General features: G+C 38.7%; 3 protein-coding genes across 7 annotated transcripts in view; 1 reads left to right on the top strand and 2 right to left on the bottom strand.

Moving 5' to 3' along the window:
* zgc:110158 (uncharacterized protein LOC553590 homolog) overlaps positions 1–9282 on the bottom strand; it is a 93163-nt gene extending 83881 nt beyond the window's left edge. For all 3 annotated transcript variants that reach the window (XM_057858784.1, XM_057858785.1, XM_057858786.1), the window contains exon 1: positions 9021–9282. In XM_057858784.1, coding sequence (XP_057714767.1) covers positions 9021–9076 — 56 coding nt within the window. In that variant the 5' untranslated portion in view covers positions 9077–9282. The remainder of the gene's footprint in view (positions 1–9020) is intronic.
* A 41185-nt stretch (positions 9283–50467) lies between these two features.
* On the bottom strand, positions 50468–84223 carry keap1a (kelch-like ECH-associated protein 1a). 2 transcript variants are annotated; one of them, XM_057859958.1, is made up of 12 exons: positions 83979–84223; positions 72662–73145; positions 72251–72450; positions 69780–69936; positions 69613–69705; positions 65389–65535; positions 63549–63655; positions 59900–60029; positions 59587–59783; positions 59030–59235; positions 57617–57793; positions 50468–53087 (listed from the first exon to the last, which is right to left on the bottom strand). In XM_057859958.1, exons 2-12 carry the CDS (start codon positions 72878–72880, stop codon positions 52915–52917), a joined length of 1806 nt encoding a protein of 601 aa, XP_057715941.1. In that variant the 5' UTR covers positions 72881–73145; positions 83979–84223; the 3' UTR covers positions 50468–52914. The 2 variants fall into 2 exon arrangements, with proteins under 2 accessions (XP_057715941.1, XP_057715942.1); XM_057859959.1 differs by having other exon boundaries at positions 50469–53087; positions 72671–73145.
* Positions 84224–100119: 15896 nt separating this feature from the next.
* crlf1a (cytokine receptor-like factor 1a) lies at positions 100120–143857 on the top strand. 2 transcript variants are annotated; one of them, XM_057859637.1, is made up of 9 exons: positions 100120–100360; positions 105525–105803; positions 118920–119049; positions 121761–121930; positions 134960–135117; positions 135600–135674; positions 135754–135847; positions 139458–139642; positions 139737–143857. In XM_057859637.1, the coding sequence occupies exons 1-9, from the start codon at positions 100294–100296 to the stop codon at positions 139758–139760; spliced, it is 1182 nt and encodes a 393-aa protein (XP_057715620.1). In that variant the 5' UTR covers positions 100120–100293; the 3' UTR covers positions 139761–143857. The 2 variants fall into 2 exon arrangements, with proteins under 2 accessions (XP_057715620.1, XP_057715621.1); XM_057859638.1 differs by having other exon boundaries at positions 139458–139646.
* The last annotated feature ends 322 nt before the right edge of the window (positions 143858–144179 follow it).

Raw genomic sequence — 144179 nt, 5'->3', positions numbered from 1 at the left:
GGCCAACATATTTACCTTTGTTAACAAGTGTGTCTTACAAAAACAAACATGGGATTTGCACCCGCATTTGGATGGCAGGTCTTTATAGGGTCATTTTTTTAACCAAAAATATTAACTTGTTCTATGAAGGGTTAACAGTACAATTCTGGCAAAAGAGCTGCCAGTATTTTCCTGTAAAATTAATCATTATTTTTATTATTTTTTCAACAGTGCAATATAGTGTCGAGCACACCATTGACTAAATCGCTGAATGATAACTGACAGCCCTTCTAGTTCAAATGGATTGAATGTCTGTTGTCGTCAGTGGCAGCCAATGATTGAATATTATGATACACAGCAAAAGGTGATTGCAGCACTGTTGCCAACCTCTCTCTCGCACACTCATTCACACACACACACACGCACACACACACACACACACACACACACAGGAATTTGACCACTTTCCTTCGAGCTCCTAAGCAATTTGTAGGTCACAAAGCTCCAAGTGACCGCTGGTGTAGAATGTAAGACACTGTCACTTGCAGGTCACTAGGAAGTGCTTACCTGCACACTCTCCTGCATCTACAGGCACACACAAATCGCTTCTGGGAAATTTCAAACGGGCAAAAAATAAAATAAAAAAAGTGGGGCGCTTGATTCATCTTTACCTGGAGACCTTCCATGAAATTTTGATGTACCACACGCATGTGTGTTTGCGCATACATGCCCTGCTGCATTATTGAGGTTCACAGAGGCTCGGGGACGGGAAGGAAGTCAAGGGAAGGTGCGGGGTGAAGGTAAAATAAATGTATAGTAAGGGGGGAGTGACTGACATTGTCAACAGTAGCTGGTGGAAAAAAAGTTGCATCGAACGTATTACTCAGACGTGGCAAAGGAAGATCACTACAGTTTTGGTGTGTGTTTTTACTCCAGTCAAGACAGATTTCATCCAACAGGAGACTGCGGGCAATGAGAAAACAAGCCCCTCTGAGTAACAACGATTGTAATATTGCAATGATAAGAAAAATATTATGACGGAATTGCTTAATTTTGTGACTTCAAGTTTTTATCCAAGTTGACACTCGGGGCAGTAAGAAAATGTAGCTTATTTTTTTTATTTTTTTTTTTGGTGCAAAGTACCGTGTGTTCTGGTCAGTCCCTGTTAAAGTGGCAAATGGGGAACGTGGTTCTCAGTGACCGCCACACCTAGCAGGCGGAGAGGAAGCGTCTTGACAACAGCGATGGCCTTCTTTAAACATGGATGAGGCCGCCCCGCCGTATCTCGCTCTGCTTGGCTGTTTGGGTCCATGTCAATAATTCAACATAGGGAGAAGGAGGACGGGAAGCAGGAGATGGAAGTGGGCGTTTGATACCACACTAATATGCGAACAGCCACAAAACTTGTTAAAATGCTTATACCCTGTATAAGGCACCCATTTAACCCAGTGGCTGCCATTGTCGGCGGTCGACGTCCAATCCATTTCGACTGGGGGGGCGTGCAGCGATTGATTGCTATCAGGATGTTTTGCAGCGTCAATGGCAATGAAATATAACAGCCAGTCCGAGTTTAAATAAACTTTACGTCTATCATTAACGATGGCAGGCAACATGTTAAATGCTATAAAAAAACGGGTGCCAAAAATAGTAATATGGAACCTCAACTTATGATCGCTTCGACACACGATCTTTTCGATATCCGACGTGAAGTTTGACCAGCATTTGTTTATATCCATCTTGTTTCTTCTGTCCTCATGGGGTTTTGGCTGAGCAAAGCAAATGACCATCTCTAAGGTGCTAGTCATATGATCTGTTCGAAAATAAATTTTGATACATTATTAAAATATTTCTTTTTGTTCATTTCATTCATTTTTGTTGTTTGTTTTATTGCTTTACAACTTTTATAGATATTTTACCAGCAAAGTCTTCATTTTAAACTCATGTATTGTAAAGTCACTTACAGGCAATTACAATTTCGGCCACCGGGCTTTGGGGGGGCGGTGGGCTATGCCCCCCATGTAATCTCCGTGTATGTTCGACACAAAATCTTTTCGACATACGGCGTAAGATTTGACTCGACATTTGTTTCTTCATCTGACGACTTGGCTCGAAATACGACTATTTATGACGCACGGCGGATTTTCTTGTGAGAGAAATCAACATAGGTTCCAAGGATGTTGTGCAGGTGGTGGAAAAAAAAGGAAAATGTGAGGCTTACCATTGAAATGAAGGTGGAAATGATAGGAAAATAGGAGCGTGGTGCACCTTGAACTGGCTCGACAATACGGCCGTAGAATCTCTACGACAGGGGTCATGAATTAAAAATCCTCCGAGTCCGAAATTAAAAAACTACAACAACAAAAAATATTTTTAAGTCCATGTTGCCCAACGACAGCCCCAAAACATCACTGCTCTAGAGGAGATCTGCATGGAGGAATGGGCCAAAATACCAGCAACAATGTGTGAAAAGCTTGTGAAGAGTTACAGAAAACGTTTGGCCTCCGTTATTGCCAACAAAGGGTACATAACAAAGTATTGAGATGAAGTTTTGGTATAGAAAAATACTTATTTTCCACCACGATTTGCAAATAAATTCTTTAAAAATCAAACAATGTGATTTTCTGTTTTTTTTTTTCCACATTCTGACTCTCAAGTTTGAGATTTGCCCATGTTGACAATTACAGGCCTCTCTAATATTTTCAAGTGGGAGAACTTGCACAATTAGTGGTTGACTAAATACTTATTTGCCTCACTGTATGTATGTAGAGGTCCCACTGTACTGTTTTTTCTTCATTTTAATGTTATCAATTTTGTTTTTATTAATTTATAATTCTATTTACTCATAAAAAAGATAAAATATAATATTGAAAAATACACAATGCTTATTAAACCAAAAAATATAGATTGGTCATCACATTTTGGGTCTTGTAATGTTAATATTAATGATAGAAAATGTAGTCATAAAGATGCCAGGTTTTTCCAAGTTTTTATTTTAAACCAAAAAGAGTACAATGCCCTATAAGTTTAAAGGGAACTAAAACCAAACATTTTTTTGAGAAAAATAATATAAACCGCACCTGACTATAAGCTGCCACTGACCAAATTTGACACGGAAAAAACATTTGTCCATAGATAAGCCGCACTGGAATATAAGCCGCAGCTGTCCTCACTGTATCATGGGATATTTACCCCAAACGATATTAACAGGTAACACTTTATTCGACAGCCACATTATAAGACTATCATAAGAGCAAATGAACCCCATGAAGCTTTGAACCAATTGGCTGTGAAGCTTAATTGCTTCAAAAAGCTTCATTTGGGGGAGGCAGTCAACCTCTGCTGCCACCTGCGGTCAACACTGTTGTCATCCAACATGCCTCCTAGCATGCATTGCAGCGCTACAGATGTAAATTATAATCAAAATTCATGTTCTGTGCTAATTATTTCTTCGGTTACTGTTCTAGTTGTTTCATTAATTGCTAGTTATGGTATTTGGTAACACTTTATTTGATAGTGGCACCATACGACTGTCATAAGACCATCATGTATGACACTGCCATAAGCATTAATGAATGCTTATGACAGATGTCATTTTGTGTCATCTGGCAACTTTTCTCACTCTTGAATGGATGTAAAAGATCCAAGCTGGACATAAATGGAGTAAGTGGCATAATTTGGCGGATGACACTAAATAACAACCTTCATAAGCATTCATTAATTCACATATTAGTGCCATTTCATTATTATGACGATCTTACAGCAGTCTTCTGACGCGTCTGTCAAATAAAGTGTTACCTTTTAACCCAAATAAATCAACAAATAATCAACACTGGACTATAAGCCGCAGGATTCAAAATGAGGGGGGGAAAAGTTGCAGTTTATAGTCCGAAAATTACGGTACGTCATCTGCGCCGGCACTAACAAGATCACATCATTCTGTTCAATATTATGGAGTAAAGAATTCAACAAAATCATCCATTTTTATCACCTCTACGAGCTTCCATGTGGGGCAATACTACAGTCTGCAAGCAACCAAAAATCAACGTTACAACTAGAGATGTGACTAAATCAGTGCTGCAACGATTAACTCAATTAGAAAAAAAATATTCGAGTTAAATTTTGTTGCTTCGAGTATTCGTTTAATTAAAGTGGCATTGTAATGGTTTATTTTGAAAGTGTTTGCATTTCGTTTTATTGATTAGGGTGGATACACTGCCCTCTGGCCTGCCTCATTTCACATGGCTGAATCCATCTCCTCCCTGTTCAGACGAACGTAAGCCAAGTTTTTGTTTGAGCTAATGTTTTTTAATGCATTCGTAATTTAGTTTATAGGTATATTGCCTGAACCATTTGTTAAGAGCATTGTAAAAAAAACAAAAAATGTTAAAGCATTTTAGAGCATTTAAGCTAGCGGACCTTTGCTATGTAAGTTAGCCAATTGTTCTTTTGTTGTACTTAGATCCTTATTTATTGTTTTTTTATTCTGTTTAAGGGCTCAGCTCAGGTATTTTATTTTTTTATGTACCTTATCCGATTACTCGATATTCGAACTAACTAGTTCATCAATCAATCGACTACTAAAATAAGCGTTAGCTGTAGCCCTAGACAAAATATCAAAATGGTGATATATCGTGATACTTTGTATCCCAAAAGGTTATCGATATGCTCCTGCCAAGAAGATATCGTTTTAAAAAGGTGTCAATGTCTAAAAACATTAAATAAAAAGGAACCAACAAGTAGTTAGCAAAATCTTCCACCATAATAGTGTCTCAGTTAACTCTAAGGCTGCTATTGAAGGTGCTCGACGCCCAATCCATTTAGACTGGGAACGTTGCTTCATTCAAAACCAGAGCATTCACAGTCATTCTGTCCGATTTTCAGGGCATTGACAGGTCACTTGCTGTTCATTTTAGGGCATTTACAGGTCATTTCCTGTTGAGTTTGAGTCACTGACTATTCTTTTGGGTGATTCCCAGGTCACTTCTTGTTCTGTAACTCAAAATAAACAGGAAGTCACCCATAAAATACCCCAAAATCAACAGGAAGTCACTGAAAATCAACAGGTAAATGACCTTAAATGGCCCAAAATTACCTCATTGCCTAGCATTGGCTGCCACTGACGACCATAGACGTTCAATCCGTTTGAAGTGGGAGGGATGGCAGCGAATGAACGAACGTTCATTCGCTGCCACCCTCCCAGTTCAAATGGATTGGACGTCTACTAGTGATAAACTTACTCCAATTCACAGTAGAAGCTTGTTTTTCTGTTTATTAGTTGTTTTTAGAGTATTCTAGAATGATTTCCTGACCAATGTATCCAAAATCGTTGTATCGCCATATTGTCAGATCATCGTCATCGTGAGCTTTGTATTGTATCGTATCGTATCGTGAGGCACCAAGAGGTTCCCACTCCTAGTTACAACAAGTTAGTGGTGGGTCTTTAAAACCATCCATGAACTTCAACATGAAAAAAATCGTCTGGAATACAGGCTAAGTTTTCCCACTTGCTGCAGAGCTGCGGTACATCACATTAGTTATTCCTTCATTAACCGCCTTCAGTTTAGTCAAGTTGAAGTGGATGTTTGACTCAACTTATATTCGTACTTTCATGACAGCAGGGGTGTAGGTTTGGTCTCAATTTTGGTAAGGACGATATAACCTGCATGTACACTTTTTGCTGTGGACGGGACATTAATAAAACAAAACAGATTGGGTGAACGGGGGTCTGGGCTACATTTCTCACCAATATGAACCTAATTTTGAAAACTTCCAGGAAGAATGTCTGGATTTTATTAGCAAATTTAAATTAAATTTAAACAAATTATATTACATACACAAAACGTGTTAATCATGTCAACTATCCATGAATGCAAAAAAAAAAAAAACATTTGTCTTAATACCACTTAAAATTGTCTGTCTAAATAAATTAAATATGACAAAAAAAAACTTCTTGTCAGGGAATAACACAAATAAATAGAAATGGAGCCTTCCTTCAGGTAAAACACAACTGTTTTTGTCCACAAGCCTGTCTTAAGACCACTCAAAATTGTTGAGAAATTAACATATATATATAATATATAAAAATAATATAAAATAAATATAACTGAAAAACCTCTTAGTCTGGGAATAACAAAAAAAATCAGCCTTCCTTCAGGTAAGACACTATTGCTTTTATCCACAAGCACAGCCAAACTCGACAAAAAACGAAAGCTCCTTTGGGCTGCTTTAAGACCACGTAAATAAAATAAAAATGAAAACTGGGGAGAAGGGGATAAACCTTGGTTCACTACATTTCTTACAGTTTAATAAACGTGAACAGTAGAAAACATCCAGGAGGATATTTCTCTCAAAGGATATTTTCTCTCAAGAAATTCACATAGATTAATGTTATGCTAACTCTGATGCAGGTCGCACTTTCAGTAGCAAAATTTGTGGTGTGTTCCCCACCTCCACAACGTTGACATTTTTACATTACTTATACCTAGGGTTGTTCCGATCATGTTTTTTTGCTCCCGATCCCGATCGTTTTAGTTTGAGCATCTGCCGATCCCGATATTTCCCGAACCGATTGCTTTTTTTTTTGCTCCCGATTCAATTCCAATCATTCCCGATCATTTTTCCCAATCATATACATTTTGGCAATGCATTAAGAAAAAAAAAGAATAGAACTCAATTCAACTGCTCCAAGTATCTTTTTTTATTGTCCAACATGACATTGTTCCACTGCTTTGGATCAAAACAAAGCTTATCAGCAATGTGCCATAAAATATGTAAACAATAAACATAACCCCCTCCGCTTAAAATAAAGTTACACGACATCACTTCCATGTTCCAAGTTTTTTTCGGTGCCACACTTTGTGAGTGCGACAATAAATGGCAGGGGAGGATGTTTGTTGTTATTATGAACCAATCTTTAAAGCAAAACTAAAGACTCTGGATGAGTGAGTGTAAGACATTTTGTCTGTAACGTTAAAAACAATTACAAAACGATTTAATTAAAAAATATATAAATATTAAAAAAAGGCATGTCCGATATTTTTTGACCGATTCCGATAGTTTGAAAATGACGTGATCGGACCCCTCTACTTATACCCTTTTCCCACTGGCCAAAAAACCCATGTCAACCCACTAACAATCGGCTTTTGGTGGCAGTGGGAAAGGTGCAGCAATCCGCCTCGACCCGTGTCAATCCACCCGCCAAGCAACCCGCGTTAAAATCACCTCGGCTCTGATCGTCATGCAGTGTGAAAGCAAAACCCCGGGTCAACAGTCAACACCCTAATCGACGTGGTGACGTAGGCTCTTACGTGATGCGTCATAACAACGTGCCAGTCGCCTGCCATTTAACACGCCCCACAACCATAGTTACGTCGATGCTCACAACAAAGCTAGTAGAAGAAGAAGAAGCCAGTAGCGCACCACATTGAACAACATGTCCCAGCATTGGAAAGATGATGAGACCTGCCAGCTCCTTTCCATCCGTGGAGAAGAGGAGATTCATTGACAGATGTCTGGGACCTTGTGAGATACAGCAATTTATAAAAATATTGCTGGTAAATTAAAAGCTCGAGGCTACGACCGGACTGCTGCATTTCGACCATTATGAGGTCAGTAAAAAGCATGAAAACAGAGAACGCAAACGGAAAGGAGGCTTCCATGTTGCTCTGCATTGTTTACTTCCTTGAACTGAATGAATTCGGTCGCACTTGTTGACGCGCATCTTAGCGTGGTGACGTCACGTAACCTTACGCACGGCTGAGGAGGGGTGGGGGGGTTAGACGAGTGACAAAAAAAAAAAAAGACACGGCTTTTTTATATCAATAGGAAAGGTGCCAAATGTCAATTGCTAGTGGGTTGCATCGGCTTGAAAAAAAACGCGCGTTTACCTACTAGTTTCAGTGGGAGAGGGGCATTACAGTGGCTGCTGCTGGCTGAAAAAAAATTCTAATATCCCTCATCTTCGAAGGGGTCGGTGAATGAGTGTGTGTGGGGGTGGGAGGGGGGTGCAAGTCATCAGCCAATCAAACGTGCGTTTGAGGGAAAAAATTGACTGGCACATTCAGCAAGTGAAAAGGGGTCAATGTAAGTCTAAACAAAATTAAAGTACTGTAATTCACTTAATAATGGTAGGGTCAATTCTATCCTTACAACATATGGAAAATAAACCCAATCTAAATTACCAATATAACTGAACTCATTACACAATGTAAATAAGGTTGCTTAAAAGTTGGTGGGGAAAATTTGAGCATCCTGAAAAGTTGCTAGTGTAATATCCCTACCGTCCCTATGCAAACCTACGCCCTTGCATGACAGTAATATTTCTTAAACTTCACTGTTGCCAAGATGGCTTAGTCCAAATTATTTAACGGCGATGGTTATTGTTCGACTTTTAAACCTAAAGCTAAGATACGCGTTCATTGAGACCCTATTGAACAATCGGCTCCAAGACAAAGAGACCGGCTCCCGCGATCATTCGTCCCCACGCTAACCTACCAGACCCCGCGCCGATGTCTTTATTTAAAAGCTTTGGCTCCTTTCGGCACCACCAAAACCCAGCACTTCCGCGCAGTTTTGACGGGGAAATACTTTTCAGGGCGGCGCAAAAACTAAGGGGACCCTGGCTGCTGCGGCATCCGACGAGCGGGCACCCTTGCGCGGCTACGAATGTCCACGCGAGCCGGCAAGCGTCAGGACTCAGGAGATAACAAAAGCAAGCAAACAGCTGTATGTCTATTTTTACCGGCTGGGGGTGCACAAAGCCTCACAGCCGGTGATGCTTCCAAGGCATTGTTCGCCCCCCCACCAGTCTTGCCTCCCGTCTTGCCGCCGCCTTAGCACGTACTGAAAGGGGGTAACCACATGCTAACCGTGGGTGCACTTTTAAGGTTAACTTAATGAAGATAGCCTGTACTCACGGCTTTACAGAACCGCGTTTGATTAACAAATAGAAACACTTTAAAAAGTCTATTATAGTAGTTAACCAAGTTTAGCTATTGCTAACCCCTTAATAACAAACACACACGTAGTGATAATTGACTTACTTTTCTCTCGCTTGGCTATCGGAGGGGACCACGGCTCCTTTGCCCTTGCCGTACATCTTGGAGGCTGCTCGGCTTACACTTTTTAAAAAAAAAATGTATTCCTCTCCTCGACACCTGTCAAAGAAAGCGAGCGGAGAAAGCTACTATCTCCATAGCTACCCGGTTAGTGTTGTCTCTCCCTCTCTCGTCTGCTTCTCTCTCTCTCAGGCTTTCCTTTTTTTCTACATCCCCAACATTGCCCACAAATCAGGCAGGGTTTCAGTCCAAGCAGGATGGGCGACTTGAAACCGTCCGCCGGTGGTGGAGCTTTCGCCCCCCCTCTTTTTTTTCAATCGCTGTTCCAGGATTCCACTCACACCCCTCTGTTGTGCGAAGGTGGGGGCTTCTTAAAGGCGCCAAGTCCAATTTTTCCGCCCCCCCCCCCCCCCCTTCGCTCAAGTTCAAGTTGGCTTTTATCATAATGTGGGCAGCGGCGGACTTGGCAATTTTGGGGCCTAAGGCGAACATATCCAGGAGCCCTCTTCATGGGTCAGGGGTTAAAAAGGTGAGAAGGGTGTGGAGGAAATATGTTCTGGTACACTAGCACTTTCATTAGCATGAGCATTTCATTTAGCAATGAAATTTTTGTTGACGCTTATTAATTCACAAAATATTTTTGGAACACTTAAATTCTTTATTAAAGTACAAATAATCATGTAAATAACAATAATTAATCAAAAATAAACAATGAGGTTAAATGCTGATAGCATTTACTAGTGCAAAAGAATGGAAGGTAAACAGATTCAGAACACTGACTTTGCCTTTCCAACATTATTCAAAACAATTCTTGAAAAAAAAAATTCTAGCAATATTATTATAGTATACTACTATATATAATAGTAGTATAATAATTATAATAATTATTTATTGCCAATCCTATTTGTCATGAAGAGTGTCATTTGAAAGCTATTCTTATTCTGTATTATGTAGTATTTACTCAACATAATATAATAACTGGCTGCCGTCCGCCCCAAGGGCCGGTAGATGGGTGCGCGGGTGGCCCGGGCGACCACCCTGGATTCCGGGGGGGGGCGAGAGGGCTCCTTTGCTGGGCTGCAGGAGGAGGGATGGGCTGCGCTGCCCCCCCCGGGACCGCCCTCCCTTCCCGGGCTGGCTGGGGGGGGGCCGTGGCCCTGTGTCGGCGCCCGCATGGCGTCTCCGCTCGTCTGCGTGGCTGCTGCGTGCCCGGCGGGGCTCACGTGCGGCTGGATGTTATTGGGCACGCTCGGGCGGGGGGTCCCGGTGCCGGGATCGGCGATGGGGCGCCGTAGGGTCGGTCGCCAACGGGCTTACACTCACAAGGGATTCACACAATTACTGGGTTCTAGATCACAGAGATGATTTGTGTACACTTTACCCCTTTCTATCACTTAGCTTATAGACTCACCCACCTTCTTCCCCCTCTTTCCCTGGTCAACAGGCCCCCCACATGGTGTCAACCGGAAATACATTTAGCTGACGATAGCACCAACATATTGGTAGTTAGTGTAGTTAGGCGTTCAATGTATTTCTTGTTGTTGTTTGTGTTTCTTCTCTTTCATCTCTTGTGTTTCTTTTCTTCTGTTCCCCCATAACCCCTTCCTGTTCGCTGTTTTGTCATAATAAATGTGGTATGTTGAATGATCACAAAGGGAGTATGTCAGACTCTCAATGTGAGTCATTAAAACTGTTCAGACTATCCGGGCACTTAGACTTCCATTCTCCGTGTCAAACAGCTGAACAGGACAGGTTAAAGAAGAAAAAATAAAATAAAAATAAAAACATATTATAATATTAATTCTGAAGTATGTGGGATTAACTCCAGAAATCATTATTTATATGACGAACATGCCGTGCTTTTGCTGTTAACCAGCTGTTGAGTGTTAATGTATGACTGATTGGAACTGTACTACATTGTTTCGCCACAGGGTGTGCTGTCGTGTATTTTATGTTCTGTGTGAAGAAGAAGAAGAAAGTTAAAAGAGGCGTTAGAGGCCTGTTCTCAACCTCTCCCTCACTGCACTTCGGCTCTCATGGAGAGCACGTTCGCTCATGTGTTCAAAATAAACGATAGCCGATGTGCAAGGTAGCAAGTGAGCTGTAAAAATAGCGAGCTTCGTGGCGTGAAAACCACGGGAGAGCTAAGTGAAGCTAACGAACAGCTAAGCAGAGCTAAGCGATGCTAAACTGCGCTAAATGAAGCTAAGCGACTGATACTCTGTCCGTCATCGTGGAACAGTCCATTGTAGTGAGTGTGTGTGTGTGTGTGAGTGTGTGTGTGTGTGTGTGTGGGGGGGGGGTAATACAAATGCAGCATTCAAATGGCTTTCTTTTTTGTTTTGTTATTTGTTTGTTTGGTATGCTAACATAATTATACATGATGAATAGTTGGGGGTGCTGCTGGCTCCGGTGGCCCAAGCCGTTGCTCGTTGGGGCAAAGGCTGGGGGCCCCAAACTGGTTGGGGTCCTAAGGCGATCGTCTACTTCGCCTGAATAGTAGATCCGCCTATGAATGTGGGGCTAGGGTGTAGGCATAGGCTGAGTTTGACATTTGGGGCGGGGGGCACAACATGTTGATGAGCCCGAAACGCAGTTTATTTACAAGTATTATTTAGAATATTTATAATAATAAGTTGACAGTGAGCGTTTTTTTGTTTCCCATCATTCTTGAGGGGAATTCTAAATCTGGCTGCTTAGGCAATACTTTCCGCCAAGATCATCATCCATTGAATAAGGTACGCCCTCCGGTGTCGTGCCAATGTAGTTACAGTGGGGCAAATAAGTATTTAGTCAACCAGCAATTGTGCAAGTTCTCCTACTTGAAAAGATTAGAGAGGCCTGTAATTGTCAACATGGGTAAACCTCAACCATGAGAGACAGAATGTGGAAAGAAAAACAGAAAATCACATTGTTTGATTTTTAAATAATTTATTTCCAAATTAGAGTGGGAAATAAGTATTTGGTCACCTACAAACAAGCAAGATTTCTGGCTGTCAAAGAGGTCTAACTTCTTCTAACGAGGTCTAACGAGGCTCCACTCGTTACCTGTATTAATAGCACCTGTTTTAACTCATTATCGGTATAAAAGACACCTGTCCAGAGTCTCAGTCAGTCACACTCCAAACTCCACTATGGCCAAGACCAAAGAGCTGTCAAAACACACCAGAGAAAAAAATTGTAGACCTGCAACAGGCTGGGAAGACTGAATCTGCAATAGGTAAAACGCTTGGTGTAAAGAAATCAACTGTGGGAGCAATTATTAGAAAATGGAAGACATACAAGACCACTGATAATCTCCCCCGATCTGGGGTTCCATGCAAGATCTCACCCCGTGGCATCAAAATGATAACAATAAAGGTGAGCAAAAATCCCAGAACCACACGGGGGGACCTAGTGAATGACCTACAGAGAGCTGGGACCACAGTAACAAAGGCTACTATCAGTAACACAACGCACCGCCAGGCACTCAAATCCTGCACTGCCCGACGTGTCCCCCTGCTGAAGCCAGTGCACGTCAAGGCCCGTCTGCGGTTCGCTAGAGAGCATTTGGATGATCCCGAAGAGGACTGGGAGAATGTATTATGGTCAGATGAAACCAAAATAGAACTTTTTGGTAGAAACACAGGTTCTCATGTTTGGAAGAGAAATAATACTGAATTGCATCCGAAGAACATCATACCCACTGTGAAGCATGGGGGGTGGAAACATCATGCTTTGCTCTGTTTTTCTGCAAAGGGACCAGGACGACTGATCTGTGTAAAAGAAAGAATGAATGGGGCCATGTATCGAGAGATTTTGAGTGAAAATCTCCTTCCATCAGCAAGGGCATTGAAGATGAGACGTGGCTGAGTCTTTCAGCATGACAATGATCCCAAACACACAGCCAGGGCAACAAAGGAGTGGCTTCGTAAGAAGCATTTTAAGGTCCTGGAGTGGCTTAGCCAGTGTCCAGATCTCAACCCCATAGAAAATCTGTGGAGGGGGTTGAAAGTCCGTGTTGCCCAACGACAGCCCCAAAACATCACTGCTCTAGAGGAGATCTGCATGGAGGAATGGGCCAAAATACCAGCAACAGTGTGTGAAAAGCTTGTGAAGGTTTACAGAAAACGGTTGGCCTCCCTTATTGCCAACAAAGGGTACATAACAAAATATTGAGATGAACTTTTGGTATTGACCAAATACTTATTTTCCACTCTAATTTGGAAATAAAATCTTGTATTGTAATGTAATTCTTCTAATGTAAGTTAGTACAAGTCAATACAGATGTATTTTGCATTGATTATTTAGCCTATCAATTACTTAGGTTTATATTCGTGAGACCTGTAGCCCTGACCCCCATTCACCCGATCTGTTTGGTCTTATTAATGTCCCGTCCCTAGCAAAAAGTGTACATGCAGGTTATGCGGTTATATCGTCCCTATCAATGTTGAGACCAAACCTACGCCCTTCGGCCAGGGGTTGGGAACCTTTTTAGACAGACAGAGCCAAAACCCAAAATATTTTTAAATGTGATTCTACAAGAGCCATACAGTGTATGTATGTATGTATGTATGTATGTGTATAAACACAAACTGTACAGTGGTGTAAAAAAAAAAAGTATCTGAACCTTTTGGAATTTCTTACATTTCTGCATTAAATCACCATCGAATGTGATCTGATCTTTGTCAAAATCACACAGATGAAAAAACAGTGTCTGCTTTAACTAAAATAACCCAAACATTTATAGGTTTTCATATTTTAATGAGGATAGTATGCAAACAATGACAGAAGGGAGAAAAATAAGTAAGTGAACCATCACATTTAATATTTTGTGCCCCCGCCCTTCAACCAGACGCTTCCTGTAGCTGCATATCAGTCTGGCACATCGACCAGGACTAATTTTGGCCCATTCTTTTCTACAAAATTGCTGTAGTTCAGTCAGATTCCCGGGATGTCTTGCATGAATCGCTGTCTTTAGCCCGTGCCACAGCATCTCAATGGGGTTCAAGTCCGGATTTTGACTTGGCCACTCCAGATCGTGTATTTTGTTCATCTGAAACCATTCTGAAGTTGATTTACTTCTGTGTTTTGGATCATTGTCTTGTTGCAGAATCCATCCTCTTTTTAGCTTCAACTGTCTGACAGACAGCCTCAGGTTTTCCTGCAAAACACCCTGATGAACCTTTGAATTCATTCTTTTATTAATGATTGCACGTTGTCCAGGCCCTGAGGCAGAAGAACAGCCCCAAATCATGATGCTCCCTCCCCCAAGCTTCACGGTGGGGATGAGGTGTTGATGTTGGTGAGAGGTCCCGTTTTTCCTCCACTCATGATGTTGTGTGTTACTCCCAAACAATTCAACTTTGGTTTCATCAGCCCACAAAATATTTTGCCAAAACGTCTGTGGTGTCCAAGTGTATTTTTGCAAACATTAAACAAGCAACAATGTTTTTTTTTTAGACAGCAGTGGCTTCCTCCGTGGAGTCCTTCCATGAAAACCATTCTTGGCCATAGGTTTACATATAGTTGATGTGTGCACAGAGATATTGGATTGTGTCAAAGACTTCTGTAAGTCTTTAGCAGACACTCTAGGGTTTGTTTTTTACATCTCTGAGTATTCTGCGCTGAACTCCTGGTGTCATCTTTGGTGGACGGCCACTCCTTGGGAGTGAAGCAACAGTGCCAAACTCTCTCCATTTGTAGACAACTTCTCTGACCGTCGATTGATGAGCATCTACACTTTTAGATATGGTTTTGTATTTACAAATCAACAATCCTTTATCACAGGTCTTCAGGCAGCTCTATTGATCGGGCTAACATGCACATCAGACAATGCTTCTCATCAAGACAGTTCTTACCAGGTGTGTGTTTTATAGTGAGCAGGGCAGCTTTACACATCTCATCAGTGACTGGGCACACACCTGACTTAAATTGTTTGGAAAAAAAATTGGTTTCAATTGCTCTTTAAGTCTCCTTAGGCAGAGGGTTCACTTACTCTTTCTTCCCCCTTCTGTCATTGTTTGCATGCTATCCTCATTAAAATATGAAAACCTATAAATGTTTGGGTGGTTGTAGTTAAAGCAGACACTTTATTTTCATCTGTGTGATTTTGACAAAGATCAGATCTCATTTGATGGTAATTTTATGCTGAAATGTGAGAAATTCCAAAAGGTTCAGATACTTTTTCACACCACTGTAGTGCCGTAATGGCACTGAAATGTGAGTATTCACAGCCAGTATTCCTAGTTTAACTGAATTGGACATTTATTGTTGTCAATGGCAGGCATATACTATAAATTAAATATACATTTATATCAATTTGTGACTGAGTTTTTTGAGTATTGCTGTTTTTAATAATTTTAATTTAATTGAGTTTTAAATCGACATTTTATTAATGTAGACTTTTTTTTTATTCATAAAAAATATGATTTAAAAATAATGATTAGTAATAACATCACATCACATTTTGGGACATGTCGCCAATAAATATTCAGATAGTGGCCTACATGACCAAAAAGTTTGTCTTTATGGGATTAAGTTAAAAAATAAATAAATAAAATAAATAATGACCAAATACAGTCACTTGCCCTGTAACGGGTTAAAATGAAAACTAAGAAATTAGAAAGATGGCAAAACTCAGTTTCTCACCAGGGATTAAAACAACAATAATAACACATAAACAAGGCTTGCAAGCAGGACTGAACGGGCCCTCGCACTTTAGCGCAACTTGGACGTCACGCAACACGGACGGCACGCAGGGCAGGTTGGTGGCAGATCGTCTCCCTCTCATCATCTCCTGAGAACCTAACTTGCTTGGAACTCGCCTATTTTTTGGGGATTCGATATACAATCACACACCTAGGGTTAAAAGGCCCCTATTGAAGAGAGTCCTACAAAAAAGGAGGCGCTACTGAGCTGTGCAGCCACGCCCTTATTCAAAACCAAAATTAATCTTTAAGTGGGGCCAATTTGACCAAGTGTGCCAAATTTTGTGGGTCTATCAGCTGCATAAGTCCCTGAAAAAATCTACTTCCTTTTAATGGAGAGCAAAGGGTCGTCACGGCAACAGACAGAGACGTGTGGACATGGGCCTTTAATTGTAGTCTTACAAAAGGTCTTGAAACTACAATGACCAACCTGAAAAGACATCTATAAGTAAAATGAGTGACTTTCTTTTGCCACTAGTTGGCTGTGTAGGGTTGATGCAAATGAGCCCTACAGGACCCTTAAGGGTACGACTCTCACCAAGCAAGGGAAGTTTGGCACAGTATGTTGTATGTCTGCCAAGTTATGACTGTTCAAAATTTGTGGCAAGACGAAATGGCGACGGTCATTGGACTTTCCTTTTGGACCCCTCTGCTTCAACGAAACCTCAACATTTTTCATCAGGCACCTGAACACATGTCTTAAGGCTTCCCTGAAACAGGTTTGAGGTCAACTGATTTTTTTCCCTTCCAGGAGGAGCCGGTCTCGTAAAAAAGGCTGTTTCCTGTTCCCAGCAAGGGGCGTCCGGCCTGATAGGTAATACCTCACATACATGCCAGATATGAAATAGATTGAACATTGCATGAGGGCGTTATTAGTCATTTCTGAATTTGGTGTTTTGCTGAAAAAATGGCCGAGTTTTGCACCCCGCCGAAGTCAGGCCCGTGAATGAAAACACACCATTTTGATAACTTAAGATCTCATATGTCTCATGAACAGTCTTGCCAATTTTGAGGAGGATCCAACTAATTCCCGAGGCGCCAAGGTCTCAAATGTGCACCCTGTAAATCGATAAAAATTTCACATTCAATCCAAAATACCTGATTTCCTGTTGGGTTTGGAATATGGGTGCAAGAGACTTTTTGGAGCAGTTTTGCACAACGTATCGACTGCCCGAATTTTATTGCTCTACGTTGAAAAAACGTATTGGCCTTTTTAAAAAATTCAAGGGGGCGCCACTGAGCCATTTTGTCATTGTTTTTTCACAACCTTGCCAAATTATCGACATTTACACAAAGCCGCACGTATGTGCAAATTTTGGTGAGTTTTCGAGCATGTTCAGGCCTCCGAATTGGCAATTTTCATTTGCCAAGGAGAAGAAATAATAATAATCCATTGCATTACAATAGGGCTCTCGCACACTTAGTGTTCAGGCCCTAATTATGTACTATAACAGAAAATACTAAGATCTAGAGGTGTGTATATTTTTAAATGTAAATATATTTTTTTCTACAGCGATTAAAATTTGTAAAATAGTTAACTTTACAATGACAACAATGGTAATAACAAATAATCAAATTAGAAATGTGCTTAGCGGGACTGAAATGAAAATAACAAGTATGCCGTGCATTTTGGATGTATTTAAAGTCTTTTTTTCACAATGTGGCTGTGAGCATGCAGAGTGACGGCGCTCATCCCAATTCTTCCTCCTCCTCATCTTCCTCCCTCCGGTACCATCTCTCCATCTTCTTCCACATCATCTTCCTCTCCTCTGACCCACTTTCTCCCTCGTCTTCTCCCGTAACTCTCGCTCTTTTTCCTCCTCTTCCTCTGATATTTCACCCTCATGCACACACACGTCCATACTTCTTGCCTTTTTGCACCATTCTTACTTTCTTGTCTTACTCAACATCTCATCCCGTCCTCCTCCTTCATTCTCTTCCCTCCCTGCCTCCCTCAGCCACAAAACCACTCAGGACAGACATTCATCAGCGGGGCCGAGATGATAGATGCTGCTCACCGCCGCTCCAGCAGCCAGTTAAGCCTCTGATGATGCCTTATGCATACAGATATCACCTGGCTACAAAGCACACACTCGTGCACACACAGCGCAAAAGTGCTGCTATTTGGAGTTCAACCCGAATTTCGATGGAAAAAAAGGTTTTGATGGACTTTTGAAGCCTATGTACAGTGGGGCAAATAAGTATTTAGTCAACCACCAATTGTGCAAGTTCTCCTACTTGAAAATATTACAGAGACCTGTAATTGTCAACATGGGTTAACCTCAACCATGAGAGACAGAATGTGGAAAAAAACAACAACAACGAAAATCACATTGTTTGATTTTTAAAGAATTTATTTCCAAATTAGAGTGATACCCCTAACCCTAACCCTATTTGGTCACCTACAAACAAGCAAGATTTCTTGCTGTCAAAGAGGTCTAACTTCTTCTAACGAGGTCTAACGAGGCCCCACTCGTTACCTGTATTAATGGCACCTGTTTTAACTCATTATCGGTATAAAAGACACATGTCCACAATCTCAGTCAGTCACACTCCAAACTCCACCATGGCCAAGACCAAAGAGCTGTCGAAGGACACCAGAGACAAAATGGTAGACCTGCACAAGGCTGGGAAGGCTGAATCTGCAATAGGTAAAACGATTGGTATAAAGAAATCAACTGTGGGAGCAATTATTAGAAAATGGAAGACATACAAGACCACTGATAATCTCCCTCGATCTGGGGCTCCATGCAAGATCTCACCCCGTGGCGTCAAAATGATAACAAGAACGGTGAGCAAAAATCCCACAACCACACGCGGGGACCTAGTAAATGACCTACAGAGAGCTGGGACCACAGTAACAAAGGCTACTATCAGTAACACAATGCGCCGCCAGGGACTCAAATTCTGCACTGCCAGACGTGTCCCCCCGCTGAGAAAAGTACACATCCAAGCCCGTCTGCGGTTCGCTAGAGAGCATTTGGATGATCCAGAAGAGGACTGGGAGAATGTGTTATGGTCAGGGCCAGCCCAGGCCATTTGGGGGCCCTAAGCAAAATAATGCAAAGGGGCCCATATTTTTGGCCCACCATTTCGTCACAGTATATTGTGAAACCCATACATGCAATCCAACCCATACGTCCTTATTTTGTATATTAATCAGATTTTGTTGCGCTGCATACTTCAAACTTCAAAGAAGAACTTCAAAGAAGTTAAGGAATAACTTATTTTTTAAGCTTGTAATCAAGTATCAAAACTCACAAAAGTCAAAAAAAGCAAACTGTAGTAAACAAAATAGAATATAAATTAAACAATTGCCAAATTGGGGGCCCCCTAGTGGTCAGGGGCCCTAAGCAGCTGCATAGTCTGCGTATAGGCTGGGCCGGCCCTGGTTATGGTCAGATGAAACCAAAACAGAACTTTTTGGTAGAAACACAGGTTCTCGTGTTTGGAGGAGAACGAATACTGAATTGCATCCGAAGAACACCATACCTACTGTGAAGCATGGGGGTGGAAACATCCTGCTTTGGGGCTGTTTTTCTGCAAAGGGACCAAGACAACTGATCTGTGTAAATGACAGAATGACTCTGGCCATGTATTGAGAGATTTTGAGTAAAAATCTCCTTCCATCAGCAAGGGCATTGAAGATGAGACTTCAGCATGACAATGATCCCAAAAACACAGCCAGGGCAACAAAGGAGATGCTTCGTAAGAAGCATTTCAAGGTCCTGGAGTGGCCTAGGCAGTCTCCAGATCTCAACCCTATAGAAAATCTGTGGAGGGATTTGAAAGTCCGTGTTGCCCAACGACAGCCCCAAAACATCACTGCTCTAGAGGAGATCTGCATGGAGGAATGGGCCAAAATTTCCGTCCACATCTAGGGAAGTTAGTCACAGTCCCATGGGCTTTACACTTATTCGTGACCAGTGTTGTTAATCTTACTTTGAAAAGTGATTAATTACAGTTGCAAATTACCTCTCCCAAAAAGTAATTGCGTTAGTAACTCAGTTACCTGAATGTAAGAGTAATTAGTTACTTGGCAAAGTAACTGGTGATAATTTTCATGTTTTTTTTCTCCCAAAAAAAAAAAAAAGGTCACACAATGTGAAATTTAAAGGGTTTTTGGGACAATTGGCCCTAGCCCAATTCTTTACCATAAACTTAACTAGACACAGGTGTATTGCGGATATTGCGATAACTAGATAGTAACTTTAGCTATGTGTGGAAGTCATTTAATGTTGTGAATCAACCGTTAAAATTGCTCCCGTTATTGCATTAGTTAGTTCCCTTCTGTCTATTTTCGACATGTGTAAGTTTTAAAACGGTTTCATCATTTAAAGATAGATTTAAGTAAAGTTTTGCCGATTTAGGAGTATTTTAGATAAAAAGTTACTTAGGTTCGCTAGGAAGGTTCTCTACAACGGAGCCTTTTTGAGAAGTCTACTGCTTTAAGATGGCGACTGTTTACTCACACATCTAGTTCTTTATAATACATGTTGCTAATGCTGCCGTGTCTGTCATTTGCATCTAGTTCTGTATATATGTGATATCTACCGAAACATCATGTGGGTGTAGTTTGTAGGCTAGCGGCTACAGTCAGGTACTAGTTGAGCCAACTAGCATAGTAGCATCGCGTTTGCAACGGCGTTACACTCCCTTGCCTCCTCCCCACTCCTGCTCTGCTCTCTCGTCTCCGTGAGTCAGTTTTTTTCAGACATTTCTCGCGTCAGTCAACCAACATCGAAACGCATCGTAACGCACGCCTTACCCACCTCAGTAACGGTAACGGCGTTGCCAAGATGAGAAAAGTAATTAATTAGATTACTCACTACTGAAAAAAATAACGCCGTTATATTCTATCGCCGTTATTAACATAACGACACTGGTTGTTAATAACGGCGTTAGAATATAACGGCGTTATCCACTGAGGATGGAAAGGCGTGCGTTACAATGCGTTGCTATATTGGTTGAATGACGTGAGATAAGTCTGAGGGAGACGGACTCACCAAGATAGAGCAGGAGTGGGGAGGAGGCAAAAAAGTTGTGACGCCGAGCAAACGCGATGCTAAGTGGCTCCAATCAATATCTGACAGTAGCCGATAGCCTACATACTACGCCCACATGATATGGTAGATATGGTAGACATGGTAGATATCACATATATATAGAACTAGATGCGAAATGACAGACACAGGGGCGTTAGCAACATGTAAAGTATAGGAACTAGATGCGTTAGTAAACAGCCGCCATCTTAAAGCAGTACACTTCTTAGGAAGGCTCTGTTGTAGAGAACCTTCCTAGCGAACCTAAGTAACTTTTTATCTAAAATACTCCTAAATCGGCAAAATCTTGACTTGAATCTATCTTTAAATGATGAAAACGTTTTAAAACTTCCACATGTTAAAAGTAGACAGAAGGGAACTAAAGCAATAATGAGAGAAATTTTAACAACTTTTAACGGTTGATTTAGGGCAGGGTTCACTAAATCCGGACCTCGGAGCCACTTTTCCTGTCGTGTTTTCCATGTCTCCCTCCTCCAACACACCTGAATCAAATAATCAGGATCATTATCAAGCTTCTGGAGAGGTTGCTGATGACATAATCATTTGATTCAGGTGTGTTAGAGGAGAGAGACTTAGAAAACATGACAGGATAGATGGCATCGAGGTCCAGATTTGGTGAACCCTGATTTAGGGTAAAGGGTAAATTAAGGTAAAGAATTGGGCTAGGGCCAATTGTCCCAAAAACATTTTACACTTCACATAGTGTGAACTAAGGTTTGTTTGTTTTTTTTGAGGAAAAAAAATAATAAAACATTAAAATTATCAACAGTTACTTTACGAATTACGTGTTTTAAGTAAGATTAACAACACTGTTAACAACACTGTCGATGACACTGCGCACGGTAGACACAGGAACATTCAGGTCTTTGGAGATGGACTTGTAGCCTTAAGATTGCCCATGCTTCCTCACAATTTTGCTTCTCAAGTCCCCAGACAGTTCTTTTGACGTCTTTCTTTTCTCCATGCTCAATGTGGTACTCACAAGGACACAGGACAGAGGTTGAGTCAACTTTAATTCATTTTAAGTGGCTGCAAGTGTGATTTAGTTATTACTAGGGCTGTCAAACGATTAAAATTCGAGTTAATTACAGCTTAAAAATAAATTAATCGTAATTAATCGCAATTAATCGCAATTCAAACCATCTCTAAAATATGCCATATTTTTCTGTAAATTATTGTTGGAATGGAAAGATAAGACACACGACGGATATATACATACAACATACTGTACATAAGTACTGTATTTGTTTATTGTAACAATAAATCCACAAATGCCATTATTAACATTCTTTCTGTTAAAGTGATCCACGGATAGAAAGACTTGTAGTTCTTAAAAGATAATTGTTATAGTTACAAGTTATAGTAATTTTATATTAAAACCCCTCTTCATGTTTTTGTTTGAATAAAATTTGTAAAATTTTCAATCAAAAGTAGAGTTAATATAATAATAATAAGAATAAAAATAATGATGAAAATTAGAGTGACCAAAGTCTAAGTTTTACGTGCATTTTGCATAGCTATTTTGATATGGAATGCCAGTTCATTTTGCATTGTTGTTTAACTGTGTGTCAGAATAGGGCATCATTACTATAGACTGAAGTGATTTTCTTTTTGTGAACATTTTTTTTTTTTTTTTTGGAGCGATAGGAATATTATTTTTGTTGTGCTTTCACTAAACAATACTTATGTTTGTTGTGAAGGAGTTGCTGAAGCTTATGCCAATAAACGGCGCGGTCCAAAGAACGCCTGTGTCCACTCGCCTTTACTGTATAACATATATCTGTACATATCTTGCCCAAAATACAACAAGAGACACATAATTGCCACTAAAAGAAAGAAAACTTACCGAAATATGTGTGGAGCACAAATAGCAAATTGCATTGCATTGTGAATGCAGCATAAACGTCTCACAACTACTAATTCTCCCACGTTTAGAAGAAATAACATGAGTATGGAACGGCGCTGCCCCCAAGCGGCCGGTGGCATTCTCTTCACTCTTAATGTCCATAAACGGCCTCATTGTAATCTGTTTGAGGCAATGTGCGAGCGGGTCATTTAGTGCATGCGTTGTGTCAAATATTTTAACGTGATTCATTAAAAAAAATTAATTAACACCCGTTAACGCGATAATTTTGACAGCCCTAGTTATTACTACTACCTCTTATGTGCCACAGGTAAGTAACAGGTGCTGTTAATTACAGAAATTAGAGAAGCATCACATGAGTTTTTAAAGGGTGCCAATACTTGTGTCCGGCCGATTTTTGGAGTTTTGTGTAAAATGATGATGATTTTATTTTTTTTTCATTCTCTTTTATGTTTTTTTTATTGCAAGCAAAATAAATAAAGATATTACTACCAAAGCATTTGTAATTGCAATCATTTTCTGGGAGAAATTGAGCTTTATCTGACAGAATTGCAGGGGTTCCAGTACTTTTGCTCAGCACTGTACATTTTATCACGTATTTCTTTGCTCTTTTAGTGGAAGCTGAGCTTCCCTTGCAATCTTAGAGCAATCGGTGCTGGTACACAGGCCGAGCTGCCTGACAGATCCTTATGGAGAGTAGTGTTTCTTTAATTTCATAATTTTTAACTGGCATTGACATGTATTTCATGTAAATTGGGACGATTGGGTGTGAATGCTCATGTTTTAGTCCCATAAACAGCCAATTGGACATCTAGCGCCGCCAGTGGCAGCCAATGAGTGCCCTAAACAGATTTAACATGGAGCAACATTGCATTTTCATGGCGCTCTGTGTGGGCAAAAATGATGTGCCGGTTTTGCTTTTGCATTTTTTCCCCTCACATTAACTTCAGTGTTGCAGCCTAAAGAGTGGGCGTGTCTCCACCCTTTTATTTACATGGCAAAGCTGCAATTACCCTAACGAAGCAAAGGGGCCCGAACACGCACTCACTCACAGATTGGCGCTCCATCACAGAAAACCTGTATTTTTCCTCACTTACAGATGCCTCTCATAAGACTCCCATCCATTCATGTCTAATTGAACGTCTTCCTTTTTGCCTGCCAATCAACATCTTTCTTAAATGTCTCCATTAGAGCTGAATGGCTTCTCAAAACAGCTCTCGGCAATCGTCTCGCTCAACACAAATTTGCGTGACGCCACGTCAGGACAACCATTTCCAAAGCGTCGCTGGAAAGGCTCACTTGTTAACAATAGAGCTGTCACAAACTGTTATTTTGATAGTCGACTAATCCCTGATTATTTTTTAGAATAGTCGACTCATCGGTTCATATATAAATAATGTATTAGTTGCTGTTGCTGAAGGGCAGAGGCTTCAAATGCAATTTATTGGTGGAAATAAGAGTCTGGGTAGCCCCAAAAAGCATAGGCGGAGTTTGACTTTTGGGCAGGGGGGGCACAACATGTTGATGACCCCAAAACGCTGTGTCAGCAATAAATGGTAAATGGTGTTATATTTATATAGCGCTTTTAACTTACAAGAATAATAATATAATAATAATAAGTTGACAATGAGCGTTTTTTGTTTCCCATCATTCTTGAGGGGAATTCTAAACCAGGCTGCTGAGGCAATACCCGCCGGTGTCGTGCCAATGTAGTTACCCCAGTCAAAAATTGTATCCCCTGGGCAGAGCCATATGGAGGTAGATTTGTGTCTTTATTATTCAATCAAAAAAAGTTGCTTCAATTAAATAAAAAGAAAAGTTGCTTCAATCAAAATATATACAGTAGGGGCAAATAAGTATTTAGTCAACCACTAATTGTACAAGTTCTCCCACTTGAAAATATTAGAGAAGCCTCTAATTGTCAACAAGGGTAAACCTCAACCACGAGAGACAGAATTTGGTAAAAAAAAAAAAAATCACATTGTTTATTTTTAAAGAATTTATTTGCAAATCATGGTGGAAAATAAGTATTTGGTCAATACCAAAAGTTCATTCAATACTTTGTTATGTACCCTTTGTTGGCAATAACGGAGGTCAAACGTTTTCTGTAACTCTTCACAAGCTTTTCACACACTGTTGCTGGTATTTTTGCCCATTCCTCCATGCAGATCTCCTGTAGAGCAATGATGTTTTGGGGCTGTCGTTGGGCAACACGGACTGTCATCTCCCTCCTCACCCCGTGGCGTCAAAATGATAACAAGAATGGTGAGCAAAAATCCCAGAACCACACGGGGGGACCTAGTGAATGACCTACAGAGAGCTGGGACCACAGTAACAAAGGCTACTATCAGTAACACAATGCGCCGCCAGGGACTCAAATCCTGCACTGCCAGACGTGTCCCCCTGCTGAAAAAAGTACACATTCAGGCCAGTCTGCGGTTCGCAAGAGAGCATTTGGAAGATCCAGAAGAGGACTGGGAGAATGTGTTATGGTCAGATGAAACCAAAATAGAACTTTTTGGTCGAAACACAGGTTCTCGTGTTTGGAAGAAAAAGAATACTGAATTGCACCATACCCACTGTGAAGCATGGGGGTGGAAACATCATGCTTTGGGGCTGTTTTTCTGCAAAAGGACCAGGACGACTGATCTGTGGAAAGGAAAGAATGAATGGGGCCATGTATCGAGAGATTTTGAGTGAAAATCTCCTTTGGGGCATTGGAGATGAGACGTGGCTGGGTCTTTCAGCATGACAATGATCCCAAAGACACAGCCAGTGTAACAAAGGAGTGGCTTCGTAAGAAGCATTTCAAGGTCCTGGAGTGGCCTAGCCAGTCTCCTGATCTCAACCCCATAGAAAATCTGTGGAGGGAGGTGAAAGTCCGTGTTGCCCAAGGACAGCCCCAAAACATCACTGCTCTAGAGGAGATCTGCATGGAGGAATGGGCCAAAATACCAGCAACAGTGTAGCTTGTGAATAGTTACAGAAAACGTTTGGCCTCCGTTATTGCCAACAAAGGGTACATAACAAAGTATTGAATGAACTTTTGGTATTGACCAAATACTTATTTTCCACCAGGACTTGCAAATAAATTCTTTAAAAATCAAACAATGTGATTTTTTTTTTTTTCTCCACATTCTGTCTCTCGTGGTTGAGGTTTACCCATGTTGACAATTACAGGCCTCTCTAATATTTTCAAGTGGGAGAACTTGCACAGTTAGTGGTTGACTAAATACTTATTTGCCCCTCTGTATTTTCAACCCAAAAAAGTCGGTTCAATCCAAAAAAAATGTTTTTGAATGCAAAAATAAATTTGAAACTCAAAAAACTTGTGAAAATGCATGTGAAAGCTATTTTTCTTTCATTCATTTTTGTTTTTATCTTTTTTTTTTTTGATTGAAGTCAAGTTTCTTTTGATTGAAGGAACTTTTTGATCGAAGTAATGTTGATTTGTGTTTGGGCCACATTTTGGTTACTCAATCAAAAAATAAGTTGCTTCAAAAAATATACATTTTCAAAAAGAAAACTCACTTCAATCAAAAAAAAAAGAGGAAAATTTCAATCATAGAAAAAAAGTTTTTGAATGCGAAAAAATATTTGAGATTGTAAAATTTGCATTTGAACACATTGAAAATATTTTCTTTGATTGAAGCAATCCTTTCTGTGTTGGGCCATATTATGATTAGGACATTTGTGTATACATCTTTCAATCCCCAAAAAAGTTGCTTCAATGAAAAAAAAAAAAAAAAAAAATTAATACTTTTTCTCTTATATATATTAATTATATGCAAAGCAAATGACCGTCAAATGTTCTCAAAAAAAAACAACCCATTATAAAAATGTTTTTTTGTTAATTTCATTCATTTTTGTTGCAGTTTTACTGCTTTACAACTTGGGGAAAGTCAACTACATGTAATGACACTTTTCTGCCACCAGCCCCACTTAAAATCAGCTTATGCCAAAAAGGAGCTAATATTGCTAATTCACTTTGGCTTAATTGTTGGTAAAAACACTACCAAAGTAGGACTGGTATGAGCTTTTAAGCTATATGAGACTGAAAAGATGGAAACAGGACAAAATTCCCAAGCAAAGTCCATGCAAGTGAAGGAGATAGTACCTTTTCTCTTTTGCACCGTCTAACTGCCTGTATTACTCTAACACACTTAATATAATCAATCAGGGAATAGTATCGTTTCTCATATTTTGTGTTTGACTGTTTTTATTATTCTAACACACTCAATATAAAATAAATAGCACTTATATCATCCAGAACAAATGGCGGGACGCTCTGTACCAACACAACGAGCACCGGAGAACGCCTGATATCCAACTGATAACACGACTGACAAGACTCCAAGAGCCCCTTTGGCGCCGAGGTGGCAAAATCCACAACCCTCGTTGCCCAGACAACAGTAACTCCCGAAACCTCCTGTCCAATCCACAAACAGACAATAATCCCAAACAAATCCTTCTTCCTGCCCATGGCCCACGAGAGCCTTCAAAAGACTGAATGTTTAACTAAGCGTTGTCATTTTTCTCAGGAACCTTTTGTTGACTTCTGATAAGGTGACCTTGAAACGAGTTTGCCTCCTCGCCTGAGTCTGTTTTGACTTTCTGTTTGATCGCTGTCGATTCGAATAAAATGTCAACTTGTTCTCGGTGAGCCTTCTTTAAACCTTTTAAAATGGAGTCACTACAAAGGGTTAAGACTAAGGTGAACGCGCAGAGTTTGTCCTTCTGGCCGGATTGCCTGGGTCTCACCAGCCCGGATCGTTGGATCTGCGCCAGCGCAGGTCCAGTGGTTCTGCTGGCGCGACTCAGGCGGTCTGGCTAAAAGATCTGATTCCTTCAATCTGGTGACCCCGACGTGATTTTTTGCTAGTTGTATGGTACTCAGACGAGGAGGAGATGGAGAAGTGGCTGGGAACGAATCAACTGGAACTCTAATTGCGCCACAAAATGAAAGGTACTATCTCCTTCACAAGTCAACTTAATTTATTATTCATTTTTAGATTCTTTTTTTAATTACTGAATTTTTAGAATTATTTTTCTTTCTTTATTTTTTTTTTTTTAACTTTTTTTCTCTCAAAGAAATAACTTGAAAATTATTTTATTTAAAATGGATATGGCGGAAAACACAGACAAGGCTGAAGAAGCAGTTTCTGCTCTTGCACCCCTCTTTAAAATAAACTGCTGTATCTTAAGCCAAAAAAACTGTTGTGTTTGATAGAACAATGTCTTTATGCTGCCATAGCAGATTCATGCCACATTAAGCCCCCAAACTATTTTTAATTTGTCCGTTTTACCCTGGAAACCCCCGTTTACAGACGTTGCACAACCGCTTTTGTTTCAACCCAGCCATAAAAAGAATTATATTTATTATTCAAAATGTCTGTCATTTTTAGCTTAGAATCATTAATTTATGTCTAATATTTTGTTTAAAAAAAAAAAAAAAAAAAAATTATTCACCCGCGTATTTTAAAATTTTAAACAAAAACGTCTGTAAAAAAGTCACTGATATCTACCTCATAACTATCGCTTAATTGTATTTTATTTTTATTTTTTTTACTGTCGCGTATTTTTTTTACTGTCGCATTTTTTTCCGATAAAAAAAAAACAAACTTTGAGGGTAAATATATGAAAACAAAAATCTCGACCACTCCTTGATGTCTGCGATTTCTGCATCGCAACCCTTGTTATATTACCGTGTTTCACCCATAAAACCCATCCCAACCAAATCCCAAAAAATCCATCTGTGGCCATTCACAGCAGTGTCTTGACACTCAGTGATACATGCTACATGGAGTTTTTGGACCGAAAAGAGGTAAGTACGCGATAATATCTCATTAAAGTCATGGCGTCTTTAATTCTGCTCTTGCGTGCTCTCACCTCCAGATAGGGTTTTGCTGTTTTATTTATTTATTTTTTTAAATGCCCTCCTGTTCAAAATTTTTCTTCCCCCAGAAAATTTAGATTTTAAGCTTTTCAATGATGTATCACACATGCATATCGGACAATTTTGAAAGTTGGCCAAATTGGGGGTCTCAGAGCGGAACTTCAAGTCAACTGAGTGTTTTCCGCCATATACAGTGCCTTGCAAAAGCATTCGGCCCCCTTGTACCTTGCAACCTTTCGCCACATTTCAGGCTTCAAACATAAAGATATAAAATTTTAATTTTTTGTCAAGAATCAACAACAAGTGGGACACAATCGTGAAGTGGAACAAAATTTATTGGATAACTTAAACTTTTTTTAACAAATAAAAAAATGAAAAGTGGGGCGTGCAATATTATTCGGCCCCCTTGCGTTAATACTTTGTAGCGCCACCTTTTGCTCCAATTACAGCTGCAAGTCGCTTGGAGTATGTTTCTATCAGTTTTGCACATCGAGAGACTTCAGCTCTTTCCACAGATTCTCGATTGGATTCAGGTCTGGACTTTGACTTGGCCATTCTAACACCTGGATACATTTATTTTTGAACCATTCCATTGTAGATTTGGCTTTATGTTTTGAATCATTGTCCTGTTGGAAGATAAATCTCCGTCCCAGTCTCAGGTCTTGTGCAGATACCAACAGGTTTTCTTCCAGAATGTTCCTGTATTTGGCTGCATCCATCTTCCCGTCAATTTTAACCATCTTCCCTGTCCCTGCTGAAGAAAAGCAGGCCCAAACCATGATGCTGCCACCACCATGTTTGACAGTGGGGATGGTGTGTTCAGGGTGATGAGCTGTGTTGCTTTTACGCCAAACATATCGTTTTGCATTGTGGCCAAAAAGTTCAATTTTGGTTTCATCTGACAAGAGCACCTTCTTCCACATGTTTGGTGTGTCTCCCAGGTGGCTTGTGGCAAACTTTAAACGAGACTTTTTATGGATGTCTTTGAGAAATGGCTTTCTTCTTGCCACTCTTCCATAAAGGCCAGATTTGTGCAGTGTACGACTGATTGTTGTCCTATGGACAGACTCTCCCACCTCAGCTGTAGATCTCTGCAGTTCATCCAGAGTGATCATGGGCCTCTTGGCTGCATCTCTGATCAGTTTTCTCCTTGTGTGAGAAGAAAGTTTGGAAGGACGGCCGGGTCTTGGTAGATTTGAAGTGGTCTGATGCTCCTTCCATTTCAATATGATGGCTTGCACAGTGCTCCTTGAGATGTTTAAAGCTTGGGAAATCTTTTTGTATCCAAATCCGGCTTTAAACTTCTCCACAACAGTATCTCGGACCTGCCTGGTGTGTTCCTTGGTTTTCATAATGCTCTCTGCACTTTAAACAGAACCCTGAGACTATCACAGAGCAGGTGCATTTATACGGAGACTTGATTACACACAGGTGGATTCTATTTATCATCATCGGTCATTTAGGACAACATTGGATCATTCAGAGATCCTCACTGAACTTCTGGAGTGAGTTTGCTGCACTGAAAGTAAAGGGGCCGAATAATATTGCACGCCCCACTTTTCAGTTTTTTATTAGTTAAAAAAGTTTAAATTATCCAATAAATGTTGTTCCACTTCACGATTGTGTCCCACTTGTTGTTGATTCTTGACAAAAAAAATAAATTTCATATCTTTATGTTTGAAGCCTGAAATGTGGCGAAAGGTTGCAAGATTCAAGGGGGCTGAATACTTTTGCAAGGCACTGTATATATTACACAAGTCAATATACATTGGGGGCAAACCTAATACGACAATCTCACGTCAAAAAGGAGACGGCAAATTATTGTCCCGTGACACGCAGCTGGCCCTCGGGCTACAAGTTTGAGACTAATGACGCAATGTTTATGTTTCAAATGGAAATTTGGATTGGAACCAAAAACAATGCTTTAAGAAAACTTGTACAAAGATTTTTTTCCCAAGGCAAAACAGATGAATAAATACATTACAAATTCATAGCAAAAACATACATTTCCTTGTTTTATTCAAAATATTTAAAATAGGATCAAAAATATAATAATTAAACAGAAAATAATATAAATAGAAAATAACTAAGATCACATATAGTTTTTGCCCTTAAAAACAATTAAAAACAATGAGGTTTTAAAAAGTAAAATCACTAGAATGATTAACAACTGATATGAAAAAAATATCACCCAAATAAAATTGAAAATGAAAAACTGTATTGAACGCATTGAAAGAATAAATACTAGTATATAGTAGTCTGCTTGAATGTTGCAGAGTACAATGCAGCGTTGTTTTCGTCAAAAATGACGCTAACGAAAACATTTCGTCAACTGACACTTTTTTCATCATGATGATGAGACCATAATGAGCTAAAAATGTGTTTTGGGAGACTAAAACGTATCGGGACCGATGTCAGGTTTTGTCTGACGAGACTAAAATGCGCAATAGTTTCCGTCATGTTCAGAATGTGTGACATTTTATGTGTAGTTAGCCTGCATCGTAGCAGTGTCTGGTTGCGTCACTCATGACCCCCCCACCCCGACTCACCAGTGTCGTCTCCAGTCACTCCAGCTTGCACCTTCGGTAAGATTTGTTTTCTTATCTTGGCCAGAGATGTTGCTTTAGCCTTTAAAGGTCTGTGCTGAATCATCATCACACACTAAATGTAACTCGTAGCGTTAGCATAGCATTCGCGTTAGCATTAGGCTAATGCTATTGGCGAGCGTCCTCTCAGACTTTTTTTTTTTTTTTTTTTTTTTTACATACAATTTGTGGCGTCTAGGTGGGTATAATTAATTGAAAATTATATACTGTTTTCTTGCTCAGTTTGTATTTTTACCATGTTGGCGTTGTCCTTGTAGATGCTACAATATGTACACGTGTCAATGCTCATGCGAAATACACTTTTATTTATTTTGTAATTTTAATTAATTCTTATAGACGAAAGTCGTAGTCATATTTTAGTCATCTCAAAATGTGTTTGCCTTCAGTTTGCAGATCTCCTCTTATGCAGTGATGTTTTGGGGCTGTCGTTGGGCAATACAGACTTTCAACTCCCTCCTCACCCCGTGGCGTCAAAATGATAACAAGAACGGGGAGCACAAATCCCAGAACCACACGGGGGGACCTCGTGAATGACCCACGGAGAGCTGGGACCACAATAACAAAGGCTACTATCAGTAACACAACGCGCCGCCAGGGACTCAAATCCTGCACTGCCAGACGTGTCCCCCTGCTGAAGAAAGTACACGTCCAGGCCTGTCTGTGGTTCGCTAGAGAGCATTTGGATGATCCAGAAGAGGACTGGGAGAATGTGTTATGGTCAGATGAAAACAAAATAGAACTTTTTGGTAGAAACACAGGTTCTCTTGTTTGGAGGAAAAAGAATACTGAATTGCACCATACCCACTGTGAAGCATGGGGGTGGAAACATCATGCTTTGGGGCTGTTTTTCTGCAATGGGACCAGGATGACTGATCTGTGTAAAGGAAAGAATGAATGGGGCCATGTATCGAGAGATTCTGAGTGAAAATCTCATTCCATCAGCAAGGCCATTGAAGATGAGACGTGGCTGGTTCTTTCAGCATGACAACGATCCCAAACACACAGCCAGGGCAACAAAGGAGTGGCTTCGTAGGAAGCATTTCAAGGTCCTGGAGTGGCTTAGCCAGTCTCCAGATCTAAACCCCAGAGAAAATCTGTGGAGGGAGTTGAAAGTCCGTGTTGCCCAACGACAGCCCCAAAATATCACTGCTCTAGAGGAGATCTGCATGGAGGAATGGGCCAAAATACCAGCAACAGTGTGTGAAAAGCTTGTGACGAGTTGCAGAAAACGTTTGTCCTCCGTTATTGCCAACAAAGGGTACATAATAGGGTTGTTCCGATCATGTTTTTTTGCTCCTGATCCGATCCCGATCGTTTTAGTTTGAGTATCTGCCGATCCCGTTATTTCCCGATCCGACTGCTTTTTTTCCCTCCCGATTCAATTCCAATCATTCCCGATAATTTTTCCCGATCATATACATTTTGGCAATGCATTCAGAAAAAAATGAATAACACTCGGACGAATATATACAGTACATTCGACATACAGTACATAAGTACTGTATTTGTTTAGTATGACAATAAATCCTCAAGATGGCATTTACATTATTAACATTCTTTCTGTGAGAGGGATCCATGGATAGAAAGACTTGTGACTTTGTATATTGTGACTAAATATTGCCATCTAGTGTATTTGTTGAGCTTTCAGTAAATGATACTGTGGCCATCCCAAATGCATGATGGGAAATGGAACCATTACTGTGCAACGTGCTACCAATTGCTATATCTTCTCTGCATTGGGAAATAACTTTGGCAGAGGTGTCCAAACTTTTTGCAAAGTAGGCCAGATTTGGTGTGGTAAAAATGTGGGGGGCCAACCTTGGCTGACGTCCTTTACGTAGAACAATATATTTAAGCAAATTTTAGCAAGCCATTCTGTGTGTCACATTTGCTTTATTATTATTATTTTTTTAATTAATAATTTCAACAATCTCGCAACTAGCCTTTGTGGCGTTCTCTTTCGACTCTCGGGATCTTGCGAAATACTGCTTCTGTGAAATTAAACTAGCTTCAAGTTGCTTCAATTTCTCGCTGCGTATCTTCCCTGTAATCTTGTCGTACATGTCAGGGTGTCTTGTTTGGGAATATCGCCTCACATTGAAATCTTTAAAAACAGTGACTGTCTCTTTGCAAATGAGGCAGACACAGTTGGTGCGTATTTTAGTGAAGAAATAGTCCAATTTCCACCTATCCTTGAAGCGTCGGGCGTCGCAGTCAACTTTGTTTTTTGTTGTTGATTGTTGCCATTTTAGAAAATTGGAAGTCAAGGGTCACACGGGGTAATGTTGCTTAGAGGGCTGCTGGCTTTTAGTGAGTAAATGAGAAGCATTTAATGTGTAAGCAGTACTGCTGACCAATTTAATAAATCTGTGTGCGGGCCAGACATTATTGATCTTATGACAGAGGCTGGGGGCCGGATGAAATTTGACTACGGGCCGCATTTGGCCCCCGGGCCGCACTTTGGACATATCTGACTTAAGGTGTTAAGACAATGAGCAATTGCCACTTTGCTTCCCCACATTGCTTCCCATGATATTTCTAATCATAGGGAGAGGGATTGCAAGGCTTTAGCCAATTAATAAAAGGCTCCAAAGGCTGCCAAAGTTCGCTCTACTCATTTTGCGCTGCCTTTTAGCTCTCTATATAGGTAAAACGGCGTCATTACAGATTGAGCGCGACAATGAGTGAGAGGGTCATGCAGCGCATGCATTAATTGCGTTAAATATTTTAACATGACACATTTTTTAAAAACTTAATTACCACCACTATCGGGATAAATTTGATAACCCTACCTTAAGCCTAAACTACAGACTCTGGATGAGTGTAACATATTATGTCTGTGACGTTAAATACAATTAGAAAACGATTTAATTAATATATATATTAAAAAAGGCACGGCCGATATTTTTTTGCCGATTCCGATACTTTGAAAATGACGTGATCGTCCGATCGATCGGGACATCTCTAGTACATAACAAAGTATTGAGATGAACTTTTGGTATTGACCAAATACTTATTTTCCTCCATGATTTGCAAATAAATTCTTTAAAAATCAAATAACGTGATTTTCTGTTTTTTTTCCGCATTCTTTCTCTCATGGTTGAGGTTTAGCCATGTTGACAATTACAGGCCTCTCTAATATTTTCAAGTGGGAGAACTTGCACAGTTAGTGGTGGACTAAATACTTATTTGCCCCACTTTATATACAAATATACGCACAATGCAAAGAGACAAAAAACAAACAAACAAAAAAACACACAAATATGAGAAGACAAGCACATCCCCAAGATACACACATTGGTGGTTGACCTCCCATCGGAGTTGCTCTTAACTTGCTGACTGAGGCACACACTGTAAGTGTGTGTGCAGTTGGGGGGTTAGCATGTTTATGTGTGCTGACTCCACACATGATCCCCATTAAGAGGCTGCATGGCGGGAGAACAGACACATACACACAGGTATACGCTCTATAACTAAAGCCTGCTTTGCTTTTTCTTTGGATTTGTTTCTCTTTTAAAAACGTATGAAAAAGTTGAGAAGTGGCATGATAAGCACATTTGCTATTCAAAATCTTTCAAGGAATTTGCACTTCTGCACACACCAAAATTGCATATGGAATAACACACAAACATATGAAACAAAAAAATACATAAATAGAAATTTGGACATGCACACATAACAAACTCCACAATTACACAACTTCTGAATACTTCTTGCAAACACAATACACACATACACACAACACAATTGATAAAATACACATACATGAATGTGAATAGACGCAACAAACTGCACACACACTCAAGCAAACAACGATTTAAAAATGACATGGATCATTCGTGTCACATGGTGCGCTGTGGATGGGGGACAGCCAATGGCAGTGCACGATATAAGGCAAGTAGGAAGTGTCAGTTTTCCTCCAGACTTCAACTCTATTGAGATTGCACTTGAAGGTAGTAACCCATTCATATTTTCGGCTTAAAGGAAAAGTACCCGGGATTCAATATTAGAATTTCAGAACTGTAAGGCAGACCTGCTAACCACTGATAGACTTTTAGCCCCCAAAATTTTTTAAATTAGTAAAAACATTTTAACGTTATTTTTTAAAAAAAACATATGTCAATATAGTTGTGTACAGGGTTACCTAATTGGAAATGTACTAATTCCCTATTCTGGCGGAGGGAGGGCAAACCGCTGACTTCAACAGCTGCTTCATGACCCAAAAAACTGTCAGTCTTTCCCTGGAATAAATTGTGGAATGTACCATTAGTAGGTATATACAAGGGAAGTCAGGGGGAACACGCTATGACCGCTTCCTGCTTTGTGAGCAACAACGCCCAGCCATTTCGCCCCGACGAATACATTTCGTCATTTCAACGAGAAGTGTATTCCAAAAAAGCGGTTTGAACGTGTGGCGACGCTGAGGATGAACAAGAATAGACCGGCGGCCTCCCCTTGTCTTTTCGGGTAGACCCATAGTAGAATCAATTCAGAGAAAGGGGAGCTTGAAACTGTCCTGTTGGCGCTTTTGCTGGAGGAGCAGCAGAGAGCACAAGCACAGAGAGCAGCAAGCCGCCGGCCGCATTGCATTGCACGCGCAGTCGCCGGTCGCTCGGTCGGGGCGGCCGGACCGTCCTCCCGGTCCCTGAGTCACAATTAGTCTATACGACGAATCACTTTTCAACTTTTATGACAACATGCTAACAGTACCAGGAAACTAACACCAGAATAAGCCATATTTTGTTTTTATATTGAAGCCTTTATAGAGAAAATGACTATTTTTGGTTTAAAAAAAAAGAAAAAGAAAAAAGGAAAGAAAAAAAAAAAAGGTCACAATATTAATATTTGTAATACAAGTGTGGTTTACGCGACCCAAAATCTCAAGTCCACATACAGTGTATCACAAAAGTGAGTACACCCCTTGCATTTCTGTAGATATTTAAGTACCGTATTGGGACAAATATAAGACGGTGTTTTTTGCATTGAAATAAGAATGAAAAAGAAGGGGTCGTCTTATATTCGCGGTCTAGACAGTATACCCATTCACGGCGCTAGATGGCGCCAGATATCATTGAAGCGGTGTTCTGTCATGACCGATCTCAGCTACTCTCCCCATTCACGACGCTAGATGGCGCCAGATGTAATTGAAGCGATGTTCTGTCATGACAGATCTCAGCTACTCTCAAGTTTGCCCAGTTTGCATTATTTAATAGCAATGTTTTTCCTTATTCAGATTTGTTTCAAGACTAGTTAGTTAGACTTCACTTTGATGGTTAATGCAGTTATTGCAATTTTGTTGTTTTATCACAATAGATGGGTTTATTTACATTTCAAAAACCAGATTTAGATTCATTTACGAATGTGATTGCTCTTTAGTTTACATATTTAAATGTTCAGATATTAAGATTTGAATGGGGCAAAATAACATGCTTTTTCTCTCTAATATATTGTTATAATCATTTGTTTCGGATGTGCTGTAATTATTTTCTGCATAAAAATTAATTTGGTGTTCGAAAAGTTTTTTCAAACTTGAGTCTTGAAAAAGAGGGGGTCATCTTATAATCAGGGCCGTCTTATACTCGGGCCGATACAGTATATCTTTTCATGGGACAATACTGACAAAATGACACAATGAAAAGTAGTCTGTGTGCAGCTTACAGTGCCCTCCATAATTATTGGCACCCTTGAAAAAGATGTGTTTTTTTAGCTTCTAATATTTTTTTTATTCAAATAATATGGGACCTTAATGGAAAAAAGAGAAAAATCCAACCTTCAATACAAGTGCATTCATTCAGTGGGGAAAAAAATCCCACATAAAGAAAAAAATATTTGACATCAAATAATGTGTGTCACAATTATTAGCACCCCTGGTGTTAATACTTTGTACAACCCTCTTTTGCCAACAAAACAAGGTCTGGGGACTGAGATGGCCATGGGAGGAGCTTGATTTTGTGTCTGGTGAACCATTTCCGTGTAGATTTGGCCATATGTTTAGGATCATTGTCTTGCTGAAAGACCCAGTGACGACCCATCTTAAGTTTTCGGGCAGAGGGCAACAGATTTTGATTTAAAATGTCCTGGTATTTCAAAGCATTCATGATGCCATGCACCCTAACAAGGTTCCCAGGTCCTTTGGAAGCGAAACAGCCCCACAGCATCACTGACCGACCCCCATACTTCACAGTGGGTATGAGGTGCTTTTCAGCATGCGCATCTTTCGTGGCACGCCAGACCCACTTAGAGTGTTTGTTGCCAAAAAGCTCAATCTTGGCTCACACAAAAATACACACGGTCCCAGGCTTCAACTGGGACTGTGTGCTTTGGTCAGATGAAAGGGGAGCTTGAAACTCCCAGGGCCTTTGGAAGCGAAACAGCCCCACAGCATCACTGACCCACCCCATACTTCACAGTGGGTATGAGGTGCTTTTCAGCATGCACATCTTTCGTGGCACGCCAGACCCACTTAGAGTGTTTGTTGCTAGGGCTTACCTGGGTCCTCTCCTCTGTACTCTCCTCTTCAGCTCACCCAACAACAGATTTTGATTTAAAATGTCCTGGTATTTCAAAGCATTCATTATGTCATGCACCCTAACAAGGTTCCCAGGGCCTTCAGGGGCGAAACAGCCTCACAGCATCACTGACCCACCCCCATACTTCACAGTGGGTATGAGGTGCTTTTCAGCATGCGCATCTTTCGTGGCCCGCCAGACCCACTTAGAGTGTTTGTTGCCAAAAAGCTCAATCTTGGTCTCCCAGGCTCTCCCAGGCTTCAACTGGGACCGTGTGCATTGGTCAGATGACACCTATATATATATATATATATATATATATATACCCTAACCGGCCACTTTATTAGGTACACCTGTCCAACTGCTCGTTAACACTTAATTTCTAATCTGCCAATCACATGGTGGCAACTCAGTGCATTTAGGCATGTAGACATGGTTTAAGACAATCTCCTGCAGTTCAAACCGAGCATCAGTATGGGGAAGAAAGGTGATTTGAGTGACTTTGAACGTGGCATGTTGTTGGTGTCAGAAGGGCTGGTCTGAGTATTTCAGAAACTGCTGATCTACTGGGATTTTCACGCACAACCATCTCTAGGGTTGACAGAGAATGGTCCGAAAAAGAAAAAATATCCAGTGAGCGGCAGTTCTGTGGGCGGAAATACCTTGTTGATGCCAGAAGTCAGAGGAGAATGGCCAGACTGGTTTGAGCTGATAGAAAGGCAACAATGAATCAAATAACCACCCGTTACAACCAAGGCAGGCAGAAGAGCATCTCTAAACGCACAGTACGTCGAACTTTGAGGCAGATGGGCTACAGTAGCACAAGACCACGCCGGGTGCCACTCCGTTCAGCTAAGAACAGGAAACTGAGGCTACAATTTGCACAAGCTCATCGAAATTGGACAATAGAAGATTGGAAAAACGTTGCCTGGTCTGATGAGTCTCGATTTCTGCTGCGACATTCGGATGGTAGGGTCAGAATTTGGCGTCAACAACATGAAAGCATGGATCCATCCTGCCTTGTATCAACAGTTCAGGCTGGGGTGTAATGGTGAGGGGAATATTTTCCCGGCACTCTTTGGGCCTCTTGGTACCAATTGAGCATCGCTGGAACGCCACAGCCTACCTGAGTATTGTTGCTGACCATGTCCATCCCTTTATGACCACAATGTACCCAACTTCTGATGGCTACTTTCAGCAGGATAATGCGCCATGTCATAAAGCTGGAATCCTCTCAGACTGGTTTCTTGACATTGACAATGAGTTCACTGTACTAAAATGGCCTCCACAGTCACCAGATCTCAATCCAATAGAGCATCTTTGGGATGTGGTGGAACGGGAGATTCGCATCATGGATGTGCAGCCGACAAATCTGCACCAACTGTGTGATGCCATCATGTCAATATGGACCAAACTCTCTGACGAATGCTTCCAGCACCTTGCTGAATCTATGCCACGAAGAATTGAGGCAGTTCTGAAGGCAAAAGGGGGTCCAACCCGTTACTAGCATGGTGTACCCAATAAATTGACCGGTGAGTGTATATATATATATTAGGGCTGTCAAACGATTAAAATTTTTAATTGAGTTAATTACAGCTTAAAAATTAATTAATCGTAATTAATCGCAATTAATCGCAATTCAAACCATCTCTAAAATATGCCATATTTTTATGTAAATTATTGTTGGAATGGAAAGATAAGACACATGACGGATATATACATACAACATACTGTACATCAGTACTGTATTTGTTTATTGTAACAATAAATCCACAAATGGCATTATTAACATTCTTTCTGTTAAAGTGATCCACGGATAGAAAGACTTCTTAAACGATAAATGTTATAGTTACAAGTTATAGTAATTTTATATTAAAACCCCTCTTCATGTTTTCATTTTAATAAAATTTGTAAAATTTTCAATCAAAAGTAGAGTTAATATAATATTAAGAAGAATAAAAATAGAGTGAAAAGCTTTACGTGTATTTTGCATAGCTAAATTGATATGGAATGCCAGTTTATTTAGCATTGTTGTTTAACTGTGTGTCAGAATAGGGCTTCGTTACTATAGACTGAAGTGCTTTTCTTTTTGAGAACATTTTTTTTTTTTGAGAGAGATAGGAATATTATTTTTGTTGTGCTTTCACTAAACGATACTTATGTTTGTTGTGAAGGAGAAGCTTATGCCAATAAACGGCGCGCCTGTGTCCACTCGCCTTTACTGTATAACATATACAGTGGGGAGAACAAGTATTTGATACACTGCCAAAACCCATTGGCAGTGTATCAAATACTTGTTCTCACCACTGTATCTGTACATATCTTACCCAAAATAAAACAGGAGACACATAATTGCCACTAAAAGAAAGAAAACTTACCGAAATATGTGTGGAGCACAAATAGCAATTTGCATTACATTGTGAATACAGCATAAACGTCTGACAACTACTAATTCTCCCACGTTTAGAAGACATGAGTATAGAACGGCGCTGCCCCCACGCGGCCGGTGGCATTCTCTTCACTCTTAATGTCCATAAACGGCCTCATTGTAATGTTTGAGGCAATATGCCAGCGGGTGCGTTAATTGCGTCAAATATTTTAACGTGATTAATTTAAAAAATTAATTACCGCCCGTTAACGCGATAATTTTGACAGCTCTGATATATATATATATATATATATATATAAATAAAATATTTGACGCAATTAACGCACATGCCCCGCTCAAACATTAAATGACAGCACAGTGAAATGTGTACTTGTTGTGTTTTTCAGAGTTTTGTCGCCCTCTGCTGGCGCTTGTGTGCGACTGATTTTATAGGTTTCAGCACCCATGGGCATTGTGTAAGTAATTATTGGCATCAACAATGGCGGGCTACTAGTTTATTTTTTGATTGAATATTTTACAAATGTTATTAAAACAAAAACATTAAGAGGGGTTTTAATATAAAATTTCTATAACTTGTACTAACATTTATCTTTTAAGAACTACAACTCTTTCTATCCATGGATCGCTTAAACAGAATGTTAATAATGGTAATGCCATCTTATAATACAGTACTTATGCACCGTATGTTGAATGTATATATCCATCTTGTGTCTCATCTTTCCATTCCAACAATAATTTACAGAAAAATATGGTATATTTTATAGATGGTTTGATATATATATATATTAGGCCTGTCAAATTTATCGCGTTAACGCGCGATAATTAATTTTTTAAATTAATCACGTTAAAATATTTGACGCAATTAACGCACATGTCCCGCTCAGACAGTATTTTGCCTTTTGGTAAGTTTTACAGCAAGGCTTTTTGTGCTGTCTAACAGCGAACTCTTGTGGTCGCTTTGCGACAGGGTTTATTGTTGTCTTGCAAGTTCAATATGGCTGCAGGACGTCTCGGGCTGAAGCCTATGTTGTAATGTTGTGCTTATATGATCCTTGGACAAGATTTGTCCGTAAGTATGGTTGTTGTAAATAATGCACATATTATGTTCGTAAGCGAAATGTTATATTTTTTGTATGAGACGCTTTTTGTTTGTTTTGTGAACCTGTATAGCGTGCTAAGCTAACGTTGTTGCTAATGCAATGCTTGTGTACTTTTTTTTGTAGTTTTACGACGGTCTAAAGAGGACAATGGTTTGAGGCCATTTTATTAATAAATCAGATGAAAAAGAAAGAAGTCTGATTATTATGGCGTCGTTCACTAGCTGTCTAGCTTTGGAAAAAGTAGACGCTTCGGAGTGAGGACAGCATAGACAGATTTAAATGACAGTAGAGTGAAATGCCCACTACAGTCCTTATGTACCGTATGCCATCCATCCATCCATAATCTTCCGCTTATTCCGGGGTCGGGTCGCGGGGGCAGCAGCTTCAGCAGGGAAGCCCAGACTTCCCTCTCCCCAGCCACTTCAGCCAGCTCCTCCGGCGGGATTCCAAGGCGTTCCCAGGCCAGCCGAGCGACATAGTCTCTCCAGCGTGTCCTGGGTCGACCCCGGGGCCTCCCGCCGGTGGGACATGCCCGGAACACCTCTCCAGGGAGGCGTCCAGGAGGCATCCAAACCAGATGCCCGGCCCACCTCAACTGGCTCCTCTCAACGCGGAGGAGTAGCGGCTCGACACCAAGCCCCTCCCGGATGACCGAGCTTCTCACCCGATCTCTAAGGGAGAGCCCGGACACCCTGCGGAGGAAACTCATTTGGGCCGCTTGTATCCGTGATCTTGTTCTTTCGGTCACGACCCACAGCTCGTGACCATAGGTGAGGGTAGGAACGTAGATCGACCGGTAAATCGAGAGCTTCGCCTTTTGGCTCAGCTCCTTCTTCACCACAACGGACCGGTGCAGAGTCCGCATTACTGCAGACGCTGCACCGATCCGCCTATCAATCTCCCGCTCCCTCCTACCCTCACTCGTGAACAAGACCCCAAGATACTTGAACTCCTCCACTTGGGGCAGGATCTCATCCCCGACCCGGAGAGGGCATTCCACCCTTTTCCGGCTGAGGACCATGGTCTCGGATTTGGAGGTGCTGATCTTCATCCCAACCGCTTCACACTCAGCTGCAAACCGCCCCAGGGAGAGTTGGAGGTCACGGCTTGATGAAGCCAACAGCACCACATCGTCTGCAAAAAGCAGAGATGCAATGCTGAGGCCACCAAACCGGACACCCTCAACGGTTCGGCTGCGCCTAGAAATTCTGTCCATAAAAATTATGAACAGAATCAGTGACAAAGGGCAGCCTTGGCGGAGTCCAATCCTCACTGGGAACGAATTCGACTTACTGCCGGCAATGCGGACCAGACTCTGACACCGGTCGTACAGGGACCGAACAGCCCTTACCAAGGGGCTCGGTACCCCGTACTCCCGGAGCACCCTCCACAGGACTCCCCTAGGCACACGGTCGAACGCCTTCTCCAAATCCACAAAACACATGTAGACTGGTTGGGCGAACTCCCATGCACCCTCGAGGACCCTGCCGAGGGTGTAGAGCTGGTCCACTGTTCCACGGCCGGGAGGAAAACCACACTGCTCCTCCTGAATCCGAGATTCGACTTCCCGATGGACCCTCCTCTCCAGCACCCCTGAATAGACTTTACCGGGGAGGGTGAGGAGTGTGATCCCTCTATAATTGGAACACACCCTCCGGTCCCCCTTTTTTAAAAAGGGGGACCACCACCCCGGTCTGCCAATCCAGAGGCACTGTCCCCGATGTCCACGCGATGTTGTAGAGGCGTGTCAGCCATGACAGCCCTACAACATCCAGAGCCTTTAGGAACTCCGGGCGGATCTCATCTACCCCCGGGGCCTTGCCACCGAGGAGCTTACCAACCGCCTCAGTGACTTCAACCCCAGAGATTGAAGAGCCCACCTCAGAGTCCCCAGACTCTGCTTCCTCAAAGGAAGGCGTGTCGGTGGAATTGAGGAGGGCTTCGAAGTATTCTCCCCACCGACTCACGACGTCCCGAGTCGAGGTCAGCAGTACACCATCTTCACTATACACAGTGTTAATGGTGCACTGCTTTCCTCTCCTCAGACGCCGGATGGTGGACCAGAATTTCCTCGAAGCCGTCCGGAAGTCGTTTTCCATGGCCTCGCCGAACTCCGTATGATGAATGTATATATCCATCTTGTGTCTTATCTTTCCATTCCAACAATTTATTTTACAGAATATATATATAATTTACAGAAAAATATGGCATATTTTATAAATGGTTTGAATTGCGATTAATTGCGATTAATTACGATGAATTAATTTTTAAGCTGTAATTAATTTTAATCGTTTGACAGCCCTAATATATATATATATATATATATATATATATATTTTATGTATGCAAAGCAAATGACTGTCTAAGGTGCTCAAAAAATAATTTTGATCCATTAGCTTTACAACCTTTATATATATATACAGGAAAGTAAATTACATGCAATGACACTTTTCGGCAACCAGGGCCCCTCTGCCCCCCCCCCCCCTTAAAAGCCGCTTATGGTTAAGCGGTATTGTTTCCCACAATTCAAACTAAACATCAAACTGTGTATGTATACTGTTGCACAATTCTAATATACCTGTAAAACCGAAAATGCAGTTGACATGTTAAACCTAATATTTAGCCACCTCTAAGCATAAGCAATGCTTTTGACTGGCATGTCATATTAACTCATTGGCGGCCAATAACGGAGATATCCCCATTCAAATGGATTGGATATCTATCACCGTCAATGGCAGCCATGGTGCCATTTGTGTTTTTACAATGTGTATAAATGATAGGATCAAGGCTCTAAAGAGGTGTGAGGGAGTGTATGGTGGTCTTTAACTGTATGTGTGTTTGACCTTGTGAATGATGACCTCATCAACACAGCAGCCTTGCAAAGCTAATCTGTTACATTGTGAAGGATGCCAACCGCCACGGCGCTACCCCGTGAAGGTGACATTGGTGCGCTGGTGTGGAAACGCAACACACCCCCACCGCCCCCTTCTAAAGCCCACCCTCACCCTAAGACGCTCGCATAAACACAATCAAATTATTTCCACGCGTCAACACTGGCAAAGACTTTCAGAGATTCATAGGCATAGTTTGCCCAGCCCTCCAAGTTCAAATTTCCATCACCGTGAATGGCAGTGAAGGAGTTAAAAGTAAAAAGGGACCAGTGTTGACGAAAAATAAAAGCGTGATGATGGCCTTATCTATACTATCTTGGCTGGAGATTCAAGTAGTTCCGATAAAATTTTGACTTGAGAGCAAAAACTTGAAATACCAGTGTTGTATTTGGCAGTGAATTCATCACGTTTTATTAGAAGTACTCTTCTTTGTTTGTATCTGCATGACTGCATTATACTGCCCCCTGGTGGAGGAGACACAATGAATTTCAAAATTCTAATCAATTATGCTGTCTATGTTAATTAAGTACAATGTTAGAGTACTACCCGCCTCGTTAGGGTACATTACAAATGTTTCTATAAGTTTGGGGAGGTCGCATCAGAATAATTTTATTTCTATTTCAATGAGGTAATGTTATATAAGAATAAATGAAATTCTCATCTCACGGTACAGTATAAGGGTTGCACAAACGATTATTCTGATAGTTGTTTAATCCCCAGTTATTTTTGCGATTAGTCGATCAATCAGCTCATACATAAATTAGAGGAGCACCTGTGAGAGCAGATATCCACCAATATGGCCAAATTCAAATCTCATCATCACTGTGCCTCCCAACTTTCTTGTGCATTTATGACGTTTTACCTTTTCCCTAATGACCAAGAATGTCATCAATCCTTTTCCCTATAATCATATCCCGTAATTTTTAAGACTATAAACCGCTACTTTTTTTCCTTCATTTCGAATACTGCGGCTTATAGTCCAGTGTGGCTAATTTGTTGATTTATTTGGGTTAATAGGTAACACGTTGTTTGCAACGGCGTCATAAGACTGTCATAAGACCTTCATAATTGACATGACACTATCATGCGCATTACTGAATGCTTATGACAGATGTCACTAAGTGTCATCTGGCAAATTATGTCGCTAACTCTAAGTCCAGCTTGGATCTTTTACATCCATTCAAAAGTGCGATACTGTCATTTTCGCACTATAAAGGCGCACTTAACTACAGTGCCCTCCATAATTATTGGCACCCCTGAAAAAGATGTGTTTTTTAGCTTCTAATTAGGGCTGGGCGATATGGCCTTAAGTACGTATCACGATAAATTGAGCAGATTTACCTCGATAACGGTAAATGACGATAAATTCGCCCAAGCAAACTGTTATATAATTTGAAAATTTGAATCAATGCATGGAATACAAATTAACAGTTTCTCGTTAAATTTATTTACCAGCTTTCAATTTAACAATTGCACATGCAGTCTAAACATTAAGTATTTAAAAAATCTTGTAAACAATAAGAATTCTTGTGTGAACATTTATAACAGCTTGTATGACTTGAAAAATATCATCACTTGAATTTCATTAAATTCATTCCGCATTGTTATACACTAGATAGTGGCATACGTTTAGATATTTAGAATAGATACAAATACGACACATCCACCCGCCCCCCAGAAATTATACTTAATTAAAAAATAAAATGTTTCACAAACCTTTCCTTTCTTTTATTCGGCTCAATTATTTACATCTTATGATTTTGGAAATCCTTACAGTATGCAATAAATAATATTCCTGTTCCCAAGCACTGTGGTTACTGTACTGTAATTTTGACAAAAAATAACAATACATAGTTACTCCCTGTCATCTAGGACGAGCCACTTACAAATACCGCTTTGAACACATCTTCACAGACAAAAGCAATGAAACAGGCTTAAAGAGGTAAACTTTAATTGTGTAAATCACACTTAATGACGACAGGATCTCCTGGTTGAAATAGACGACATCCACTTAATTCTATTGAAGATATGTAATGCTGAGGCAATTTGTCAACTTTACTTTTAAAAAGAAACGTGCACTGTTTATCCAGTAGATGGGGCTCTTGCAGTGTGTCAAACAGTGATTCAATTTAGGGCAATTGTCTTAAAAGTGGTTCATTGTTTCAGAAAGCCTCGGTTTTTCCATCCCTATCTGGAACCCGTCAAGAGTTTACTTAATGTCGGGTGAAAGTTTGGCGAAGCTAACTTAAGCCCGACTTCATCCCGTTTACTTGTAGCGTTAGCCGCTAGCGTTAGCAGCCAGCGTTAGCCTACCGGGCTTCTGTTTGATTGGCTTCCTGAAAACCATGTGACTCCAAACGTAAGCACACTGTCTGCTTTCTTAAAGGGGAATGAACATAGCCGAACAACACAGAGTCAAAGCGGGATGAAAAGACTATATTTTCTTCTTTTATTAAATTACCGAATTTACCGACATGGTCAAAATTACGTCGGTCATCGTGAAGAATTTCGGTAACGGTAAATTTTCGGTTTACCGCCCTGCTCTACTTCTAATATATATTTTTAATTCAAATATTATGGGACCTTAATGGAAAAAAAAAAAGAAAAATCCAACCTTCAATACAAGTGCATTCATTCAGTGGGGAAAAAATCCCACATAAAGAAAAAATTATTTGACATCAAATAATGTGTCACAATTATTAGCACCCCTGGTGGTAACACTTTGTACAACCCTCTTTTGCCAACAAAACAATGTCTGGGGACCGAGATGGCCATGGGAGGAGCTTGATTTTGTGTCTGGTGAACCATTTCTGTGTAGATTTGGCCATATGTTTAGGGTCATTGTCTTGTTGAAAGACCCAGTGACAACCCATCTTCAGCTTTCGGGCAGAGGGCAACAGATTTTGATTTAAAATGTCCTGGTATTTCAAAGCATTCATGATGCCATGCACCCTAACAAGGTTCCCGGGGCCTTTGGAAGCGAAACAGCCCCACAGCATCACTGACCCACCCCCATACTTCACAGTGGGTATGAGGTGCTTTTCAGCATGCACATCTTTCGTGGCACGCCAGACCCACTTAAGAGTGTTTGGTTCCAAAAAGCTCAATCTTGGTCTCACACAAAAATACACACGGTCCCAGGCTTCAACTGGGACTGTTTGCTTTGGTCAGATGAGAAGAAAGTTTTGCAATGTAATTGATTTTTAATTAACATATATTATTTGGATGACATTTGGTGTTGAATGATATCAAATAAACCAGGACCCTAAACTGGATGAAAATGAATATCGAACAAGCCCACATGAATTTACCGATTTATTTGATATTATTTGAGAACCACTTTCCATCTAGTTTACTACACAAACTGTTATTACTGACATTTTGATACAATAAGCTATAAAAATGGTTTGAATAGCTTCCAGTATATATTAAGTGATGTGCATGATAATTAATGTAGCCTACATATTAAAAATAGGTAATTATTGCATTTTTAATTTCTATACATTCATTCATATTTTTTTTTAATTCGCTCAATACTTCAAAAAAAATAAATAAATAAAATAAAAATCAGGATTTCGACTCAAAAGCTATTAAGTAGCTAATATTTTTTGTTTTATTTTGTTGTTTTTAAGGTGAGGAAGACTGTGACTGACCAAGTCTGACATCTCAAATGCTGAAGCAGATCGTGGAAGTGCTCAAACCAACACTTTTGGCAACAAAGGTGATATACGAAGAAAAGACCCACCAATTTTATCATTGCCCCACTCCAAGCTCAACTGCTGACTGACACCTACAGCACTGTTTTTTATTTATTTATTTATTTTTTTTTTTTTTTTAAAAGATTTAAAACTTTAAAGAAATTAAGGGTGCCATTCATCATGATCTCTCCAAGAGATATCAGTGGTTGTGGTTTGTTTCCTCTATATGTGCAGGTGCACAATTTGCAGTAGATTTATATTTTAGAGCAATGTTGCACAGAAAAGGTGTCACTGTTTAATAAATGACTTAAACAGTATTTTTTTCTATTTTGAAATATCTTTTTTCCCCCCCGTTTCAACAGTTGTATCGTAGAATATCATGTATCCAATTTCTGACCAATATATCGATAATCGCTGTATTGTGATATCGTGACAATCGTTATCGCGAGCCTTGTATCGCGAATCGTATCGTATCGTGAGGTGCCCTGAGGTTCCCACTCCTATTCCTAAACCATAAAAAGGGACAAATTCAGTAGAAGGATGGTGCTCCATCGCATACTTCAATCTCTACCTCAAAGTTCCTCAAGGCAAAGAAGATCAAGATCCTCCAGGGCTGGCCACCAGACTTCACTGTTTTCTGAGTGAATCTCGGATGCATGCAGGCACCAGTAGGTCTCCTGCAATATTTGTGGCGACTGTGGTGTAATTCAATGGAAGATTCATCTGAAAAAACACCTTTTGCCACTTTTCCAGCGTTTCGTTTTCATAAACATATCTTGCAAGTTTGACAATAATTACTTATTCGTTCTTGAGTTGAACACAAACAACGGAGACAAACAGAAGACATACGGAACCAAATACATACAGTTCTGGCCAAAAGTATTGGCACCTTTGCAATTCTGTCAGATAATGCTCAATTTCTCCCAGAAAATGATTGCAATTACAAATGCTTTGGTAGTAATATCTTTATTTTGCTTGCAATGAAAAAACACAAAAGAGAATGGAAAAAAAAATAGGGGTGTCAAACGATTAAAATTTTTAATCGAGTTAATTACAGCTTAAAAATTATTTAATCGTAATTAATCGCAATTAATCGCAATTCAAACCATCTATAAAATACTGTATGCCATATTTTTCTGTAAATTATTGTTGGAATGGAAAGATAAGACAAGATGGATATATACATTCAACATACTGTACATAAGTACTGTATTTGTTTATTATAACAACAAATCAACAAGATGGCACTAACATTATTAACATTCTGTTAAAGCGATCCATGGATAGAAAGACTTGTAGTTCTTAAAAGACAAGTTATAGAAATTTTATATCAAAACCCCTCTTCATGTTTTCGTTTTAATAAAATTTGTAAAATTTTCAATCAAAAAATAAACTAGTAGCCCGCCATTGTTGATGTCAATAATTACACAATGCTCACGGGTGCTGAAGCCTATAAAATCAGCCGAACCCAAGCGCCAGCAGAGGGCGGCAAAACTCCGAAAAACACAACAAGTACACCTTTCACTGTGCATTTTAATCTGTTTGAGCGGGGCATTTGTGGGTTAATTGCGTCAAATATTTTAACGGGATTAATTAATAAAATTAATTACCGCTCGTTAACGCGATAATTTTGACAGCCCTAAAAAAAAAATCATTATCATTTTACATGAAACTCCAAAAATGGGCCGGACAAAAGTATTGGTAACCTCAGCCTAACACTAAAGCACAACCTTTAGACAAAATAACTGCGATCAACCGCTTCCGGTATCCATCAGTGAGTTTCTTACAATGCTGTGCTGGAATTTTAGACCAGGTCTCTGAGGTTTGAAGGGTGCCTTCTCCAAACTGCCATTTTTTAGATCTCTCCACGTGTGTTCTATGGGATTTAGGTCTGGACTCATTGCTGGCAACTTTAGAAGTCTCCAGTGCGTTCTCTCAAACAATTTTCTAGTGCTTTTTGAAGTGTGTTTTGGGTCATTGTACTGCTGGAAGACCCATGACCTCTGAGCGAGACCCAGCTTTCTCACACTGGGCCCTACATTATGCTGCAAAATTTGTTGGTAGTCTTCAGACTTCATAATGCCATGCACACAGTCAAGCAGTCCAGTGCCAGAGGCAGCAAAGCAACCCCAAAACATCAGGGAACCTCCGCCATTTTTGACTGTGGGGACCGTGTTCTTTTCTTTGGAGGCTTCGTTTTTTTGCTGTAAACTCTGATGCCTTTTCCTAAAAAGCTCTACTTTTGTCTCATCTGACCAGAGAACATTCTTCCAAAACGTTTTTGGCTGTCTCAGGTAAGTTTTGGCAAACTCCAGCCAGGCTTTTTTTTAACTCTGGGTCAGACGTGGGGTCTTCCTGGGTATCCTACCATAGAGTCCCTTTTCATTCAGACGCCAACGGATAGTACGGGTTGACACCGTTGTACCCTCTGACTGCAGGACAGCTTGAATTTGTTTGGATGTTAGTCAGGGTTCTTTATCCACCATCCGCACAATCTTTCGTTGAAATCGCTTTTCAATTTTTCTTTTCAGTCCACATCTAGAGAGATTAGCCACAGTGCCACGGGCTTTACACTTATTGATGACACTGCGCACGGTAGACACAGGAACATTCAGGTCTTTGGATATGGACTTGTAGCCTTGAGATTGCCCATGCTTCCTCACAATTTTGCTTCCCAAGTCCTCAGACGGTTCTTTGGTCTTCTTTCTTTTCTCCATGCTTAATGTGGTATACACAAGGACACAGGACAAAGGTTGAGTCAACTTTAATCAATTTTAACTGGCTGCAAGTGTGATTTAGTTATTGCCACCACCTTTATGTGCCACAGGTAAGTAACCGGTGCTGTTAAGTACACAAATTAAAGAAGCATCATATGATTTTTCAAAGGGTGCCAATTAGAGATGTCCCGATCGATCGGGACGATCACGTCATTTTCAAAGTATCGGAATCGGCAAAAAAATATCGGCCATGCCTTTTTTTAATATATATAAAAAAAAATTATTAAATCGTTTTCTAATTGTATTTAACGTTACAGACATAATATATTACACTCATCCAGAGTCTTTAGTTTAGGCTTAAGGTAGGGTTATCAAATTTATCCTGTTAACGGCGGTAATAAATTTTTTTAAAAAATTTATCACGTTAAAATATTTAACGCAACTAACGCATGCGCTGCACGACCCACTCACGCATTGTCGCGTTCAATTTGTAATGGCGCCGTTTTACCTATATATAGAGCTAAAAGGCAGCGTAAAATGAGTGGAGTGAATTTTGGCAGCCTTTGGAGCCTTTTTTTAATTAGCTAAAGCCTTACAATCCCTCTCCCTATGATTAGAAATATCGTGGGAAGCAATGTGGGGAAGAAAGGTAGTAATTGATCTTTTTCTTAACACCCTATGTTATTTCCCAATGCAGAGAAGATATATTAATTGGTACCACTACGCACAGACATGGTTGCACTTCCCATCATGCATTTGGGCAGAACAGTTAAATGGCTACAGTATCATTTACTGAAAGCTCAACAAATACATTAGATGACAATATTTAGTCACAATATACAAAGTCACATTTATCCTTTAAGAATTACAAGTCTTTCTATCCGTGGATCCCTCTCACAGAAAGAATGTTAATAATGTAAATGCCATCTTGTGGATTTATTGTCATAATAAACAAATAAACAAATACAGTACTTATGTACTGTATGTTGAATGGATATATTCGTCCAAGTTTTATTCATTTTTTTTCTTAATGCATTGCCAAAATGTATATGATCGGGAAAAATTATCGGGAATGATTGGAATTGAATCGGGAGCAAAAAAAAAAAAAAAAAGCAATCGGATTGGGAAATATCGGGATCGGCATGTACTCAAACTGAAACGATCGGGATCGGATCGGGAGGCAAAAAAACATGATCGGAACAACCCTAGTGCCAATACTTTTCTCCGGCCCATTTTTGGAGTTTTGCGTAAAATGATAATGATTTGATTTTTTTCCTCCATTCTCTCTTTTGTTCTTTCATTGGAAGCAAAATAAATGAAGATATCACTACCATAGCATTTGTAATTGCAATCATTTTCTGGGAGAAATTGGGCATTAGTTGACAGAACTGCAGGGGTGCCAATACTTTTGGCCAGCACTGTAACCTTCTGTAGGATTTACCTACTGGCAGATGGGTTTAAAATTTTAATAGCAATGCAATCAAAAACAATGAGATAAAAATGGGAATATGAACACGATGTAATGCAACTATTGTTGTTTTTCAAAACAAAAGTAGTTGTTTGCAAATACAGTATGTAATTTCCCTGAGATACTCATTTTCTTTAATTGAGGACATTTCTTTTTGAATCGATATTTTAAAAAATAACAATTATAATACAAATAAAAAACAATAAATCCAACTATTTAATGTTTCCTCCTTTTTGTCTTTATTTATTATAGATTATTCACAGGTTAATATCCGTCAATCTATCTAAAATGTAGGAGGTTAAAAAATGCACACACAAAAAAGACTTTTTTAGGCCATCAATGTCTTTAAACGAGTAATCACTTATCAAAATATTTGTCCAGGAAGTTTGAGTTATTGAGATTTTCCATCTCTAAACAGCCACTGATAAAGGGCAGACTGTTTTCTGGGCCTTTTGCACCACCTAGTGGTGATTTGTGCCAAGGAGGGCAGATTTATGGAAAAAAGCCAAAGTGTGCAAAAAGTGAAAATACTTTGTATCGTTTATTGTTACATCAAAACAATGTAGAAGTCCAGTGAAATGTAAAGTAAAAAGTATATTGGCACAGACTCGTTTAAAGAAAAGGGATGATGACATGCAAGTCAATAGTATACTTAAGCATTACAGTGATGCCTTGAGATAAAAATCTTGCAAATCAAAGCACTCTTAACTCTTTCAGTGCCATTGCTGATGTTGACATCCAATCATGTGGCTCTTTTCATCCTGCTGTGAATAAAAATTAGTTTGTTGCTAGTAAACGTCCAATCCATTTGAACTGGGACACCCTCCCAGTTCAAATTGATTGGACGTCTATTGCAGTCAATGGCAGCCAACTACTTACTTTATTTGGCGTTAGAGTCAAGCAAAATGGAAGCCAGTGATATAATGCATCTCAAGGCACCACAGTAGTTGTTTTAGCACCTTGGTAGTTGCGACAAAAGTGTCCGTGTGTCAGTCGTCCTCTTCGTCTTGGTCCGGGGCCAAGCTGGCGGGACACGGCTCCATGGTGACGGCCACACCCATGCCGCTCCGCCCCAGCGGCATGTCGCTCACGTACGTCCACTCGTTCTTCTCCGGGCAGTAGCATTCCACGCTGGTAACAAAGTCGTGCAGATTGAAGCCTCCTGAACGGCAACAGAATACGTCCGTTTGGAACGGAATGCAAAAAATACGTTATACATTCTTGGTAATTTAAACATAAAACTTTGCCTTATAAAGACCTAGCATCCACATATGCGGATTACACATTTTGGATCATGTATACCACAAGATAAACATCGGGTATGAAAGTGCGTTTATTAGTGAATAGATACAATTATAAATTAATAAAAGGTTAATAAAATCCAAATTAAAATGAATTAGTGTCGCAATGATTAATCGAGTAACTCGAGTATTCGATGAGAAAAACAAAGATTTGAATTAAATTTTGCTACCTCGAGTATTCGTTTAATTAAAGTGGCGTTGTAATGGTTTGTCTTTGAAAGTGTTTGCATTTAGTTTTATTGATTTTGGTGGATACACTGCCCTCGCGTCTGCCTCATTTTACATTGCCAAATCCAGCTGCTCCCTGTTAAGACCAACATACAGTTGTGGTCAAAAGTTTACATACACTTGTGAAGAACATAATGTCATGCCTCTCTTGAGTTTCCAGTTATTTCTACAACTCTGATTTTTCTCCGATAGTGATTGGAACAGATACTTCTTTGTCACAAAAAACATTCATGAAGTTTAGTTCTTTTATGACTTTATTATGGGTTAACAGAAAAAGTGATCAAATCTGCTGGGTCAAAAATATACATACATGGATCTGAAAAAGCGAATCATTGACTTGAACAAGTCAGGAAAGTCACTTGGAGCCATTTCAAAGCAACTGCAGGTCCCAAGAGCAACAGTGCAAACAATTGTTTGTAAGTATAAAGTGCATGGCACTGTTTTGTCACTGCCACGATCAGGAAGAAAACGCAAGCTATCAGCTGCTGCTGAGAGAAAATTGGTCAGGAGGGTGAAGATTCACCCGAGAATCACCAAAAAGCAGATCTGATAAGAATTAGAAGCTGCTGGAACACAGGTGTCAGTGTCCACAGTCAAGCGTGTTTTGCATCTCCATGGACTGAGAGGCTGCCATGCAAGAAGGAAGCCCTTGTTCCAAAAGCGGCACCTTAAGGCTCGACTGAAGTTTGCTGCTGATCACATGGACAAAGATAAGACCTTCTGGAGGAAAGTTCTGTGGTCAGACGAAACAAAAATCGAGCTGTCTGGCCACAATGCCCAGCAATATGTTTGGAGGAGAAAAGGTGAGGCCTTTAACCCCAAGTACACCATGCCTACCGTCAAGCATGGTGGTGGCCTTCAAATTCTTCAAGATAACCTAACGTCATCAGCCCGAAGATTGGGTCTTGGGCGCAGTTTGGTGTTCCAACAGGACAATGACCCCAAACACACATCAAAAGTGGTAATGGAATGGCTAAATCAGGCTAGAATTAAGGTTTTCGAATGGCATTCCCAAAGTCCTGACTTAAAGTCCATGTCAGAAAGCCATCCAATTTAACTGAACTGCACCAATGTGGTCAAAGATTCAACCAGAAGCTTGCCAGAAGCTTGTGGATGGCTACCAAAAGCGCCTAATTGAAGTGAAAATGGCCAAGGGACATGTTACTGAATATTAGCGCTGCTGTATGTATATTTTTGACCCAGCAGATTTGATCACTTTTTTCTGTTCACCCATAATAAAGTCATAAAAGAACCAAACTTCATGAATGTTTTTTGTGACAAAGAAGTATCCGTTCCAATCACTCTATCGGAGAAAAATCAGAGTTGTAGAAATAACTGGAAACTCAAGAGAGCCATGACATGATGTTCTTCACAAGTGCATGTAAACTTTTGAATGACCACAACTGTAAGCTAGGTTTTTGTTTGAGATATTGTTTTTAATGTGTTCGTAATTTAGTTTAGAGGTATATTTAGCCAATTTTTGTGGAAATATGCGTCTGAACCATTTGTTAGGAGCATTGTAAAAAATAAAAAATAAAAAAAAAGTTAGTATTTTATAGCATTTAAGCTAGTGAGTTTTGCTATGTAAGTTAGCCAATTGTTCTTTTGTTGTACATATGTAGATCCTTATTTTATTTGATTTTTTTTAATACCGTTTGAGGCCCAGCCCAGGTATTTAATTTTTTTTCATGTTTATCCGATTACTCGATTATTCGAACTAACTAGTTCATCGATTAATCGATTACTAAAATAATCGATAGCTGCAGCCCTAGTGTGTTATCAAGCGTAATGAAATTTTTAGGTAAGAAATAAGATTTTTTTTTTTTTTTAATAAGATCTAGAATTTTTTGAGTGAAAACAGTAAAAAAGTTTTTTTTTTTTTTAATCTAGTCACTTTTGAGATTTTTCAACAATGTACATCAAAAATAAAGGAATTGATTGACTGAAAATGGTTCAATATTAGATGAAATGTCTTTTCTTATGTATATTCATAATTGCTCCTTACCTAAAAAAATGTTTTATCCGATTACTCGATTAATCGATAGAATTTTCAGTCGAATACTCGATTACTAAAATATTCGATAGCTGCAGCCCTAAAATGAATGAAGCCATGATTAAACTGGTAATGGCACCTAATCACTCTGTAAATGTGATAAGTAATAATAAAAACTAGTGCTGTCAAATTTATCGCGTTAACGGGCTGTAATTAATTTTTTAAATTAATAACTTTAAAATATTTGACGCAGTTAATGCATGCTCGGAATGACCCGCTCATGAATTGCCTCAAACAGTTTACAATGACGCGGTTTAGGCACATTGAGAGCGAAAGGGCCGCGAAATGCGCATGGACATAGGCGTTCATTGGACCAGGCCTTTTACTGGCATAAACTTTGGCTACTCTTTCACAACAAATAATAACTATTGTGACGAACAATGTGGGAAGAATGACAGGAGACAATCTTTTTCTTAACATGCTCTGTTGAACACAACGCAGAACATATACCATCTGCAGCCACCACTGACAGTCATGGTTGCCCAACTTCCCATCATGCACTTGGGCAGAATAGTTAAGTTGCTAGAGTATCATTTAATGAAAGCACAACAAAAATAATATTCCTATCTCTCAAAAAAATAATGTTCACAAAAAGAAAAATGCTCAATGCAATTCCCCATCAAAATAGCTCTGCAAAATACAAATAAAACTTACACAGACTTTGCCTTGGCTTGAGCTCTAATTAATTTAAAAATCGCCATTGAGACCTTGTAGTGTATTTCAATCACTACCTTACGTATTTAAAGACACTGTGGAAGAACGGCAGGGAACCCATGTGACGTCCCGCTCGGCGACATCAACAATGGCGAGCCATTTGTTTATTTTTTGATTGAAAATTTAACAAATTTTATTAAAACGAAAACATTAAGAGGGGTTCTAATATAAAATTACTATAACTTGTACTCAAATTTATCTTTTAAGAACTACAAGTCTTTCTATCCATGGATCCCTTGAACAGAAAGAATGTTAATAATGTTAATGCCATCTTGTGGATTTATTGTTATAATGAACAAATACAGTATTTATGTACAGTATGTTGAATGTTTATGTCCGTCTTGTCTTATCTTTCTATTCCAACAACAATTTACAGAAAAATATGGCATATTTTAGGGATGGTTTGAATTGTGATTAATTACGACTCATGAATTTTTAAGCCGTGATGAACTGGATTAAAAATTTTAATCGTTTGACAGCCCTAATAAAAACAGAAACATAGCATTTTACATTACATTACATTAGCACAGAAACATTTTTAAACATTCCTACTACTTAAATCTCCAGAGAAGGCAGTATAGAAAAAATTTTATATAGATCAGGGGTGGGCAAACTATTCCACAAAGGGCCGCAGTGGGTGCGGGTTTTTGTTCATACTCATCATGAGGACAACTTTTCACCAATCTGGTTTCTTACAAGTGCAATCAGTTGATTGCAGTCAGGTGCTTCTTGTTTCAACTGAAACCTCATTGGTTAAACTGTCTGTGCTGAATCAGTTGGAACAAAGACCAGGACCCACTGCGGCCCTCGAGGACCGGTTTGCCCACCCCTGATATAGATGTACAGATTAACTGCTGTTTTTTTCTGTTTTTATTTATGCCATTTAAAAAATATATAGTTGATTTTTTACTTAAAAACATGTAAATAAAGAAATTAAATGTAATTTCTTTTTTAAAAAAAATGAATGAGAGAATATTTACTATACTAATTGCATGCCATTGACAAGGATAAACATCCAAGTCATTTAAACTAGTAGGACTGGCTGGGAATGCTCGTTTTTCAGTGCCATTGACTGCGCTAGACATCCAATCCATTTTGACTAGACGTCCAATCCATTTTGACTGGTAGGGGTGGCAGCGATCATTCGCTACCAGCCCTCCAACTTCAAATGGATGACCATGATTTTACATTTTGGGGAGTATGCAATAATTTAGTATTAATGAAAAAAATTGTTAGCAATACAGTATCAGCCGATACCACACAGCCAGGTTTCCGAACTGGTATTGGAAGCCAAAAAATGATATTTGTGCGACACTACATAGAACGCAATGTTAGATATTTCCTACTTAAATACCACTGCATGTACTTTACGAGTGTGCGTGTGTTTAAACTGACCGAACACAAAGATGCAACCCTGGTGCACGGCCACACCGTGTGTACTCCGGCAGCACTTCATGGGCGCCCGTGCCTCCCATGTGTTTCGGGCTACGTTATAACGCTCTACCGTGGCCAGCTGGTTGAGTCCGTCATAGCCTCCGATGGCGTACAGGTGACCGTTGACACACACCAGTCCTGCCCACAAATAATCATCATCATTCACTGTCAGGGCAGGGTTATGTGTGGTGTTCATAGACTATGTGCTGTGGAGGTTAGGTTAGGTTAAAAGAAGATTTTCACCCCTTGTGATTTTGCAAGTTCACCCACTTACAAAATAGGTAGAGGCCTGAAATTTAAACCATAGACGCATTTCCACTCATAGAAACAATCTACAAAAAATCCAGAAGTCACATTGTATGATTTTTTCAATAATTTATTTGTAATTTACTGGGGTTCATAAGTATTTGTACCCCCGAGAATCAGCAATAATTATGACACTCAAAGAGTTGTCAGTCTACCTTAAAAAAAGTCCACAGTTATGTGTAAATAAATTGTTACTTTGCAATCAAAAGCTCTATATGTCTTGTTGTTTATGTTATTTTGTAAAAGGAAAACATTATTCAGATGTTTGGGATGTAACTAAAGCAAAAATAGCTGTGTTAAAGTCAAAGTTATGTTAAATAAAATGTATTATTATTATTAATATTGACACGTATGCTTTCACAAAAAGCTCAATTTCTCAGTTTTTTTTCCATCGGAAATTGGAAAATTGCTCAAACAAAGCTATTTTCTAATGCTGATTTCTAAAGAATGGAAAAAGATATGCACTATCTTTTTTTTCTGCTGAAGGAAGAGAGTCAAATCTTTCTTTTGGTGGGTTCCATGTTTATATAGCAATAGAACAGAATTCTCTGTGGGCCTTGCAAAATCAGTCAAAATCAAGTAAAACGGCCGGGAGCGAAGGGCCTTGCTTCGGTGAAAATGGCTGGGAGTGATTGAGTTAAGGTGAACGCGTGGAGTTTGGCCTTTTGGACGTGTTGTCGGGATTCCGCCGGCCCGGGTCGTTGGGATTCCGCCGGCCCGGGTCGTTGGAGCTGCGTCAGTTCGGTTGGCATGACTCCAGCAATCTGGCTGAAAGGTCAGATTCCTTCAAAATGTATATATGATTGAAATTTCAGACCTCTACCAATTTTCTAAGTAGGTGAAATTGCAAAATCACAAGGGGTGCAAATACTACTGCTCCTCACTGTATATTACAAAAAAAAAAAAAAAAAAAAAATGACAAAAGACGTCAAATCCTTTCGACTGAGAGACTGGAATAACCGTTGGCAGCCCTCCCAGTCAAAATGGATTGGACGTCCATTACAGTCAATGGCAGCCAATGAGTTATTTCTCGAAGATGATGAAATCTAGATTTTTGGGGGGGCTCACCAAGTCCGCTCCGCGCAGTACTCATAGGCGCCAGCTGGTGCCAAGTGTTGGTGTCCGGTTGGTATTTCTCGGCTGCGTTGCTTCGGCTCTGCCCGTCCAAACCTCCCACGACGTATAGTGCCCCCCCACACGCCGCCACGCCAGCACCCAGACGGGCCACCTGCATGGGGCAGACGAAGGACCAGTGATTTGTCTCTGGGTCCCACCTGTGAAAGCAAACAAATACTGGATTATATGCGAATTTAAAGTTGATTACAAGAAAATGGATGTGAAATAAACAAGACGGGACCCAGGCCTAGACCTGTAATCTATCCGTTATTACAAGCAAATCCCTTTGGCGAGTCCTATTTCAAAAGACATGCTCAAGTGTCTTTGTTTGTGACAAAAGTAGACTTTATTCACGCAGTTAAACCGGAAAGACGCTAATCTCACTGCCTTTAGAAAACAAGCGGTGGGCGAGTTTTAACTATTTCCTTGTTTTGTTTTAATTTTTTCATCAAAACTTTCTCTTTTCTGCCAACTTTTTTTCCCCTTCGTGTGTTCCTGTTGTCACTCACCGCTCCACCGTGTTGTGTAGCGTAGAGCCATGTGATCCCCCCACAGCATAGATGCAGCCATCCACCACGCCCACTCCGACTCGGTTACGGGGCACATTGAGGGGAGCGCGCTGGCTCCACTGGTTGGTCATGGGATTATAGCAGCATAACGCGCTGGATTCGGTAATACTCTCCAGCGAGAGGTTCCTGCCACCTACCTTGAGGTCAGAAATAAATACCATGGCAGGAACAAAATGATAAATTTGACTAATTTTCTGGAAAAAAAACAAAAACAAAACAACAACAACAACAAAAAACTAAGAAAAAAAGATACCGTGTACAGCAATCCGAAGAGTGTGCAAGCCCCAAGGCCGCTGCTGGGAGCCTCCATGTCAGCCAGTTTGAGCCAAACTTTCCGGATGGGGTCATAAGCCTCCATGGTTGCCAGGGAATGACTCTTGTATCTAGAAAAAGACAACCAGAAGCCAGATTTGTGAGCAAAAAGTGTAGGGATCCTGAAGAAAAAGACTTAAAATGTGTTGTTTGGGGGTTAACCCTTTAACACCGAACGTGTCGGCAGCGACCCGTTTACGCGTGTCGTCTTTGAAGCTTCGTCACACTGTAATTACGTCACCCACGTGCCGCTGGTTGGTCTCATTTGAAAGTGCGGAAGTTGATGTCCACACCAGTTTTTATTTGAAGTCAATCGACCAAGAAAAACGGGGGATAATGTCATTTGAGTTTTATAGTTTTATTGCACTCATAAATATGCATGAAAGCGCTGCATGGACCATGCGAGTCAGCGCCTCGGCGAGTAGAAGTGACAGCAGCGCGCAAACGGCGAAAGAGTAGGCTGTGTGACGTTGTGTGTGACGCAGCTCCGTGACCTGTTCATGCAGAAGCTTTACTGAGTGCGCAAAAAAAAAAAAAAAAAAAACATTATTGGGTCGTATGCCAGAAAAATTTGAATTGAACTGAACTACTTGTCAATATTTTTGAAAATACTTTTTTTCAATGTTATATATATTTTTCTTCACTATAATCTTTTCAATTTTTATAAAGATGAGTGTTCGAGAAGCTTGATTGCATGTACGTATATACTTTAGATAAGGTGATGGGTATAATACCTAACTCCACAAAGAAATATCCTCAAAACCCTTTTTGTGTTAGGTGATATACGGTATATATATTTTTTTCCTCACTATTTTGCACTATATATGATCTGTTTTGACCATAGTATGTGTAAAGGCCAAAAACGCCTATGGCCATACTTGCTGTTTGTGTTCTATTGTCAAACATAAACCTATTCAATCTTATCTTTTTCTATTGAATGTTTATCCTAACAAGTTGAATAAATATTATCAAGCTTCAAAACGGTTGGTCGAGCATGTTTGGTTGTCAATGGGACATCAACATTACAAATTTTGAAAAAAAATTTTTTTTTTGTTGCTGTCTTTTTGGGTCCAAAATGTGGATTATAATTGGTCAGTGAAGAAAACAACAGTTTGGACATGAAGTTCAAGGTGTCCTTAAAAAAGGGACCCAACTTGGGCATTGTGAACAATTTTTTTCTTTGAAATATAAAGGCAACATCAAATCCATCCATGCAAGTTCGGCCAAAATAGGCTTAGGTGTTAAAAGGTTAAGGCCAATAGTACAGTTTGGAGCACATTTAGAATTCACACATAAGAAACGCTGTCCATTTTTGGGGAAAAAAATCAAGGTTTTTAAGTGCGGCTTATAGTCAGGAAAATACGGTAACTATGGTTGTCCAATATAAAAGCATTTAAAAAGGATATCTGATAATATCGACATCAGTTTTTCATTATCGGTTTTGGCCCAATATGTACTGTACGTTGCATTCAAAGTGAATGTAGAAGCCTTCTGCCTTTGTACAAGGGCTTGTCACATCTTAGCACAGCAGTTATGCTTATTGACAGTAAGATGTAGTGCTGCAACGATTAATCGATTAACTCGAGTATTCGATTAGAAAAAAATATTCAAATTAAAATTTGTTGCTTCGAGTATTCGTATGCTAAAGTGGCATTGTAATGGTTTATTTTGAACGTGTTTGCATTTCGTTTTATTGATTAGGGTGGATACAATGCCCTCTGGTCTGCCTCATTTCACATGGCTGAATCCAGCTGCTCCCTGTTAAGACCAACGTATGCTAAGTTTTTGTTTGAGCTAATGTTTTTTAACACATTTGTAATTTAGTTTATAGGTATATTGCCTGAACCATTTGTTAAGAGCAATGTAAAAATAAAAAGTTAGCATTTTATAGCATTTAAGATAGCGGACTTTTGCTATGTAAGTAAGCCAATTGTACTTAGATCCTTATTTTTTTTTATCCCGTTTGAGGCTCAGCTCAGGTATTTAAAATTTTTTATGTTCCTTATCCGATTACTCGATTATTCGAACTAACTAGTTCATCGATTAATCAACTACTAAAATAATCGATAGCTGCAGCCCTAGATAGATGTCTCCAAACTAATATGGTTGGGATCTGTTATGTGAGCATTATTAATTTTTAAGGGTCCAGTGGGGCATCACAATACAATTTGCCATAATTTGTCAAGTCCATGACCGCATATATCGGTATTGGATTTTTGGAGTTGGACAACATCGAGATATTAGTTAAAAAGTCATTATCAGACAACTCTAATGGTAACCCACTTTTGTTTTGTTTGAATATGCATTTTCGAGAGCGTTAATGGTAAATTGGAATGGGAAATGAATTAATGGCGAAAATTTTGAGGTCTGTTTCGGCGGGCGATTGTGAGCGCATTTCCTGGCTCAACTTGTGCTCAACTTCCACTTCAAAAACAAATCGAAAATAAACAATGAAAAAACGCAGAGCCTAGCTTTCATCAAGTCGTGACTGGGAATAATCCTCGGAAAATAAACATATCATCGGTTGTTGTAATTTTTCATTCTAAGTTTCTTAAGTTTTCAGTTCAAATTCTTTAACACAATATTAAGTATATTAATGTCTTGGGCTGCAGCTATCGATTATTTTAGAAGTCGATTAATCTATCAACAAGTTAGTTCAAATAATCGAGTAATCGGATTAGGAACATTTAATGAATTGCAGAATAAATTTTAGGAGACGTAAAACAAAGGTCCAAGTACAACAAGAGAAGAATTGGCTTACTTGCATATCAAAAGTCCACTAGCTTAAATGCTATAAAATGCTAACGATTTTTTTCTAAAATGATTTTAACAAACTGTTCAAACACATATTCCCACAAAAAAAGGCTAAATATACCTATAAACTAAATTACGAATGCATAAAAAAACGAACTCAGTCAAAAACTTACCTTATGTTGTCCTTAACAGGGAACAGCTGTATTCAGCCATGTTAAATGAGCTATGTCATATTCGCAGTTTCCACTAGAGGACAGTGTACCCACCCAAATCAATAAAATTAAATGCAAATACTTTCAAAACAAGCCATTACAATGCCCCTCTAATTAAACAAATACTCGAAGCAGCAAAATTGGGTTCAAAGATTTTTTTTCTACTCGAATTACTCGAGTTAATTGATTAATCGTTGCAGCGCTATTAATATAATATATGATATAATATTGAAATCAAGTTCCCATAATACAGTATTTTTGTCTGTTTGCAAAAAAACAAACAAACATACATTTAACTTTTTTCAAATAACTAATCTGGAAACTTTTGATCATTTATAATCATTAAATTTCTAAGAGGTTTTGACTTTACCTTAGAAATTCTCCTCTCAAAACACAAACCAATTTTTGTATTTTTTTTCAATTAAAAAAAAAACACTACAACAATTTGGAGATGTCCTTTTAGACAGTTTTTACAACACCTTACAGATATTTTGTTAATTTTTCACCCCATTATCCTATTTCTGGGGTGAGGGGTGAGTTGGAATGAAAAGCAACAGACGAAATATTTGGAAATACATGCTTTCAAGTGGTGTCAAAGAGGACAAATACAACATAATTCATTACCCTCCGGCCACATAAATGAGTTGTGTCCCACGTATGGGTGCTGGAGGAACCTTCCTCAGTGTCATTTCCTGGAAGATTTTCGACAGGAAGTCCTTACAAGCATTGGCCTGCAATACAGAAGGAAAAAGGAAAAAATTGTGGAAATGCTTCAAGAGCATGTGACGGGGAGCATGGCCCTTGTTTTTATTTTTGCGCGTGAAGATCGTTCCCGTGTGACTTGAGTTTGGCTATGAAGAGCTACATTGGGGCAAATAAGTACTTAGTCAACCACTAATTTTCCAAGTTTTCCCACATGAAAATATTAGCGAGGCCTGTATTTGTCAACATGGGTAAACCTCAACCATGAGAGACAGAATGTGGGGAAAAAAAAAAAAACAGAAAATCACATTGTTTGATTTTTAAAGAATTTTTTTGCAAATTATGGTGGAAAAAAATATTTGGTCAATACCAAAAGTTTATCTCAATACTTTGTTATGTAACCTTTGTTGGCAATAACGGAGGCCAAACGTTTTCTGTAACTCTTCACAAGCTTTTCACACATTGTTGCTGGTATTTTGGCCCATTCCTCCATATAGATCTCCTCTAGAGCAGTGATGTTTTGGGACTGTCGTTGGGCAACACGGACTTTCAACTCCCTCCACAGATTTTCTATGGGGTTGAGATTTGGAGACTGGCTAGTCCACTCCAGGACCTTGAACTGCTTCTTACGAAGCCACTCCTTTGTTGCCCTGGCTGTGTGTTTGGGATCATTGTCATGCTAAAAGATTCAGCCACGTCTAATCTTCAATGCCCTTGCTGATGGAAGGAGATTTTCACTCAAAATCTCTCGATACATGGCCCCATTCATTCTTTCCTTTACACAGATCAGTCGTCCTGGTCCCCTTTGCAGAAAAACAGCCCAAAGGCATGATGTTCCACCCCTATGCTTCATAGTGGGTATGGTGTTCTTCGGATGCAATTCAGTATTCTTTCTCCCCCAAACACGAGAACCTGTGTTTCTACCAAAAAGTTCTATTTTGGTTTCATCAGACCAAAACACATTCTCCCAGTCCAAATGCTCTCTAGCGAACCGCAGACGGGCCTGGACGTGTACTTTCTTCAGCAGGGGGGACACGTCTGGCATTGCAGGATTTGAGTCCCTGGAGGCGCATTGTGTTACTGATAGTAGCCTTTGTTACTGTGGTCCCAGCTCTCTGTAGGTCATTCACAAGGTCCCCCCGTGTAGTTCTGGGATTTTTGCTCACCGTTCTTGTTATCATTTTGACGCCATGGGGTGAGATCTTGCATGGAGCCCCAGATCGAGGGAGATTATCAGTGGTCTTGTATTTCTTCCATTTTCTAATAATTGCTCCCAAAGTTGATTTCTTTACATCAAGCGTTTTACCTATAGCAGATTCAGTCTTCCCAGCCTGGTGCAGGTCTACAATTTTGTCTCTGGTGTCCTTCAACAGCTCTTTGTTCTTGGCCATAGTGGGGTTTGGAGTGTGACTGACTGAGATTGTGGACAGGTGTATTTTAAACTGATAATGAGTTAGAACAGGTGCCATTAATACAGGTAATAAGTGGAGCCCCGTTAGACCTCTTTGACAGCCAGAAATATTGCTTGTTTGTAGGTGACCAAATACTTATTTTCTACTCTAATTTGGAAATAAATGCTTTAAAAATCAAACAATGTGATTTTGGTCCCCCTCCCCCCCCCCACATTCTATGTCTCATGGTTGAGGTTTACCCATGTTGACAATTGCAGGCCTCTCTAATCTTTTCAAGTAGGAGAATTTGTACAATTGGTGGTTGACTAAATACTTATTTGCCCCACTGTAAACATGTGGTCAGTAAGTACCTTGCTGAGGATCGGGCAGGACAGCAGCTGATTTTTCAGGAACTTTGGTGGGAGGGCGTAGATGTGAACCGCATTCAGGAGGGCATGAAGGTACTGGGCTCGATTTTCCATGTCCCAGCCCACCCAGTCTGTGCAAGCTTTGTACACCTGAAATGGAAATGTATTACATGCAATGCTCCAAATATTATTTATCAATTTCATTAGGGGGGGGGGCAAGTTGTCCCAATTTTTATTCTTTCATGAATATCTTCCCATCAACATGTCTAAGAATAGTCTTTCATTTATTACAGGGAAGGTTAATATAACTGGTAGGCTTTGACACCCTTTTAATTTTTCAATTGTTTTTACAGTAATTTGTTAATCAAAGACATCTTGACACTTTGTGACAACCATCCCCATTGTCTGTTTGACATGTAAATAAGTGACAACCAATCATTTAAAAATGATAAGCTTCAGAATACAATTTAAAAGTTTCTAAATCAATCATCTTAATAAAAAAACGAAAATTCAGTTAGATAATCCTCAATTTCTCCCAGAAAATGATTGAAATTAAAATGCTTTGGTATTAACCCTTGAGAGTCGAAGGACGCGCCGGCGCGTCCTCAGCGCACGTCGTCTTTGAAGCGCCCTCGCGTTTTAATTACGTCACCCACATGCCGTTGGTTGGTCTCGTTTTAAAGTGCGGAAGTTGCGGTTTACTCTCGTTGTTATTTGAAGTCAATCGACCAACTAAAACGTGAGATATTGTCATTTAAGTTTTATAGTTTTATTGTCCTCTCAAAAAAACATTAAAACGCTGCATGGATAATTTGTTTATGTCTATATTTCCATCATTTCTTGTCCTTTTTCAAAACGGAAGCTCCATGAAAAAAACACAAATCAAACGAACCCTTTCGAAATCACAGTGGAAGCACAACATGCGTTTTTTTTTTTTTTTTTAATAAATATAACTGCCGTACTAGGTTCCACCGAACGAGAGGGAGGAGTGTTCTGAAGCAGCGAGGTGGCGACCGACGGCCGTTTGAATCAAGCGAGCGAGCGAGCGACTTTGTGTGACTTTGAGAATGAACGGATAACTAAATTTAGCGCAAGCAATTGTGCTTTTTGATCAACGTGAGGAAGAGGATGGTCCAAATTCGTCATCATCGTCTTCTTCGGAAGAGTCCTCGAGTGAAGATAGTGACGGATTTGAACACGTGGGTGACACCATCGACGAGCAGAGGTAAGCCAACCCACTTTTTTTTTTTTTTTTATGCTGCTGAAAAAGTTTCTTTTGAAAGTTTCTTTTGATATTGCAAGACAAAGTTAATTTTGATGCAATATAAGTGTGTGTTTGTGTATATAATAATAAAATGTGCATATCGGATCAAAGTATAATTTGTGGTCTTCCTTCTATATGAAGATTAGGGATGTAGCACATATTCAGCTATGGTATTCTTTCTATTGTCATACATATAGATTTCCATTATTATTTATTTCTGTATATATTTTTATTTTATACTTTATTATTTTCATAAATACTGACTTTTTTTTCATGTACATTTATAGTGACAATGAAAGTAAAGTGAAATGAAAATGGAAGGGTGGAAAGAGGACCGACACCCCATGGAAGTGTGGGCTGTGTGATGTAGCCCTGTGTCTAATTCCAGGATGAAACTGCTTTTCGGAGTGGCATGCCTGAAAAAAATTTAACTTATTTATTGTAAATATTTTTGAAAATACTTTTTTTCCCAATGTTATATATATATTTTTTTCCCACAATCAGTCTTCTCAATTTGTGTATATAAATGTGTGTTCAAGAAGCTTGATTGTGTGTACATAGTTTTCATCAGGTGATGGGCCGCAATACCTAAACTCATATAGAGATGGCCTCTAAACACTTTTTGTGTTAGATGGTATATTTTTTCACTGTTCTTCACTGTTTGGTCTGCTGTATATAACCTGTTTTGACTAGAGCATGTATAAAGGCAAAAAACGCCTATGGCTATACCTGTTGTTTATGTTGAATTGTCAAATATAAGACTATTTATTCTAAGTTTTTTTGGTTGAATGTTCATCCTAACATGTTGAATAAATATTACAAAGTTTCAAAACGGTTCGTTACACATGTTTGGTTGTCAATTGGACATCAATATTAAAAATTTTGACAAAACGATTTTGGAATTTTTGGTCTTTTTGGGCCCAAAATGATGATTTATAATTGGTCAGTGAAGGAAACAACAGTTTGGACATGAAGTTCAAGGTGTCACAAAAAAAGGGACCAAACCAGGCCATTGAAATATAAAGGCAACTTCAAAGGCATGCAAAATAAGACAAAATAGGCCCAGACCTTAAAGGGTTAATATCTTCATTTATTTTGCTTGCAATGAAAAAACACAATTTTTTTTTTTTTTTTTTTTTTTTTAAATCATTATCATTTTACACAAAACTCCAAAAATGGGCCGGACAAAAGTATTGGCACCCTTTGAAAAATCATATGATGCTTCTCTAATTTGTGTAATGAACGGCACTTGTTGCTTACCTGTGGCACATAACAGGTGGTGGCAGTAACAAAATCACACTTGGAGCCAATTAAAATGGATTAAAGTTGACTCAACCTCTGTTCTGTGTCCTTGTGTGTAGCACACTGAGCATGGAGAAAAGAAAGAACACCAAAGAACTGTTGGAGTACTTGAGAAGCAAAACTGTTAGGAAGCATGGGCAATCTCAAGGCTACAAGTCCATCTCCAAAGACCTGAATGTTCCTGTGTCTACTGTGCGCAGTGTCATCAATAAGTGTAAAGCCCATGGCACTGTGGCTAACATCCCTAGATGTGGACGGAAAAGAAAAATTGACGAGAGATTTCAACGAAAGATTGTGCGGATGATGGATAAAGAACCTCGACTAACATCCATACAAGTTCAAGCTGTCCTGCAGTCCAAGGGTACAACAGTGTCAACCCTTACTATCCGTCGGCATCTGAATGAAAAGGGACTCTATGGTAGGATACCCAGGAAGACCCCACGTCTGACCCAGAGACAAATAAAAGCCTGGCTGGAGTTCGCCAAAACTTACCCTGGAAAAGCCAAAAACATTTTGGAACAATGTTCTCTGGTCAGATAAGACAAAAGTAGATCTTTTGGGAAAAGGAATCAACATAGAGTTTCCAAAAAAAAAAAAAAAAAAAAAAACACGGTCCCCACAGTCAAACATAGCGGCGGTTCCCTGATGTTTTGGGGTTGCTTTGCTACTTCTGGCACTGGACTGCTTGACTGTGTGCATGGCATAATGAATTCTGAAGACTACCAACAAATTTTGCAGCATAATGTAGGGCCCAGTGTGAGAAAGCTGGGTCTCCCTTGGAGGTCATGGGTCTTCCAGCAGGACAATGACCCAAAACACACTTTAAAAAGTACTAGAAAATGGGTTGAAATAAAGCACTGGAGACTTCTAAAGTGGCCAGCAATGAGTCCAGACCTGAATCCCATAGGACACCTGTCGAGGGATCTGAAAATGGCAGTTTGGAGAAGGTACCCTTCAAATCCCAGAGACCTGGAGCAGTTGGCCAGAGAAGAATGGTCTAAAATTCCAGCAGAGCTTTGTAAGAAACTCATTGATGGATACCGGAAGCGGTTGTTTGCAGTTATTTTGTGAAAAGTATTAGGCTGAGGGTGCCAATACTTTTGTCTGGCCCATTTTTAGAGTTTTGTGTAAAATGATAATGACCTCATTCTCTTTTGTGTTCATTTCATTGCCAGCAAAATAAATGGAGCTTTTACTACCAAAGCATTTGGAGTTTTGTTAAAAAATTATAATGATCACTGTACTTCAACTCCTATTTTTGGCCAAAAGTTAAACTAACAGCTAACCAGCAACTGGCTAGCTAGAGAATGTGAATCAAAACTCTAGCTTTGTTTTCATATTTTTTATTGGTAATACTTTCATAACTTGACAGCTATTGTGTAAAAGCTCATGAAAAAAGTATAGTGAACTTTTCTTGCAATTTACCTTTAAAATGTAATTGCTACTGACCTTAAAATTTATGAGACTTTACAACAAAGACTATTGTTTAATGGGCAATTCTGATTATTTTAGTACTGACATTGCACAAGACCACACTCTGGTAGTTGAGTTATATAGAAAGTGTCACAAAATCCTGTTCTCCCAAGCTCTAGAAGCATGGCTCTATTTGTGGACATTAAGTAGTGCTGACTTTTGAGGGGCATTAATGAGTAAGAACACACCTCAGACTCACAGAGGACCTTGATGCTGTCCTGACTGATAAGCTCCAGCAGCTGACAGTGAGAAAGACTAAAGAATTCATCTTCTTTAGTTACCTGGACATCAACACCACTCATAAGTCATTGGCCATTATGCTTGTGTAGCTGAAACAGTGGCGTGCATGCGTCACCTCACTGAAGTGAGTGTTGATGTACTCGCGGCCATGCTGGTACAGGTCAGCGCATCCGAGCTCCTCGGCGAAGCGCGTGATGCCGATGACGTTGGACGACTCCAGGTGCTTGGTGAGGAAGTCGCAGCAAGCTTTGGCCACGTCCTCTATCTGGAACCTAACATGCAGGAATAGTTGACTTTCAAAAATTCCAACACACTAGTCCTTCTCAAAAAATTAGCATATTGTGATAAAGTTAATTATTTTCTGTAATGTACTGATAAACATTAGACTTTCATATATTTTAGATCCATTACACACAACTGAAGTAGTTCAAGCCTTTTATTGTTTTAATATTGACGATTTTGGCAAAAAAGTCAAGAAAAACCAAAAATCCCTATCTCAAAAAATTAGTATATTTCATCCGACCAATACAAAAAAGTGTTTTTTAATACAAAAAAAGTCAACCTTCAACTAATTACTCAATACTTGGTCGGGAATCCTTTTGCAGAAATGACTGCTTTAGTGCGGCGTGGCATGGAGGCAATCAGCCTGAAGCACTGCTGAGGTGTTATGGAGGTCCAGGATGCTTCGATAGCGGCCTTAAGCTCATCCACAGTGTTGGGTCTGGTGTCTCTCAACTTCCTCTTCACAATATCCCACAGATTCTCTATGGGGTTCAGGTCAGGAGAGTTGGCAGGCCAATTGAGCACAGTAATGCCACGGTCAGTAAACCATTTACCAGTGGTTTTGGCACTGTGAGCAGGTGCCAGGTCTTGCTGAAAAATGAAATCTTCATCTCCATAAAGCTTTTCAGCAGATGGAAGCATGAAGTGCTCCAAAATCTCCTGATAGCTAGCTGCCCTTGATAAAACACAGTAGACCAACACCAGCAGCTGACACGGCACCCCAGACCATCACTGACTGTGGGTACTTGACAATGGACGTCAGGCATTTTGGCATTTCCTTCTCACCAGTCTTCCTCCAAACTCTGGCACCTTGATTTCGGAATGATATGCAAAATTTGCTTTCATCTGAAAAAAGTACTTCGGACCACTGAGTCCAGTGCTGCTTCGCTGTAGCCCAGGTCAGGCGCTTCTGCCGCTGTTTCAGGTTCAAAAGTGGCTTGACCTGGGGAATGAGGCACCTGTAGCCCATTTCCAGCACACGCCTGTGCACGGTGGCTCTGGATGTTTCTACTTCAGACTCAGTCCAATGTTTCTGCAGGTCCCCCAAGGTCTGGAATCGGCCCCTCTCCACAATCTTTCTCAGGGTGTGGTCACCTCTTCTGGTTGTACAGCGTTTCCTCCCACACTTTTTCCTTCCCACTGAGGTGCCTTGATACAGCACTCTGCGAACAGCCTATTCGCTCAGAAATTTCTTTCTGTGTCTTAGCCTCTTGCTTGAGGGTGTCAATGATGGCCGTCTGGACAGCAGTCAGGTCGGCAGTCTTGCCCATGATTGCGGTTTTGAGTAATGAACCAGGCTGGGAGTTTTTAAAAGCCTCAGGAATCTTTCACAGGGATTTTGAGTTAAATCGTTGATTCAGATGATAAGGTTAGTAGCTTCTTTAGAGTACCTTTTCATGATCAGCTAATTTTTTGAGATAGGGATTTTTGTTTTTTCTTGACTTTTTTGCCAAAATCAGCAATATTAAAACAATAAAAGGGTTGAACTAATTCAGTTGTGTGTAATGAATCTAAAATATATAAAAGTCTAATGTTTATCAGTACATTACAGAAAATAATGAACTTAATCACAATATGCTAACTCTTTGAGAAGGACTAGTAGTTTTGTGTAAAAAGTAGCAAAGACATATCCCTATACACTCCAAAAACACACCTATTTAAAACTAGTTAAATTCTCTTTTTTGTGTGTTAAAAGAATCTTGTTATGACCTTATTATTAAATTTGCAGTTTATTTATTTAAGAAGCTTATGCTTACATAGATATTAAATCCATCCATCTGGAATGGCTGGCACTGAATGATTGTTTAGTGCCATTTGCGGGGAAGGACATACAATCCATTTGGACTGTCAGCTTCTCCTAGTCCAAATGGATTGGACTTCTATCGTTGTCAATGGCGGCCAATAAGTTAATCAATAAAATAACATTACAGCCAAAACTGAAGGATGGTTGTTGATCTGTTTTCTTTGTTTCAGTGCACTTCATGTTCTTCTGTCTAAACTGGGAGTCCGAAGCAAAAAATGTCAAAAATGGCGCCGCCCAAGTTTCGCTCAGGAAAGCTGTCTATACAAAGTAATATTTCAATTTCATTTTACTCAGAAACTTACTGTAAGCTTTGCCTACAAACTTCATGATTCAAGTTAATACAACTCATTTTATCAAATTCATAGTGTTAACTTGATAAAATGAGTTAGGAATACTCAAAATAATTTACCTAATAAAACACAAATTTAAGTTTCATCTACTTAATATCTTTAGTTGGCATGACTAAAAGGAAATTTCAAGTTTTACGGTGTATGTCTTACCTCATAGCAGCCAAGAGTACATGCAGCACACACTTCTCGCCGACGATGATATGCGATGTGTAAGCAAAGTCTATGAGCCTCCCCAACACTTGAGGACAGACATCGCGCAGGGTGACTTCTGAGGCCTGGCACTCCTTGAAATTGCTGGTGAACATGGCTCGGAAGTAGGGGCTACATGAGGCCAGCACCAGTTTGTGAACCTGACATGGAAAGATATTAAAAATGGGGAAAAAAATAAAATAAAATAAGTCATACACTGTAAAAAAGCACCTCCTTAAAACTAGTTAAATTTCCATGTTTTCAGTGTAAATTTATTAGAAATAAATGAAATTATCTGCCAGTGCTTCATGTAAATTTTACTCAGATTTCATGAAATAAGAAAATTGCATTGATGAAGTTTGCCGTACTCGCCTTGCTCACCTTAAAGTCAATGGTCTTGTCCTTGTAATTGACATGGAGAACCAGGTCGCACAGCATCTCCTGCCTCCTGAACTCATCCATGATCTTTAGTGACTTGGAAGCGTGACTCTCCACTGTGTAATCCAGGTAACCTGAGCCGTTCATGGAGGGCACGGCGATAGCCGAGAAGTCCGAGCCTCTCATTGGCTTCTTCCTCAATGGGCAATGCATGGCGGGATTGCAGTCTATCGAATCTATCCCATACGTTTTTGAGTCTTTAACTCACTGACGTCCAAAAGCAGACTCCATTGTTCCCCATTTTCATGGAAGTTAAAATCCATTGATGCCAGGCTCCCTCTTATTGCTCTGACATGGCTGACAGAAGGAATTCCTGAGCCATCAGTGAATTTACAGATGGACATTCAACCTTTGGTTGTTAGAGGCAACTCTCCGGACATTTGTCCCAATCTGGAATCCTCTTTCTGCTGTGATGATCCTGCAGATAATAAACAGGTCAACATTCTCCCCAGGTGTCGACAATATACCGTAAATTTTATACTATTAGCCGCTACTTTTTTCCTTCATTTTGAATCCTGCAGCTTATTGTCCAGTGCAGCTTATTTACTGATTTATTTGGGTTAATGGGTAACACTCTATTTGACAGTAGTGTCATAACACCGCCATAATTATGTCATGACATTATCATGGGCATTACTGAATGCTTATGACATATGTCATTAAGTGTCATCCGGCAAATTAACGTATTGGCCCGAATATAAGACTGTGTTTTTTGCATTGAAATAAGACTGAAAAAGAGGGGGTCGTCTTATATTCGCGGTCTAGACATTATACCCATTCACGACGCTAGATGGCGCCAGATATCATTGAAGCGATGTTCTGTCATGACAGATCTCAGCTCCTCTCAAGTTTAACCAGTTTGCATTATTTTATTGCAATGTTTTTCCTTATTCAGATTTGTTTCAAGACGACAGTTAGTTAGACTTCACTTTGATGGTTAATGCAGTTATTGCAATGTTGTTGTTTTATCACAATAGATTGGTTTATTTACATTTCAAAAACCAGAAGCCATTCATTTACAAATGTGATTACACTTTAGTTGACATATTTAAATGTTCAGATATTAAGATTTGAATGAGGCAAAATAACATACTTTTTCTCTCAAATATATTGTTATAATAATTTGTTTCGGATGTACTGTAATAATTTTCTGTATAAAAATTAATTTGGTGTTCAAAAAGTCTTTTTTTTAAAACTTGAGTCTTGAAAAAGAGGGGGTCGTCTTATAATCAGGGCCGTCTTATAGTCGGGCCAATACGGTATGTCACTAACTCCATTTATGTCCAGCTCGGATCCTTTACGTGTTCTCAGCAGCGTGAGCGGATTTGAGTGGACTGACTCAATTAAGCATTTAATTAAGATAAGTATTTTTCTACGTTATTCTTGTTTAAAAATAATTCAGTGTGGCACGAACATGTTTAATCGGGACGGGTATACAACGTAAAGTGTTTCAAATAGGTTTTGTTGGATTTTGCACAGGAACAGTTGCTGCAACAGTTGATGCACTTTTCAATGCAAAAAAAAAAAAAAAAGAACATGTCAAATGGCATTTAGTGTAAACGGAGATACATGCCATGTTATGATAATTTTTAAAAGGTAATCGGTTGCCATAGTTTAAGTATCGCAATACATATCGGATCGCCACACAGGTATTGGGATAGAGATCAGATTGTGACAAAAGCAGATCGTACCAGCCCTAACACCAGTGTTGTTAATAACGGCGTTACAATATAACGGCGTTACTAACGGCGTTATTTTTTTCAGTAGTGGGTAATCTAATTAATTACTTTTCTCATCTTGGCAACGCCGTTACCGTTACTGAGGACGGAAAGGCATGCGTTACAATACTGGTCGAAAAGTCTGAGGGAGACGGACTCACCGAGACGACAGAGCAGAGCAGGAGTGGGGAGAGGCAAGAAAGTTGTGACGCCGAGCAGACGCGATGCTAGGTAGCTCCAATAATACATGTTGTAGCCGATAGCCTACAAACTACGCCCGCATGTTATGGTAGGTATGGTAGACATGGTATATATCACATGTACTATATATAGATATAACTAGATGCAAAATGACAGACATTGCACTAAATGCGTTAGTAGACAGCCGCCATCTTGAAGCAGTATACTTTTTAGGACGGCTCTGTTGTAGAGAACCTTCCTAGCGAACCTAAGTAACTTTTTATATAAAATACTTCTAAATCGGCAAAATCTTGACTTGAATCTATCTTTAAATGATGAAACAGTTTTAAAACTTTCATATGTCGAAAGTAGAGAGAAGGGAACTAATGCAATAATGGGAGCAATTCTAACAACTTTTAACAGTTGATCCAGGGTAAAGAGTAAATTAGGGTAAAGAATTGGGCTCGGGCCAATTGTACCAAAAACCTTCACAAAAAACTTCACATAGTGTGGCCAGTGTTTTTTTTTTTTTTTTTTTTTTTTTTTTTTGAGGGGAAAAAAAAAAGTAATTATCACCAATTACTTTGCCAAGTAACTAATTACTCTTACATTCAGGTAATTGAGTTACTAACGCAATTACTTTTTGGGAGAAGTAATTTGTAACTATAATTAATTACTTTTTTTCAGTAAGATTAACAACACTGCCTAACACACACATACATACACACACAAAACTCAGTTTTTTTTTTATGTTTACAGTGAGTTTATGGAGGAGAAGAAAAAATAATTACCTGGCTACGCAATGCATGAACAATTAACTGCCCCTGATTACTTCCAGAACTGATCAAGAAATCACTTAAATATTACCTTGATGACTCTTGGGTTTGTTTGTTGATCGCCGTCGACCTTACAGTGGGGCAAATAAGTATTTAGTCAACCACTAATTGTGCAAGTTCTCCCACTTGAAAATATTAAAGAGACCTGTAATTGTGGTTAAACCTCAACCATCAGAGACAGAATGTGGAACAAAAAAAAAACAGAAAATCACATTGTTTGATTTTTAAAGAATTTATTTCAATTGATTTATTTTCAAATCATGGTGGAAAATAAGCATTTGGTCAATACCAAAAGTTCATCTCACTACTTTGTTATGTACCCTTTGTTGGCTATAAAAGAGGCCAAACGTTTTCTGTAACTCTTCACAAGCTTTTCACACACTGTTGCTGGTATTTTGGCCCATTCCTCCATACAGATCTCCTCTAGAGCAGTGATGTTTTGGGGCTGTTGTTGAGCAACACGGACTTTAAACTCCCTCCACAGATTTTCAATGGGGTTGAGATCTGGAGACTGGCTAGGCCACTCCAGGACCTTGAAATGCTTCTTATGAAGCCAGTCCTTTGTTGCCCTAGCTGTGTGTTTGGGATCATTGTCATGCTGAAAGACCCAGCCACGTCTCATCTTCAATGCCCTTGCTGATGGAAGGAGATTTTCACTCAAAATCTCTCGATACATGGCCCCATTCATTCTTTCCTTTACACAGATCAGCCGTCCTGGTCCCTTTGCAGAAAAACAGCCTCAAAGCATGATGTTTCCACACCCATGCTTCACAGTTGGTATGGTGTTCTTCGGATGCAATTCAGTATTCTTTCTCCTCTAAACACAAGAACCTGTGTTTCTACCAAAAAGTTCTATTTTGGTTTCATCTGACCATAAAACATTCTCCCAGTCCTCTTCTGGATCATCCAAATGCTCTGCAGCGAACCGCAGACGGGCCTGGACGTGTACTTTCTTCAGCAGGGGGACACGTCTGGCAATGCAGGATTTGAGTCCCTGGCAGCGCATTGTGTTACTGATAGCAGCCTTTGTTACTGTGGTCCCAGCTCTCTGTAGGTCATTCACGAGGTCCCCCCGTGCGGTTCTGGGATTTTTGCTCACCGTTCTTGTTATCATTTTGACGCCACGGGGTGAGATCTTCCATGGAGCCCCAGATCGAGGGAGATTATTAGTGGTCTTGTATGTCTTCCATTTTCTAATAAGTGCTCCCACAGTTGATTTCTTTACACCAAGCGTTTTACCTATTGCAGATTCAGTCTTTCCAGCCTGGTGCAGGTCTACAATTTTGTCTCTGGTGTCCTTCGACAGCTCTTTGGTCTTTGGCATAGTGGAGTCTGGAGTGTGACAGGTGTCTTTTACAGGTAGCGAGTGGAGCCTCGTTAGAAGAAGTTAGACCTCTGACTGCCAGAAATCTTGCTTGTTTGTAGGTGACCAATACTTATTTTCCACTCTAATTTGGAAATAAATTCTTTAAAAATCCAACAATGTGCTTTTCTGTTTTTTTCCCCACATTCTGTCTCTCATGGTTGAGGTTTACCCATGTTGACAATTACAGGCCTCTCTAATCTTTTCAAGTAGGAGAACTTGCACAATTGGTGGTTGACTAAATACTTATTTGCCCCACTGTATGTCGTGGACACTTTTTGTCATCTCCATTTTATTGTGTTTTTGTATTTAATAAATCCTTGTAACACACTCCCTTGGTTGTTGTTGTCTGCCTTGGAGTCCAACCTAGCTTCCGCATCAGTATATTACATCCGTATATCCAATATTTTGTAAATTGGTACTTATTCTTGATCTTCTTAAAAGTGTTTACAATGTACCTCTAGGTTTGAAATCACACCAATGAGAAAATCTCTGCCTTCCCAGTTCGTCAGTTAATACACTTTCAAAGCAAACCCATGGAGCTTTTTTTTTGCTGCCAATCACGTCTTCACAGTCACATGAGGAAAAATAAAACCCTTGCTGCATGTTCAATTCTTCAAACCCGTGATTTGAAAAAGCGAAAAGCTTTGCAGTGCATACGTTGCACAATCTAATCTGTTCAGCCTGTAGTCCTCACTGCCTCTTTTAACAAGGCGTCATATGACCTCCAGAGAATGTGCGAGAGGTTGGGGCTTGTTGCCTGACTTCTCCATACTGACAATGAGGAAAAACACTGTCAGTAGTAAAACCACAGTAGTAATTAAGTGAATGATTAGCATCAATGAAAAGTGTATACAAGGCCATGGTTGAGTTTTTTTGTTTTTGTTTTAAGATGCTTTTACCAGATGAAAAAAAAAATGTTAATATGACAATTATGTCCTACATTTTCAGGTCCTTTTTGTATTCACAACTTGATTAATAAGCTTATCAGTTTTTTTTTCTAGAAATAAAACTTGACTTTTTCCAATAACAATTTTTTGGGGGGTGTCAATAACCGTACAAATCTTTAGGACAATTAGTAATATCCCATCCTCCCTTTTGAAATTAAAGTTGGATTTTTTTTCAAGGTCGATTTATTTTTTTGAGGAATAAAGACTTTGATTAAAAAAATTTTTAAAAAAAGTTATAATTAACATTGCAGTACGTAAAATTGTACACGTACTGTCGCTACTTGACAAGAGGGTTAACCTTTGAAAAACCTTCTTATACAGCGTACACACTAATAAGATCTTTGAACTTTGTCGATGAAGAAAAAAACTGCTGACCCGGGATGAGCATGTATTTGCAGTGTTACATAACAAACTATTTAGCTATGTCATCGTTGCACTATGATTAAACGGAGAACAACAATGAAACATAATTGCTAACGTCATTTCGGAAGCTTAAGTCCTCGAGCAAACCTTGGTGAGAGTCATTATCTACAAATGGATAAAACACAGAACAATGGTAAACCTTTTCACGACTCAGCCAGTATGTACAGTACAACTTTCTGCCAAAATTGCGTCTACACAGTATTTGTTTGTGGCAGCCCTTTTGATTTTCGTCTGCTAGATGAAATACTTATTAGTCTTAGTCATATTTTAGTAATTTCAAAATAGGTTCGTTTTCGTCTAGTTTTAGTCTAATTTTCGTCTTTAAAAATTCAAAGGTTTTAGTCCAAAAATAAATTACAAAATAAAGGTTTAAAACAATTCCGAATGAACAATGACAGACTGGCACATATTGGGACCCTCTTGGTACTGTAGTGTGCCGTAGGGATCTGACAAGATATCGAAATGGTGATGTATCGTGACACTTTGCATCCCAAAAGGTAATCGATATGGTCATGCCAAGAACAGAGATATCATTTTAAAAAGGTGTCAATGTTTCCCAAAAAAAAAAAAAAAAAAAAGAAAAAAAAAAAAAAAAAAGGAACCAACGAGTTGCTACTTGCTACCTTATAGAGGGTTTTAAAAATGTTCAAGCAAAACTAAGTAAAAGAAAGTGCAAAACTTCAATGTACTATCTTCATGTCTTTTTCCCTCCCCCTATTTGTGCTGTCAGCCCCCAAATAGTGAAGTTATAACTTCAACAAGAAACAAACTCTTCGTCATGTGAAAATATATTGAATAATTGGTTGCTATAGTTCCTTTTGGGTAACACAACAACATAAAAACCTTCATGGAATTATTTTTTTTTAATCATCCGCAATATACAGGGTGATTCAAAAAGAATGTGCCAAAATTATTGCGGTAGACAACAAAGGACGACAACGGGCCAATGACTTTTAATTTGTTAAAATTACTTACTTGTTAAAAAGACTTTTAATTTTAATTAATTAATTAATTTGAATTAAAAATAATAATTCACCCTGTGTATATATACATACATACATATACAGTGCCCTAAATAATTATTGGCACGCCTGGTTAAGATGTGTTTTTTAGCTTCTAATATTTTTTTTTTAATTCAAATAATATGGGTCCTTAGATTGAGCTTTTTGGCAACAAACACTCTAAGTGTAGACCCACTTAGACCCACGAAAGATGCGCATGCTGAAAAGCACCTCATACCCACTGTGAAGTATGGGGGTGGGTCAGTGATGCTGTGGGGCTGTTTCACTTCCAAAGGCCCTGGGAACCTTGTTAGGGTGCATGGCATCATGAATGCTTTGAAATACCAGGACATTTTAAATCAAAATTTGTTGCCCTCTGCCCGAAAGCTGAAGATGGGTCGTCACTGGGTCTTTCAGCAAGACAATGACCCTAAACATATGGCCAAATCTACCCTGAAATGGTTCACCAGACACAAAATCAAGCTCCTCCCATGGCCATCTCAGTCCCCAGACCTTGTTTTGTTGGCAAAAGGGGGTTGTACAAAGTATTAACACCAGGGGTGCTAATAATTGTGACACACATTATTTGATGTCAAATATTTTTTTTCTTTATGTGGGATTTTTTTCCCGACTGAATGAATGCACTTGTATTGAAGGTTGGATTTTTCTCTTTTTTTCCATTAAGGTCCCATATTATTTGAATAAAAAAAAAAATATTAGAAGCTAAAAAACACATCTTTTTCAGGGGTGCCAATAATTATGGAGGGCACTGTACCTCCTTTTTATGGCTGGGTTGAAACAAAAGCAGTTGCGCAACGTCTGTAAACGGGGGTTTCCAGGGTAAAACGAACACACACAAAAAAATAGTTTGGGGACTTAATGCGCCATTAATCTGCAATCGCAGCATATAGACATATTGTTCTATCAAACACAACAGTTGTTTTGGCTTAAAATACAGCACTTTCTTTTAAAGAGGAGTGCAAGAGCAGAAACTGCTTTTTCCGTCTTGTCTGTGTTGTCCGCCATATGGAAGCTGAAAACCTCGGTTTACAGACGTCGCGCAACCGCTTTTTTTTTTCTTTCAACCCAGCCATAAAAAGGAGGTGATTATATTTATTATTCCAAATGTCTGTCATTTTTAGCTGTTTGCTGTTAAAAAAAAAACAAAAGATTTAAAAAAAGGATTCACTCACATATTTTTAACTTTTAAACAAATTATGTCACAATGAAAAAAAATGGCGTCTGTAAAAAAGTCACAGATATCTACCTCATAAATATCGCTTAATGGTATTTTTTTTTGTTACTTTCGCATTTTCTCCTACATGTTAGATGATAAATAATCGATCCAAACAAAGAAAAATATATTTTAAAAAAACGTTGAAAAGGGAAAAATATGAAAAAGAAAATCTCAACCGCTCTTTGATGTCTGCGATTTCTGCATCGCGACTCTTGTTATATTACCATGTTTCCATATATGCCATAAATATATATATATATATATATATATATATATATATATATATATATATATATATATATATATATATATTAGGGCTGTCAAACGATTAAAATTTTTTAATCGAGTTAATTACAGCTTAAAAATTAATTAATCGTAATTAATCGCAATTAATCGCAATTCAAACCATCTATAAAATATGCCATATTTTTCTATAAATTATATATATATTCTGTAAAATAAATTGTTGGAATGGAAAGATAAGACACAAGATGGATATATACATTCAACATACGGTACATAAGGACTCTAGTGGGCATTTCACTCTACTGTCATTTAAATCTGTCTATGCTGTCCTCACTCCGAAGCGTCTACTTTTTCCAAAGCTAGAAAGCTAGTGAACGACGCCTTAATAATCAGACTTCTTCCTTTTTCATCTGACTTATTAATACAATGGCCTTAAACCATTGTCCTCTTTAGACCGTCGTAAAACTACAAAAAAAAAAGTACACAAGCATTGCATTAGCAACAACTTAGCTTAGCACGCTATACAGATTCACTAAACATAAACAAAAAGCGTCTCATACAAAAAAAATATAACATTTCACTTACTAACATAATATGTACATTCTTTACAACAACCATACTTACGGACAAATCTTGTCCAAGGATCATATAAGCACAACATTACAACGTAGGCATCAGCCCGAGACGTCGTGCAGCCATATTGAACTGGCAAGAAAACAATAAACCATGTCGCAAAGCGACCACAAGAGTTCGCTGTTAGACAGCACAAAAAACCTTGCTGTAAAACTTACCAAAAGGCAGAATACTGTCTGAGCGGGACATGTTCGTTAATTGCGTCAAATATTTTAACGTGATTAATTTTAAAAATTAATTACCGCGCGTTAACGCCCTAATATATATATATATATATATATATATATATATATATATATATATATATTATATATATATGGAGGAAAACACCCAGGTGACTTGAAGTTCTGGTGGAACAAAAATTTTGAACAGGAAGGCATTTAAAATGAATAAAATAAATTTAAACAGCAAAGCTCTAATTGGAGGCGAGAACACGCGAGAGCAGAATTAAGGACACCACGATTTTAACAAGATATTATCGCGTACTTACCTTGTTTCGATCCAAAAACTCCATGTAGCATGTATCACCGACTGTCAAGACATGGCTGTGAATGGCCACAGTCGGATTTTTATTTTATTTTATGGGTGAAACATGATGATATAACAAGGGTCGAGATGCAGAAATCGCAGACAACAAAGAGTGGTTGAGAGTTTCTTTATCATACAGTTACCCTTTTAAAAGGTATTTTTCTGGGGTTTTTTTTGTTTGGATCGATTATTTATCATCTAACACACAGGTGTCAAACCGATTCCAGAAAGGGCCAAGTGGGTGCAGGTTTGCTTTCCAACCAATGAAGAGGACACCTTTTCAGCAATCAGATTTTTTACATGTGTAATCAGTTAAACTTTGTCAGGTCCTGCTTGTTTCAGCAGGAAGTTCATTGGTTAAAAACTCTTTTCACGGAATCGGTTGGAATAAAATCCAGCACCCACTTGGCCCTTTCTGGAATCATTTTGACACCTGTGATCCAACATATCAGGGAAAATGCGACAGTAACAAAAAAAAAAACAAAAAAAAAACAATTAAGCGATAGTTATGAGGTAGATATCCGTGACTTTTTCACAGACGCCAAATTTTTCATTGTGGCGTAATTCGTTTAAAAATTTTAAATATGCGAGTGAATAATTTTTTTTAAGTAGTTTTTTTTTTCCTACACTAAAATTTAGACATCAAGTAATGATTCTAAGCTAAAAATGACAGACATTTTGAATAATAAATGTAATAACTTACCTTCTTATTATGGCTAGGTTTAAACAAAAGACGTCTGTAAACGGGGGTTTTCAGGGTAAAACGGACAAATTCAAAATAGTTCGGAGGCTTAGTGCGCCATGAATCTGCTATGGCATCATATAGACATATTTTTCTATCAAGCACAACAGTTCTTTTGGCTTAAAATACAACATTTTTTTTAAAGAGGGGTACAAGAGCAGAAACTGCTTTTTCAGTCTTGTCTGTTTTCCGCTAAATAGATATATATATATATACACACACACACACACACACACACACACACACACGTATTATATTATATTTAATTTGTCCGTTTTACCCTGAAAACCCCCGTTTACAGACGTCGCGCAACCGCTTTTGTTTCAACCCAGCCATAAAACAAAAGGTAATTAATCATATTTATTATTCAAAATGTCTGTCGTTTTTAGCTTAGAATCATTCATTGATGTCCCATATTTCGTAAAAAAAAAAAAAAAAAAAAAAAACGACTTTAAAAAATTATTCAATCACATATTTTAAAGTTTTAAACAAAATTATGTCGCAATGAAAAAAATGGCGTCTGTAAAAAAGTCACGGATATTTACCTCATAACTATCGCTTAATTGCATTCTTTTTTTTTTGTTACGGTCGCATTTTCTCCGATATGTTAGATGATAAATAATTGATCCAAACAAAAAAAAGTTTGAAAAGGTAAATAATGAAAAAGAAAATCTCGACCACTCCTTGATGTCTGCAATTTCTGCATCGCGACCCTTGTTATATGACCATGTTTCACCCATAAAATCCACAAATAATCCAGCTGTGGCCATTCACAGCTGTGTCTTGACACTCAGCTATACATGCTACATTGAGTTTTTGGATCCAAACAAAGTAGGTACGCGATAATATCTCGTTAAGGTCATGGCGTCTGTAATTCTGTTCTCGCGTGCTCTCACCTCCAGATAGGGTTTTGCTGTTTAATTTTTTTTTTTTTTTTTTTTTTTTTAATTCCCTCCTGCTCAAAAATTTTCTACCCCCAGAAAAGTGAGATTTTAAGCTTTCCAATGATATATCACACATGCATATCGGACAATTTTGAAAGTTGGTTAAATTGGGGGTCTCAGAGCGGAACGTCAAGTCACCTGAGTGTTTTCCACCATACCTATCGAATCACTTCACAAAATCGATTTATTGCCCAGGCCTAAGGGCATAGAGGAAACTGCTTTGCATCAGTGAGCAGCAGAAATAGGGTGAAAATCAAGACTCCCATATTAGTGTCAGAAATCCTGTCTGACGTCACTGATCAACACTTTGGAGGGGAAACAACAAAAGCTAGCAGCTAAAGTATTCAAGTGTCATACGCGCATATTTTAACGACATTGCAAAAGAAGCGTGCTAAAAACAACAACAACGAACATGTTTAATAATACAAATAAAGAGTTTATGTAACTCACCTCGGCCAACCTTTCCTCGAACATCGGCTCTCTTTTTTACCCTCCGACGAAAAAGTGTTCAAAAGTGTCGATTTTAAGAGGACGTGCGTGTCTTTTCATGGGTCTCCTGTGTGTTACAAGTTCAAGATAGAAGATTCAAACGTGTCCCTTGTGAACACGGAGGAACTCCAAAGAGGAAGAGGTCCAACACAAGACCGGTTGTCACAATTATTAAGGCGGGGAGGGATACCAGCGCCATGACTGTGCAAATCTCACGCGGACGCGCACGCACGCGGACGTACGTACACAAAGCGCGCGCACACGCCCAAGGAACATTCCTCAAAGTGAAAGTGATTTCGTTTTTCTAGTATTTCGTAAGAGTGACCTATTACTGGAGAGTAAAAATGAATAAACAACTTAATTGGGAAAAACGCTTTGACCTGGAGACTATAAAGGGCATATTTCGACTTGTTTTTGGCGAGGGAAAATATATTCTCCCCCCTAAGGGGGTAGGTTTGGTCTCAACATTGGTAGGGGCCATATAACAGCATAACCTGCATGAACACTTTTTGTTGGGGACGGGACATTTAGACCATACAGATTAGGTGATATGAACCTAATTAATTGATCATTGCAAAAAAAAATCTGTATTGACTTATTCTTACTTAATATGCATTGGTTCAGGTGATACACCGTTCAATTCAAACCTTTGTTTTCAAACACTACTAAAGGCAAGACCTGGAAAAACTTATGCATGCATTCATTTTCAGCAGATTGGACTATTGCAATGGTATATTTACAGGTCTTGATAAAAAATCAGTCAGGAAGCTGCAGCTAGTACAGAATGCTGCAGCCATTGTCCTCACAAATACAAGGAAAGTGGACCACATTACACCGGTTTTGAAATCGTTACACTGGCTTCCAGTGAGTCAAAGGATAGACTATAAAATACTACTGCTCGTCTACAAAACACTTAATGGCCTTGGACCAAAATACATGCTTCATTTGTTAGATTCCTATGAAACATCTAGACCCCTAAGGTCATCTGGAACCGGTCTCCTGTATGTTCCAAGAACAAGAACCAAGCAGGGTGAGGCAGCATTTAGTTATTATGCTCCTCACCTCTGGAACAAGTTACCTGAAGGTCTGAAGTATGCTCATACTGTTAGCTCCTTTAAATCAGGGCTAAAAAACGCTTTTGTTTAGCACTGCAAATGTCTATATATTTCATTCTATTTGCTTTCTATTCTTATCTCCATTGCTGATTTCAATTATTAGCAGTAGTAGTAGTATTTGTTTTATTTTTTATTTATTTTTATATTCTATTTGTGATTAAATGCAATTTTATGTATAATTTTTTTTCCTATTTCGATTCTTTTTTTTTTTTTTTTTTTACGTTCTATTGATTTTAATGTGATTTTTATGATCTTCATGTGATGTAAAGCACTTTGAATTGCCTTGTGTTAAATTGTGCTATATAAATAAATTTGTCTTGCCTTGCCTAAAGAAACATTTTGAAAACTTCCAGAATAAATGTTTGGATTTTATTTGCAAATTTAAATAGCAGTATTTGAACACAACTTAAATGATATAACCTACACAATAAAAACAAACTTGTTAATAATCCCTTAACTATCCAGAAATACAAAAAATAAGCATTTACCACTCAACATTGTCTAAATAAAGAAATTAAATATAACTGAAAAAATGTTTTAGTCAGGAAATAACAAAAATAAAGAAAAATGGAGCCTTCCTTTAGGTAAAACACTACTGCTTTTGTCCACAAGTACAGCCAAATTCATAAATAAAAATAAAAAATAAAAAAGACAGCTACAGTGGCTGCTGCTGGCCGAAAGAAATGTCTAATATCCCTCTCCTTTGAAAGGGGTGGAGGAGGCAGCATGTTGTCAACATGTTGTATTTTTGTCGGGGCTGTGAGTGCATGTGTGTGTTGGGGTGGGGCAAGTTATCAGCCAATCAAACTTGCGTTTCAGGGAAAAAATGGACTGTCTCATTCAGCAAGTGAAAAGGGATAAATGTAAGTTTGAACATAATGAAAATAATTCACTTAATAATGGTTGGGTCACTTCTAGGAGTGGGAACCTCTTGTTACCTCACGATACGATACGATTTGCGATACAAAGCTCACGATAACGATGATCTGATGATATGGCGATACGAATATCGATACATTGGTCAGGAAATCATCATAGGATATTCTACAAACAACTAATAAACAGAAAAAAGAGCTTCTGCTGTGAATTAGAATGAGTTTATCACTAGTAGATGCCCAATCCATTTGAACTGGGAGGGTGGCATCCCTCCCACTTCAAACGGATTGAACGTCTATGGCCGTCATTGGCAGCCAATGACAGGCAATGAGGTAATTTTGGGCCATTTAAGGTCATTTACCTGTTGAATTTCAGTTGCTTCCTGTTGATTTGGGGGTACTTTATGGGTCACTTCCTGTGTATTTTGAGTTACAGAACAGGAAGTGACCTGGGAATCACCCAAATGATTAGGTAGTGACTCAAACTCAACAGGAAATGACCTGTAAATGAACAGCAAGTGACCAGTAAATGCCCCTAAAAATCGGACAGAATGACTGCAAATGCTCTAGTGTCGAATTAGTGCTGCAACGATTAATCGATTAACTAGTATTAACGAGTATTTGATTAGTAAAAAAGATTCAAATTAAATTTTGATGCTTCGAGTATTCGTTTCATTAAAGTGGCGTTGTAATGGTTTGTTTTGAAAGTGTTTGCATTTATTGTCATTGATTTGGGTGGATACACGGCCCTCTACCTCATTTCACATGGCTGAACCCATCTGCTCCCTGTTAAGACCAACATTATCCAAGTTTTTGTTTGAGCTAATGATTTTTTTGAATGTATTTGTAATTTAATTTAAACGTGTATTTAGCCATTTTTTGTGGGAATATGTGTCTAAGCCATTTGTCAAGAGCATTGTAAAAAAACGTTAGCATTTTATAGCATTTAAGCTAGTGGACTTTTGCTATGTAAGTTAGTCAATTGTTCTTTTGTTGTACATAGATCCTCTTTTTTATATATACCATGTGGGGCTCAGCTCAGGTATTTTAATTTTTTATGTTCCTTCTCCGATTACTCGATTTTTCCAAATAAATAGTTCATCGATTAATCGGCTACTAAAATAATCGATAACTGCAGACCTATTTCGAATGAACAAACATTCCCAGTCTAAATGGATTGGGCGTCAAGCACAGTCAATGGAAGCCTTAGAGTTACCTGAGACACTATTATGCTGGAAGATTTTGGTAGCAATTTGTTGGTCCCCTTTTTTTTTTTTTTTTTAAACACTGACACCTTTTTAAAAACGATATCTCGATTCTTGGCAGGAGCATATCGATAACCTTTTGGGATACAAAGTATCACGATATATCACCATTTCGATATTTTGCCACACCCCTAGTCACTTCTATCCTTACAAAATACATGAAGACAATCTAAAGCACCTATACAACAGAACTCATTATATAATGCAAATAAGGTTGCTCAGAAGTTAGTGGGGACCATTTGAGAATCCTGAAAAGTTGGTAGTGTTATGTCCCTACCGTCACTATGCAAACCTACGCCCTTGTCTCCTCCATAGGGACAAGAGTAGTATGTTATCGTCAGTGAAGAATAAGATTAAAATCCTAAATTTATGAAAGCATATTTTGTTCCCCCAAGTTATTTTTAACTTTAGTAAACGGATTATTAAAAATGCGCTTTTACAAAATTGCGTTTTTCCTTCACGGGTATATGTGCACTGCGTGCACAGTCATTGCATTTATGAGGATTAAATTTGTTATTGTATCCAGTGCATACTGGACATTCGAAAATGTAAACAAATCCTCAAACAGAGGTAAACAAGTAGTAAAACTGAAGTATTGGCTTTTTTTTATTAGGCAACAATTACTGTGCAGAATCGCTGTGCGACTGAAAGAAAAACAAAGCATTGCTCTTTTTCACTTGTTATTTTCAGCTGTTAATGTGAGAGAAATAATTTTTAAAAAATAATATATCAGGAAGACTGTCTTGCTTGCAGGGCTAAGATAAAAATGATACTACCAAAAATTGCTTTGTGCACACAGTAGATTGTTTGTTCATAGGTTGAAGGTCAATGGAACTGCAATCTTGTTTTTCTTTCTTGGAAAACGTTTTAAAAATGTTAGATAGCCAATATACCAACTGGGGTCGTGTAGGAAGTAATAGTCAGGCAATAAAACATTATACGTGTGCGTTCTTTTTAAAGTGAATGGTCATAAACTCTGGGAGGAAGCACATATCGTGCTTGAATGTGCTGCCCTCTCTTGTTGAAACTTTGTCCTTACACTTAATATTTGGTAAAATTACAACAACAACAAAAAAAGTCATCAGGAAAATACATTGAAATGTTACAAGAAGAACTTTTTTTGTAGGGAAAAATACCTTGAGAATCAAGAAATATATTTTATGATTAAGGGATTTTTTTAAAAGGGGGGAGCTGTAATGTAATGTTGGTGAGAAAATTCTTCCGATCAGAACAAGGAGGATTTTAGTCTTTTTTGTTCAATTTAGAATTGAGCGGGAAAAAAATTATAATTTTATTAGATTCAGGTATTTTTTTCGTACACATATTTTTTTCCAATTTAAAAGAGAAAAAGTATTTGAGTCATGAAAATAAATTCTTAATGTTACAAGAAAAAAGAAGGGAAAATACTGGGATAAAGTCATTTTTAAAAGAATTGATCTTAATATTACAGGAAACAAGATCATGAGAATACAAAAACTAAAGCTTTAGTTTTTAAAGAGAATATCCCTATATTTACAATAACAATAAAAGCAAGATTACTTACAATTGAGTTGTTTCTTTGAAAGCAAATGTTTAATTTTCCAAAGAAAAAGGGACCACAAGGGAACAAAATTGAATTACGAGGAAACCAAAAGTGGTGGAATTGTAACCACGGTCCGGTTGCCAATGGCCGACAAATCACTGACTCCAGATGGAAGGAACTTGGAACGAGCATGTTGATGTACATCTGTCATGCATTATTGCGGCCTATGCCAGGGTTTGCTATCCTGGCTTTACAAAGTATGTGAGTGAGGGGGCCCCTTAAATCACTCACGATGCCTCTTCCTCTACTAAGGGGTGTCAAACCATTCATAAACTGGTAATATTAAAACTGCCCCAAAATTGTTGTTGCCATTTCTTGACATTGCTGTGTTATTGTCTCGGTACAAAATTATGAGCTGTTGTAGTTTCAAATTTCGAGTTTGGATTGGCTATGTATGAAGCATGCACTTAGCAGGGTTAAAAGAGCACTCTGCTGCAGCAATCATGGGGTAATTCCATATTGGAGGACATTAGCGTTTCAGAATTTTTGAAAAGTTTACCTTTACTTCTCTGACTATTTCCGTGATGAATAACACATGTTCAAAGGCTGGTTAGCTAAGTTTACAGATCAATGATACAGTCCCTGACAAAAGTCTTGTCGCTGATCCATTTTGTAGAAACAATTGCAAATAACCTGACTTTTAATTATTTAATTGGTTTCAGAAATGGCTCATATGAAAGCTGAGACCCTCCCAAATGATGTTGAATGTACAAAAATATATTTGTTTCACTGAAAAAAGATTTATCATTCAATGAAGACATAAAGGTCAAATTTTGGCAAGACAAAAGTTTTGTCGCCTACAGAAAGTAGTGTGAAAATTGTATTTCAAATACAAAATATACAAAATATGTTACAGAACATAAGCGAATTAAGTAGTGGTGCTGTTCAATTCAATGGAAGAAATCCACATTTTTCTACAAAACAATGAAGTTTGTTGGTGGGAAAATCATGGTCTGGGGTTACATCCAGTATGGGGGTGTGCGAGAGATCTGCAGGGTGGAAGGCAACATAAATAGTCTGAAAATACCAACAAATCTTAGCTGCCTCTTACATTCCTAACCATAAAAAGGGACAAATTCTGCAGCAGGATGGTGCTCCATCGTATACTTCAATCTCTACCTCAAAGTTCCTCAAGGCAAAGAAGATCAAGATCCTCAAGGACTGGTCAGCCCAGTCACCAGACATGAACAGGATGAAAGAGGAAGCATGGAAGACAAAACCCAAGAATGTTGATGAACTCTGGGAGGCATGCAAGACTGCTTTCTTTGACGTTCCTGATGACTTCATCAATAAATTGTATGAATCCTTGCCGAACCGCATGGATGCAGTCCTTCAAGCCCATGGAAGTCATACAAAATATTAAATTTGGATCTCCCAGCACCACTACTTAATTCGCTTATGTTATGTAACATATTTTTGTATTTGAAGTACATTTTTTGTTCAATTTTCACACAACTTTTTGTAGGCGACAAAACTTTTGTCTTGGCAAAATTTGACCTTTATGTCTTCATTATTTGATAAATCTTTTTTCAGTGAAACAAATATATTTTTGTACATTCAACATCAGTTGGGAGGGTCTTCGCTTTCATATGAGCCATTTCTGAAACCAGTTGAATAATTAAAAGTCAGGTTATTAGCAATTGTTTCTACAAAATGGATAAGCGACAAGACTTTTGTCAGGGACTGTACATTTTCATGACATGACTTATTTGGTACTTGCTTATTCGCTAGTATAATCACAGTAAAAGTGTTGCCGGTAACAGGATTGCAAATGTGTATTCATAAAACAGCTAACTTTTACTGCTGACAAAAAGGATAAAGATACTTATGTAAAAAGATGAACAAAATACACGTTCTGAAATTGCCAAGTCAAAGTCCAGACTTGAACTCCATTGAAATGCTGTGGTATGACCTAATGACAGCGATTCATACCAGACATCCCAGGAATATGACCAAACTACAGTGGTTTTGTAGAGAAGAATGGGCCAAGATTAGTCCTGACCGATGTACCAGACTTATCTGCTGCTACAGAAAGCATGTGGTTGAAGTTATTGCTACCAAAGGTGGGGACACAAAATATTGAATGTGATGGTTCACTTACTTATTTTTCCCCCTTCTGTTGTTGTTTGCATACTATCTTCATTAAAATATTTTAACCTATAAATGTTTGGATGGTTTCAGTTAAAGCAGACACTGTTTTTTCCTCTGTGTGATTTTGACAAAGATCAGATAACATTTGATGGTGATTTTATGCAGAAATGTGAGAAATTCCAGAAGGTTCAGATACTTTTTCATACCACTGTATATCACTGATCATATGCATCCCAGGGTTGCATTAGGTAGACTGCAACATTAGATCAAAATTAACTATGTTATGAATATATGAAAATTGAAGAACAAATAAATTTATTCTACATTTTCTTTTGGGAAACTAATTGATGTTGTCATCGTCTTTCTTCTTCTTCTACCATGCTAATTATGATAACAAGTTTGCATGTTTGTCATGATAATTATGCTCTAGAAATCTAAAATAAGTACAATATTTGAAATATTATGTTTGTTAAAACAAATGTTCCCACAGTTACAAGAGACAGCAAAAAAGTAAATAAAATTTTTAAAAATGACATTTAAATGTCATTTGTTTGCATCTTTCAGTATTTTGTATGTGAGTTGCTTAAAATATGATAAGTGGAATGTACGGTGATGGGCAAAATTATTGGCACCCCTGCAATTCTGTCAGATAATGCTCAATTTCTCCTAGAAAATGATTGCAATTACAAATGCTTTGGTAGTAATATAATTTTATATTCTGCTTGCAAGGGAAAAACACAAAGGAGAATGAAAAAAAAAAAAACATTATTATCATTTTACACAAAACTCCAAAAATGGGCCAGACAAAAGTATTGGCACCCTTTGAAAAATCATGTGATGCTGCTCATATTTGTGTAATTAACAGCACCTGTTACTTACCTGTGGCACATCACAAGTGGTGGAATAACTAAACCACACTTGCAGCCAGTTAAAATGGATTAAAGCTGATTCAACCTCTGTCCTGTGTCCTTGCGTGTACCACATTGAGCATGGAGAGTGGAAAGATCACAAAAGAGCTGTCTGAGGACTTGAGAAGCAAAATTGTGAGGAAGCATGGACAACTTCAAGGCTACAAGTCTATCTCCAAAGATCTGAATGTTCCTGTGTCTACCGTGCGCAGCGTCATCAATTAGTGTAAAGCCCGTGGCACTGTGGCTAACCTCTCTAGATGTGGACGGAAAAGAAAAGTTGACTAGAGATTTCAACAAAAGATTGTGCGGATGGTGGATAAAGAACCTCGACTAACAAGTTCAAGCTGCCCTGCAGTCCGAGGGTACAGCAGTGTCAACCCTTACTATCCGTTGGCTTCTCAATGAAAAGGGACTCTAAGGTAAGATACCCAGGAAGACCCCACTTTTGACCCAGAGACATATAAAAGCCAGGCTGGAGTTTGCCAAAACTTGGAAGAATGTTCTCTGGTCAGATGAGACAAAAGTAGAGCTTTTTGGGAAAAGGCATCAATATAGAGTTGACAGGGAAAAAAAACAGGCCTTCAAAGAAAAGAACACGGTCCCCACAGTCAAACATGGCAGAGGTTCCGTGATGTTTTGGGGTTGCTTTGCTCCCTCTGGCACTGGACTGCTTGCCCGTGTGCATGGCAATATGAAGTCTGAAAACTAGAAACAAATTTTCCAGCATAATGTGAGTGTGAGAAAGCTGGGTCTCCCTCAGAGGTCATGGGTCTTCCAGCAGGACAATGACCCAAAACACACTTCAAAAAGCACTACAATGTAGTTTGAGTGAAAGCACTGGAGACCTCTAAAGTTGCCAGCAATGACTCCAGACCTGAATGCCATAGAATACCTGTGGAGAGATCTGAAAATGGCAGTTTGGAGAAGGCGCCCTTCAAATCTCAGAGACCTGCAGCAGTTGGCCAAGGAAGAATGCTCTGCCGGAATTTTAGACCATTGTAAGAAATTCATTGATGGATACCAGAAGCGGTTGTTCACAGTTACTTCATCTAAAGGTTGTGCTACCAAGTATTAGGCTGAGGGTGCCAATACTTTTGTCTGGCCCATTTTTAGAGTTTTGTGTAAATTGATAGTGATTTAATTTTTTTTTTTTCATTCTCTTTTGTGTTTTTTCATTGCAAGTAAAATAAATTAAGATATTACCGTATTGGCCCGAATATAAGACGGTGTTTTTTGCATTGAAATAAGACTGAAAAAGAGGGGGTCGTGTTATATTCGCGGTCAAGACATTATACCCATTTACGGCGCTAGATGGCACCAGATATCATTGAAGTGATGTTCTGTCATGACAACTCTCAGCTACTCTCAAGATTAACCAGTTTGCATTACTTTATTGCAATGTTTTTCCTTATTCAGATTTGTTTCAAGACTACAATTACAGTTAGACTTCACTTTGATGGTTAATGCATTTATTGCAATTTGTTGTTTTATCACAGTAGATTGGTTTATTTACATTTAAAAAACCATAAGCCATTCATTACGAATGTGTTTGCACTTTAGTTTACATATTTAAATGTTCAGATATTAAGATTTGAATGAGGCAAAATAACATGCTTTTTCTCTCAAATATATTGTTATAATCATTCGTTTCGGATGTACTGTAATTATTTTCTGTATAAAAATTAATTTGGTGTTCAAAAAGTCTTTTTTCAAACTTGAGTCTTGAAAAAGAGGGGGTCGTCTTATAATCAGGGCCGTCTTATATCCGGGCCAATACAGATACTACCAAAGCATTTGTAATTGCAATCATTTTCTGAGAGAAATTGAGCATTATTTGACAGAATTGGAGGGGTGCCAATATTTTTGGCCAGATGTAAAATGTCCTCCAAATCTGGAATGACCCAGTAACATTTTATAGGTGTACTAATGTAAACATTGGATGGATGGTATTGGGTACACAAGTCCACAGTGTTGGCTCTATGATTTGTAGATCCTTTAGTTTCATGCTTCACACATCGTCAATGGTGGCAGCGTAACGCAGCCCTAATGCTCCCTGCAAACAAATTCTTCCCTCCAATCAGGCCGAGCTCAGTGGAGGCCTCGCGGCCATCCGCCAGCAACCATCGCTTGCTTGATTGCCCCCTCGGACCCCCCTGAATCTGGCTGGCTGGCTCTTCTGGTCCCTTGATGAAACAAAGGCAGCATTCATAAACAATACGGAGGACATTAAAAAGCTCTGTGTCGCAAGGAGACTAATCCGCCTGGAAACACGCAATCATGCCATTAGAGTGGATGTCAAATGAGGCTATTGCAACAAAATGTCTGTCATATTACATGAATAAGCAAGTAGGAGGATCTAGTCGGGTTAACTCTTTGGCTGCAATTTACAGCAATAGCGGCCCAATCCATTTGGTCCAAATAGATTGGATGGCTATTGCCGTTAAATAATGCTTTTAATACCTGCATTCTTCTTTTACTGGGTTCCCATGGGTTCTAAGTCTACAATTTCATGACCTTGATAAAGTGTCCTAAAAAGGCATTGTATTTCAACTGGTAGGTCTTGAATTCCTTGAATTTAGAATGTCACTGCATTGTGTGAAACTCTTTCTTGAGAAATTTACAAGCAGCAAGAAAAACCTACATACATTTTCTGACATTAAAGTTTTTTTTTTTTTCTTTTTTGTGAGGTTGGCTTTGAAATTTTCACTGCAAAAGGGGAAAAAAATCTGTTGCTGTAATTCTTAAAATTGTTTTTAAAAGTCCTAAGTTTCACTTGTTGAAATCCGTAGGAAGCTTGTTATGGTGTTATGGTGTTAAACTTGTATAACGCTTTTCTACCTCTCAAGGTACTCAAAGCGCTTATTACTAACTACTCCAACAAAACTTTGTGAATACTACGTGCATACAGTGGGGCAAATAAGTATTTAGTCAACCACTAATTGTGCAAGTTCTCCCACTTGAAAATACTAGAGAGGCCTGTAATTGTCAGCATGGGTAAACCTCAACCATGAGAGAGAGAATGAGGAAAAAAATCACAGAAAATCACATTGTTTGATTTTTAAAGAATTTATTTGCAAATCATGGTGGAACATAAGTATTTGGTCAATACCAAAACGTCATCTCAATACTTTGTTATGTACCCTTTGTTGGAAATAACGGAGGCCAAACGTTTTCTGTAACTCGTCACAAGATTTTTACACATTGTTGCTGGTATTTTGGCCCATTCCGCCATGCATATCTCCTCTAGAGCAGTGATGTTTTGGGACTGTCGTTGGGCAACACGGACTTTCAACCCCCTCCACAGATTTTCTATGGGGTTGAGATCTGGAGACTGGCTAGGCCACTCCAGGACCTTGAAATGCTTCTTACAAAGCCACTCCTTTGTTGCCCTGGCTGTGTGTTTAGGATCATTGTCATGCTGAAAGCCAGGATTTGAGTCCCTGGCGGTGCATTGTGTTACTGATCGTAGACTTTGTTACTGTGGTCCCAGCTCTCTGTAGGTCATTCACTAGGTCCCCACGTGTGGTTCTGAGATTTTTGCTCACCGTTCTTGTTATCATTTTGACGCCACGGGGTGAGGAGAGAGTTGAAAGTCCGTGTTGCCCAATGACAGCCCCAAAACATCACTGCTCTAGAGGAGATCTGCATGGAGGAATGGGCCAAAATACCAGCAACAGTGTGTGAAAAGCTTGTGAAGAGTTACAAAAAACGTTTGGCCTCTGTTATTCCCAACAAAGGGTACATAACAAAGTATTGAGATGAACTTTTGGTATTGACCAAATACTTATTTTCCACCATGATTCGCAAATAAATTCTTCAAAAATCAAACAATGTGATTTTCTGTTTGTTTTTTTTTTCCACATTCTGTCTCTCATGGTTGAGGTTTACCCTTGTTGACAATTACAGGCCTCTCTAATATTTTCAAGTGGGAGAACTTGCACAATTAGTGGTTGACTAAATACTTATTTGCCCCACTGTACCTGCATGACAGTGAGTCAATGTGAAAGAAACGCAAATGAGAGTGAAGTTGTTTTATTAAGAGGGGGATAAATTATAAGGTTCAGAAAATGAAATTCAACAGACTTCTAGCGTAGAATAATCTATTGGTTAGTTTTCTTTAAAATTGACAAACTTACTGTAGCTCTTTTATTTTTTTCTCATGGGTGTGCCACAGTGATCTGTTTTAAGTCCACTTATACGTCAACCTCATATCTCTATTTACTCTTGTGGAAATAACTTTTATTTCACATGTAGGCCCTGTAATTATTTTACCATCCAAGTAACAGTCATAGATGCTAAATTGTTAGCTTGGCAGCTGAGTTAATAAAGGTTTTACGATGGAGACAGTTTGGCGCGAGAACAGAGTTCCATTGTGAGATGATTGAAAGCTGAAGTGTGAGCTGGTTGCTGATGTATTCTTTGTACATATGCGTAAAGCGTGGCCCGACATGTGGAGTGAGATGAATGCTCAAACGCACGGTGAGTAGTCACACTGTTACCGAGTGATGTCAGCAAATTTCACCAGAGAATTTCAAGAAAGATGTTTGGAGGAACAACTGATTTTTTTTTATTCTAAAGAGAGGTCTTTTGAGTGTGGGCCTACCCATTTTACACTAAATATTTAAGTTTTCATATTTCGACTGTTTCTTACTGTTTTTGTTACTTACAACCCAACCAACTGTGAATGGGCCAAAAATTTGTCAACAAAGGTCCTCCAATACAGGGACATTCTCCAAGGTGAATGACTCAGAAGGCCATTTGATCCCACTTCCAGGGAATTCCACTGTTGACCAGTAAGGTCACATATACTACACTTTCCGGGCTCCCAGTCAAGATTCACTTCCAAGGAGCTAAAAAAGAAAATGCTGTGGGAGGGCCACTTTCGGGCACAGCTTGGGAGCAGCTTTTGGGAATGTATTGGAACGGGACTTCCCCTCCCAATCAGATGAAGGAATAAGACTTGCATTGTGGCAACACCTGAACGGGCAGACTAACGTGTGACTAACAAGTTAACGCTGGCTTGCGTATGATGAGTCACGTGATCTTCCGGTCTTCCATACAACAGCGACCTTTGGCTGACCCGCCTTCCAGAAGGGACTCTCTTGTTCCAGCATGGTGTTCCCGCTTCAGCCCACTGTCACCATCCAGGAATTTCAGCATCAACACATTGAATCATTTATCACCCCTCAGGGACTTTTGGCACTTCTTGAGAACAGATGATGTGATGCTTTTTAAATTTTTAGGGTCATTTTAAAATATGTTAATTCATTGGCTGTCATTGACGATGACAGACGTCCAAAATAACGGCTTAGATTGGACAGCTAATGTCGTCAGTAGCAGCGAATGATTTTAAAAAATGCATTTTATCTTTACTTAGGTTATCTTTGTTACATTCGTTTATTCCCCCATCCCTGTCATAATGGATTGGACATCTAGGGCTGTCAATGGCACTGAATAATGAGTATTCACAGCCAGTCTACCCAGCTTAAATGATGTAGACATCTATCGTCATCAGTGGCATGCAAATACATGCAAACAGTTAAACACTGTACTGTGAATGGTAAATGGTGTTATACTTATATAGCGCTTTTCCTCCTTTCAAGGCGCTCAAAGCGCTTTACACTATCTCGCCATCCACCTACTGGTGAAAGAAAAAGAATTAACTTTAGGGTGTTATTTGTGGCTGTAACCCATGTGTAACCCATGACCCAAAATTTGATTTCCACCAGTGGCGCCACCAGGGGGTGGCCAGGGGTGGCCACGGCCACCCCTATAAATTGGTTGGCCACCCCACTGGCCACCCCGCTTGCCAGTATATCGTTAGATTGTTTTAGCATCAGTTATGCATTTCATCCCAAATGAATGCATTCATTTTGTTTTGTTAAATGTAGGGCTGTCAAATTTATCGCGTTAACGGGCGGTAATTAATTTTTTAAAAATTAATCACGTGAAAATATTTATCGCAATTAACGCATTCGCGGCACGACTCATTCACGCATTGCCGCAAACAGCCTACAATGGCGCCGTCTTACTTATATACAGAGATAAGAGGCAGAGTGGAGTAGATACAAGCATTCATTGGGGCCGTGCTTTTAATTGGCAAAAGCTTTGTCATCTCTCCCACAGCAACTATAAATATTGTGGGAAGCGATGTGGGGAAGGATGACAGGAGTTGATCTTTTTCTTAACACAATGTAGTGTACCCAACGCAGAGAAGATATAGTATTTGCAGCCACCACACACAGTCATTGTTGCAGCTGGGCAGAACAGTTAAGTCGCTACAGTATCATTTACTGAAAGCTCAACAAATAGACTAGATGGCAATATTTAGTCACAATATACAAACTCACGTTTATCCTTTAAGAATTACAAGTCTTTCTATCGGTCGATCCCTTTCACAGAAAGAATGTTAACAATGTTAATGTCATCTTGTGGATTTATTGTTATAATAAACAAATACAGTACTTATGTACAGTATGTTGAATGTATATATCCGTCTTGTCTTATCTTTCCATTCCAACAATAATTTACAGAAAAATATGGCATATTTTAGAGATGGTTTGAATTGCGATTAATTACGATTAATTAATTTTTAAGCTGTGATTAACTCGATTACAAATTTTAATCGTTTGAGAGCCCTAGTTAAATGTACACCTTATGCCTAATATATGTATAACACAATAAAACTGAATTGTTGTGGAACTCAAAATGTTGACTGGACAGTTTATGGACTATGCACATTAAATCATTAGTAACATCAAATATTACACAATACACCAAAGTATATCAGTAGCCGTGTCCTTAAATCTTTCTGATTGTTTTCCCCTGACCTTTTTACTGCAATAATATAACGAAAACCTGAAATTATGGCTTTTAGTTTTGGCCACCCCAAGATTTTAAGTGGCCCCATCTGGCCACCAGTGTTGTTAATAACGGCGTAAGAATATAACGGCGTTTCTAACGGCGTTATTTTTTTCAGTAATGAGTAATCTAATTAATTACTTTTCTTATCATGGCAACGCCGTTACAATTACTGAGGCGGGAAAGGCGTGCGTTACTATGCGTTACTAAATTGGTTGAATAAAAAAAGTCTGAGAGAAACGGACTCACGGAGACGAGAGAGCAGAGCAGGAGTGGGGAAGACGCCGCTGCAACCGCGATGCTCGGTGGCTCCAATAATACCTGACTGTAGCCATAGCCGACAAACTACGCCCACATGACACGGTAGATATCATATTATATAACTAGATGCAATTGACAGACACAGCTGCATTGGCAACATGTTTTAAGGACTACATGCGTTAGTAAACAGTCGCCATCTTAAAGCAGTAGACCTCTCAGGAAGGCTCAGATGTAGAGATCCTTCCTAGCGAACCTAAGTAACTTTTATTTATTTATTTATTTTTATCTAAAATGCTCCTAAATCGGCAAAATCTTAACTTAAAATCTATCTTTAAATGATAAAACAGTTTTAAAACTTACACATGTTTAAAGTAGATAGAAGGGAACTAATGCAATAAAGGGAGCAATTTTGACAATTTTAACGGTTGATTCACAACTTTAAATGACTTCCACACATAGCAAAGTTTACTATCTAGTTATCGCAATACCCTTGTGTCTAGTTAAGTGGAGGGTAAAGAATTGGGCTAGGGCCAATTGTCCCCCAAACCCTTTAAACTTCACATTGCGTGACCTGTTTTTTTTTTTGTTTGTTTGTTTGTTTTTTGAAAAAAAAAAAGAGAAAATTATCAGTAGTTACTTTGCCAAGTAACTAATTACTCTTACATTCAGGTAACTGAGTTACTAACGCAATTACTTTTTGGGAGAAGTAATTTGAACTCTAATTAATTACTTTTTTAAAGTAAAATTAACAACACTGCTGGCCACCCCTATGAAAAATTTCTGGAGGTGCCACTGATTTCCACATATGAAGATGTTAGGTCCTTATGTTTTTTTTTTTGTTTTTTTTTTTTGTCTGTTTTTTTTCCCATTACCAATTACCAAAAATAGTCACTTGCCCAATATAGTGTTTTAAAAAAAACACTTCACACACAGGTGCTCCTCAAAGTATGATTGGTTGTCAGATCCGGGCAAAATGACGGAAATGTTCTTTTTCTTTCTGTGGAACTTGACTTTGTCACGGGTGGGAATGTTTGAGGAGAAAGGGGGGTATGAAGAGGAGGAGGGAGGGAGGGAAAAGAAAGGGGGAAATGAGATAAAAGTAGGAGGAGAAGGAGGCGGGGTTTTAAAGTATGAACTTGTGTATGATTTAAGCTGCAGCAAGGAGGAGGAAGAAGTAACAAGAAGACTAGTGGACGAGCGAGCAGGACGTCTTTCCACGTCCTTTCTTTCTTTCTTTTTCTTTTTTTTTAATTGAATACACTTTTAGCAGAGAAGAGCGCCACACAATACAGAAGGAGGCACAAATTAAGGGGTCATGGATACTTGCCCGCGGATTCTTCTGCTGCTGCTGCACTCCGCTGCCGTCTTGTCCTTGTCCACACGTAAGTCACACATGCGCAAACGCCTGTTTTATGGGGGTCAAAATAGTCAGATGAAGCCCAGTTTCAGACAATTTTGGGGGGTGGAGTATGCTGGGGCCAGTTGTTACTCAACTATTGTACCTCAGGACACTTGGAGACGAGTGAGTACCTTTTTGAATAAAGGTCCAAGTAAACGGGCTCCTACATGAGAATCAAAACTACATACCTAATGTTACCTGGGCATAAGCTCTTGCTGTTGTGGTTAAAAACTAAATCTTGTACATTGAGACAGGGCTGTTCCTTACCAATCTGGTACCCTAGGCAACATATTTGTTGCCCCCCCCCCCCCCCCGCCCCCCTTATTTTCAACACATATTTAAACACACTGAAAAAGCACATTATCTCTTGGTAATTTATTATATAAAAAAGACGGCAACAAACAAGTGCAGAAATTAAAAGAAAAATGCTCTAATAACTATTCAAAAACACCCATCAAAAATACTTCAAAAACATAAATAAAATAAATTACAATTGTTATTAAAATATGATTAACACCCACCCGCACAAACCTATATAAAGACACACAGAAGACTGTAAAATGCAACTTTTCTTTTTCACCTTGACCTATAACCTTGCTCGCCTTGTCTTCACTGATGCAAAAGCATCTACAACCCCTAGCAAAAAGTATGGTATCACCCGTCTCTGACGAGCACGCAGTCAGACATTTTATCATGTAGAACAAACTCGGATAAAAAGCTTGAAAAAAATAATGAATTAGTTCAAAAGTGTTCTTTAGCATTCTGAAACACTAAAAGAAATGAATAAAAAATATTGTGGTGGTCGGTAAATGTTACTTTTATAGAGCAAGTGCTGGGAAATATATATGGAATCACTCCATTCTGAGGGGGAAAAAAATGGAATCATGAGAAACAAACAAAGAAATAACAATCAAAACACATCTTTAGTATTTAGTAACACCACCTCTGGCTTGTATGACAGCTTGCAGCCTCTGAGGCATTGACTTGATGAGTATTCTTCATCAATTTGGTGCCAACTCTGTTTGATTGGAATTGCCAGATCATCCATGCAGGTCAGAGCCTAGCTGTGGATTTTTTTCAATTTCCACCACAGGTTTTCAATAGTGTTGAGATCTGGGCTATTTGCAGACCATGACATTGACTGGATGAATCTTTCTCCAAGGAATGCTTTAACAGTTTTAGCTCTGTGGCATGATGCATTGTCACCTTGGACAATAACAAACATATTTTCAATTGAAGGGATAAGAAAGTTATCTAAAATTTCAATGTACACTTGTGCATTTATTGAAGATTTAACCATAGCCATCTCCCCAGTCCCTTTGCCTGACATGCAGCCCCATATCATCATTGACTGAGGGCATTTTGATGTTTTTTTCAGGCAGTCATCTTTGTAAATCTAACTGGAACAGCACCAAACAAAAGTTCCAGCATCATCACCTAGTCCAATGCAGATTCTTGACTCTTGACACCTTGTCCAACGCAGATTCTTGACTCTTGTCAATGATAAAATTTCTGAGTGAGTGCTCGTCTGAGACTGGTGATTCCATACTTTTTTCTAGGGGTTGTATTGCACTAACGTAAGAGCAATTATAAATATACATGAGAAAAAAAAAACATTTAATCCAATATTGAACCATTTTCAGTCAATCAATGTCTTTATTTTCGATGTACATTGTTGAAAACAGCCAACAATTGCAGATGCGATGCAATTCTCAGATGTGACTAGAAAAAAAAAATCACTGCTTTCACTCAAAAAACTTCTAGATCTTATTAAAAAAAAAAAACATATTTCTTACCTAAAAATTTAATGAATAGGGCTGTCAAACGATTAAAATTTTTAATCAAGTTAATCACAGCTTAAAAATTAATTAATCGTAATTAATCGCAATTCAAACCATCTATAAAATATGCCATATTTTTCTGGAAATTATTGTTTGAATGGAAATATAAGACACAAGACGGATATATATTCAACATACTGTACATAAGTACTGTATTTGTTTATTATAACAATAAATCAACAAGATGGCATTAACATTATTAACATTCTGTGAAAGCGATCCATGGATAGAAAGACTTGTAGTTCTTTAAAGATAAATGTTAGTACAAGTTATAGAAATTTTATATTAAAACCCCCTCTTAATGTTTTCGTTTTAACAAAGTCTGTAAAATTTTCAAACAAAAAATAAACTAGTAGCTCGCCATTGTTGATGTCAATAATTACACAATGCTCATGGATGGTGCTGAAACTCAGAAAATCAGTCGCACCTAAGCGCCAGCAGAGGGCGACAAAACACAAAAAAACACAAGTAACAAATGGACATGACACTGTCATTTTAATCTGTTTGAGCGGGCCATGTGCGTTAATTGCATCAAATATTTTAACGTGATTAATTTAAAAAATTAATTACCGCCCGTTAACGCGATAATTTTGACAGCCCTAGTAATTACGCTTCATAACACACATCACTTGAAAGCTACGTGTTTTTCCCACGTGTTTCAATCGAATTTCCATTTGTGTCAAGCTATTTTTAAGTTCTAGTTAAGTTTTAAGTTAGTCTAAACTTTAAGTACTGATAGGATTTTGAGTTTTTGCGGTGTTCAAAATAAATGTATGATACCTGCTGTATTGGAGCACATTAGGGACCAGTGCTACTTGGTGTTTTATTCAGCAATGACTACTGAGCTAAAACTGACAGTTAGCTTTATTAAGTTTTAATTTTACACCCTTACCACTCTACAGCGCTGTGTTTTTACAAATTAGATAAAGCCTGTATGTAAGACACGTTAGCCACGCATCGGCAGTGGTCGTAATCAATAGAAACCTAGCCCTCCGAAGGGTTAACGTTACGTGAGCGAGGGACAGTAACGTTATATTTATTAGCGCTGAGAAGTCTACTGCTTAAAGATGGCGGCTGTTTACTAAGGCTGCCCAGACGCGGCTGAGTCTGTCATTTCGCATCTAGTCTTAAATGCTTGCGATATCTATGAGACTCATCGGACACTACCTGCTACCACACTAGCATCATGCGGGCGTAGTTTTTCGCAACGTCGGCGTAGTTTGTAGTGGCTGTCTGCGGCAGTCAGGTTTTTTTTTTTTTTTTTTAAATTTATTTATTTTTTTATATATATTATTGATTCTTCCTCTACGCACGTGACATCAGCGCGTTGTCCTGCATTAAAAGTAGTCCGGGCAAAACGTGATGCTTAGAGCTGGCAAAATTAAACGATTCTTCGAGGTGAATAAAATTACTCAGATCAGTTTTTAAACTCGAGTTACTCGAGTTGCTCGAGTATTCGGTTCAGCTCAAATAGAAAGTCTCCGCACTCTCACATGGTGCATTCAGGAACAGCATGCAAAAAACAACCGCGACATTAGTACCTGATTCTGTGTATCAAACTGCTTAGCGCATCACAACAACATTTGGGCATGGTTAATCGTCTGTCCTCTTGCCTTTGTTGATTTTGAATAGCGTGTACGCGATACTTCCGCTTCCAAAGATGCACTGCCTGTAGCGTCATAGCCTCAAGCATCACAGCTCCACACTGTGACGCTGCACATTAAGTAGCAAAAGTGCACCCTGCTCCGGTTGCATTCACAAGCGAAGCAGAGTGCTCTTAAAGCGGACCGAAACTCACGATTGGACCAGACAAACGAGTTTGTTGGCGTTCACATTTACAAAACGAAGCAGACGATCCGAGGAAAAAGAACTCTGGTCCGTTTAAAATGGAACAAACAGTGCTAGTGTTAAACCACCCTAAGTGACTAGCTCCAGCTGTTGTTGAAGATAAGAAGTGCAACACAATGTAGGCTGAATTTCTTCAGGCCGTTTTAAATGATATATTCATAATTTGCTGCGGGCCAATTTAAAGCCATATACACAGCTATAATATAGTGGTAGAATTTTTATATATCATGAAAACCTAGCATTTAATCAGGGATATGTAAACTTTGCAGCCACCATAAATGCACACTGTCCTGTGTGAAGTATATGCAGAGCTACCGCATGGCTGACTTTCAACAAGTCTGCAGCCCATAATTTCTTTAACACATGAGGGGCTCGGAGTGGGGCGGGGGTGGGGTCAAAACAATGACATCATTAGCTCGGGTCTCGAAGAACGCTCACCATTCTAGTGTAAATAAATCAACGTTATGTGCGCTTCCTGGCTTAAGTGGCTGGATCAGTTTTTTATGGGCAGCAGCAGTAAGGTTTTAAAGGGTGCTGTAAAAAGAAAAAGAGGGAATACAATTCACCTCCATCATCAAATGCTTCCTGTTGTTTATGACAAAGTGGGATAATTACTCTTTACCATTGTTTGCAAGCCTGTAATAAATTATTGTAACCTTTTCGACATTTGACAGTTTAAGGGGGAATTTTTGTTGCCGTTGGAGGCTATAAACTGAAATGTTACTATCTTTTGATGTGACTTGAGGTCATGGCAGAGGAATAGTTGTCAGTAAAACAACTATAGGGGTGTAATGATGCATCGGTCTGGATAAATTGATTGGCTAAATCACGTCCCAATCATATCGAGCAAACACAAAACATCAATCAACTTTCATCTTCTTAAAAATATGCTTTTTTATAACCAATATTTTTAATTAAAATGAAGTGTTTCAGCAACAAAATTGTCCATTTTTATTTTATTTATTTATTTTATTTTTTTATTTTTTATCGCTTGAGGGCAAATGGATCTGATTGTGTTAAATGTGTACATAATGAATCAATCAAAGGCACCTGAAACAAATTGAATATGTAATATCGGCAAATATTCTATTGTTGTCCAAAGAATCGCTATCATATCGTAACTTTATAGCGATTGAAGGCCATAGGGATTTTTAAAAAAAAAAGTTTGGATGCAGAATAAAACACCCAATAAAAATATGCATGCTCACTTTTTTAACCATAATAAACAAAAATGTACAAATATGTGTTTTTCACATAAAATGGCATTTGGAAATATTAACATTTTTCACCTTATTGGCTGTCATTACAGCAATTGTGAATTTGAACTGGGATGGCTGGCAGAGAATGTGCTGATTAATCAACTAAATACAAAAATTATCGATGATTTCTCAAAATAGTGATTAATTTGAATCCTCCTCACAATTCCAGCATTAACCCCCTACCATTTTACGTCTCCAGATGTGGCGTTGGTCTACCCCCAGGATCCCGTCCTCCGCGTGGGCTCCGATCTGACAGCTAGCTGTTGGGTGCACCCGGACGCCGGGCTCCACGCCAGTTCACTGTACTGGACGCTCAATGGCCAACGACTACCCATTTCCATGTACAGAACGCTGAGCTCCACCAACCTCAGTGTGACACTTAGCGGCCTGAATGCATCACGACAGACGTCCGGCGACAATCTGGTGTGCCACAACCATGAGGGACACATACTGGCAGGCTCCTGCATCTATGTCGGAAGTAAGTTTTATCGTCTGAGATTTTCTGTCATCTTTAGATTTTGAGTGACTACGTTAGTCTAAAAATAAAAATGCGGATTTTGACTAAGCATCAGTGTGGATGTTATCTTATTCACTGCCACTGACAGCGATAGACATCAAATCCAATTGGACTTGGCTGGTTGGCATTGAATGGTCATGCTTCAGTGCCACTGACGGTCATAGATGTCAAGTCCATTTGGATTGGGAATGTTAGCGGTAGAGGTGAGAATCTTTGGGCGCCTAATGATTCGATTACGATTCAGAGGCTCCGATTCGATTATAAATCGATTGTTGATGTTACAGCCCCACCCTTTTTTTTCTTTTGATGTTTTGTACATTAGTTCCAAAATTGTTTAAAAATCCTCTTGGGCTAAACCAAACTAATATTTCAGTATCAAGGTAAAAGTTAAAAACAGCAAATAAAATACTCAAGTCTCCATTCTGTATCTTTAAACTACATTCAATTAATTTAATGTTGTGAATCAACCGTTAAAGTTGTTAAAATTGCTCCTGTTATTCCGCAATTTCCCTTCTGTTTATTTTCCACATGTCTAAGTTTTAAAACTGTTTCATCATTTAAAGATAAATTCAAGTCAAGATTTTGCCGATTTAGGAGTATTTTAGATAAAACGTTTTTTAGGTTTGCTACAACAGAGCCTTCTAGAGAAGTCTACTGCTTTAAGATGGCAGCTGTTTACTTACGTGGCAACTACTAAATGGCAAGTCTGTCATTTTGTATCTAGTTCTACATATATGTGATATCTATCGTAGCCGTATGTGGCCGTATGTTTGTAGCAACTAGCAACTGGCCGTTGTTTGAAGCATCTGTCCGCCGCAGTCAGGTATTATTGTTTTTTTTATCTAGCGGCATGAGTTGAACATGATATTTACTCTCTGTCCGTTCCTCAAAAGACCGAAGACCGTGCTGACTGGGTTTTAGTTCTGCTTTACCTGATAAATTCAATAATCGGAATTTGGATGTTTGTGAATCGTTCCCTAATCTTCCATGGCCGAATCGCGACTAATCTAAGAATCGGAAATTTCGCACGCCTCTATTTGGCAGTATGTAAAAACTAATGGGAACTTGATTAAAACAATTAATCTAAGTAATTAGTTGCCTTTTAATTACTAATTAATATTGCCTAATGGTATTTTAATCGCATAGCAATATTTATTCCAAAAATCGACTTTTTTCCTTTTTGAAAGTATTTTAATTTGCAAGCCATTGCATTTCGATACAAAATTGTTGAAAAGCAATTACCCAGGCAAAAGCCTAAAAGATCAGAAGTGCCATTTTAAGAACTTAAAATAAAAAAAGACAATAAAATAGCATAAAGTGTGCAGCTTTCTTCTATAAATTGTCCTTATTATTTTCCTTTAGGTGATCTCTGACCTATTTTTCACCGCGGACCAATTTTATTTGGCATTTCAAGACATATTTTGAAGTACCAGCAGCTAGCCGATAGTTTTGTGGGTGAATTATATAAAGATTAGCACATTAGTGTTGTAACGGACCAGAAAACTCAACGGTTCGGATCAGATCACGGACTCATTATCCAGATTTCAGACAAAAAAAAAACAAACAAAAAAAACAAGAATAATATACTGTATATTTTGACCTCCATTTATTTTGTTGAACATTTTTTTGCCCATTAATTAAAAAGTAAATGTAAACTTTAATTATAAAATTTTAAAAATAAAGATTTTTTTAAATGTCGGACGCTTGGTATACAAGCGGGGAATGCGGCACAAAGCCAAAAAAGCGCACCAGAGTGGCCAAAACATTCACTTATTTCAACGAAACAAAGGAGGGTACACTGTTGTGTCCTGTCGCTTCAATGACAAGCTTGGCTCCACGTTGGCAGTGAATGAACACATAAAGCGCCGTCACCCAATTGTAATTTTGTAAGAAGACAGGAGACAATTACAAGCTGGCAGATTGTAAGTCCATTTAACGAACCAACTAACTAACTAACTAACGACATGTTTTATTGAAGTTGCTAAGCCTGTCGCAATATGCAATAAGTCCATTTATCGCACGGTAAATAAAAATGAGGGCGGTAATTTTCACGGCTGCGCTTTATCGTAGCGCGTGCATGCATACATCTGTGTGTGCGTGTACACGTGCGTGTTGATGGCATATGAGACTCCAGTTCCTTTGACAGATGTTTATTGGTCATCAACACGCCGTAGAATTAAAGTTCAGACATACAAAATAAGAAAACACATCTATATTAAACACTGTAAACCAGGGGTCCCCAAACTACGGCCTGCGGCCACATTTGGTCCAGCCCCCTGAATTTTTTTTTTTTTTTTTTTTTTCAATAGTGTTATTTCTTGGCTTTTTTCTGTGAAGAACCCAGAGAGGATTATTTGGTTATTATCTATTTAATTAATAGTGTTATATTATATTATATTATATTATATTGTATTATATTATATTATATTATATTATATTATATTATATTATATTATATTTTTATTTTATTTACTTTTGTTCCGCGAAGAATCCAGAAAGGGTTATTTGATTGTGGCTTTCTGAAAAACAATACATTTTTACATTTAGGCACTCCTGCAATCGCCACACCTTTTCTGTTACAAACTGACGCCGGCCCCTCATCAGAGAAGGGAAAGGTTAAGTGGCCCTCACAGGAAAAAGTTTGGGGACCCCTGCTGTAAACGTTAGCATTGCTACATTGAGGCTAATGGGGAAAAAAAGACAACCTACTTTAGCCTGCTATAAAACATTGGCAGTCTTCTCCCAAACTTGCGGTTAAAGGGTGACACTTCAAACATGGAAAATCTGGTTAACAGCATTTGCAAACGAAGAAAATTAAAAAAAATTTGATTACTGACACCACATCCAATGACAAAAGGAGCTTTTTTTTTTTTTTGCGGAGTGTAAAGCTTACTGTTAGCGGTTTAGCTTATGTACTTCCGGTGAACATTTGAAAATAAAAGCACGTCATGTTCGTCATATAAATAACAATTTCTGGAGTTAATCCCATATACTTCAGATTGAGATTCTACACTAAGAATAGCTTTAAAATGACACCCTTTATGAAAAATCTGATTGTCAATGATTATAATACTATTATATATAGTAGTGTACTATAATATTAATGCTAGATATTTTTTTAAGAATTGTTTTGAATCATGTTGGAAAGGCGAAGTCAGCGTTCTGAATCTGTTTACATTCCAATCTTTTGCACTAGTTAATGCTATCATCATTTGACCTCATTGTTTATTTGTGATTTATTGTTATTACGTACGTGTTTATTTGTATTTTAATAAAGAATGTAAGTGTTCCAAATTTTTTTGTGAATTAATAAGCGTCATCAAAAATTTTATTGCTAAATTAGTTAAAAAAAAAAAAAAAACGGGGGAAAAAAATTATTTGTTTATTATTAGTAGTAGTAGGGATGGGAATCGAAATCCGATTCCAATTCCGAACTGGTTCCTTGTGTTTCGAGGCCTCGACGTCACAATGAAGAAGCCTGAACGATCCCTTTAACGATTCCTAAAGACGCATATTGCGTCGTGACGTGTCTTGTTGTTCAGACGCATCAAACTAGCATGGCGCTAAGAACCATCCGCTCCAAAGTTTGGCTACACTTCACCAGGAAAGATGGTAAAAATGAAAGGTTACGATGGTTTAGCACGAGCATTGCAGCCGTAAACATAACAATGACAGCACGTAGGTTCAAACGCTCGAAAGTGTGTCTTCACTTCACGAGGAAAAATTACAACAAAACGACTTGCAGTCTTGCAAGGTGGAGATAACTGCATCGGGAGGGAATAAGACTGTTCTGTCCTCACCGAGATGCTAAGGCTTAGTCCTGGCTATATAGCTAGCTAAACTCCCAAATGAGGATACAGAAGACGTTGGTATAATTTGCTGACTTTATTAAACCATCACTTGAAGAGTGAAACTAAAAATAGAAATGAAACAAATCAATTTCGTCCCCAATAACAAACAGGTTCGCATCAACGTAAATCAGCGATGATTAGCGGCTAATACAGTGACAACACGGTTAGCATGCGTTCGCTAGCATTAGCACATCGTTCAAACTACTACACAACTGGATTTAAGTGTCCGATCGCGAGTGGAAACACACAACAACAACACAAAAGATGATACATACAGGCGTTGCCTCTGTAGATATTTTACAAACACTAAAAAAGAACGTAGGCTCATAGCAGTGTTTCCCTTCTCTCAATAACTCGCCCAGTCGCTTGGATGCGGCATTTCTTCTTCACGTGAGTGCGTTCTTCTTCGCGTGAGGAAGCACAAGGGCGCCCCCACTTGAGCGTGAAAGCGCCGTAAAAACTAAAAGGCATACATTTCAATATACTGGTAAATAATACACTTTAACAGGGGTCCCAAAACTACGGCCCGCGGGCCTTTTCTGTGAAGAACTCGGAGAGGGTTATTTGGTTATTATCTATTTGATTAATAGTATTATTATTTATTATTATTATTATTATATTATATTATTATTTTTATTTTATTTACTTTTGTTCCGTAAAGAATCCAGAAAGGGTTATTTGATTAAGGCTTTCTGAAAAACAAAAATTTTTTTACATTTCAGCACTCCTGCAATCGTCACACTTTTTCTGTGTTCTGTTCAAACTGACCCCGGCCCCTCATCAGTTAAAAGTTATGTGGCCCTCACAGGAAAAAGTTTGGGGACCCCTGCTTTAACACATATTGCCAACGGCAGAACAACGACCTATATGCATATATATACCAATATTTTTTATTTCTATTAGAAAAATGTTTCAGTAAAATGTTCCATATCTTCTTCTTAACATTAATAAGCACCTCCAGTGCAAGAAAAGCGGCAGGAGCGAGAGTGAGAGACTCCGTGATCGGATAGGGACAGCGCTATAAAATACTGCATTTATTTATTTATTTATTTTTATTGAAAAAAATCCGCGATGGACAGAGGGCGTGAAGTTTGAAGCGCAAAGTAGCGAGTGATCACTGTATACCAAAACTTGGTCAATGTGACTCATTTTTCTCTGCTGGGTCACATACAGTATATTCTGTGTGATTGACTGGCGGGCAGTCCAGGGTGTACCCGCTTCTCTAGGGTCTGCTAGAATAGACAACAGGTCACTTGTGGCCCTAATAAGGACAACTCTCTAGTAAAAAAAAGTTCAGGACGCAGAGGAGAGAAGAGTGAAGAAAGTGGGAAGAACAAAGAAGGGGGAAGCAGTGGGCAGATTTTTTTTAAGGCTCCCTATGCACACTCGTGGTTGTAACTTAAGTTTTAGCGCGAGGCCCTCTCCTAGTGTGCATGTCGCTTTGAGCACTCGTGTGGTCCATTACTCGCATTATTACTCACGGGCATTGCGCTGACATTTCTCACGTACACACACACACGGACACACACATACGGTCGCAGTAAACACTTTTTACGGCGCTCCTGTCAATACGAGGGAAAACCAAGCCTTAAATTCCTCCTTCGCTCAAAAATGTGCTTTTGCCTCCTCCGTTGGCTTTTTGACCGCCATTGTGCACAGTGATGTTAAACTGCTTTGACACCCAGAAGCCGCCCATATTCATTCAAATTGACTGTATGAATCATTTCCAGTGGCTCTGTTTGGTTTTCTCTTGTGGAAGGTGACATTTATCATCAATAACTGTGGAGATCATATTAATTATGACTGAGGCTGCCAAAAGCGATTATTTTGATTGTCGGCTAATTACAAATCGATTAATCGGCTCGTATAGAAATCACATTATTTCCTCCGCCAGTAGGTGATGTATTCGGTTCTGTTTGTCTGGCTGTCTGTCTAAATGTTTGTGTTCAAGATAACTAAAGAAGGAAATAAGGGATTATTATCAAGCATGCAGGATTTGTTTATAATAAACAGAGAGGTGATTAAATTTTTGGGTATGAGGTCAAACGTCACAGAGCTGTCAGAAAAGGAATTTCGCGATAACTCGAGGCTTAGCATTTTAGATTTAAATGTGCATAGGAAAATCTATTTGTTGAAAAATGTTGGACTATAAATATAATATTCTGTATGTAACTGTATCGTTGTTTTCCAAAGCAGATGTTTGTAAAAACATCTAATTGTGATTAAATCACAAAGATAACCAAATACTTTTGATGACTGCAGAAATTAGAGAATATTTACTTTTTGTTTTGTTTTTTAATGAAAAAATACTGTTAAAATAAAAATTTAAAAAAGGAATATGCACTGCTGACCAAAAGTATTGGCACCCCTGCAATTCTGTCAAATAATGCTCAATTTCTCCCAGAAAATGATTGCAATTACAAATGCTTTGGTAGTAACATCATCATGTATTTCGCTTGCAATGAAAAAACACAAAAAAGAATGAAAAAAATAAATAAACCATTATCATTTTACACAAAACTCCAAAGAGGGGCTGTACAAACGTATTGGCACCCTTTCAAAAACCATGTAATGCTTCTCTAATTTGTGTAATTAACAGCACCTGTTACTTACCTGTGACACATCACAGGTGGTGGCAATAAGTAAATCACACTTGCAGCCAATTAAAATGGATTAAAGTTGACTCAACCTCTATGCTGTAACCTTGTGTGTACCACATTGAGCATGGAGAAAAGAAGACCAAAGAACTGTCTGAGGACTTGAGAAGCAAAATTGTGAGGAAGCATGGGCAATCTCAAGGCTATAAGGCCATCTCCAAAGACCTGAATGTTCCTGTGTCTACCGTGCGCAGTGTCATCAATAAGTGTAATGCCCATAGCACTGTGGCAAACCTCCCTAGATATGGACGTAAAAGAAAAATTGATGAGAGATTTCAACGAAAGATTGTGCTGATGGTGGATAAAGATTCTCGACTAACATCCAAACAAGTTCAAGCTGTCCTGCAGTCCGAGGGTACACCAGTGTCCACTCGTACTTTCCGTCGGCGTCTGAATAAAAAGGGACTCTATGGTAGGATACCCAGAAAGACCCCACTTCTGACCCAGAGACATAAAAAAGCCATGCTCGAGTTGGCCAAGACTTACCTGAGAAAGCCAAAAATGTTTTGGAAGAATGTTCTCTGGTCAGATGAGACAGATGTAGAGTTTTTTGGGAAAAGGCATCAACATACTGTAGAGTTTACAGGAAAAAAAACGAGACCTTCAAAGAGAAGAACACGGTCCCCGCAGTGAAACATGGCTGAGGTTCCCTGATGTTTTGGGGTTGCTTTGCTGCTCTGGCACTGGACTGCTTGACCGTGTGCATGACCAAAAACACACTTCAAAAAGCACTAGAAAATGGTTTGAGAAAAAGCAGTGCAGACTTCTAATGTGGCCAGCAATGATTCCAGACCTGAATACCATATACACCTCTTGAGAGATCTGAAAATGGCTGTTTGGAGAAGGCACCCTTCAAATCTCAGAGACTTGGAGCAGTTGGCCAAAGAGGAATGGTCTAAAACTCCAGCAGAGCATTGTAAGAAACTCATTGATGGATACCGGAAGCGGTTGTTCGCAGTTATTTTGTCTAAAGGTTGAGCTACCAATTTTTAGGCTGAGGGTGTCAATACTTTTGTCCGGCCCATTTTTTTAGTTTTATGTAAAGTGATAATGGTTTAATTTTTTTTTCATTCCATTTTTTGTTTTTTCATTGCAAGCAAAATAAATGAAGATATTACTACCAAGCAATCATTTTTTGGGAAGAAATTGAGCATTATCTGACAGAATTGTAGGGGTGCCAATACTTTTGGCCAGCACTGTATATAGATATACAGTATATATTTATAAAATTGTAATTTTTTTTCTTGTTTTTTAATTTAAAAGTCCAATATGGAGTTTGTCACTTTTTCCACTTATGACTGCCACCTGCGGCCTAAAGCGTAAGTCCAGCCTCTGTTAGGCTTGTGCATGCCGCGGCTGCTTATGTGAGTATGAGCATAAGTTTGGTTGCTGAGCTGGTGCTGGGGTTGTGCTGGAAGCCGGTCTCTTCTTATTGTCTACAAAATCTATGGTAAGTTGTGGACATTTACCGGCTCGCGTGTGCAGTGTTTTTACCAAAGCAGAGACTAGGTGAAATGGCGTTGCTGCCGCAGAGACGCACGTGGACGTGCACAGGTGTATGTTCATCCAAAGTGTACGATCTAAACCCAGTCTATTGAAGGGAAAGGCTTTTTGGGCAGTCTTAGTTAAAATTTCAAGGCTCTGCGTACTGTCAGGGCATGGAGTAGAAAAATATTTTACATTACCACTAAAATTACATTATATGAATTCTATATAGTACCTTTGAATAAAATAAATTGAAATAATATATCGTAAATTCAAATATAAATATTGAAACTAGGGCTGAACGATATTGGAATAAACTGACATTGCGACTTTTTGGGGGTTTGCGATATAAATTGCGATTTTAAAACTAGAAGAATTTTCCCCAGATGACTTGAATAGCTCTGTTTGGAAAGACTTTGGTTGACTCACTATGACCACATTGTATTCATTAGAGATCGCGAGATCGAAAATCTGGCTGATCACGCCATTTTTCAGAGGATCGGAATCGGGTGAAAAGGATCGGGTTTTATGTGTTTCTGCTGCATGCTTGTACAGCCTCATACCCTCCCTTCTGCGAAGCAGTGCGACAAAACTGTTTTTCTTGGTCACCAGTGCAGCTGGCATTTGGTACTTAGAGATCCTGTCAGAGACACCTTGGTAGCTCTACGATCAAAGGCACAAATGTGTTAATCATCGTTAAGCTTGGTAAACAGTCTAAAGTGTGCTGTGGCAACTCATTCATTGTGTTAGTGAGAGGCTGTTCTCGGCAGCGTGGGCGTCAAAGCAAAAACAACAATTTTTTTTCCCAGTATCGGATTGGGACTCCATATCGGCAGATTCTCAAAATCTGGTGACTCGGACTCTGGTGCAAAAATATGCGATGGGGACATAACCCTAGTATACTTATAATACCGTTTAATCCTAGCCTGGTACACCAGACTCACTGCTGTTCCAGCTATTGAGTCTGGCCACCATTCAGCCGATACAATTTCCAGGGCGGAGCATGCTACAGCAAACAGACAGCAGATTGGACCAATCAGCGACGGGTGGTCGTGACCAGGGCCGGAGTGGGACTCATTTTCGGCCCTGGAATTTCATGCCTCAGACCGGCCCACTCATTTAAAATTATGTCATTATGCATACACGTGTTAAGTTCAGTGTTCTCTAAAGCCGTGTACTGTAATTCTGTGTATTCCAATTCAGTGCAGGTAATGGTTGTTTAACAAGGTGGCTCTATTTTAACAAGTGCAACACAACATATTTTGAACAAATTTAAAAATGGATTTAAAAAAAAAAAAAACTATATTAAATGATACATTTGAAAAATAAATTAGGCCAGTCAAACGATTAAAATTTTTGATCAAGTTAATTACAGCTTAAAAATTAATCGTAATTAATCGCAATTCAAACCATCTATAAAATATGCCATATTTTTCTGTAAATTATTGTTGGAATGGAAAGATAAGACACAAGATGGATATAAACATTCAACATAAGGTACATAAGGACTGTATTTGTTTATTATAACAATAAATCAACAAGATGGCATTAACATTATGAACATTCTGTTAAAGCGATCCATGGATAGAAAGACTTGTAGTTCTTAAAAGATAAATGTTAGTACAAGTTATAGAAATTTTATATTAAAACCCCTCTTAATGTTTTCGTTTTAATAAAATTTGTAAAATTTTCAATCAAAAAATAAACTAGTAGCCCGCCATTGTTGATGTCAATAATTACTTACACAATGCTCATGGGTGCTAAAGCCTATAAAATCAGTCACACCCAAGCGCCAGCAGAGGGCGGCAAAACTCCATTAAACACAATTAACAAGTGGGCATGTCATTGTACTGTCATTTAAATCTGTCTGAGCAGGGCATGTGTATTAATTGCGTCAAATATTTTAACGTGATTCATTTAAAAAATTAATTACCGCCCGTTAACCCGATAATTTTGACAGCCCTAAAATAAATGAATCAATAAGACCTTTTCTGCAACATCAAATATTAACAAAATGAGTGCTTACAGATAAAACAAACATAGCAACATAACAATATGAAAAATAAAGAATACGTATTGCACATTGTTGTAACAACTTCTAATGATACTATTATCCATTTTCCATTTCCACTTTAAAAACGCCACGTAATTGATTATATTAATTCTAATGTTAACTCGCTGAACGACATGGCAATCTTACCTTCCAGCTCTGCACCTGTGGTGTGTTCATTATGGCTAATGCTTGCTGCTACATATCCCTTGTGAGGTGCTACAAGAAGCCAAAGTTTCCACAATTACATATTGTCGTATCACACGGTGCAAGTTGCATTTTATTCGCCATCTGGCCTTACCACTTTCGTTGTAATCCTCTGTAGTTTGAGGCAGCAAGGTCGTTGCATGAAAAAAATTAGCTATTTTTGCGCATTTTGCCGATTCTTTCACGAGTGCTTTTCTTTTTAATTCTTATTTTTCAGCGCCACCCTTGCTCTTTTTATCCATCCGAGCACCGAGTTAGCAGCTAATTTGGCTCAATACAGACTACAATTAGGGGGCGGAGCTGCATGCTGTATTTTTCGTCTGCACACGTGAGGATGAGTCTGGGAAAAAAATACTGTTTTTTTTTTTTTTTTTTTTTTTTTTTAAGACGGCCCACAGGGACAGCGGTAACAGAATGTAAGTTATACTCAGTGACACTGTCACAAATAAATACCAAACAAAAAATGATAACAGTGTAATTTTTTTTTTTTTTTTTTTTTTTTTTAAATAAAACCCGGACCGGCCCATCTGGCCGGCCGGCCCTTCTGGAATCGTCCAGAAGCTCCCGATTAGTCACTCCGGGCCTGGTCGTGACGTTAGTAAAGCGACGAGGGCAGGATGAGGGACTTGCGCGCGGAAGTAAACATACGAGGAGAGCGTAGTTTATTCAACATGGCTAGCGCGAGACAGACTGTTGTCAATGACTCGTGTCGATGTGTTTTTGGTAATTTAAAACTGATTTTACCGTGGATTGGAAGTGGAGATGACTTCCAACGCGGAAGAGTAATGTTGCTCGTTAAGAACACGTCACGTAAATAAACGAATCTGATTGGACGGTTGATTCTGTCCGTGCTCGAGAGGCCGTTAATGGGTTGGGTCCTAGACTATTCTCACAGTGTTTGAAAAATACAGGGATAACAGTCTGGCCGTGCCAGGCAAGTTTAATCCAGGCTAAACTGGTGTATCTGTGAATGATGAAAATTGGTGTATATAAAATCGATCCAGGAATTGCTGCTTTTACGAAGAAAAACAAAAGTTTACATTAAAAAACAATTGCACATCCTGCGATAGGACTATTGCACATGTGCACATTGCGATGGTGATGTGCAAACGATATATTGTGCAGGGCAAATTGAAACTAATATTAACTGTTCCTTTTGCGAGTATACTCCCCCTACTGCCCATAGTTATCTGGGATAGGCTCCAGCATCCCAGCGACCCTGGTGAGGATAAGCGGCTTGGAAAATGAATGAATGAATGAATATTAACTGTTTATTTTAATTTTTTATTAATAAATATTCAAATAGATGTATATTCATAGAAATAATGAATAAATATATAATGAAAAAATAAGCAAGAAAACATTGATTAATAAGAGGCTTAAAAAGATTATTTCAACAAGAGGTCTACAGTGTTTCTAAATAATTAATCTACGATCAAAATAGTCCATTAATTTGATAATCAATTCATTGATGGTTAGTCAATTAATCGTGCCAGGCCTAGATGACGCAAGCATTGTGTATATAAAAGGATGACAGTGTTCTCTGCCTCCAACACTTTGTAGTTTTATATGTTCATGAGGAATTCCACTTTTTTATGCCATTTTGTGCCAACCATACTACTGAATAGAGGTGTGCAAAATTTCTGATTCTTAGATTATTCGCGATTCGGCCGTGGAAGATTCGAGAACGATTCACAAACATCCAAATTCCGATTATTGAAATATGCCAAGTAAAGCGGAAGTACACAACACTCAGCGCGCCGCGTGGTCTTCAGGACGGAACGGAGCGAGAGTAGCTAAACATCATGCTTCCCATTTACCCGGCCCCTCGGGTAATGCCAATGCTCAACTCACGGCTCTAGCTCAACTCATGCAACGGGATAAATAAAAACACAACAACATACCTGACTGCTGCCGAAAAGCTGCTACAAAGTACATCCATATAATGTTACGGTGGATATCATTTATATAGGACTAGATGCAATATAGATTTGGTAGTGTTAGCAGCACATCTACAAAAAGCTAGATGCGAGCGTTATAAACGGCCGCCATCTTAAAGCAGTACACTTCCCTGCAAGGCTGTTGTAGCGAACCTTCCAAGCAAACCTAATTAACTTTTTATCTAAAATACTCCTAAATCGGTAAAATATTGACTTGAATCTAGCTTTAAAATAGTTTTAAAACTTTCACATGTCGAAAGTAGACAAAAGGGAAATTATGGAATAACGGGAGCAATTTTAGCAACTTTCTAACGGTTGATTCACAACATTAAATTAATTGAATGTAGTTTAAAGCTGCTGATACAGAATGGGGACTGGAGTTTTTTATTTAATGTTATTTTTGTATATTTGTTTACTGCTATATGTTAACTTGATACTGAAATAGTAGTGTGGTTTAGCCTGAGAGTATTTTTGAACAATTTTGGAACTAACGTACAAAACATTAAAAAAAGAGAGAGAAAAAAAAAGGAGGAGGGTGCATCAATAATCGTTTTATAATCGAATCGGAGCCTCTGAATCGTAATCTTAATTGAATCGTTAGGTGCCCAAAGATTCCCAGCTCTACTACTGAAGTAATGCCATCAAATGAAAATGATGCAACAGGCACAGGGCATGCTGGTAAATCTGTCTGTAGCAACTGTGTTCGGAACCTTGTGTTCTCAGAGATCGAGCGAGGGGGTTGGCAAGGCTCTATAATCTGATTACACACCCACACACATACAGGCCCGCTCACCAAATACAGTAAAAATGAGGGAAAGAAAACCTCCCACCAAAGTAATAGCGTCCACGGGTGCTCTTTTTTTTTTTTTTCTTCCCTTCTCCCACAGTGCCCCCAGAGAAGCCTCTCAATTTGACGTGCTGGTCGCGGAACACCAAAGACCTAACGTGCAGTTGGACGCCAGGAGGGAAAGGGGAAACCAGCATTAGCACCCAGTACTTGCTCAAGTATAAGCTCAGGTGTGTGCACAGTACAGGAAAAAAAGTAAAGACAACTTTGAAACATTTCAGCTCAATGTGATGATGCGAAAAAGGAAAACAAAATGGCCATTCCTTGGGAAAGGCACTATGCTACGTAACTAAGATTTTTGCTATTTTCAACTAAGAAACTAGGGAGAAATATTACCAAAGAAAAAACATCAATTGTATCTAGATGTGCACCAAAATGATAATTAAAAAAAAGTATTCATGTAATTTGCGTAGTACTCATTAAGGGTGTAACTGTACATGTAACAGTATTGAACCGTTTCGGTACGTGGTAGTCGGTTCGGAACGGACGCGTACCGAACAAGTTTCTGACGTAATATAACCCTTACTTTTCAAGGCTGTGAGTCGATCAGGTTACAGTTTCTTTGTGTAGATAATATTTACTCCTTCTTCTCTACTATAATGAGGACCAACACGGTAGGACAGTCCAGAAAGGTCAACGGCGCGACAACGTGGCCGCCGCGAGAACGCAGTGAAAGGGCGTTAAGAGTCAATCAGCCAATGCACACCAGTCGCAGTGCGGCCGCGTGTTAGATGCGTCCCAGAAGCGGCTCAACGTGACGCACGCGAAAAGAACGACAGAGTTTTATTATTTGACGCAAGACGCGGCCCTCCTGCGTCAATACTACTAGCTAGGATCGGGCCGGAAGTCACTCGTGTAATAATACGGTGGATCCGGTCGATTTTCAAACTAATATGCAATCGTAACCTACTTTTTGATCCATCAGATCTCTTGAGTGGTAGATCGAGGCACAGTTGACTTGTCTTTGTTGATTTACGGCTGTCTTCTCTGCTATAATCATAACCAACACAGCTCTCCTACCACAACAAAACAAGTAGGAACTAATATTCACATAGGAACTGAAGTTATACAACATAAAATATACAATATAAATGAATACTACATCACATTTGTAAAATATAAACACATAATAAAATAAATAATAGCCCAATAAAATAAAATAAATTGAAAATAGCTAAAACACCTGTAATTAAATAATAAGAATAATACACAGATCCTGCTTACGCAATTAAATTTATTAATTTCTGTGTGGCGCTTTAACTTGAGAAAATCCACCAATAAAGCTTTTGAAAACCGTTCAGAAGAAAAAACAAATGTTTGATTGAGGCATTTCATTTGTAAAATACATGTTAAAATCTTTGTCATTGGGGTTGCTTTTCTCTTTAGCACAGGACTTCTTTTTTCATCTTTCTTTCAGAAAGAAAGCTGACCAATACGCGGGGTCTGAAAGGCAAATTGTTGTTGGATTATCTTTAAATATCCGCTACTTTTTGAGCAGAATTCTAGCTTTGTATAGGCTGATGTTCCTATTGTTGAAAGCACAAAAGTGTGTGATAAACAACTAGCACATTTATATTTTGCATTTTGTTTTTTCACTGTACTGAAAATGAACTGAACCATGACCTCAAAACCGAGGTACGTACCGAACCGAGATTTTTGTGTACCGTTACACTCCTAGTACTCATGGAAGTTTTTCTTTCCCAATTAGAGCATTTTAATGGGGAGCAGGGGAATGTATATGGACTTGTAATTTACGTTCAATAACTTTTAGCTGAGAAATTGGGTAAAAATCTAAAGATTTTTTCATAAAATAACTCAAGATATGCACATGTGATCACGATAATAATATTTTTTTTTTTAATGAAATAAAAATCGTAATTTAACTCTTTCAGGGCCACAGACGATGATAGACCTCCAATCATTTGGCGCTTTTCATCCTTCTGCTGTAAATTTAAATTGGTTTGTCACTAGTATAAATCCAATACATTTCAACTGGGGGGCTGACAGTGAATGACATTTTATTCATTTGCTACCAACCCTCCCACGTCAAATGGATTGGATTTCTGTCACTATCAGTGGCAGCCAATTTGTTAGTTCGAACCTGCACCAAAACATACCCAAATTCATAATTCAATTTTATTGCTGTTTCAACCCAGGATTTTACATTGTCAAGACAACTTACAAACCTCAAATAATTCGTCGGAGCCCTTTAAAAGAGGAAGTCAATGTGTGGTGCAGGGTCCTAAGGGGTACATTTCTCATTTACCCTATTGGCCTGAATATAAGACGGTGTTTTTGGCATTGAAATAAGACTGAAAAAGTGGGGTCGTCTTATTTTCGCGGTCTAAACATTATACCTGTTCACGACGCTAGACGGCCCCAGATATCATTGAAGTGATGTTCTATCATGACAGATCTCAGCTACTCTCAAGTTTAACCAGTTTGCATTATTTTATTGCAATGTTTTTCCTTATTCAGATTTGTTTCAAGACTACAGTTACAGTTAGACTTCACTTTGATGGTTAATGCAGTTATTGCAATTTTGTTGTTTTATCTCAATAGATTGGTTTATTTACATTTCAAAAACCAGAAGCCATTCATTTACGAATGTGATTGCACTTTAGTTTACATATTTAAATGTTCAGATATTAAGATTTGAATGAGGCAAAATAACATGTTTTTTCTCTCAAATATGTTGTTATAATCATTTGTTTCAGATGTACTGTAATTATTTTCTGTATAAAAATTAATTTGGTGTTCAAAAAGTCTTTTTTCAAACTTGAGTCTTGAAAAAGAGGGGTTCGTCTTATATTCAGAGCCGTCTTATATTCGGGCCAATACGGTATGCGACAAGATTTAATAAGGGCTGCATGCCTTGCAGATGGTACGGCAAGGAGAAGGAGTGCGAGGACTCCACCCACTCGCAGCCGTTCTCGTGCAGCATCACTCGCGACCTGCACCTCTTCACCCCTTACGAGATCTGGGTGGAGGCGTCCAACCAACTGGGCCGCGCCGCTTCCGACGTCATCACGCTGGACATTCTAGACGTTGGTGAGTGCCAGATTCGACGTCCGTCGCGGTCAATGGCAGCCACTGAGTTCATGTTGCTAACATACTTACATTTTTAGCACTATTCAATAATTAAACACAGATCAGATCGCCTCACGCTTCAACGGGAGAGGACAAACTGAGGTTAACGATTAAATATTTCTTTTCAAACCATTTGCCAAGCATTTTGTGGCCTCGATTGAAAATAAATCAGATTTACAACGTCGAAGGCAAAAACGGAGTGCTCGCCAAATCCTTGTGGCCAAGTAATTTCATTTGGACACGCATTATTCACCGAGAAATTGGCTAATTTGGCGCCGTTTTGAAATCATAAAATGATGCGCCGCATCTGGAATGGCAACATTATCCCAAGATTCGTTCTCCAACATGTTGTATGTATTAAACTATTAAAATGATCTTCGTTTTATCCGACTTATGAAGGATGTGGGGCTCACAATTGTTTTAGAGCATGAGCTAATCTATGCTAACAGGATACTAGCCTGCTTTCAGACTACTTTCCTTACCCCGGTTTTACACCAAGCAACGCACTGCTGACGCTTGCCCCCAATTTCAAAAGGATGCGTTTTACGAGCAGAGCGTCTGTGGAGCAGCTCGATGGGATCAAACGAGGATTGCGCGAGAGTCGGAGAGTAGCGGGTATTTAATTTGTCACTCAATGTTCATCATGTAACCTTGAGTTAGCTCTCTGTGACCGTCGGTCTTAACATGTCTGTAGTCAAAGCGAGGTTATTCGTAGCAGCCAAGTCGGCAACAATATATTGACGGGCTTCGTTGTACGTAGCCGGAAAGACAGTCTTTGCTTAATATGTACGAGTGGGGACAGCATATCAGCTCACCCAAAATGCGGCCAAGCAACGGATCTGTACGATATTGAAGCCGGGAAGACGCCTCCTTAAATTTCTGTCTTCCTCACGAGCAATGATCCTCGTACGTCAAAGCTCACACCTTTCATGCAGTTTGGGGGAGGAGTGGAGGAGGGGGGCTGCTAGCAGCAGAGTTTTTGAAGGCAAAGCTGCGCCAGACTTTCAACGAGAGAGACGACAAAAATTAATTCGGAAAATACATTTTGGGAGTTTTTCCATTTTGATCGAATGTTTTTGCGTATTGAATCGAAGAGGGCGTATCGAACGGTTCAACATAAAACCGAGTATTGTTACATCCTTAGTTTCGCCAGTGTAAAACATTTTGGCAGAACACCGTTTTTTTTCCCTACTCTCATCTCGTCTCATCCAGTCTTTCCTGTTGATTTTTCTTTTGCTGCTCGTTTTGTGAAATATCGACATTGCTGTCATGCTCATTAATGTTTCTCTCGGGTTCAAATTGAAAGGGTTGAACAGATGATATGTTTGTGTCGCTAGAGTCGTACTCTGGAAGCCCGGCAGCGTAACCATGTGACATCACCACTCAGCGACGTCAACAACAATCGTGACCTACTAGTTAAACTATTTACAAATTGTACAAAAACGAAATAACCAAGAGGGTTTTCAATTCAATATCAAATTATTTTAACTCATGATAGCGTTTATCTTTCAAGAAGTCTTTCTATCCGTGGATCCCTTTTAAAAAAAAAAATCATATCCAGTGATGTAGTACAAAATATTTCATGAATTTTGTTCCCTATTTTCTAAGCAGAACCATCATAAGCATTGAGAAACAGATTTGCGCAGCTTTCCCCATCAGAAATCAAATACTAAAAGCAGTACCCCGGCTGAAAGGTTGATGGTGCCAATTCCTGTGAATGATGAAAGTGAGGTTTAGGAGGCCGTTTCGTATTTGGATAATTGATGGTTGCTGTGCACTTCTGAGAAGCAAAGAGGCCTCCTGTTTCTTTGTCGATTTTCTCAGATTTTAGTCACTTGCGATCAGTTCGACAATTTTAAATCAGATTTCAAATACAGTGGTACCTTGACATAAGATCGGTTCGACACACAATCTTTTCGACATCCGACGTAAAATTTTACTCGCCATTTGGTTCTACATCTGACAACATTCTTGAAATATGACGACTAAGCCTGTCGCAATATGCAATAATTCCATTTATCACGCGATAAATAAAAATGAAGGCGGTAATTTTTCCGCTGCGATTTATCACCTCACGTGCGTGTGCGCGTGCGGCAGACGTGCTGTTAAAAGTTCGGATTCCTCGTTACCAACTGCGCAAAATGCATCTTCGTTCCAGGTCCGGCAAAAACTAGCGCCGGAGCCAATCGTTCCCATTATATCCTATTGTTCAACGTATACTGGCCGCGTCAGTGCTCCGGAGTGACTGTGGACCATCTATGGCGCGCCGGTGTTGTTGACATGTGGGCGCTCCCGTCAGTAGTGACATTTCACGCGGGGCGGCTATTTTTCCGCACAACGCCGGATATTAACAACGAAGTCCGCCAAAACATTGTTACCGACTTGGCTGCTACGAACAACCTCGCTTTGAAAACGAACAGCTGAATGAAATTAAGAGCGCTGTGCTTCAAACTCGTCCTGTTTATGAAAGTCGATTGTCATATGCTGGTGTTGTGTAGTAATGAGCAGACGTGACTTCAGCTGCGCTTGCTAACTTTTTTAATGCGCGCGCACACTAGATATTAGAGGTGTGCAAAATTTCCGATTCTTAGATTATTCGCGATTCGGCCGTGGAAGATTCGAGAACGATTCACAAAAATCCAAATTCCGATTATTGAAATATGCCAAGTAAAGCAGAAGTACGACACACTCAGCGCGCCGCGCGGTCTTCGGTACGCAATTAGGGACGGAGCGAGAGTAGCTAAACATCATGCTTCTCATTACCCGGCCCCTCGGGTAACGCCAATGCTCAACTCACGGCTCTAGCTCAACTCATGCCACGAGATAAAAAAAAAAACAACAACATACCTGACTGCTGCCGAAAAGCTGCTACAAGCCACATTATGTTACGGTAGATATCATTTATATAGGACTAGATGCATTATAGCTTCGGTATCGTTACCAGCACATCTACAAAAAACTAGATGTGGGCGTTAGTAACGGCCGCCATCTTAAAGCAGTACACTTCCCTGCAAGGCTGTTGTTGCGAACCTTCCAAGCGAACCTAATTAACTTTTTATCTAAAATACTCCTAAATCGGTAAAATATTGACTTGAATCTATCTTTAAAATAGTTTTAAAACTTTTACATGTTAAAAGTAGACAAAAGAGAAATTATGGAATAACAGGAGCAGTTTTAACAACTTTAACGGTTGATTCACAACATTAAATTAATTGAAAGTAGTTTAAAGCTGCTGATATAGAATGGGGACTGGAGTTTTTTATTTACTGTTATTTTTGTATATTTGTTTACTGCTATATGTTAACTTGATACTGAAATAGTAGTTTGGTTTAGCCTGAGAGGATTTTTAGTAGTTCTGTTTAGCCTGAGAAGATTTTTGAACAATTTTGGAACTAATGTACAAAACAAATTAAAAAAAAAAAAAAAAGGAGTGGGGTGCATCAATAATCGTTTTATAATCGAATCGGAGCCTCTGAATCGTAATCGTAATCGAATCGTTAGGTGCCCAAAGATTCCCAGCTCTACTAGATATCATGAAATGGCAAACTAGATGTGCACTAGATATCATGAAATGGCGAACTAGATGTGCTACACTCCCATGCCATTGGCTACGTGAGCCCAGAGTGATTATGGAACACGCAGTCCATATACTACATCGATGAATTCTAAACTGTCATGACTGAATGGAAGTTAAGAAGGCCAAATCAATCCATACCAGTGACTATAGATAATGTTGCAAATATTGTTAATTTAGTACGTGACACAGATGGATTCGGACCACAAATAGGATGTGTTGCTCATGTAGTAAACCTAGCTGCTAAGAGAGCTGTAGCAATCAACAGTGTGCCCTGCCTCACTTTACAAACAGTAAAGATTGTTCTCAGCACTTTTGTACAAAATGTTTTCAGATCAGTAAGAAGTAAGCGCATAAATATTATGCACTAAAATGCATGCTTATAAGATGGCAATTTAATTTTTGCTCGTTAGCAAAAAAAAAAAAAAAAAATACAAGAAAAAAAAAAACGAAACAAAAAAATTTTTTTTTTTTTTTTACAGAGCATTAAATGTATTGAATCGGATCGAAAATCGTGTCTCCTGTATCAAAAATCGTACCGAACCATGACTTAACTGTATCGTTGCATCCCTATGGAACACCATTGCAAAAGCTATGACGGGAAAAGTTTTCATTTGCCTAAATGCTTAACTTATTAAGTGCAATGTTTTTTTTTTTTTTTTAAGCGCATTTTATTTATTCTGTGTTTCTGTGTGGTATCAATATTGTTGTTTTTTACTTAAGAGGCATGGTCTATTGTTTTTAGTTGTGATTTCTTAAAAAATATTTTTGAATTTAAGAGTAAATATTTATTGCGTTTAAATGGGTGTACTTGATCTATTAATATATACTGTATTCTCACCGTGTTATTGTAAATTAGTGAAAAAAACATTGGGGGATGGGGGCGCAATAATATCGCATATCGCAATGATTTATGAGAATAATTATCGCACACTAAAATTTGTTATCGCGACAGGCCTAATGACGACATGACAGCATGGCAGACGAACGCACTGCGGAATTTCTTGTGTGAGAAATGAACTCAGATTTCAAACAGATCGTTACAGGTGGTGAAACAAGCAAAAAGGTCACGCTTAGTTACCTTCTGAATGAAGATGCAAATTATAGAGAAATATGAGCTTGGGGTGTGCATCTGTGACCTGGCTCAACAATACTGTACATCTCCACGGTCCTCCTCCGACGACCGTTCGCCCGACTTAGGTTAAGGTTAACCTAAGGTTAAGTTAAGATGACAATAACAATTTTGGTAATATCGCCAAAGAAATCGCCAGCTTCGTCAGGTTTTTATCATTTATTTCACAACTTATCCAACACAAAAGCTGACTGTGTTCTCAAGAAAACATTGAAAGTGAAAGTGAAACTCTCAACCTCCACCGCCTCCTCTCTCTGACACGTCAGCCGCGCAATGCGTTCATGTACAGAAAAAAACGTCCGCCTTATTACAACCCGATGCGTTACATTATTACAGGTAGAGCTGGGAATCTTTGGGCACCTAACGATTCGATTACGATTACGATTCAGAGGCTCCGATTCGATTATAAAACGATTATTGATGCACCCCCCCCTCCTTTTAAAAATTTTTTTTTTTTTTTTTAATCAAAATGTTTTGTACATTAGTTCCAAAATTGTTCAAAAATACTGTCAGGCTAAACCAAACTACTATTTCAGTATCAAGTTAACATATAGCAGTAAACAAATATACAAAAATAACAGTAAATTAAAAAACTCCGGTCCCCATTCTGTATCAGCAGCTTTAAACTACATTAAATTAATTTAATGTTGTGAATCAACCGTTAGAAAGTTGTTAAAATTGCTCCCGTTATTCCATAATTTCCCTTTTGTCTACTTTCGACGTGTGAAAGTTTTAAAACTATTTTAAAGATAGATTCAAGTCAATATTTTACCGATTTAGGAGTATTTTAGATAAAAAGTTAATTAGGTTCACTTGGAAGGTTCGATACAACAGCCTTGCAGGGAGGTTTACTGCTTTAAGATGGCGACCGCATACTAACGCCCGCATCTAGCTTTTTGTAGGTGTGCTGCTAACGCTACCGAATCTGTATTGCATCTAGTCCTATATAAATGATATCTACCGTAACATTGTGTGGATGTACTTTGTAGCAGCTTTTCGGCAGCAGTCAGGTATGTTGTTGTGTTTTTTTTTTTTATCTCGTGGCGTGAGTTGAGCTAGAGCCTTGAGTTGAGCATTGGCATTACCCGAGGGGCCGGGTAACGAGAATCATGATGTTTAGCTACTCTCGCTCCGTTCCTCATTGACCGCGCGGCGCGCTGAGTGTGTTGTACTTCCGCTTTACTTGGCATATTTCAATAATCGGAATTTGGATGTTTGTGAATCGTTCTCAAATCTTCCACGGCCGAATCGCGAATAATCTAAGAATCGGAAATTTTGCACACCTCTAATTACAGGAATTAATATTATTATTATTATATTATTATTCCGATTTTTATTTGTAATTTATTTGTTTTGCTATACTTAATTGCCATTTGTAATAGTACCAGCAGTATTTATTAAGGATTTAGTGTAGGTTTTTGGGCTGTGGAACGAATTAATGGAATCTTAATGTATTCCTACGGGAAAATCCTCCTTGACATACGACCATTTCGACTTACAAACAAGGTCCTGGAACGAATTAACTTCGTACTTAGTGTTACCACTGTATATTCGCAATTTTGGAAAGCTCCTCAAAAGCACAAGTAAGTCCTCCGAAACCTTACTTTTAAATTTTTATCGAAGTGTCTAGTTTCGGAATAATGGCTCACAAATTAGCAAAAGTTGCAGAATGCAATGACCTGCACTGAGGGTGTTCCCACCTTGCTCATGGATGCGCGTGACTCACAACTGTGACGCAGTTTTGCGTGTTTTGACCTGAAGCCAAAGCGGCATCCGGGGCAACACATAAGAAACAAAGCACACACACACACAAAAGTGCCGGGAAAAATGGCTCCTGCCCGTATTCTATGCGCTCATAGGGACGCCGCCCTCGCCTCAGGGCGGGGGGTGTAAATAGGTGCGTGCATAAGAGATTACAGAATGACTGATGCTTCTTTTCAACCTGAGATGGTGGTCTCTTGAAGAAGTTGAGCTGGCCTGCAGTGTGCGGAACAATGCTTTAAAAGGAAACATTGCTCGCTTCCTATCGACTTGGAGTCCTCCGATGAAAGCGCTTAAGCGCTTCAAAAATAGATTAAAAGGAAGAATGTAGTCCACTGTTATTCTTCCTTGAGGCATCTTTTACTATACTCAAAAGAAGAGGGAAAAGTACCCCTGAAAGCGGTCAAAAGGTCTACTTCAAACCAAAATAGCGGTTGTCAGAATGAAACCAGCTTCAAGGATATACAGTGGTACCTCTACTTACGAAATTAATTGGTTCGGGAAGAAGTTTCTTAACCTAAAAATTAGAGAGACGTTTTCCATGAAAATGCCCTTATCCATTCCAAGCCCCCACAAATATTTTATAAAGCATAAAAATGCATCAAAACATGTCATAAATACATCAAATAGCAACCTAGATATACTACGCATAAAACATGGCGCCCTCCATAGGTCAAAATATGTACTAAAAATTATAGATTGTAAAATCAATGGCAATATTGTATTTGTTTCTATTAAAAAATGTTAGTAAAAGAGAACAATAGTGCTTTATTAGAGCCTACGAGTCTTTAAGTCCATGCTTCCCTTTAAATTAATCAATCACTCAAGCATACTCTTAAAGACAATGTGTTTAAAGCAGTGGCAGAGGCTGGCTTTTCAAGGAGGGAAGCTCAAAGTGTGTCCGCTTGTGAATGCTTTATAACTGTGGAGGGGCTCAACAGCTCCCGCTGCTCAGTAGTGACAGAAACTGCAGAATGACAGAAGTTAGTCTCCAAACATAAGCAGCTACAATAGAAAAAAAACACCAGAAATAGAAGCTCGATTTTTCGCTAGTCGTTTTTAACATAGAGCCTAAAGCCTAAAGCTAGGATGATTAGTAAAGTTCAACTCGGAACAACGGAATGAAAATCCCACAGATGTTTAAAACAGTGCTGCAACAATTAATGGATTAACTCGAGTAATTTGATTAGACATTTTTGCTGCTTTGAGTATTAGTTTAATTTGAGTGGCATTTTCACGGCTTGTTTTGAAAGCATTTGCATTTAGTTGCCCTCTAGTGGCAACAGTGAATATGACATAACTCATTTAACATGACTGAATCCACTTGCTCCCTGTCAAGACTAACATATGTTTTTTATGCATTCGCAATTTAGCTTATAGATATGTTTAGCTGTTTTTTATGGGAACATGTGTTTGAACGATTTGTTAAGAGTACTGTTTAAAAAAGTTAGCATTTTATAGCATTTAAGCTAGGAGAATTTTGCTATGCAAGTTAGCCAACTGTTCTTTTGTTGTACTTAGATCATCATTTATTTATTTTCGAACTACCATTTGAGTCTAAGCGCATGTATCTTACTTTTTAAATGAAAGTTTAATCCTACATAGTTTGAAGAAACACTAGGGAATTTTATTTTGTCTTAGCATTTACTGCTCTTTTGAAAGTGCAATCTTAGCAATCCTTTGTTTTACATCTCCTTAAATTTATTATGCAACGCATTAAATATTCCTAATCCCATTACACGATTATTAGAACAAAACTAGTTGATAAATTAATCGACTACTAAAATAATCGATAGCTGCAGCCCTTGTTTACGCCACAAGATCGTGTTTCGATTTTCTCATTTCACTGTCAACCAAAATAGGATTCATTCTGAGAAAGATCATCCAATCATCATGCAGAGAGCCAGTGTGTCAGGACCAGCCGAGCTCCGCCCACAGACCCCCAGAGATGCTGCGCGTCCGATGGGCGGGATAAACACAGCCTTTAGCCAATGACACATCTCGTTTCACTGTAGTGGAACAGTGTACGCTCAAATCTGGGGACTTACGCACTGTTTAAAAGGACCGTGTAGCTGCATGAATGAATGCGGAAAGCTGAGCTTCCCTTGCAGTCTTATGCCACTGGTTTAAAGGCCTTATTTGGAAAAATAAAGAGCCTTTGTAATTGGCTTCAGATGCAACAAGATTGCGGTAAAGCACCTAAAAAGGAGACTTCTATTCGATTCGGTTTGGGGCCTGTAACAAGAGTAGCTCAACTTATCAGCCCAAACAAACCACCTTTGCCTGAGATTGACGTTGATAGTAATAGAAATAATAACTGACTTGTTATAACACACATGCAAACATATAGGCAATCCACTTCATTCTTAAGTCGAATAGGTGGTAATTGTCCAAATTGTGTTCTGTTTTTAGTCTTTTCACTTAGTTTTAGTTCCCACATGCATAATATTTTGCCTTTCTTCATTCCAAGCCAAACCCACTGAAATATTCTACGTCAACTTCCATTACAACTTCCTCATCGCCCCCCACTCCAGCAGCTTCATATGTTTGTTTAACAGTTAGGGCTGACAAGACCAACAATCGAGCTTGACATTGACGCCATTTTGGGGAAAACCCAAAACAAACGGCGGAGAAGGTTCAGATATCGGCTCTGGCCTTGTTGGCTTGTCAAAAACATACAGCAGTAACAGAAACCCACTCAGATCTGGATTGCTGTGTTTTGCGTATAGAGACATCAGGCCCAGTACTCAGAATTGACTTGATTTCTTCAGCCGCCAACATAAACGTTGCAGCGAGAGAGAAGTTATTATAGTTCAGGCTTGATCCGAACCATCTGTGCACCGACAACAGAGCATCAGCACCTTCTCGTAGGGAAGATGTCAACCTGGTAATTACCGTAATGCACGCGCACTAACGACATTCTTTCACAATGACTCCAATCTGAAAACCTTGTGAGGCGCATTGATGTAAACAGTGGCTCAAATTTCGAAATTTGTAAAAATTTGAAATGGAGAACACTGAGCCGACCTATTTTCTGTCTATTTGTTTTGAATGTTTAACAGTTTACAGGGCAAGTGAATATTTTTAGTAGGGCTGTCAAAATTATCGCGTTAACGGGCGGTAATTAATTTTTAAAATTAATTACGTTAAAACATTAGACGCATTTAACGCACATGCCCTGCTCAAACAGATTAAAATGACATCACATTGTCATGTCCACTTGTTACTTGTGGTTTTTGGTGTTTTGTCGCCCTCTGCTGGCGCTTGGGTGCGACTGATTTTATGGGTTTCAGCACCATGAGCATTGTGTAATTATTAGGGCTGTCAAAATTATCGCGTTAACGGGCGGTAATTAATTTTTTGAAATGAATCACGTTAAAATATTTGACGCAATTAACGCACATGCCGCGCTCAAACAGATTAAAATGACACACAGTCATGTCCACGTGTTACTTGTGTTTTTTGTCTCCCTCTGCTGGCGCTTTGGTGCCACTGATTTTGTAATTATTGACATCAACAATGGCGAGCCACTAGTTTATTTTTGGATTGAAAATTTTACAAATTTTATTAAAACGAAAACATTAAGAGGGGTTTTAATATAAAATGTTGATAACTTGTATTAACATCTATCTTTTATGAACTACAAGTCTTTCTATCAATGGATCACTTTAACAGAATGTTAATGTTAATGCCATCTTGTTGATTTATTGTTATAATAAACAGATACAGTACTTATGTACAGTATGTTGAATGTATATATCCGTCTTGTGTCTTATCTTTCCATTCCAACAATAATTTACAGAAAAATGTGGCATATTTTATGGATGGTTTGAATTGCGATTAATTATGATTAATTAATTTTTAAGCTGTGATTAACTCGAATAAAAAATTTTAATCGTTTGACAGCCCTAGTAATTATTGTCATCAACAATGGCGAGCTACTAGTTTATTTTTTGATTGAAAATTTTACAAATTTTATTAAAACAAAAACATTAAGAGGGGTTTTAATATAAAATTTCTATAACTTGTACTAACATTTATCTTTAAAGAACTACAAGTATTTCTATTTATGGATCACTTTAACAGAATGTTAATAATGTTAATGCCATCTTGTTGATTTATTGTTATAATAAACAAATACAGTACTTATGTACAGTATGTCGAATGTATATATCCGTCGTGTCTTATCTCTCCATTCCAACAATAATTTACAGAAAAATATGGCATATTTTATAGATGGTTTGAATTGTGATTATTTATGATTAATTTTTAAGCTGATTAACTCGATTAAAAATTTTAATTGTTTGACAGCCCTAATTTTTAGTGATAAAAATAATAATTTAACCCTATAAAGACCTGACGTACAAATTTTGGGTCATATAGGCCACAAAATTAACATTTGCTATGAGACGTGCCGATTATTTCAAGGTATACCGTGGTATGAAAACGTCACGGTTTCAAAACCGCAAAAATTTTTCGTCATACCATCACTATGGTATTGGCTATTTTTCATGTCCCAAAAATGCAAGGAGAAATCCCTCGCTTGCAGCTGCAAGGCTCAGCCCTCCCCCACCGGTTGTTGCTCAGGGTCAGTGAGTCAGCTGTGCTCCACAATGGCTGGAGGAGGTGAAACTCCTGAACTTTTTTCCCCCATTGATGAAAACGAAATCACTGGTATGGAAATACTTCGGCTATGGAAAAGTTACTGTCGGTCGCGGCTTAAAGGAGGAAGGCTAACCGACATGTAAAACATGTTGGCTGCGGAGGAGGCAATACCACCAATATGATTTTGCATTTATACAAATTAAAGGTTAGTAAACACTGTCACTACCGTGAAATATATATATTATGGCCTAAGGTTATCATACCGTCAGAATCTCATAAGGTACCATGTAGGCTAGGAATGGCACTGGGTATACAAGAGTGTCCTACATGACCCAAAATATGATGTCCTCGTATGTGGAAGCAACGTTTCAATTATGATATACACTATATATGTTATTTATTATTAAACATCATCGTATTTTAAAAATACTATTTTAGTATACATGTTTCCATGAATAAATCATCAATGAATAAGCTATTAATAATACCAAAATTAATACAATTAAAATAAATAAAAACAGAAATACACTATAGTTATGGCCTCTAATTGTCAAGGATGACGTGGACACAATCGCAGGAAAAACAAAAGGCAAGACAAGGCAGGGTGTGTGTGAACTCTAAATGTTTTAATAACAGCTCAAAAAATACAGAGTTCTAAACAAAAGAACAGGGGTTCAAACGAAAAGGTCTCAAAACCTACTTTTTAAAGGAATTTGCTAAATGGTAATGCTAACGTGAACGCTATGCTAGCGCTACAAGGTAGTTTAGTGTGTGCTTATGACTCAGCACAGACCTATAAAGGCTAAAGCAACATGGCATAGCCAAAATAAGAAAACAAAACTTACCAAGCAGCACCTGACACATGTGTTTCACAAAAAGACCCTGAAATGGGCACAGGGTTACTCACCGAATCCTGTATGTGGGCCGGGAGGCACAGCACTTCACATGAGTGACACTACCAAACATAAGGTGTGTGCTAACTACACATACGATAAGAAAATATCAAACATTGTGAACTTATAATGGAAACTATGGCGAATTTTCATCTCATTCTCGTCTCGTCAGACGACAACTAGCATCCATCTCGTAATGTTTTAGTCTCGCCGGCGTGAGTAAACAGTCGCCATCTTAAAGCAGTAGATTTCTCAGGAAGGCTCTGTTGTAGAGAACCTTCGTAGCGTACCTAAGTAACTTTTGATCTAAAATACTCCTAAATCAGCAAGATCTTGACTTGAATCTAAATGATGAAACAGTTTTAAAACTTTCACATGTCGAAAGTAGACAGAAGGGAAATTATGGAATAATGGGAGCAATTTTAACAACTTTAACTGTTGATTCACAACATTAAATTAATTGAAAGTAGTTTAAAGCTGCTGATACAGAGTGGGGACTTGAGTATTTTATTTACTGTTTTGAACTGTTAACCGTTAGTCGTTTATTTAAGCCTTAGAGGCTTTTTGTACAATTTTTGTAACTAATGTACGAAACATTGAAAGCAGCTAATAGCTTGGGGGGTTGGTGGGTGTCATTAATAACCGATTTATAATCGAAACGTTGCCTCTCAATCGTAATCCAATCGTTGGGTGCCCAAAGATTCTCACCTGTACAAGCTAGCAGTTTTTTTTATTTATTTATTTTTTTTATTTTACAAATTTTATTAAAGTGAAAAAAATAAGAGGAGTTTTGATATCAAATTATTATAACTAGTACTAACATTTATCTTTTAAGAACTACAGTACATGTCTTTCTATCAGTGATTCCCTTTCAAAGTATTTTCCTATTTTTAAATTGGTATATATAATTCTGGACCTCTTTTAAAATAATTTTTGTTCAAGACCACGAAACGGAGCAAACATTGACAATGGAGAAAATTTCACTAGGAAACGATGATGTCCTTATTCTTATCTTGTCTCTTTAGTGACCACAGATCCCCCTGCGGGGGTGACGTTGAGCCGCGTAGGGCAGTTGGAGGATCAGCTGAGCGTTCGCTGGGATGCCCCACCGGGACTCAAGGACTTCCTCTTCCAGGCCAAATACCAGATTCGCTACAGACTGGAGGACAGCCAAGACTGGAAGGTAAAGCCCCCGAACAGAAAGAGGCCATATATATTAATAACAGGGGTGTAAAGATGGGTATAAGCAGTCATCCGATCAAATCGGTCAAATTTTTTGCCATTTAATGCTAGACCTCTCGTTCAATTGTATTGGATCAAGTGGTAATGTCTTCAATATGAAACATGTTGTGTTTTCTAGCAGCAAGATTACTCATGCTGTTTGTTTATTGTTGTTTATTAGGCCTGGCACATACAGTATGTCACAATGTTTGCACGTCGTTGTGTGTGTAGGAGAAAGAGAGAGAGACAGACATTGGGTCAGTGTGTGTGCCTAATTCACAGCAGATTGCTTTCCATAAACATGCTGATAAATGTTGTGTTCAAACATATTTGCGGTGGGAAACCTGATTGAAGCGGTTTGTGTTTGTTTTGCCTTCAGTGCTGCTTATTCCAAAATGTCTTTGTTCTCTACTGATGTTGTTGGCTTCTTGGCCGGCGCTGCAGGTGATGGATGATGTCGGCAACCAGACTTCTTGTAGGCTGGCGGGACTCAGACCTGGAACGGTTTATTTCGTGCAGGTGGGTTGCATTTTTATGACGATGATAATGTATCGATATTATATTTATATTACATAATCATCATTTTGTCGACCTCCAGGTCCGTTGTAACCCGGTGGGTATCTACGGTTCCCGCAAAGCTGGAATCTGGAGTGAGTGGAGTCATCCCACTGCGGCGTCCACACCACACAGTGGTGAGCAGACTCCAAGTGGAAGTTTATCCATTCTGTAATGTTTTCAAGCGTTATCGTCTGTTGAACTATTTCAGTGGCAGATATTCTGTAAAAGACAAAACTCTAGATGGGAGTGCCATCTTATTTATTCAGAGGCGTGTTCTGCTTCATGACTCTGAAAACAGGGAGAAGACTAAATGAATTCTAGACTCCCTTTGTTTTATAATTTTTTTGCAATTGGCAGAAGAACATAGATTGGTTTTCGCTATATCTATTGTTATGGAGCAAGAAAACGACGGTTATTCATTTTTTTAAAAAATTACGTTATACCCCAGCATCTGCACAATACTTTCCATTAGGGTTGTTCCGATCATGTTTTTTTGCTCCCGATCGTTTTAGTTTGAGTATCTGCCGATCCTGATGTTTCCCGATCCGATTGTTTTTTTTTTTTTGCTCCCGATTCAATTCCAATCATTCCCGATAATTTTTCCTGATCATATACATTTTGGCAATGCATTAAGAAAAAAATTAGTAAAACTCGGACGAATATATACATTCAACATACAGTACATAAGTACTGTATTTGTTTATTATGACAATAAATCCTCAAGATGGCATTTACATTATTAACATTCTTTCTGTGAGAGGGATCCACGGATAGAAAGACTTGTAATTCTTAAAGGATAAATGTGACTTCGTATATTGTGACTAAATATTGCCATCTAGTGTATTTGTTGAGCTTTCAGTAAATGATACTGTAGCTATCTGTTCTGCCCAAATGCATGATGGGAAGTGCACCCATGACTGTGCGTAGTGGTACCAATTGAAATATCTTCTCTGCATTGGGAAATAACATAGGGTGTTAAGAAAAAGATCAATTACTACCTTTCTTCCCCACATTGCTTCCCACGATGTTTCTAATCGTAGGGAGAGGGATTGTAAGGCTTTAGCCAATTAAAAAAAGGTTCCAAAGGCTGCCAAAATTCACTCTACTCATTTTATGCTGCCTTTTAGCTCTATATATAGGTAAAACGGCGCCATTACAAATTGAACGCAACAATGCGTGAGTGGGCCGTGCAGCGCATGCATTAATTGCGTTAAATATTTTAACGTGATAAATTTTTTAAAAAATGAGTTACTGCTGTTAAAGGGATAAATTTGATAACCCTACCTTAAGCCTAAACTAAAGACTATATATATTTAAAAAAGGCATGTCCGATATTTTTTTGCCGATTCCGATACTTTTAAAATGACGTGATCGGACCGATCGATCTCTACTTTCCATTAAGGTTGAACTCACTGAATATATTCACGTTAGAGTTGGGCTGTAACGAAATATGACACAATCCCTTGACCAGTCCACGAAAGAAACTTTTTACGAGAACGATTATACCTCTGAATCTCAATGATCTCTATCATTTTTATTTCATTTTGGTGACATTCAGGCTGCTTGTAACAAGGGGATTTACAGTGCTTCACCATTTTGCTTTCTCTTAATGTGAATCCTGCCATCATTTTTTAATCTCTGTAATCCCACCCAAACATAAGACATTCAAAACTTTCCCATTTTAATAATTATCATGAACATAGCCGAACAACACAGAGTCAAAGCGGGATGAAAAGAATATATTTTCTTGTTTTATTAAATTACCGAATTTACCGACATGATCAAAGTTACGTCCGTCATCGTGAAGAATTTCGGTAGCGATAAATTTTCGGTATACCGCCCGTCTCTATTTCGAACCAACGAACGTTCATTCGCCCTTCCCGGTCTTAATGGATTGGGAGTCGAGCACCATCAGTGGCAGCCATACAGTTAACAGAGACACTATTATGGTGGGAGATTTTGGTAGAAACTTGCAACTTTTTTAAACATTGACACCTTTTTAAAACGATATCTTCATTCTTGGCATGAGCATATCGATAATCTTTTGGGATGCAAAGTAGGAGTGGGAACCTCTTGGTACCTCACGATACGATTTGTGATACAAAGCTCAGGATAACGATGATCTGACGATATGGCGATACAACGATCATCGAAAAATTGGTCAGGAAATCATTCTAGGATATTCTACAAATAACTAATAGATAGGAAAACAAGCTTCTGCTTTGAATTGGAATGAGTTTATCACTAGTAGACGTCCAATCCATTTGAACTGGGTGGGATTGAACGTCTATGGCCATCAGTGGCAGCCAGTGCCAGGCAATGATGTAATTTTGGGCCATTTAAGGTCATTTACCTATTGATTTTCGGTTACTTCCTGTTGATTTTGGGGTATTTTATGGGTCACTTCCTGTTTATTTTGAGTTACAGAACAGGAAGTGACCTGGGAATCGCTCATAGGAATAGGCAGTGACTCAAACTCAACAGGAAATGACCTGTAAATGCCCTAAAATTAACAGCAAGTTACCTTTAAATACCCTGAAAATCAGGCAGAATGACTGTGAATGCTTTGGTTTCGAATGATAGCAGATACCAGACCAACGTTGAAAAGATGTTGGATCAACATTCCGCTGTTGATCTTATATCGTTAAATCAATGTCACTTTTGCACCCTCAATTAATGTTGTTTCAACGTCAAAGTCCTTACAAAACCTAAACGTCATTTCGATTATTGATAATAATGGAACAATGCTGAATAAATGTTATGTTTTTAACCAATACGCTCGCGCATCCGTAATTCAATGACTGTTCAATTAGATTTCCCGGTCAATCATAAATCAACTATTTTTCAACTCTAGTTCATCAACTATATAAAACAATGTTAACCCAACCATCGCCTGACATACTGTAGAGCCCAAGTCCGGTCCTCGAGAGCCTCTATCCAGCTTGTTTTCCATGTCTTCCTCCTTGAACACACCTGAATCAAATGATCAACTCATCAGCAAGCTCTGCAGGAGCCTGATAATGATCCTGATTTTTGAGTCAGGTGTGTTGGATGAGGGAGAAATGGAAAACAAGCTGGATAGGGGCTCTCGAGGACTGGACTTGAGAACCCCTGCTATAGAACAACGTTGTTTCAACATCACTTGATTTCGAAAATTTTGATGTCAACCATACTGATGATTTTGATGGAAAGTCAACGTTTGTTCAATGTCGGTCTGCTGTCTGGGTATTATGGTAGGAGATTTTGGTAGCAACTTGTTGGTTCCTTTTTATTTTATTTTTTTAGACATTGACACCTTTTTAAAACGGCATCTCGATTCTTGGTAGGAGCATATCGATAACCTTTTGGGATACAAAGTATCACGATATATCCATTTCGATATTGTGTCACACCCCTAATGCAAAGTATCACGATATATCACAATTTCGATATTTTGTCACACCCCTAATTCCGACCAACTTCCACAAAAAACAGAGTGAGAGAAGTTTTAGTTAGTCCTCAACAGCAAGAACAAAGCGAGTTATGTTTTGAGCCCCTCATTATTCTAAAAAAAAAACATACCTGACAGCAAAAACTGTTATCGGCTTTCGACGTTTGGATCCCAGTTGATATCTTTTCACTGTTAACTTGGCACTGAAAGAATAAACCAAAAAACATTCTCTATTTGTTACGATCATCACGTGACAAATTTATAACAAGTAAAGCATAGTACTTCAAACAAGTACTGCAACTTTCTACTTTCAGAGCGAGCGGTGTCAGGCTCATGCGACCCCAAGTCGAGCGGGGACTCCAATTCGACGCTTCGCCGCGAGTTGAAGCAGTTCTTCGGCTGGGCACGCAAACACGCCTACGGCTGCAGCAGCATGTCCATAAATCACTACGACCAGTGGCGGATGCTCATGCAGAAGTCGCACAAAGCACGCAACCAGGTAGGTAAGCATCTTCTCACTCACTCGCACACGCACACACGAGCACGCACACGACGGAGCACAATGAGTAACAGGCTGCGTCTTGTTCATTTAGGTTCTCCAAGGGGATAAGTCGTAGCACATGCCCAGTGGAAAAACAACACAGAGCAATCGGAAGGCGACCAGAGGATGGTCGTAAAATTCAGAGACAGTTGTTTCCCCTCTTTTTGCGGCCAAAAGACATTTGGAGCTGTTGCATTTCCGTCCGTTACATGCTTCCACCACTCCCTGACTAAGGATCAGGACATTTTGGACTAGCAGGAAAAAATTAAGTCAACCTCTTTATGGGGTTTCCCCAAAAATCTTGCACAGCCTGGTGGTAAAGAAGCCCAAGTTTAAAAAAATAAAGAAATAAAATAAAAATGTTATCTTGACAGGAATTTTGAAATTCTGACTATTATAGGAAAGGAAAAGAAGAAAAAGACTTTTATTCACAATACTTAAATGTGGCCTTACAAAAAGGCGCAGTCTTGAAATATAGTTCAAACAAACAAAAATGCAATGCAATTCAATGCAATGCAATGCAATGGCAGAGCTGGGACAAGTTAACAGATGCGGTTAAAATATGTGTAATCTTTATACTTTCTGTTGTAGCCTTGTTTCTGCCTGGCGACCCGCCAGGCCTATTCAACACCAGGGGAAACCCTGCTTTACATTCGGCACTAGTTTGCTTCCTTCAGTCAGGGAGAAAAAAGTGCTTTGCTGCCATCTTGTGGAATATTTTGGCAATTACAAATCTTCTCGTATAGGCGTCAGTTACTTGGAATTGACTCAAATGGGGATTCACCTCTGTTTCGAATATTGAAAAACCCAAGTGATTGATATCCCAGTGTCCTAAAATTGTTCAGGATTGCCTTTATTCCTCATTGGCTGCCAATGGAATGAAACCGTTGCTCTAAAAATGAACATTTTTACATTTACCCCACAGTAACTTTGACATATTAACACAACACCGAAACTCAGCAAACAAATCAACAGGCTTCCTACTGTTGTATCCAGAGGTGGGTAGTAACTAGAAGCGTGCAAAATTTCCGATTCTTAGATTATTTGCGATTCGGCCGTGGAAGATTCGAGAACGATTCACAAACATCCAAATTCCGATTATTTAATTATACCAGGTAAAGTCGAACTAAAACACAGTCAGCACGGTCTTCGGGACGCAATGAGGTACAGACCGAAAGTAAATATCATGTTCAACCCGTGCCGCTAGATAAGAAAACAATAATACTTGACTGAGGCCAACAGCCGCTACAAACAACACCCAGTTGCTAGTTGCTACAAACATACAGCCACTATAATGCTACGGTAGATATCACATATATATAGAACTAGATGCGAAATGACAGAGGACGGCGGCGTTAGAACATGTATAGAGAACTAGATGCGAAATGTCAGACACACAGCCACCATCAAGCAGTAGACTTCTCTGGAAGGCTCTGTTATAGCGAACCTAATTAACTTCTTATCTAAAATACTCCTAAATCGGCGAAATCTTGACTTGAATCTATCTTTAAACTATGAAAGAGGTTTAAAACTTTCACATGTCGAAAGTAGACAGAAGGGAAAAAATGGAGTAACAGGAGCAATTTTAACAACTTTAACGGTTGATTCACAACATAAAATTGAATGTAGTTTAAAGCTGCTGATACAGAATGGGGACTTCAGTATTTTATTTACTGTTTTGAACTGTTAACTTGATACTGAGATAGTAGTTTGGTTTAGCCTGAGAGGATTTTTGAACAATTTTGGAACTAATGTACGAAACATTAAAAGCGGGGGGTTGGGGGGTCATCACTAATTGATTTATAATCGAATAGTACCCTCTGAATCGTAATCGAATCGTTAGGTTCCCCAAGATTCCCACCTCCGTTACATTTACTTGAGTAACTTTTTCAGAAAAATGTACTTCTTAGTTTTACTAAGCCATAATTTTTACTTTTACTTGAGTAGATTTCTGAAGAAAAAAACGCTATTCTTACTCCGCTACTTTGGACTAAACACGAGTCATTACACTTTTCTTCTTTATTCTACATATTAGATGTATTATTTTTTGCCAGCGATGCCAAGAGTAGTGCTACTAATTTCACCTTATGCGACGTCGCAACAATAATCACATGACTATTACACCAATCAGATGCAAGCTTGCCGTTGTATGATCACGCCAGCCTGTTCAATCACGTAGCGTCATTAAAGCACCATAAAAAATAAAGTATTTGACATTGAGCGCTGCCCTCGACATGACTCGAAAGCACAGATTTACCCTCTCACGGTTTTTATTTGTCACCGATTGACCAAGATATTTTCTCCACTAGATGACACTCATGCTTTTTGGATGCTTTTTTTCCTCTCGCCAAAATTCAATGATATTTTTTTTTTTTTTTTTTTTTTTTTTTTTGTATTTGGCTTAATGTAATGATGTAATGGGTTATTGTACAGTATCATTATAACAACAGTTCATATAGATCAGTTTGATCTAAAAGCAAAAAAATACCATTGTTAAAAAAAAAAAAAAAAAGCAGTTACTCACAATGTTACTCATTTACATGAGTATTCTTTTCACTAGATACTTTTTTTACTTGTACTTGAGTACATTTTTTGGATGACTACTTTTACTTGAGTAACAATTTTTTGAAGTAACGCTACTCTTACTTGAGTACAATTTTTGGCTACTCTACCCACCTCTTGTTGTAAGTGCTTTAATGATATTTCATAATTTAACTCATTCAAACGATCAGTGCCAGCCCCTCTCAATTGAAATGGATAGGACGTCTAGCACCGTCGATGGCACTGAAAAAGTTTCTAAGGTAAGAGTTTGTTCATGAAGCATTAATAAAATGTCTCACCGAATGTCAATGGCAGCCAATGAGTTAAAGGCCTTTCAAAAAAAAAGATTTGGACAATATTTAGCTCAATGTCTCTAAAGGACTATCAAAATAGTTGTTCAGTTGATCATCGATTAGTTGTTGATTAGTCCATCAATCGTGGCATTTAGTTGGCTTGAGTTTCCTCTCCATTGAACCTCCACATTACTGTCGGTTTTTCTTATTTAATGGACATACCTCGAATGCAACATATTGAGACGCTATGTAATCATCTCTGCTTTCGCCATACAGTGATCCCTCGCTACTTCGCACTTCAGACTTTGCGCCCTTAGTCCATCGCAGGTTTTTTTTTTTTTTCATTTAAAAAATAAATAAATGCAGTATTTTATGGAGCTGTCCCAATCCGATTATGTAGTCTCTCACTCTCGCTCCAGCAGCTTTTCTTGGTCAGGCATGGAGTTGCTGCACTGGAGTTGCGATGATTGACAGACATTAAGGTTTGATCTTGCCAGAGATGCTTGGAAGCCATTACTTCAAAGCGCCGCATGCGCCAATCATCGTTTAACTTGTTAAACAGTTGCTTTGGTAACTCATTGTGTGTAAGTGAGCAGTTTGAGCGGATTTGAGTGGATTCATTGAATCATTTAATAAAGATAAGCATTTTTCGACTTTTTTTTTTTTTTTTTTTTTTTTAATAATTCAGTGGGACCGTAACATGTTTAAAACTTATTATTATTATTCCATTTGAAGTGCTTATAAAGCATTTATTAAAATATATATGTATATACATAAAAGTTTTTTTAAACAGGTCAATCTGAATAAATGCATTGAACACACAATTTTTTGGGCTGCGGGGAGGACGCTACTTTGCGGTTTTTCCACTTATCGCGGTGGGATCTGGTCCTCATTAACCGCGAAAAACGAGGGATCACTGTGCTTTAGAATTCCAGTAAGTAATGCATTTTTCGAGGACGGTATGTGTGCAGTGACAATGTCTTTGTACAGTATGCTTTGGAACAGGCTGGTTTCCATTTGGATATCAGAGTGACACTTAAGCCAGTTGTGACAGCAAAGACAAAACAGGTACTGTGTCACTTGAACCATGCAGAGTTACTCAGCCCTCATGATCGTACAGTATTTCTAAGAATTGTGTTACAAGTGCCAAAATGTTTTTTTTGTTTTTTTTTCACTTTTATTTTTGTTTTTTTATCCAGATGTCTCTTGCCTTCCTTTATTTTTGTACTGAATCATAGTCACATATTTAAGAGTGTGTACAGTGTTTTATTTCTTAAATTATGTTTTCTCAAATTATGTTTTACCTGGTAAATAAATACTAATAACTGACTGAATTTGACATTGGCCGACTGATGTGTGTTTGTCTTTGGTGCTGTTATTCTTGATCAAAAACGGTATATGCTGTTTAAAAAAAAGAAGAAAAAAAAAAGAAAAAGTTAGCGGAAATGTAATTCCAAGTTAAACCTATTTCACTTTAAATTTCAAATTTTGACGAAAAACTCATCCTTAACCCTTTATAGGGTAAGTGACTATTTACTGTCATTCAACAAAAATTTCAATATTTGCATATTGTGAAAACAGAAATGCGCTCTGATCACGGCCCCAGGTAACTCATAAGTTGATTCTTTTTTTTTCATAGTAATTAACTCATTGCATGCCAC

The sequence above is a fragment of the Corythoichthys intestinalis genome, chromosome 15 (genome assembly GCF_030265065.1).
Source record: "Corythoichthys intestinalis isolate RoL2023-P3 chromosome 15, ASM3026506v1, whole genome shotgun sequence".
NCBI classification, from domain to species: Eukaryota; Metazoa; Chordata; class Actinopteri; order Syngnathiformes; family Syngnathidae; genus Corythoichthys; species Corythoichthys intestinalis.
This window is presented reverse-complemented; position numbering and strand designations above follow the sequence as displayed.

What these genes read in the sequence shown, in the direction of transcription:
- keap1a (XM_057859958.1), bottom strand. Translation starts at nt 72,880, where the DNA reads ATGCATTGCCCATTGAGGAAGAAGCCAATGAGAGGCTCGGACTTCTCG. An exon ending in GTACTCTTGGCTGCTATGAG is followed by an intron (nt 69,937 to 72,250) that starts GTAAGACATACA and finishes CCTGCATGTTAG; the next exon opens with GTTCCAGATAGAGGACGTGG. An exon ending in AGGTCCTCTGTGAGTCTGAG is followed by an intron (nt 65,536 to 69,612) that starts GTGTGTTCTTAC and finishes TTTCCATTTCAG; the next exon opens with GTGTACAAAGCTTGCACAGA.
- crlf1a (XM_057859637.1), top strand. Translation starts at nt 100,294, where the DNA reads ATGGATACTTGCCCGCGGATTCTTCTGCTGCTGCTGCACTCCGCTGCC. An exon ending in GCTGGACATTCTAGACGTTG is followed by an intron (nt 121,931 to 134,959) that starts GTGAGTGCCAGA and finishes TTGTCTCTTTAG; the next exon opens with TGACCACAGATCCCCCTGCG. An exon ending in GGCGTCCACACCACACAGTG is followed by an intron (nt 135,848 to 139,457) that starts GTGAGCAGACTC and finishes TTCTACTTTCAG; the next exon opens with AGCGAGCGGTGTCAGGCTCA.